This window comes from Lipophrys pholis, assembly GCF_963383615.2.
Source record: "Lipophrys pholis genome assembly, chromosome: 8".
Lineage (NCBI taxonomy): Eukaryota > Metazoa > Chordata > Actinopteri > Blenniiformes > Blenniidae > Lipophrys > Lipophrys pholis.
The window spans coordinates 19,574,978-19,695,836 of record NC_137630.1 but is presented as its reverse complement, the minus strand read 5'-3'; the positions used below and the strand labels follow the sequence as shown (position 1 = coordinate 19,695,836).

The 120,859-nt window shown below is 41.7% G+C and overlaps 4 protein-coding genes across 4 annotated transcripts; 2 read left to right on the top strand and 2 right to left on the bottom strand.

Annotated features, from left to right (window-relative positions):
* Window positions 1-1,394: 1,394 nt before the first annotated feature.
* On the bottom strand, window positions 1,395-4,782 carry parapinopsina (parapinopsin a). Its single transcript, XM_080469824.1, has 5 exons — window positions 4,191-4,782; window positions 3,421-3,511; window positions 3,115-3,352; window positions 2,787-3,029; window positions 1,395-2,668 (listed from the first exon to the last, which is right to left on the bottom strand). The coding sequence occupies exons 1-5, from the start codon at window positions 4,507-4,509 to the stop codon at window positions 2,630-2,632; spliced, it is 930 nt and encodes a 309-aa protein (XP_080325950.1). The 5' UTR covers window positions 4,510-4,782; the 3' UTR covers window positions 1,395-2,629.
* An 886-nt stretch (window positions 4,783-5,668) lies between these two features.
* Window positions 5,669-14,091, top strand: ddx20 (DEAD (Asp-Glu-Ala-Asp) box polypeptide 20). Its single transcript, XM_080469817.1, has 11 exons — window positions 5,669-5,895; window positions 7,492-7,586; window positions 8,630-8,798; window positions 8,891-9,005; window positions 9,791-9,933; window positions 10,290-10,428; window positions 10,557-10,615; window positions 11,709-11,791; window positions 11,887-11,992; window positions 12,560-12,661; window positions 12,783-14,091. The coding sequence occupies exons 1-11, from the start codon at window positions 5,700-5,702 to the stop codon at window positions 13,904-13,906; spliced, it is 2,331 nt and encodes a 776-aa protein (XP_080325943.1). The 5' UTR covers window positions 5,669-5,699; the 3' UTR covers window positions 13,907-14,091.
* Window positions 14,092-15,386: 1,295 nt separating this feature from the next.
* LOC308113656 (uncharacterized protein) lies at window positions 15,387-17,204 on the top strand (the record flags this gene model as incomplete). The annotated part of the gene is made up of 2 exons (XM_080470050.1): window positions 15,387-16,436; window positions 17,064-17,204. 2 exons carry the CDS (start codon window positions 15,387-15,389, stop codon window positions 17,202-17,204), a joined length of 1,191 nt encoding a protein of 396 aa, XP_080326176.1.
* A 3,147-nt stretch (window positions 17,205-20,351) lies between these two features.
* kcnd3 (potassium voltage-gated channel, Shal-related subfamily, member 3) lies at window positions 20,352-116,809 on the bottom strand (the record flags this gene model as incomplete). The annotated part of the gene is made up of 7 exons (XM_080470255.1): window positions 115,644-116,809; window positions 38,577-38,745; window positions 25,588-25,689; window positions 23,215-23,247; window positions 22,997-23,089; window positions 21,249-21,508; window positions 20,352-20,526 (listed from the first exon to the last, which is right to left on the bottom strand). Exons 1-7 carry the CDS (start codon window positions 116,744-116,746, stop codon window positions 20,352-20,354), a joined length of 1,935 nt encoding a protein of 644 aa, XP_080326381.1. The 5' UTR covers window positions 116,747-116,809.
* Window positions 116,810-120,859: the final 4,050 nt, after the last annotated feature.

The following is a 120,859-nucleotide window of genomic DNA, read 5'->3' as shown; positions in this document are numbered from 1 at the left end:
ACCTTCTCATATGCTGTAAAAATCACTACTTCGTAAGATGCTCCTGTTTCAGTAGACGAGAAAGAGGACACTGAAGGACAGAGAGGTGGAGCAAGTGTACAAACCCTCTCCTGTGCTCTTAAGCAACCCTTTCCTCTTCTGCCTCCACTCAAAAGTTGTCTTGATTTGTTGTCTGGTGGTCTGATTTTACCTCTTTAGATTGTGAGTAGATCATCCAACAACCCTGCCTTCTCCTGCCCAGGCCTTTGTGCATTTATTTTACTCTTATTAAAAAAAGAAAAAAAGAAAATAAATCTGTATATATGATCATGTGTTTTGTTAGCAGAAGCAATGATAATTCCAGGATGCTGTTCTCAGTCCTTACAGTAGGAGACTGGCTGAGGACGTGTTGCACATTCCTTGAGCTCAGGACTTATTGCTAGAGTTTTTCTTTTAGATGCTGTGTGGTGTGGGTGGTCACATACAGTACATTCTCCCCACTGGAGAAGAGTAGATAAAATACTGCTTGAAACCCTTTGCAAAGCTGTTTTAACTTGTACGTGAAGGAAGAGAGAGAGAGTTTCTCAGCATCAGTCGCCTCTGTCCTTCATTCTGTCTTGATTTGACCTTAATGTTGCTGTTCAGAAACTACCTTACCCATTGTCCCTTCCCGCCATCTCTGTAAGCATGTCTTTGCATTGAACACACATGTTTTTCAATGGGTATGTCAAATAACTGCTGCTGGATAAAGGATACCTCCTTTTTTTTTTCGTCTTGCATGTGACATAACCTTATCACATGATTCTCACACCACATCCCCATCTGGATGTACCTTAAAGAACATAAAGACGGTTAAAACACACTGTCCAGCAGCAGTGTGAGGTGCTTGCAGCACGGAGACAGACTTGACTCGCAGGTGTGTCGCGCAGCAGAAGCTCATGCAGAGCTTTTCCAGCGGAACTCTGACATCTCGGAGTACTTAAGAGGACTCGACACACACACAGACAACACAGTCCTTAAATGCTGCTGTTAACTTCATTCTGCCAGAAACAACAGGACCAAAGTCAGTCCTCCAAGCACACAACTGTTTCACACACCGATCTGTTAGCCTGTCAACATCAACATGTACTGTATCTATGAGATGGCTGGTGGGCGTAGATGGGAGACACCGACTCTGGGTCATTTCGGCATCTTTTCTTTTGAACATGACTCATCAGAGAGGATGAAATGATCCCTGGTCTGTGTCTGTCAGAGTGTGACAGTATGTAGCATGTACATAGATGTTCCCTCACTCTGTATATACAAAAAATGTACAGGTTTTATACAGCTACTCACATTCTGGCTTCTCCCTTCCCCTTTTTTCTTTGATAAAAGTCATAGCAATATTTCTGTAATCAATAAAAAGCCATGGTAATAGGATGAGTATGATTGCATTTGTTTTTATTTGGAAAAAGTGGAAGAAATGACTGTGAATGATCAAACTGTGAGACTTGACAAAAACAATAACAGGATAACTTATCATGTTTTTTTTTTTCTTCTGCTGATTAACATGTTGGATCCAAAAGGCTGGAATGAAGTATATTATGACACTGATTATGTTGATTTTTATTAATGAAAGCCATACAAATGGAAAAGGTCTGCAGGAGTGTGAGGGGTGTATACCATGTATGAGGACAGACCTTAAGAAGCAACCGGGATGTGTACACCTAATAAAGAATAAAAATCATGTAGTTACTCTTCTCTTGTCATAAATGATTTTCACCAAAACATTCTATGACCCACATCTACAGTCAGCGGTGACCTGAAATCTGACACAGCCCAATAAAATGCCCAAAATGCCCACAGTGCTTACAAATGTTAGTACATTTTATTACATTTAAAATGTAGGCTGCATGGACCACGCGCCCCGTGGTAGGAAGGTTGTGTGTTTGGCAGTTTAGAGTCACTTATTAGCCTCAAATTCATTGTTTTGGACAGTGGGAGGAGAAAACAGGCATGCACAGGGAGAACAAACTCCACACAATAACCCAGACTCAAACCTTGGACATTCTTGCTGTGAGGCCAGAATGCTAACCACTACACCACTGACATCATGTGATCATTCGTAATACTAAGATGAAGCTGCTTAGGATTTATTTGTATGTCTTGCTGCATTAAATGATAAAGTACTGAAATGAACAGTTTGGAACAACAGGATCGGTGCAATGTCCCAACAATGTTGCACTTGTGAAAAAAAAAAAAGAAAAGAAAAAAGAAGTCTGATTAATAAAGAGAGTCGGGTAGACTCTCGGAATCATCTGTGCCCGTCCCTTAAAAATTTGTATTATTTTGAATATCAGCTGCTCCTAGTCTGGATCACACCGCCCTAAATTCTGGGACATGTACATACAGGGGTTTGTATGTTTTCCTGGTGTGTGTGTGTGTGTGTGTTTTCTCCTCATACTCCCGGTTTTGGACGGTGGGTTCCAAAGTCCAAAAACCAGCGTTTCAAGTTGGTAGGTGATATAAATTTGCTTTTAGGTATGAATGTGTGTACATTTGTTTTTCTCTCTTCGATATCCTGGTAATCGATTTATGATCTGTATCTGACCCTGCATGGACCCCTGGGAACCGTAGCTGAACGAAGATGGATGGCTGGATGGATTGTTTGTTATCCCGACAGAACAGTAGGACCAGCATTTCCTCGAAACTAGAAACACACAAGCAGATGATTGTGGTCAGTAGACAAAATGTGTGAACAATTCAATTTTTTTTTCTTCCATTTTTGCTTGTGTGTGAGACTAACAATACACTCGATGATGGATTACCTGTCTGTTCATGAAAATGTAAATGATGGGGTTGTAGACAGTGCCGCTCTTAGCAAAGTATACAGGTATGGTGGCGATGACGGGGTCCACGTAAAGGCTGGAGTCCATGACGACAGCGAGGGCCAGGGCAGCATATGGCAGCCAGGTGATGAGGAAAGCCAACACCATCACCACGATCATCCGAGCAACCTGAACCTCAACCCGGTGCGTGCTTCTGTCCTCAGAAATCTGCAGCTTTGACACCTGTAGGACCACCAAAACACCAGCAGACAGACTCTCGAGTATAGAATATGTTGAGAAATACATGTTCATCCTCTGCGTCGCTCACCATGTGGAGCGTCCATAGAAGTCGTGAGTACGACACCAAGATGATGGAGAATGGAACAGCAAAGCAAAGCAGGAAGTAGATGATGATGTAGGACATGTTCCCAACATCCCGGTTATACCAGTTGGGAGCGCAGGAGGTGCCGATGCCCTCTAACTCATAACTTCCCCAGCCAAACAGAGGCGGGGTGTTCCACACAAAGGACCAGACCCAGGACAGGACCACTCCAGCAACAGCATGCCTGAGGACAGCAGAAACGGTCTCTGAAATGGTTTTGTGAAGGAAGAACCCGTATGGTCATGACTGTACCTGGTCTGGAAGATGGCAGCTCCCATGGGATAACACACCACGATGTAACGCTCCACAGAAATGACTCCTACTGTGCACAAACTCGCTATACCTGGGAGAAAAGACGGAAGTGGATAACATTACCTTTTGAAGTGAAAACCAAGGGAAATGTTGTCCTATAGTATAAAACTTGAATGAACATCAAATTAAAAAGGAATCTCTCTTCTTTATTATATATTAATCAAAAAAATCCGTTCAGGTCTCAGGATCATGGAGATAATATGTCTATAAACCAGCTGTGTTAGAACTACTAACAACAGAAAATACATATACATTGTTCCAATTGTTTTCTGTACTGAAGGAATCCAGAACTCGTCTCCATACAAATCTCTATGTATTTCAAATATCAAGTTTTATGTGTCCCACAAAGATGATGATCTATTTGTAACAAAAACAAACCAGATTGCCATCAAATAGGTAACATGATTCAACCAAACGACCAATTTAAACTATTTTCTTTAAGAGTTAAAGCTTCAGATATGAACACTTGCTTACTGATTTCAGTGAAAGTTTGCATTTTTTGTTAGTATTACTGTTAATAAGGCATAAACTTTAAAGAGTATTAACTATGCATGTTTGCAAACTTTTTTATTGGTCTTTATTTTATTTAATATTAATGGGAGCCAAATTACTGATTATTATCAATTTGACACAATATGTGGTGAATCAATCAGTAATCTTACTAGTATCAAATACATGCGCTACCTCAGTCAGTACGTTAGTAAACTTACCAAAGAAAGCAACAGCAAATCCCTCAAAGACACAGCCCAACTGTCCCAGGCTGAAGTATCCCATGGCACTGGTCACTGTGGTGGGAAGGCCTCCGAACAGTGAACACCCCAAGTCACATATGGCGAGGTTAACCAGCGTATAGCTGAGTGGCTGCCTGAGCTGTCTGTACCTCAGTATCACTACAATCACCAGGACATTGAGGATGATCCCTGCTACGGAGAACAGCCCCATGATGACGGCCAGTATTGTGAAACCAGTCCGGGAAAGACTGTCCGTGGTGGGTACTGAAGAGTTTCCATGGAGGGAAAATCTTGCCATTTGTCTGAGAAAATGTTCCAAATACAGGACGGGCACTTCTTGAAGATGAAACTACTTCTTCTGGAAAAAAAAAAGTGTCAGCAAGCCATCAGTAGTCCAACTCAAATCGGAACAGTGCTAAATGTACAAATAGCAAAAATACAGCAGGTTTAGGAAATATTAATAAAAAAAATAATAATGTAGGATTGGCAGATACTTAATATTATCAATAATCTTTAAAAGTATGATTTGATCATTTATAGCTCTTCCTCTAGAGATGTCGCGTTTGGTTATGATGCAACTTAAGAAAAAGATAGGGAGAGAGAAAGGCTCTTCTTAATAATCTCAGTGAGGTGAGAGATGACTTTTAATTCTTTGGAAACAAATCCATAGATCCGGATTGTGAAGATGATAAATCTCCTCTAAGTCTGCACTTTGCATGATTGTTGGATTTAAAACTGCACATGAGTAATGAAGCAGGCACTCAAATGCAAAAGGGTTTCATATTTTTTGTTTGGAACATTATTCTAAGGGTACGAAAAATATAGATGTAGACCGCAGTGTGACATAGATAGTATGTTATTTCACCCTTTCTTGCTTGAACAAGAGGGTAAATGGGGTCTGCATGGTTTCAGGACCTACCTTCACCCCTCTTTGACAAATTGTGACCCATACAAGAAGAATATTGATCTTTTTCCATTCATTGGGTTAACATATGGTTCAGTTTGAATTTGTGATAGTGAAATATTGTATACTGACACTAAAACAAGTCTACCTATAAATGATGAAACCCCCCTATATATAGTGTATATATATTATTTGTATGTGTTTGCATTTTGTTTCATGGTTTTGACTCGTCTGGAACGAATTAAAATTAGATTAAAAAAAGAAATGTGGGACACATTTTGTTTCAGTTATCATGGATTCATCTCGTCACAACACCTCACTGAGTGGACTATTTTTTGTCCTCAATATAAGAAAATCCATGTCTCACATTCTGCTTGATTAACATAAGAACACAAGCTTACTTACTATCCGCCTCGTGCTAAAACCTATAAAAAGAATCTACGAGGTTTTTATCTGTGGCTCGCGACCAACTGAAAACATTACCCAGTTTTGAGTAGTTCCACTCCTCGCCGCTAGAGGGCGGTGAGCGCGTGGCTCTGCCGCAGCTTATAACGAGCTAACCAGGCGGTAAACAGTTAGCAAACATGGCCGCCCCCGTGAGGAGAGCGGCACACGACATCGAGACGCGGACACGGACCGACGATGTGCTGCTGTCGGAGGGGATCGACTTCGCCTCCCTGCTGCTGTCTCCGGCCGTCCTGGACGGACTTTCCTCCGCAGGGTTCCAGAAACCGTCTCCGATCCAGCTCAAGGCGATCCCGCTGGGCCGCTGCGGGCTGGGTGCGTCACATGTCAGGGGGTCAGAACCAGGGTCCTGTCGCATGTTCATTGCACTTTAAAAAGGAGAAAAACACCTAAAAAGAACTTGTTTCGAATGTGAGAATGAGGAGCTTTTGTTCCACCACAGTGCTGTTCTTAAATTATTGTAGAACCATTCAGGTAGAATTCAATTTAGGGGCACAAGAATAGTCACTCAAAAGTCTGTTTTTCAATGAATTGTATGATATTTGAAGTCAACTTACTTGGCTTGGTCTGGCACGATAAAAACACGTACATAGATGAACTATAAATAATATGAAGTGTATCAAGGAAACTAGTGGATGCCTAAGAGAATGTTAGTTTTCCAGATATTTCCAGTCACTTCCAACTATGTGATGTAAAGATGCAAATATCACCACGATGTTATTGTTCCCGTTCATATGGTATTGTTGCTCCTTTTCATACATATTATTTGTACTATCTATTATTTCTGTCCATTTGCTGCTGCAACAATGCCCATTTTCCCATTGTGAGACAAATACAGGCTCATTAATTGCTTTACCGGATGAAAACAAAAATATTGGGCAAGAGAGATGCCCACCCTATATACCATTGTATAAACACACGCATCAAAAGCTACCAGGAACACAGTAATAATTAATAACGAGGCTAAATATCAGATCTAAAATGCCTGCAGCCCTCATGCTTCAGCAGGCTGTTCCATACACCTGGTGTGTGTACTGCTGGAAAGCAGCCTCACTGTAGGTTGTTGTATTAACGGTGGGGATGATTAACATCATTGGAGCACGAGATGTTTCACAAGATAAAAGTATATCTGGAAGATAAGAAGATGAAAGACTATTTAAAGAACCTTAAAATGAATCAAAAAACAACAGGGAGGATATACGTTGCCTGTGAAATCGGTGTAATGTGATCCTGCTTTGTGGTCCTCGTCAACACGCGAGCAGCTGAGGTCTATTGTTCCGTCTTTACTCCATGTCTTTGGGATGAAATACACGCGCAGAGAGAACATGCAAATTCCACATGGAAAAGCTTCAATGATAAAATGTAAAATTCATTTCAATGAGCATATATATATATATATATATATATATATTTGTGTTTTGTTGCACATTTGTTGAAAAAAAACCTCAAAATTTGGCACTGATTAACTTCTTAGAAAACTAATTAAATTATTCTGCATTCCACCAGTAAAGTTTATTTTATAGATCAGTGATGCTTTCAAACATTATTTTGTTCATCACAACATCTTTCCACTGTAATTCACAATCTGTCTTTGGAAGTAAAACCATTATTTGTCAAACATTTTATTGCCTTGGCACATATAACCCAGAGGAGAAATGTGTGCTGGTTTGGTGAAAAATCTCTTCGCTCCTACCGCATAGGAGTTAATTACAGTGTACTAGAGGTGAATACCAGTGATTGGTCAGAGAGGTAAACTGTGAATAGCAGGTACTTGATTTGATGCAACAGATGGAGCCCTCATTGCCCCTAATCAAGTGGAGTTAATTATGGGAGCTAAATTTGATTGTGATTACTCTGACTCACTGCACAGCCCTCGTTGATTGTCCCAAAAAATTTTTTCTCTCTTTACAGATTTGATTGTACAGGCCAAGTCTGGAACAGGAAAGACATGCGTGTTCTGCACAATCGCCCTGGACTCTTTGATCCTGGAGAATCCTACAACTCAGGTGAGTGGATTTTTTTTATACATCTTCAATATTTGATATAAAAATTTGAACTGCATCTCTGCAATACTTTCCATCGCAGTGCTGATTAGTATGAAGAAGGTAAAACTTTAGGTCTTTTTAAACACTGCGCGCAAGGTAAGGCAGTGAATTAACACTGCTGCTTTTCATTTCCCTTTTAATTTGTACCACTTTCTGTGAGGAACATGCATTTGTGGACTGAGCAGCAGAGCTGAGAAAGCAAATAGCAAATGTTCTCTTCCAATGCCACACTGTGATTGACCTTTTTGTTTTGAGCTTCCGATGGCCCTCCAGCAGTTTTGACCCCACCCCACACAACACTGGTGTAATGAGCTCTGGCAGCCAGGAGAACCTCGATGGCCGACTTGTGACAGACGGCTGGCGGCAGAACGGGATGCCACCTCACAGCAGGGGGTAACCAGCCTGTGCCAGGCTGTGTGTAGTTCATTAACACACTACTGCGACGCCTACTCTTTAAATGAATTAAGCAGCTTTATCGCTGCTATGTCTTGTTTGTTCAGGCTTCAATGATCCAATCCACCGAATAACACCACTAAAGAGCCAATAACAGTACAGTACAAGCTGTTTGCAGTAGATTCAACACATTGTTCGCTGTTCGCAAGCCACATACTCCGCTCTGCTGCTCATCCCACAGATGCATGTCTCTTAAAATGTTGTGCCATTTAAAAGGAAAGTAGAACAGAATATAGTTACAACAAAGAAATGATCTGCAAAGAAATCAGGAATAGTTATAAATGCACCGCTTATCATGTGATAAACTAGATGAAAGTGCAGACATGTCAGGCCAAGCTTCATGGAACCTTTTATAGAATAGTGATTTATTTTTATTTATTTATTTATTTTAATCAATTAAGAAAAGGAACTTCAGATCCCGTTAAGCCGGCTTCTTATACTGTAATCTTATTAGCGTTGGTGTCTTACCGAGCAGGCGACACCCAGCCGGACCTTAATCTGCTCTCAATCAACTAGTGTCAGTGGTTGTAATCGTTCCTCCACACCTGCAGGTTCTCGTTTTGGCCCCAACGCGCGAGATCGCCGTGCAGATCCACGCCGTGGTGATGGCCATAGGCTGTGCCATGGAGGGCCTGGAGTGCCACGTGTTCATCGGAGGCAGGCCGGTGAGCCAGGACAAATCCCATCTGAAGAGGTGTCACATAGCCGTGGGCTCGCCCGGTGAGAGGCCAGCGGGATCCCCGCCAAGAGCGCAGCTTCGTGCAGTGGTTGCGTTCCTTGTTGGAACCGTGTCTCTTCTGTGTGGTTCTCAGGTCGCATCAAGCAGCTCATCGAGTTGGGAATGCTGTCGACCTCCAGCATCAGACTGTTCGTCCTGGACGAGGCAGACAAGCTGCTGGAGGAGGGCAGCTTCCAGGAGCAGATCAAGTATGAATATTTAGTTTCAGGGTTTTCGTGGAAAAGTTTAAAACCAGTTTGAACCACAAATGACTGAAGAGTCATAGGAAGTGTAATGTTTATTTATTGTTTTCAAGTGGTATCTCAAACACTTTTTTTAATTTCAAAATCAAATATAAATCTTATAACCAAAAGACACTGCCAAATGTACTGTGTGTAATATTTTATCCTGTGTATTTATGTAATTTTGGTAACTGTTTTTGTGTTCTGGGTTTTATTGACCCTTCCAGTAGCCTGTTTGTACATTTCCCAGCTCTTTCAGCTTGAACTGATATCTGAGCCCAGCTGTTGGTACACAGCTGTGTGTCTCTCACAGAGGTGGTTGAGGGGCATGGATGCAGAATCTTACACACATTTGATTTTGTTTTACAGGAAGAAAAAACAAATAGAGAGAATATTCATTCATTAATTACGCAGATCAAGGTTCATACTATTAACCTAAAAATACGGGACTTGTACACTTTCATTCTTGCTGTAGACGTTATTTACAACATTTCGTAATATGCAGAGTAAGTACATTTCATGTGTTTTTAAACCGTGGATGAGCATCTTCATGATACCCAGCCTTTTAGATAACGCCCAATTCTCACTTCTGGACAAAATTTGTCAATTTATTGTTGGTTATATAATCTGGTCCATGAAGCTTCACGCAGTCACAGATATGTGGAGTCGTAAGTGAACAATACGATTTAAATTTGTAGAATTTCGCCTCCCACCTATACACTTGACCTGAGCCCCACCCTCCTCTTCCTCAGCTGGATCTTTTCCTCGCTGCCTGTCACCAAACAGATGCTGGCGCTCTCCGCCACCTACCCAGAATACCTGGCACAGCAGCTCACACGCTACATGCGGGAGCCCACCTTTGTTAGACTCAACCCGTCTGACATGGGCCTGAAAGGTACGACAGCTTCCTTTTGCAAAGCAGCACTTTGTACATTTATGTAAATTCATCTTCAGAAGCTGGAGTTTCTTCCGATAACAGAAACTCTTTTGATGCTTTGCAGTAAAAACTCAATATTAAGTTTGTAGCTTCCCTGCAGCTTGTCTCTATTGGTAAGATGTGTGAGGCTTAAAATGATAATAGTACTTATAGTGGTGTACTTCTTCGTGTGAACTGCAATCTTGAAGAATTAGAAAAGAAGCACATAAAGAAAAAAAACTAACATTTACAGGCTCATCACGATGCACTTTCGATGAATACGGAAGTGTTTTTGCTTTACTTTGACCTGATGGCTGTTTGTGTTGCTCCTCCAGGTCTGAAGCAGTATTATAAGCTGGTGCAGTCACACTCGGTACCTCACAGGGTTTTTGAGGAGAAAGTGCATCATCTGTTAGAGCTATTCAGCAAAGTCCCATTCAACCAAGCTTTAGTGTTTTCCAACCTACACACAAGGTAACTGGTTACTCATCGCCCTGTATTTACCCTTCACACGTTGCACTATTGAAGTGAGTGTCATGCTGTGTGTGAATTGCAGAAGTATGTATTCATAGAAAGAGGTTTGTGCTGGATTTCCCCTGCAGGGCTCAGCACCTGGCAGACATCCTGTCCTCCAAAGGTTTACCTGCTGTCTGTATCTCAGGTGAGACCACGGTTCCGTATCTTTGTGGTGTGTAGTGAAGATCAGGTCAGACAAATGGGAAGTGCAGCTAATTGCATTCTCCTGAAAAACAAATCCCAAAGGTTAATTTAGAAACTGTGATAATTTCATTTAATTACATTTAAGGTGAAAGAAATCCAACCTTTAAATAATGAAATAATCTTTTGACTTTCAGACTATTAACTTTAAAATATGTAACAATTTAAATATGGTGAAACCTCTATTGTAAAATGATTTGCCTGACAGGCTCTATACAAGTTGTTTGAATAGTGAAGCATCTGACATAAAAAGGCCTTCTAAATCAGCGTGTCAAACATAAAGTCCGTGGGCCAAAACTGGCCTGGAAGAGGCTCCAATGCGGTCCGCCACACGAAGCAAATAGCAAAAACCTTAAAGTAAACATTGCATATTAAACAAAAACAACCAACCAAATTACTCAAGACCGGCACTCAAGAGTCGTGGACATAACATGATTCTGAGACCCGAGCTGCGTTATCAGTGATGCTGCCATGAAAGACAAAACTAGCATTAATCTCAAAGCCATGCTGTCAGGGTGAGTTTGTAAAAACATGCATAATGCAGCAGCCATAGAAGTTTTATTGGACTTTTCAAGTATTTTGCACAAGAAGGTTCCATTGAAATTGGCTTCATGTTGGGACTATGGTCATTTTTGAGTGTGATTGTTTAGTTTTGTGAAAATAAAGACATTTTTATCACTTATACTTCTGAAGTTTAAATTTAAAGGTTAATAATGACACTATTTTACCGGTCCAGCCAACTCGAGATGAAACTGGGCTATATGCAGCCCCTGAACTAAAATGTGTTTGACACCCCTGATATTAATAGAAATAAAAGAATGCTTTAAGTTTTAGTCTTCTGTGATTAAATCTAAAAAAAAAAACAGCTGAACTGTTAAAACAAATAAAAAAAGTTTGACTTTTTTTAAGGGTTTATTGAATTTTTCAAAGCAATGATTTTGTCCACCGTTTCCTTGTGCGAGTGGTTCTGTAAAGTTTAGTATTAGCGGAGGAGCCTTCAGGATGCTGGCATCAGATTTAATGTTGGTGCTTTGCAGGAGGCCTGACTCAGGACCAAAGGCTGGAGGCGATGTCCAAACTGAAGCAGTACCAGTGCAGGGTGCTCATTTCTACCGACCTGGTGAGACAGAAATCATCCCCTGTGTTTCTTTTCTCTGTTTTCACGATTCTTCAGCTTGCTCTGTACTTTATTCCCTCTTCTTTTGTCTGTGTCAGACTTCGCGGGGTATCGATGCAGAAAAAGTCAACTTGGTGATTAACCTGGACGTGCCGCAGGACTGGGAAACCTACATGCACAGGATTGGACGAGCTGGGCGTTTTGGTTAGTCAGAGGCAGAAAACTTGGAAGATCTGTGTTGTTTTTGCAGTATTTTTGCATCATGTGTTCAGCGGCCCGGGTGGCTGATGACACTGTGCAGCAGGAGAGGTTGTTTACTGAAGAGTTGCATCATTTTTGCAGAATCTCTAATCTGTTTCATTGGTGTGTTTTACCTCCAGCCCTACTTTTAGTTTAGAGGAGATTAAACGATTTGTGGGATTTCTGTAAGATCCATATTCAAAATATCTATTTTTATGTTCATTTTGATGATCCTTCCCAAATTTTGTCATATTTGCTAAAAACTATAAATTGCATTATTTCTCTCTCTTACTTCAAATTGTGCTAAATTTGCTCAACCGCAGAGAACCGAGTTTATCATCACTAGATGAAAAAAAAAATCACCTTGAAGAATCACTCTGTTACTACTGCTTACTATTGGCAAGTTTCAAGTTATCGTTATATCGCTAAATGTGTTTTCTGGGAATTAACGTCACTCTCAGCTTGAGCACACACACTTTATTCCAGCCTGGGATTTAAAGGGTCCTCATCAAGTTTCCATTTTTTTAACAGGCACTCAGGGGCTGGCTGTGACCTACTGTTGCCACGGCGAGGAGGAGAACAAGATGCTGGCCATCGCTCAGAAGTGTTGTCTGACTTTGGCTCTGCTGCCATGTGAGTATGTCACATGTCAGGCTGGGTTTGTTTTCATGCAACAGGTAGAGTTTAAGCCTGTAATATAATGTTAATTAAAAAAGAAAAAGCCCCTCTAGTCTCATGTGTGCTGTGCTTTCAGCCACCATTGAGCCGGGGCTGATGGATGAGCCTTGTGACTGGGATGTCTGCACCGAGGCCTCCAGGCCAGGCTCCGTGTCCCAGCTGTTCCCCAGAACGGAGAAGAAGAAACGCACGAAGGTCGAAGTCTCCGTGTCTGCTCCCATGGAGGATCGGACTGAAGAACATAGTAGTCATAGAAAGCTGGAAAAGACCCAGCCCGCACTGAGGCGTGGAGGACACGATAAGACGTTAACGGAGAGATCTCCCCCAAGAGACGCTTTGCCTCCGAGTCCTCAAGCAACACCCACAAGACAAGAGCTGCAGGACGCTCTGCCCAAGATCCCTCCTCTCAGCTCCTTCAAGCACAGTGACTCGACGTACTTGACGTTTGCGGAGGCTGAGCGGGACTTCCAGGAATTCCTCACCACAGGGTTGGGGAGATCAGTGGAGATCATCAGAGAGTTCAGGGGCCGTGACGACGGTGACGAGAGGGGACAAAGAGAGCGTGTCATGCTTTATGACGACGACAGCACTTCAAATCTTGTACAGAAAGATGTACGGCGTGAGTCCAACGCTTCACCTCCGAGGTTAATATCTGACCATGCCAGCCTTCACTCCGACATGGAGGAGAACCATGAGGTCTACCAGAAGCGGACTACCGGAGCCGACCGCAGAGCGGGCGCCGACACTTCAAAGACATGGCCAAGTCCCACTTCATCCAGAGCACCCAAAATACACGATCAGACACCGTGTACCAGAGCTCCAGCTCGCACTGGAGGTGCCGAATCTGTGTCGAGCATTAAATCAAGCAGGCAAACCAATCACACGGCTCCAGCACAGACTCGCATGGACGAATCAAAGAAGATGAAAAAAGAAATGGAGAAACGGGGCAAAAAGCTCTCAGTGAAGATGGAAAGAGAATCGAGGAGGCAAATGGATGAAGAAGATTGCAGCGAGGAAGAGGAGGAGTGGAGCAGTGCTGAAACCTACTGGAGAGCCTGTTACAGAGCGTGGAACGATTACTACGCCTCCATGTCCTCTTATCAAGAGCCACGTTACCAAAGCTACTACAGCACAGCCTCCAACTGGATGGCGGCTTATCGCATGAACGCCGTCTACATGGAGGAACTCATGAAATACTAATGTTTCTCAGCTGCTGTTTGCATTTCTAATCCTCCTGTCATCCATTCAACTATAACAAAAAAAAACTTTTCACCTGGCTGAGGAGTTTCAGTAATAACAGTTTTTTTTTTTCATGCCTTTTTTGTTTCACTTGATCAAAGTCAGATGGTGTAATAACGACTTTATGAATAAATGTGCAGAATCAGACATCATGTTTTTTCTGTTCAGCCAGGCTACACATCTGTTTTCACAGTGATGAATTAGTATAGTGCTTCATATAGATGTGATGCAACTTTCTTTATCTAATTTGGAGATGGCTTGAGAGTAGAGATGTCCGAAGTAAGGCCCGTGGGCCAAAACCAGCCCACAAGAGGCTCCAATCTGGCCTATTAAACTAAACAAATTATAAAAATTTCAAAAACGTCCGTAATGAAAAGGCCATAGGATAAATTTCAAGGTTATTGTGGCATTATTTTACCTGCCAGCCCGTTCAAGATGAAATCAGCCTGTATGTGTCCCCTGAACTATATGTTTGACACCCGGAGTGTAGAAGATCAAAAGTTGGTAAACTAACTCAACCTATAGAGTAAAAGTAATAAAACACATGTGAAATGAGGACTCAGTGGTTAGCACACTTGCCCCATAGCGAGGAAATTCCCAGTTTGAGTTTGCATGTTCTTTCTTTCTTTCCATGTGCTTTCTCTGCACACTCCTTCCAAATCTAAAATATGTCTATGAGAGTAATCAGCGATGCTAACTTGCTATAATAGGTGTGATGTGAGTAAATGTCTCTCTGTGCTCACCCTGTGATGGACTGGGTACTGGTCCAGGATTTATCCTACCTGAGCCTGGAGGCGTCATGGAAATGGCTCAGATAACAAGGGATAGATCCAGTGAAGATCTGAAATATTCTCAGAGAATAAAAGTAAAAGCCACATTAAATATAACGCTATTTGTAAAATGCTTGACACTAGCTGATTGGATAAAGAAAAACGGCAACTCTTCAATGAACCAAAAGTGTAAACGGCCACAAATTAAACGGTGCAGGTATTTCGTGGTAGATTTAAAGTTTATGTTTAAACTCACAAGCCTGTCAAGCCCATTTCAGTGAGGAAACTGATGAACACCACTTGAGCAGAGTGTACTTCACTGCTTCCTGTGTGTATGAGCATCAGGAGCATGTACTCAGTGGCCTTATGCAATCTCATGTGCACACCAAGGTCAGGCATCTCTACAAGTTCTTGATTATAGGCCAATCAGCCACTGCCCTTCATTCACCCAATCACTGCAGCACAAAGGGCAAACACCCTTAAATACATTAATCTGAGCAAGGGGCCCACTTCAGCTAATTTCCTTTAAAAAAAGAAACAATTTTATCAATTGAACTCATGCTGCACAAAAGTGGGCTTTTCTTTCTGCTCTCCCTCGGCATCTTCTCACTGGTGGGGACTGAGCTGTGTGTGGAAGAGGGGGTCCACACTGAGAGGATGCAGATGAGATTATGGACGCTCACACCTTGTGGAATCACACAGCAGGTCGCCCGGAGCTCCGCATGGATGCCGCCTTCCTTATCTTCAACTGCACGGTCCTGACTTTGACCCTGCTTCTGGGTTTACCCGGGAACTTGTGGGTGTGCTGGGTCGTGTTCAGGACCAAGAGCTTGCAGACGTCCAACAACGCCCTGCTGGTGAGCCTGGCCGCCAGCGACCTTCTGAAGTGCTCGGTGGACACTCCGCTGCTGCTGCTGTCCTTCGTGCGCTCCGGGCGCGCGCGCCGGGCGCCGTTGTGCACGCTGCAGCAGTTCACCTACGCGCTGTGCAGCTGCGTGCAGCTGCTCACGCTGGTCAGCATCAGTGTGGAGCGCTTCCAGGCCATCGCCTTCCCGTTCCACACCGAGAAGAGGAGGGCGCGGGTGCGACTGTGGATCATGTCCATCTGGGCGTGCGGCCTGCTGCTGGCTCTCGTCTCTCTCGCGCTCTCCCAGAATGCCCTGTCCTACCTGCTCTGCCGCCCGCACGTCGGGGGGCGTGGCGGGGAGCCCGCCCGCTCCCCAGACCCGTTCGGGCCCTACGTGCTGGTGCCGGTGTGGGGACTGTCCCTCACCGTGATCGTCGTCCACTACGTGCGCATCTTCAAGGTGGTGAAACAGCACCGGAAGAAGGTGTTCAACCGCGGGGTGCAGCTCAGACCGACGGTGTCCCAGCACGCATGGGGCTGGATGAGGGTGCCCGTCCCCGCACACGGGAGAGCCTTCAACTCCCTGCCCCTGGTGGACTCCAGCAGCCCCATGCCCCCCCGCAGGACCATGCTCCCGGTGGCCGGGGCGCGCGCGCCCTGTGCGGCTGCGCCGGCAGGAGGAGACGCACTGCGGGGGTCTCCGGAGATCGTGGGAGCGGTGTGTCTCCTCACACCCGGAACCCGGGAGCGAGGCAAGAAGCGGGTGGAGGGGAGACTGGCCCAGCGCTTCGGGTACATCATCATCGCCTTCATGCTCTTCTGGGTGCCCATGGTGGTCATTCTGCTAATTAATGTCGTCTCGTGGCAAGACAGGGTGAGTGTGAAGGTTTGTCCATCCTGGACTGATCACCAGTCCATCCCATGGAAACACACACATCCACACGTATTCACTGTAAGGGAAAACTCATGCGAACACAAGAGAACATGCAGTCTCAGAAACACCCCCATGCCCTGGGATATACTTGTAGTGTGACACAATATTGAAAGAAAAATAGGACATCTTGTAACTCAGACCTATTTGACAACTGAATTTTCTCATGTGAGAAGATTTTTGCAAACAAAACGACAAACCTGTTTTCTGATTGTTGAGTTCACCCATCTTCTCTGTCACTGTATCCCGGAGTGGATCACAGCTTACTAAACTTGGACCATCACAGGGCAAACGCTCACATCCACACCCATAAGGCTCATAAATTAAGCTCACATGCAGGTCTTGGACTGTTCACTGAAGAAACCGGAGTACCAGGAGGAAAGGCATGCATGTGAACAGCTCAACAAGGGTAACCAGGTGATTTATGTTGTGAGAAAATACTGTTGCACAATATTTGATTTTTGCATTATTCTCACTCTCTCTCTCTCTCTCTCTCTCTCTCTCTCTCTCTCTCTCTCTCTCTCTCTCTCTCTCTCTCTCTCTCTCTCTCTCTCTATCTTCGGGGTCCAGTTGCTCATTGAGCTGGAGACATCAGCGGTGGTGTTGACCTGCATGCAGGCTGCGGTGGATCCCGTCCTTTACACTTTTGTCACCAAGCAGTTTCGCTCTGAACTCAGCAAGATGATCTCTGCCCTGAAAACGAGAGCCTGAGGGTTTTCTACTGCTCGTGAAGCCGAGCACGAGCCACCGCTTTAGAGGCTGGTGAAGAAGAGAAGACGACAGATTGTGTATTTGTGGCAGATATAGATGTTTTATCAGGCGTTTCACAGTCGGGACACAAGACAAGGTCATAAATAATATCAAACACCTGACAAGATACGCACAGCAGTAGTCTCAACAACGACAGGTGGCATAGGAGGGCAAAGCAAAGAGTGAGGAGAAAACTGACCGGAGCCAGAAAAAAGAGTACGTAACAGAGAAAGAGAGACAAACACAACCACAGACCTGTTTTTGTTGTTCGTAAATAAAATAAAAAATAAAAGCAGTCCTTTTATACTTTGAGGAGAATATATGCTTACATAAGATTTCAAAGTGTGTCATTTCAGAGTGCAGCTGACACAAAGAGGCCTGTCTTAACGCAGGGAAGCAGGGAAATAATCACATTTTAATCACCGTCTTCAGCAACAAAATACAGCGAGGTCTCCCTTCTGCCAGTGCCTATGTCATACTCTTGTAAATTTCAATAAATTATAAATGTTGGACTTTATGCTGTGAATATGGAGTCGATGTCTTCTTTTAAAAATACACTGAAAAAGCTCCGTCTGCCTGTGCTTGTCTTCTTTTCTTTTAAACTCCATGTAAATTGGCGCACAGTTTAACTAAACAGTAATACTGGTTCTAGGCAGTCGTTGTCACCGTGTACAGTACTAAATTACCATGTACGAGGCCACTACTAGGAGGTTATTAGTAGGTGAGACACGCTGTGTCCACTCTGCAGAAGAGTTGTGGCTTTCCTCGTGTTTGTACTCGGAGAAAACTGAAGCACAACAGCAGAGTTTGACGGACCCGTGAGTCTTCTGGAGTGATGCATTGATATGAAACCAATGTACAATATATTCGTTGGCTGATGAGATATGTGTGTTTTCCTAACTCTTAGTACAAATGTAAAACAGATTAAACTCTTCAGATTACTCCATCTTAAGCTAATTATACATATAGTCATATATATTTTAAAGATCGCCATACATCTGCTGCTAGTCTGACAGGTGTTTTAAATCGTGTACTTCTACGGGAAGAAAACAACAGAACAGCTACATGTGGGCAGACGTAACAGTGGGGCCAGTTCCAGTATTGCTTTTGAAGTATGCGGACACCAGTGTATCTTCCCACCCAGCCTGTGTGCTCTTGATCGTCATTACGTGGAGCAGAAGTGTGTGTTTAGTCTGCTGTTGCCATTTGGTTAAAAAAAACAAAAAACAAAACAACCTCATCTCATCCAGTGAGAGACGGAGCTGAGCCCAAAATGACATTCAGAGCTGAATAAAAGGGAGAAAAAGAGCAGCATCAGCTTGGAGATTAGCACGGCTTAAAGGTCATCATCCATGGTTACAAAGGTCAACTTTGATGGGATTTGATGAGAGGTGGGACTAAGGTCAGAAAATTGTCTGGGATTGGAGGGAACGGACTGAACAGCCCGATATAGATATATATTTTTTTTCTTCTGTGTGACAGAGATCTGTGGGTGGTTCATCCAGTGTCCTCCATGTCTCTGCGTTGACCGGTACAATTAACGTCCCTGCTTTAGTTTCTTTAGAAGAAAAAGTAAATAAAACCATTCGAAACACCAAGGAGGACAGAAAGTACAAACATCAAGTTTCCTAACCACATAGAGTACACATACTCAACAACTTTGAAAAATGCCCGCTGAGTCTGGGGAAGAAAAAACGTTGACAGCTATAAAGGCTACTGAAAGCATACTGTTGTTCACACAGGAGGTAGGGATACAACAGGACGACAACGAGAGAAAGAGAGAGAGAGAACGAGAGGACAGCTTCACTGATTCTGCCAAACGATGGTCAAATATTACAAAATATTCTATTAACAATATTCACAAAGATCCCGGGCTCAGGACAGATTTGTGTCGGAAATTCTCAGCAGATGCCTTGTGCTTTTAATTGTGGTGGCTTTCAATTCTAAATGTTTCTTCTTCAGTGGAATTGAGTCACTTGAGGTCCGTCGGGGCAAAACATAGAACAGTGGCTGAAAATTCATAAAACTACAAAGAAACACAAAACAAAACAAAAAATCTGTTTTACTCCAGCAAAACAGGCACGTGTTGTGTGGAGGACCAGGTGCTGAGAATTTTAGACAGAAATGTGTGCAAGGAACCCTTCAGAGTGGCAGCTAAGTCAAATATACCATATACTGAGCCATAGAGACTTCCAGAAGAATTGAAACACACGTTTTCAATCAACTGACACACACACACACACACACACACACACACACACACACACCCACCCACCCACCCACCCACCCACCCACACACACACACACACACACACACACACACACACACACACACACACACACACACACACACACACACACACACACACACACACACACACACACACACACACCTCCTACTTGAACTGTCACAATACCTCTATCATCTAGCAAGACATCACAAGCACCCATTCACAAACACAGAACTCATTGGTCACGCCGTCACGGACACGCCGACTGCATTTCGTCCCTCGAAGAAGTTACTTACTCAAGTGGAATAATATTGGACCTAAAAAAGTGACGTATTAATCTATGACTAGGTAAAGTGGACCAAAGTGACACAAAAAACAAAAGGCTCAGGATGAGTCAATGGGGAAAATAAGTTTGGATTATGTGATTTCTTCTTTAATCCCCCTTTGAGATCATCCTATACCCTTATATTCCCGGCTAAAAAAAGGAGTTGAACAGAAGCATCAATCATACGAAAAAAACAAAAGGTGCTTTGTGCACAGTGACACATGATGTACTCTGGGAACTCACCTCGGACCCTCCGGAGGCACACACTCACTTGCCTCCTCTTCTAAACTAACCCCCTCCATATCTTTTCCACTCACACACACATGTATGCCAACCACTAACATGAAGATACTGTTATCTAAAAGCCATCTTCAGTCTGTACAGGGGAGTCCATGTCATTACAGTACATGGCCAACAGAGGGCAGGCTCCACCAAGGCCAGACTCAGACTCGGCTCGCCCTCCTCATCTCTCGCAGCCAGCCTCAGTCCCTCAGTCGGTCTCCAGGAGTCTTTATCTGTCTTTCTGTGTGACCCGCCTGCACTCTCAAGTCTTCACAGTGCCGACACTTTCACAACGTTTTGGAGGGTGGGGGCGGCGGGCAGATGAGCGTCGCCCTCCGGGGTCGTCACCGGGGGTGTGGGGATGCTGATGATTGCTGTGGTGATCTGGCTGCTCTGGCAGTTCAGAGGTGCTGGCTCGTCTACACGCATGTTCAGACTGGAGCGGCTAAAGGACGGACCAAGAAAGAAAATATCAGGATCAGGGTGGGATAGTTCATCTTGAATAAAGAACACAGCTACAGAGGCCGAAGGAAAGGTAACGAGGTCTTTGGGCCTTTATCCTCCTGCGGATTGGTTTTGGCCCATGGGCCTTATGTTTGACACCCCTAAGTAAACAGGCCTCACAGCTCAGAAGTTATGTAGCGATGAGCACGACTCAAAGGTGTTAATGAGAATCAACATCCAGATCTCCACAGCTTTAATCTGCCCATTAAATGTTTGCAGCCTTCTCAAGCAAACAGCAGAAAGTCAGAGTAAATAAGATGCTGATGAGGAATGTGGAGTACTTCAGAAGCCAAACACGTTTCTGCCTGAGTTTTAGGACCGATTTAAATGTAAAAGGTGTGAGATTATTCTAGACACGTTTGACAGAAAGTTGGAGAAGCAACCTCAATTAGAAAATCATGTTTTCTGTTTATGTTTAGTTGTTTGCAACTCCTCAATTTTAAAATTACAGCTACACGCTGTTTTCTTTTACTTCAAAAGGTCCCTGCAAAAACGCCTCGATTAAGACAAAAGAACCCTCCTCCGAATCAAATGTGATGTCCAAGGGTAATTTAGCATCTCCTTGTCAGTTGTCATTACTTACATAATGGGTAATTAGGCTAACGCTCGCAGATGGCAGAGCCTTGTTCATTGCTGTTCATTAGCTCTAAGAGTGCTTCTTACCTGGTGCTGAGGGGCTGGATATGGATGGTGCTGAGCTCCTGCAAGCCTTGTGGGTGTGTGTGCGTGTGTGTCAAAGGCTGCATGTGTGCTGGGCCACTGGCGTTGGGCAAAGGGCTGTGATGCTTCTTGCTCCGGCGGGTGCAGCACGTCCCCGTCACGCCATCCTGGCTGGAGAGGGACGGGCTCCGGGATGGATAATTCTGCAGCCCCGCCTCCAGGTAGCTCTGCTGGTAATACTGCTCATCCACAAACTCGTGGTTCTGCAAACAAAGAGGGAAGGACAGAGACAGAGTGTTATAAAAAAAGATGTGGCATTTACAAGACTTATATTTATGACTATGTGCTGTATATAGCTTAATATAGACTGTCATTTTCTGCTTCGTAGCCTGGGTCAACAACACCTTGCAGGATGTGCGAATATTTTCATACAGGTCTGCAGAGCTTAGAACCATTTCCCCACCATTTAGTGGGTAAGTAACTTTTTAAAGCACTCCTAATCAATCAATTTATAATAACAATGACCTCTATAGATATGAAAGCAGCAGAATTATCTCCTCATTACACATTTTTTGCCTCTTAAAGTTTTGGTTGTTTTCTGTTTTCAGCTACAACCTGCATTAGTGTATACTGAAAAATCTGAATATTACTCAATTACATTGAGCCTGATGTAACTTCAAGATCTGATATTTGTTTTGACAGTCAGTGAAAGGCAAAGCGAAAAAGCAACAGAGCACACTTGTATACTCTAGTTTTTCAAGCTGTATAGACCTGTGATGTCAGTGTTGTGAAGAGTTTTTACAGCTGCCAGTGAGGATCCAGAGTGGAATAATTGCAGTGTTAAAGACGCAAAGAGTTTGTATAGATTCCAAATTGTGAATTCAGTGTGGCTGTAATCTACCGTCACCAGAAAATCAGCTGGGATCGAGACTCTAAGTTAGATGAAGTGGCGTAGAAGATGGAACCATATCATATTCAGACTCCTGTTCCTTCTGGATGCAGCTCATTGCAGATTAAAGTTAATATGTCATCCGTGATGGCATGTGAAGCTCAGGTGCTGCTCCGTTTGGAAGACAGAGCGAGAGGGAAGGAGCTGAGTGCTCCATTTATTGGCTGTAGCAGTTCACCCAGTCTTTTAGGTGTCACAAAAATCCAACATTCCACATTTGACCTACATCCATACGGGTCTTCATGTGGTCCATTTTCACAAACATGCAGAGTATAAAGAGAGTTTGGGTGCATGTTCACCAGAACGTGCTAAGACTTTTTGATTTGTCATGCTAAGAGTTGTGTGGGGCTGAAACAGACGGCGGGTCAGGTCTACACACACACACACACACACACACACACACACACACACACACACACACACACACACACACACACACACACACACACACACACACACACACACACACACACACACACACACACACACACACACACACACACACACACACACACAGGCAGGCAAGCATGTATCATGGGGAAATGCAGTGTACTGGACATCACGCCACAATGAGCAGTATTTGCACATGGACATAAAAACGCAGTAGATCTGTACACATTATGCCAGACTGTCAGTTATTTTCACCTAATGAGCCACAGCTACAGCACAACGTACGGGTGGATGCACAATTTGGGGTTTTAAAGTCTCCATAAGTGAGCTTTTTGTGTGATCACTAGATTCAGTGCAGTGGGAAGAAAAATAAAACGTTTAAATAGAGATGAAAAGCTGTGTGTGTACTCACAGTGGTTTTTTCCAGACAGTGCAGCAGGTGGTGGTGCTGGCTCTCTAATAGAGAGGTAGACTTACTTAAACGTTGTTCATCCTCAGTGGAATTCTGAAATACAGACACACACACACACACATACAATACACCCACAAAACAAATGTTACACTTTATTCTCTGCAAGGACAAAAACCAATCAGATGTATGAGGTGTGCGGCCAAGTACCGTCTCAGTACCTGATCTGAAAGGTTCATCTTGTATGGGAGTTGCTTCAGTTGTAGAAGGAGACAAAAGGGAAACAGACAGGTAGAGTTTTACTAGTGTTCATAGTTTAGCACTGAGAACAGGCGGCCGGCAGGTTTACCGTCACGCCACTCAAACACCCAGAGCGTTACCCCGATGGGCACGTTTGCTAAGATCAGAGGAGCTCCAGCATTGATCTGTGCAGGAAAGGACACTTTATACAGTGTGTACTATCGCTGCAAGAATACCCTTGTAACATTTTGCCTCCATTTCTGTTATTGAAAAGGCTGGCTACGGGCAACATATTAATGACTTGTTTTTCATACTGACTATTTCTTGTGCCACGGTCTGTTTGTGCCTTTGTTTATTTGTGTGAGCTTGAACAAGAGGGAGCTATTTCGAGTTCCGTGGTGGCTTGGACTTCATTCTGGCCGGTGGGGAGGTGAGTCAGAAAATAAGACTATCGACTGCTCTGAAGGCTTTATATATACTACATATGAATAGAAAAGACAGCATTGTATTGCATTGTTTTGAAAAAAAGACAATAGTGAGTATGTAGTTAAGACATGTTTATTGTCAGTATCTTTTTAGTGTCTCAGTAGATTTAAGAATAGCCAGTAGTCAGGAAGCAATGATTACTCTGCTTGTATGGCCAAACTATTTGGGATAACGGCCTGAGCGTGAGCTAGTGAAGACGTCTCCTCAGAATAACGCCGAAGGCCATCATTGTTCTTGTCGGAATTACGACGGGGTCTCACATGTACACTTTCAATGGGTTGCATCAGACGTTACCAGCAGATCCTGTGGTGGAGCTGTTTGGAGACAAAACGGAGCAAACAAGTTCCGCCCTGCTCCTGCACGCTCCACAGCACCGCCCGGAGGCAAGTAAAATGTCATGTTTGGAAAATTTGTAGGAGTTTGTTAATTTCTTGTTTGTTCAGCGCGTGGCTGGTGTTGTAAGCAGATCCGTCCTTGCTGAGATGGTGCGTACGGGTGCAGAGCAACACCGCTCACCTGTGTTCTCTCTGCTTATCTCTACCTAACACAGCGGTAAAACACAGGTGTTTAGCCCGAGTTATTTTTGGCCTTTTCTATACATGTGACTGCAAGCACATATCGGCAGTCTGTCTGGAGGCGGCTCTGGCTCACCACACAGGTGGCCACCATACTGTAGAGTGGAAACAGCTTGATCTGCTCAGTGACAAAACACACTGTGATGGTCTCCATGGTGCAGTACACGGCATTAGTAAATAGAGAACTCACAATCAGACCTGCATTTTGGCAGCAATTAACATTTCACATAGCTGCTAAGAACACCTTCTAACAAACTGTCCACTTTACAGAAAATAGTACTCCAACTGGAATTTTAGGTTAAAATTTGTTAAATTCGAGTGCTTTTTGATGACGGAAATGTACATAATACCTGATAAGAGGTTGACACAAAGGAAATATACTACTACAGACAATCCTCCATTCAGTTTTGAGCTGGTAATAAGGTTTCTGTAGTGTTTTTGACACTTAAATTAAAGATCTCTCTTCGTTTACTTTTAGAAAGTTATGTGTTTCTCAGATGTACACCAAAACGATTCGCTTTCTCTATTGCAAATACTGCATTTACTTCAATTTGGGTTTCGTAACCATTGTGAGGGGGAGCAAATTAAATCTCAAATAAAATGCTGTCAACTTTAAATCCAACAGTATTTTCTTAACTGCAACATCTCCCTGGATGCAGAGATTCAGTAAACCTTTGAGTTGTCTAACACTATCGACAAATAATCCAAACCTCACAAATCCTCAGCTGCAGAAAATGGGAGACTCAAAATGAGCATAACTTCACATAAGAAACTTGTATTCGAATAGCCACACCGCTGCACATCTTCTCAGTGTTTTGGTTCCTCGGGCATTAGTCTAAAACTGATGCGTTATTCTGCACCAACTTGAGTATTACTGGTGTCCGCTGTCATTTCGCCCTCACTGTTGCTTCTTAAAGAGATAAAGCCATAGAGATGTATAGAGAGCGAGCGCGAGGGTGGAAGAAGCACTTGCTTTTGTGCTGTGTCAGCCCCAGGCCACTATAGTGCCTGTGAACCGCAACATTTTGGTGTGGCAAGGAACATCCTTGAGTTGTGTTTACTTTCCCTGCTGCATCGCCTGGAGCCTGTTCCTCAGCCGCCCAGCTGAGCTCAGAGATGCTCGCCTCTTATCGAATGAGATCCCTACAAGCGTCTCTGATGGGACGCTGGGATAATTAAAGTGCGGACGGGCAAGGTCCGCATCAAAAGAGGTAGTTACCGCAGATTAAAAGACAAATGAAACGAAAGTGTTCTTGACCGGTGCAGCTTTGTGGTAACTGTGGCACGTCTCACCGTGAGCTCTAAAGCTTCGTTGAACAGACCGTTGCGCTTGCTGTGGAGGAAGGCATTGGAGCTTCCTGCCTTGGATATTCGTATCCTGGCCAAGCGGGCTTTCTGAAAAAGAGTAAAAAAGAAAGAAAAACACCTGTTAGCGTTAGCCTACACCGATCCAGTGTCAGGATGATTGGGTATCATCCTGACAGCCCACTGATTTGAGCTACATCACTTTTTAGTCGGGGTGCTATTGATTCAATCCAACACGAGGTACTAAACTATTCACTCTGATCTCCTGTTATAAACTGACTCTGATCTTCAGTGATACTCATGAATGATTCATGGTGACTACAAAAAAAAAAACATACTCCTTGGGTTGAAAATCAGTCTGAAGTGGAGCAGGTAAATACTGTGCAGCTCACAGTTATTCTGTATTTGAAACACCAAATTCGCATCTTCATAGCAGTTTTGGTGCCGTGGTGGAAGCAGTTTGTTTAGCTAAATATATAATGTCATAATTCCCACAATCTTCTGTCTTTAGTTGTGAGTTTAAATCTTTAGTTTGTAAACTACGATTCAGCATCTTACCAGTTTGTTGCTATTTTTTCTGAATTCTTAACTGAATCTACTCATAATTAAAAGATATTTGATGACACTGAGCCAACCTGTTACTGAACCTGGTAGATACCAGGACTGACCCTGCTCTGAACGCAAAGTAATCTGGGGGTCAAATTAGACGGTCAATGTGATCAATGTGGAAACATGTCAAATTAGACCTGTGTGATGCTGCTGTTGATATGTACTTTTCCTTGTTAAATTTGTTAATGGCTGCTCGAATTCTAACCTCACAACTTTAACCTCAGTACCTTCAAAATATAAGTAAAGCTGTTGTCTTGTATTAAGAATTTATCCTTGACCTCACGCCGCCCTGGGACAGCAATAGGCTGTATGTGGTCTGCAGGCCATGTGATGCTCAGGTCTGACATGCTTTCTCAGTTTCTCCCGAACCTGATGGGTTGTCATACACTGTAGTTTCTAAATTCAAGTGTGAATGAAAATACATCTGAGTGCACATTACTGTCATCTACACAAGTTTACATGAAATTGCAATTGGGTACTGTGTAATTGGAATCGTTCTCTTCTAAAAAGTTGGACGTTTTTCCCATCATGGTGACGTGTTGACTACAAAGAAACAGTTTTTTGTTGCTTTCCTGTCTGCATTTTGAAACCAAAGTAATGGATTCGTTGAAGAGAAAATGGTTGAGGGATAATGTGAGCCGAGTAAATGATGACAGAGAGCACATTTAGCAGCAGGTTCACGCACCGCTGAGGGGTTAATTGACTATGTGGATATATGTTTGCTTATCTTCATGTGCATAGGCATGCACGCTCCGCCTTCCAGGGGAAATCTCCATATATATACATGCAAACCATGTATTGTAGAGTACCAGCAGGCATACCTGGCACAGTATGCGTATGGTAATGAATGGAAATTCAGGCTCAACCTCTCACTTGAGCTCCATTTAAAACACGGTAATGTTTGTTGACCCGCAGATAGTTCAAGCTGTGATTCAGTAATTTCAAGCGATGCACGGGAGATAAATAGGAGTGCATGTAAACACACACACACGCACGCACGCACGCACGCACGCACGCACGCACGCACGCACGCACGCACGCACGCACGCACGCACGCACGCACGCACACACACACGTGAACTGACCACTGTGCACATCTGCAACAACTGCACCGACTCCCTTCAAATTGTTTACCTTCTCCTGCAGCATTAATAGTTTTGTTTCCCACATCCTTGCTGCAGCTCTACTTGACAGGTTATCCAGACTCTCTCTTTTTCTCCCCTTGCACTTTATATACATTTGTGCTGGCACAGCACTCTCACAAGCCTGTGGGATAACCCTTCTTTATGTTCTGGTGTTGGGCTCGACCAATGGGATCGTCTCTCTGGGGTCGCCATGCAAACAGGAGCTGGTGACTGTGGCGACAGTTGCCTGGCAGCGTGGAGGTAATGGAGGGATGTTAAGAACATGACCCGCTAGATTGAATCTACTTTTGCAGTTCTCTGATAGATTCCCCGAGCCTCTGGGACGCCGGCACTTGAGTCTAAGGCCCATCTGCGCTTTCAGGCACAGCCACAGCACGACAGCTTGAGCCTGAATTGTTGCTGAAGCATCACTTGAGAAGACAGAGAAGTGTAGGGGAAACATGAAGAGAGGGCATTCATTAACACCTACAGTACGTGCAGAGGCTACAGGCAGCATGTGGACTGTTGGAAGGCAAAACAAAATTGTGCACTGGCTGTACATCCTGTCACACGCATGCATGCGCGTGCACGGACGAAAACCAAAGCGCTCAGTTTCATTGCTGAAGATTAAATCTGGAACAAACAATACATTTCTTGGAATAGTATTTCCTCTCAAAGGATCCTGTGGATGTAGGTTCAGAGAAAGCTGCTCTGGAACAGAATGAGCAGCAAGCAGTCTTTGTTATATAATTAAAAAAACAAAGCAGTTTGTCTTTGTGCACTTTAATGTGCTGCAACCTGGTCATATTTTCAACTCTTGATATCCCCTCAGTAAGTCTGTTAATACTCAGGGTCAAGTCTATCCCATCAAAAAGTCCTACTGTAATCACATTTTACTATTTTCAGTCTGAAATGTTTGGATGGGTTGAAAGCATTTTTTTTATTATTGGATTGGAGAAACGTTATCTTTTGGGAAATATCAGAAGTGGATGACCACATAAATTAACACTGTGTTGTAGTTTATATAACTCAGCTGGGGGTGAATTGCTTTTAATAAGACTGTTATGGTATTACTGCTGATTCTTCACATTTATATCAGAGACCAGACCAGAAGACAATACTACATTTAACATAAAAATCTTTTTTATAGACAAAATCTTATATCACATATTAGAAATGTCATACTTAAAAACAGAATTATAATCAAAACAGAATAAGAGATGGTGTCCTCTTCATACGCATGAGTTTTGCAGCCGAGGAGGAAAATTATAGAGAGCTATAAGGGTAAGGAGAAAAAAAAAAATAATTTGTTGTGGTAGTTCACAGGTTAATATGTGGCCTCTAACAAGGTGAAAGATGCTATTTACCTGCATATTGACTATTTATATAAGGCATTCTGTAGTCCAAGATAAAAGCTTAGTAAAATAAAGTAAGAAGGCAGGTGTTGTTAATTTTCTATTTAATAAGGATCAGTTTTTTATACATGTATTCATATCTATTTATTTGGGATTGCAAAGATTCATTAATCTTTTAATTGAGTTTAAAGCAGCATTGCAACAGCAAGTGAAGGCTTGTATAAGAGCTGTGTGTTAATGTAGCCGTGGTAGATTTTATTTAAACATCATTAATTGTTAAATTCAGCTGCTGGGTCAAACCTGTTATAGGCTCGTCAAAGTTTTGAGTTAACCTGAAACTGTTTGGCTCTTTGTCCATTGAGATGGTAGGTGTTTGTACATGCAGTATAACCATCAATGTATGACAAATCCTGAACATTTTATGCAAATACAATTTCCAAAAGCTGAGATTTAGCTGGATTTTTGAAAATATAATGTGCTCCATCATAAAACCAACCAAATCCACACTGTTAACTCTCACTAATATTGGCCATGTGACTCACTCAGCACATGTGCTGTAGGCAAAACTGCAATTTAAATCCACTTTGAATAAATCTAGCGCGGTAAGAACTGAAGCTTTCAAAAATCCAAAATATTCCCACATCTGCCAGGAAATCAGAATACTGAGGCTCAATCCTGCTGAAACAGTTTCCTCCACCAGACTCAATAAACTGATCCAAACACCTTTCTTCCTCGTTCCTTTTCTTCTTCCCATCAGGAACCCATAATTAAGAATGAATTACTCTTTAGAGATTTTCTCCATAAGATGCAAGCCAGCAAAAAAGAAAAAGCTTAACTTTAACAGAAACTAACACAATCTAACCTGGCATATATCCTCAACTGAATAAAAACACTACATATCCACTCAGCTCCCACGCCATACTCTGCAGACTGTGCCAGGGTGTTTTATTAAAAGTCCATGTTTTAGTTGAAAGTTAAAAAATTCATTGCACCTTGTGAGTTACATCCTTGCCGATATAAGATTTGGCTGAGTGAAAACTGGAGCAATAGAGCTCTGAGACCAGATTAGGTTCTGCCTCAGGCCTGCCTGGGAAGCATACACACACGCACACACGCACGCACGCGCACACACACACCTGCATAAATAGCCAGGGAAGTTTCTCATTTCATTTTGCATCCACCACTCATCTGAAGAGCTGCTTTTATACATGATGACATTTCTGCCATGAGGCAATAAGGCAGTAATTTCTTTGGAGGTATATACCATAAAACACACACACACACACACACACACACACACACACACACACACACACACACACACACACACACACACACACACACACACACACACACACACACACACACACACACACACACACACACACACACACACACACACACACACACACACACACACTTTGTAATTTCCCACCGTGAGTGAACATAGTATTGACTTCATTTCGTGGGGCGTTACGCAGACATCAACCATGATTATTTGCACGACTTCAACCGTTACCTTAACCTTACCTCCGCACTCCCCCGCTCTCCGTCGAACCTTAAAACATAATATGAACTAAAAGATATATTCACTTCACTGAAGCCTCTTGCCACCGGTATGCTATTTAAGCAATCTTATGACTTTATGAAAGTTTTAAAGCTGAAGTTGGACCTCCACCAAACCTGAAGTAGCACCTGCTAAAGCATATGCTATCAAGCAAAAATAACTTCATCCTCAGCAATAGAACATGTGCCATATTGAAAAAACATTAAGCTCACAAAGAGCCAGCGGTTCCTAAAATGGTTGACGCGTACCAGGAGAAGAGGCTCTGAGAAGCATTTATCAAGAAATTTCATCAAAAAACCAACCTGTTTAGATTTAGATTAAGTTGTTTTTTCTTGTCTTTTAACAGCTATAAAACGACACATCTGGAAAACACAGTCTTTAAATTTTTTTATTATATCACCTTAAATACTTTGCAAATGTTGTAAATTAGTTTTCTGGATTTTATTACATTATTGGCTTTTTTACGTTGACAATGACAACATGTACTACGTTATTGGTCATTATTACATTACTGTTTGTTACAAACCTCTCCTTCCTTAGCTCTGCATCTCGCCTTTTGGCGATTTCCCCCGTCTATAAACCACAAGGACAACATATTCAAAATGTGAATTAAATATATAGACACAATTTTGGGTCCTCTGACAGTAATAATAGGCACAAAGGCATACACAGGCAGGAAAATAGGAGAAATATTAAAAAAATATGATAAAATACCTGTGAGTTGGTGAAAGCAAGATACTCTGGACAAGGCAGGAACTGACTCAGAATAAATCTAGTCCTCTTTGGTTTATGTTCTGCAGCCGGGACAGCTTAACCTCAGACTAACACCACTCAGTGAGAAAATACCTTTGCCAAACTGGGATTATCTCCTCTCTGGAAGAGACAGGTATAGCTTTGCTCTGCCACTGCTTTTTTACTCTGATTAGTTCTATTTGACACAAAAAGCTAAATTCACCAAAGACCTCTTGACCGCCACCATGGAGACGCTGCCAATCAACATCCCTCCGCGTCTATCTCTCTTCTCTTTTGGTCCGTCTTCTTGCAATCTACAGACGACTTTATTGATTGTCTAGAAGGGCAAAGCACTCTCAGCCAGAAGTCATCTCCACCTTTTGACTTTAACCTTCTGCGAAAGAGCCAAAAACAACAGTGAGATGATTTAGAGGGCGAGAAGGAAGGAGGGCTAGTTTTTGCTTTCTTTCTACTACGTCAGCCTGGAGCTCTCACTGATTTTACTATTCGGGAAGTTTGAACACCGCAGCTGCTTCGTCCAGAGAAAAGGGGAAAGAATGAGAATACGAGGCAGTAAGAAAAAAAAAAAAAAAAAGATGGCAGGTGAAATTTGACAGAAACTGAACCAAAAAGCGGGAGAAAAATGAGAGATGCGTTTTGTTTCTTCTGCTCTACACCCAAGGCCACATTCACCACTTACTCAGACATTATGTCAACTGCTTTACTCAACTTTCTGCAGCAACATCTGTGGTTGGTTGACAAAATAAAAAAACAATACTTTTCCACTCAGCTTGGATGAGAATAACATGGGAAATGGCTGCTTGCAACATAAGTGACCTTGAAGAAGTGAGACTGAACCGGATGAAAGAGCAGTTCTGTATTCGACTAATGAAACTTGCAGAAGTGCACACAGTGCATTTGTGATGTTTAATTAAAACCATTTTCCATTAGTCCTAAATTGCCCTCTAAGGTTGCTTTTATCTTCCATTGGTGGCTTTTGTTCACAAAAAAATATGACAAGGGGAAAAAGAAGAACTTTATTAAAGCAAAAAATATTCCTGTTGTGAAGAATCAAGCTGACGAAACTGTGCGGAATTTCGCAGCGTCAACAGTCGCATCAAAGGACTCGAAATGAATTATCAATCTGCCAACGGTGCGTCAGTGTTGGCTGCAGTGTTTCACTGGGAGATGGAAGATGAATATTTAAAAAGAAAAGTTGGTCATTTGTTTTTTCACCCAGTGAACAACAAAACTGCAAGATTTTACAAACGTGACCAACCTTATAAACAAAACTTGCACATTTCATCCATGTATCAGAGATTTTAGATGAAAACAACTCTGAAGGCCACAAATCCTCATGTATCCTGTGTCGAATCCCTATGAGGCTCAGTGATTTTTACAAATGAGGTTTAATTCAGTTTTTTTTAGGTCTTTACAGCAGTTTGTGAACAGAATGCGACTCTGCACAGAGGAGGCTGGTTCTCTGCATTTATCAAGGTAAACTGGCTTTGAGTGCAACAGGGGACATATTATTCTTCCATCCACAGATCCAGGAGAGTACCATGAGTGCGATAATAAGCTGAACTGCTTTTAATTCCTGCCAACCGATTTTTTAATCAGGCTGTGTCGCTTGCCCTTTTAAATCATTTAAATCATTCACTCATTCTAAGCTATCAGAATTAGTCCTTCGTCTTACCTGAGGATCTTATTACCTTTATGCTAATAATCCTTGAGGAACAAGCCAGTAAAGCACTGCACATCGCCCTCTTTGTTTCAGATCACTCTATAGCCTCGTATGTGAAGAAAGGGAAGGACTGAAAGTTAGTGTTCAATTCACTGTGTAACAATAACAGTGGCACAAAAGACCACAGGAAGGGAGAATAGTGCCTCTGTCATTCGTTTCCTCTCGCAACATTCAGCAACCAGTGGTCTCCTCATGTGTCTCTCCTTTGTGCAGGGAGACAGATCAGTGGCTGTCTGTCTACCACCACCCAGATGGATGGCTAATTGTAATGGGAGCCCAGAACAGCAAACAATTAGACCTGAATGAAGATGGATGCTGATGGTGTGGGGTGGGAAAGGAGGACAAAAGCAGGGGGGAAAAAGGAACGAGGGCAGGAGGACAGAGGAGGCTGCGGGACTAATGCTGCACTCCTCAATAATCCCCCCGCCAGCTCTCCCCTCGTCGTTTAAGTACTGTGAAAGGCAATCTCAAACGACCATCCTATTTTACTCTCAGTTACACATCGCCTTACTCCAAGAAATGATCTGAGGAAGATTGGCTTTTCTGTGAAACATACCCGCTCGCTAGTAATAAATGCTGGGCAAATGACGTTTTGCCACGGTAAATGACCAATGACACTAAATGCTTGGTTTAATGACAGGAAAGGTCATATGTCATTAAAGTTATTGAGCATTAAAGAACACTATATGTTACATAAAGGCGTGTAATAAGGTATTGGAGGATATGGAATGCTTGACAAATTTAAGGTTCAGGTGGGGCAATAAAAATCACACTGGTCACAGTGAAAGAAACACTAGCGAACGAGTGGCTTGTTTGACTGGTGTCAAATAACAGTGACATTATGAGAAATATCAGCTGCAGTTGTAGAAAAAGTCCCCAAAATCCATTTCTACACACGAAGCCCTGAGCTAAATGCTAACATCTGGTCTGATTCAACTGGTTATTGTACCATTCAATATTCGCTTTTGTAATATAAAATGCAGTCATAAAGCAAAATAGAAAATGCACTATTTCAGCTGGATGGCCAGATGGAGGATCAGTAAATTCCGTCTGGTTGATCCTGTGTGGGGCTTTAATGTTTGCAGCAATCTGTCCATTAATATGTAACTCTGCACTCCAGATACCATCCTGAAGGATATTCAATGAAGCCAGGGGAAACAAAAGCCATTTGGTTTTAGAATTTGTCTGGCATGAATCTTCTCTATGGAATTACACCATTGTAAAGTGAAAGGGAAAGGCTGGATTACTGTATTTAAGATCAAATAACTTCATATCCAGACGTAGAACAAGATGTAACTCATGACATACTCATAACAGTCTTATGAACCAAAGCTGAAATGATAAGAAACATTTAATCCATTTCACTAATTAAAAACAGAAATTGAAGAGATTACATCTAAAAAGCTCCAAAATATGTATTTTACAAATCTCTTATAATCCTTTGTACTCATACTTGATTTGTCATGGTCCAACCTCTCTTCAGGATCAAAGCATCCAGGTAGAATATTTCAATGTAGTTAATGATGAGATTTTTAATCAAGACATTATGAAATGGAGAAAAGCCATTCTCTGAATATAGGGGTGCTTGAGCAAATCGCTGACCTCACTGCTGGCAAGCCTAAGAGACGTTTCATGTGCTCGAGGGAGCCGTTCAGAGCGGTTTAATGACAGCGGCCATGTCACGCTACAGCGGTGGGTTGCCGGGTACTTGTGGAGGTGTGGCGCTGCCTGATGTTTGGGCCGCTGCGCCGCTCTGTGGCTCAGACGAACTGCCAGGAACGGGAAACGGCTCAAGGTCAAGCCCGAAACGACAGGAAGCACGGCGGATGCACACAGATTCCCCCTCAAACACAAGTGAAGACAGACAGACATACGACTTCCTACCAGCTCACACCTCATCTGGGTGATAGCTATTTCAGGAGCATCAGGACACACATCGCCTCCAGCTCTACCCCCGTCTACCCCCCTGCACACACCTCCCCCACCAACCCTTACCTCATACCTCAGTCCTTCCCTCTAGCCTTCCATCATCACCTCTTCTGCTCTTCTTTTTTCCCCGTGTATCTACACATTTGGTCTTATCATTTAAATGTGCATTTCTTTCCAGATAATATCTTCCACTCTCCCGCCCCCCCCTCGCTCCCACTTTTGTCGCACTTGCTCCTACACACTTGGCCTTTCTCAGCAGACAAGCTGATGGTTAGTTAGGTCTGGGCAGTGGCGTGGCCAAGGGAGGAAGACTTTAAACAGATTTAAACTACGACCGCAGAACATGTGGCGAGATGGATGGCATTAATCACACTGAGGGTGAGCGAGAGGCAGGGGAAGGGGGAGTGAGAGGGTGGGGGGTGTGCTGTAGTAATGAACGGAGGCAGAGAGGCAGAGATGAAGGAAGGAATCAGAAAGGTATGAGAAATTTAAGCCAAAGGAGCAAAAAAAAAAAAAAAGAAGCCTTGGTAAATGACAGTGATGAGGGTCTGAAGGCCGGGCCCTTCAACCGAAGGAGAGGCAGATCTTTAAACATGCCATAGATTAAGCACAAGTCTCCATAATCCTGTTGTAAATTGATGCCTGTGTGTGTTTTTTCTGCTCCACCTCCAAGGATAAAATCTCACGAGGACAGACTGACAAAAAAAGCATGTTACAAAGCAGGTAAATTGCTGATATTCGCTGTTTTGACAGGCTATTTTAGGATTTGAGCTTGAATTGTTGAATAAGATTACAGCAATGATAACAATCTGCTCATGCGTCTAAAAAAGGTGGTTTGGGGGGGATTGTGATATTTCACACAATAATACAAGTTCTACCAAAGCACAGACCAAGATTAGCTCAGTGTAAGCCAAAGATATCTGCAGGGTTTAGACACTAGTTCTCGTTATTTAAGTTTAAGAACTCTTTAAAACAAATCTTCCTAATTTTCTATGGACCATGAATACTTGATCAGCGTTTATTAACAGCAGACACACAAGCCACCAGCTTTTCATCAAGCTTTTCCTTCAAGCCCTTTTCTGATAATTCATAAAAGTTTTATAACTTGTCGCCCTTAACTTTATTAATGTTATTAATTCCAACATTAATTGACAGGTTTTGAGTTTTCAGGTGGTGAAAAGTCCCCGAGGCTGTTCTCCAGCCTTTCTCTTCAGTAATAATGCAATTACAAATGTAGGTGATCCAATACGAAATCCTTCTTCTTGAGAAATTAAAGAGGTAAAATTTGCAGCAGCCGGGCTCAGAAAATACAATGATATGTATATTGAGTTTTGGTTTATTAAAAACAGTCATGAAAATAAATGAGACTTTGTGGTAGTTTTATTTTTTTTTGCTTTCTTTTTTTTAAGAGAACAAAGTCAAGAGTTCTGAAAGTTACAGAGCGATTCAGCAAGGAAACATTGTTTTGGGTGGTGACAGTGGCAAACTTTAAAAGTTCAGAGACCTTCCATTTATATCCATATATAAAGTGTCAGAATTACATGATTTCAGGTATGTAAGTAATTGAGTAAATCTAAATATACGTAGCATTGAGAAAAAGAAATGTCATTCACTCATCCCATCAACAGCAGTGTGGAGAAGTGGTCAGCACTTCCCTCACAATGAGCTGAACCCTGGCTTTCTGTCTGGACTTTGCAATGACCTCCCTGTGGGAGTGTTGGTTTATTCCAGCCACTACAAGTCCTTCCCACACCTCCCGGTGACAGTACATTCCTACCTCATAGTGGTCTCTAGAGAAGTGGGTATACTCTCAGTTTTTGCCCTTTTTATTTTAAAAAGCAGGCTAGAAACACCATATTTTAAAAACTGTGACATGTAAGAATACTCTATATAGTGGAAATCTGTCCATAGTATTTGATCATTGTCACATAATTTTGATTATGGAGACTTTGCCTCGTCATGACGCACCCTACTCTGCCTATGACTGGCTAGGTAAACATAGCTATTAAGCAATCAAATTAGTGAATGCGACGAGATCTAGTCAATTAGAGGCAGAGTAGGATGGGTCATGGCTTCATTATTCATCTAGTGAAAAAAGATATGCAAATCGGCTTGTAGATACTGCTGAGTGATGCCTATCAGGGTGGATTTGGAAGGGGGTGCATGCAATGCTGAAAATAAACGGGTATATGCCACATACCTGGGTACACCCTGACATACACCACTGCCTCATAGCACATTTAGATACTATTCATTACAAAATTAGCTTTAAAATTTAGAACTTGCACTGAAAAGTATTGAGCCAACAGCTGACTACTTTGGGGCACATTGTAAACTTTGCAAAGCGAAGCTGACAGTCACGCTTCGCCGTATTTCACTCGCAGGCACTGTGGCTGTCCTGAGGGAAAGTTTTGCAGAGGGTGTTCATGCCACACACGGAGACCTTTGAGTTTATGACGGATATTAATACCAGATGTTCCCAGAACTGTGCTTCCTGATGCAAAGTGGCAGCTTGAATCAGCCAGACATATTGAATGTGCTGAGCAACCACAGGCTGTTTATCTGGGTTACAGATCCAGTTCGAACTCAGGAGGAGGTTAGAAAGAAAAAAGAAGGGAGAGAATTGAGTTGTAGAGGAGGTGAAACAAAGACAGAATAACAGATTGTTTCTCCGGCTGACAACATGTTGGTGGATGTAGTGAAAGAAGTCAGATCACTGCCTGAGCCGACACTTGTACAACTGCGATGCTTCAGATTGTGGGGCTGGGTGAGGGGAGTAATAATTTTGTCCCAGCTGCAACATCTCCAAGTGTTCTCACTGGAACAACGGTAAAGTATGCATCCTTTAGTACGAGACAAACTGAATTTCCAGCAGACGTCCCATAACAACTCTTTAACAAGACCACCGTTTCTGATGCCAAAAGAGTGACAATGTTCCATATAACTTCCCTCTCTGAGCCATAACTCATCATATATCACCAGAAAGGTGAAGCACAAGGTAGGGAAAAGTCAGGACAGAGTGACCTGCAACACAGGCACCAAAATACTACTAATTAAAGAAATAAATCTGTCATTAGAATACATTAAATTGAGGAGTTAAGAATAGAAAGTACTTGACGGTTATTTTAACCTGTCGTATATACATGTATTCATAATACATTCATAACGTGCCTGGTGTAGAAATAGCCGGGATACACCCATACCACTTTTAATCCGATCACAAACGAGTACCAGTTTTTACGTGTAGGTGCATGCCAGTGCTGATAACAAATATGAGTAATTAATAATAGGAATCATAGTTCTTAAAAAAGACTTTACAAATGTTTTATTTCCTGTTCATTTCTAGTCTATAACAATGACCTCACCACACATATTTCACTGAATTATGTCAAATTACCTCTGTGCCTCTAGCTTATTTCCAGTGACCATGATTGGATATCTAATAACTATAAATTTGCAGCCCAAACTGACAGAGCTTCCAAAGTGTGGCCGCTTTTAAAAAGCACATAGAGGCATTATAAAAGTTGTGTAATAAATCCTTTACAAAAAAACCCTTTTCTGAAGTACAAGGATTGCGACTGTGTCTCAGTTGGCATGACAAGCTGTGTTCCACTTTCAAGGTTGGTAGTTCAATTCCTCTGTGGCAGCCTTTGTCATTGTTGTGTAAGTGACTGTGTGAGAATATGTGAATGTGACTGATCATGCTGAGGTTAAATTAAGGGTTTACATACACAATAACCTAAATGACAGGCGTTGTGTCCATACTGTTAATATGATTAAAAACCTGCACTTCATGCCCGCACCCTGCGGAGTCCCCTCCTCCAGGCCAGAGTAAATATCTGAAATCCCCTCCAGGCTGGAGTTCTACAGGTCCGACACTCTGACGTTCAGCTGAAGGGAAATAAAACTGTGTTCACCTGCATCTTCTGCGCCCGCCGCTTGTCTGCTCTCTGGTTCTGGTGATAGATGCGGCTAAAGTTGGACACGATGACAGGAACAGGCAGGGCAATTACAAGCACCCCGCTCAGAGAGCAGATTGAACCGAAGATCTTCCCTGCGATCGTCTTGGGGACCATGTCTCCGTACCTGTGACAGACGACAGGGAGAAAGTGAGTATGACTTTAGTAAAGCATTTTATAATGCCCATAATAAAACCTTTCTGTAGCTCAAAACCTATGGCCATACACGATAAACCGAAGGTCATTCAAATCACACAGAGACACACAGACGTCTCACGGCACTCCGTGAGAATTCCTATTCCCTGCACATTCATTCGTCTTCTGGTCAGCTTTTATCTTTTTAAGCTTGCCCGTGCTGTCTGTGTCCACCCCCCCGCAAAAAAAAAAAGAAATGACCTGCTGACTCTATTCCATTCTAAGAGAGGAACGAGAGAGCGAGAGAGAGCGAGAGAGAGAGACTCCAAACGGACCTCCTCTGTCACTGGATGGCACAGTAAAGTCCACCAAACTCATTCACTGAGAGCAGATGCTATTAACCTTTAGAGAGGACACAGAGGGAGAGAAGGACACTGCGAATGTCAGGAACATTTCCCAAAAGTCATTTGGCTCAATTCAGTCTGAAATATTTGCAAGTCAAAAGCAATTTTAACTGCAACTCAAAGACAGACAACACAATTACAATAACCATATTAATTTTTTATTTTTTTTGTGGTTTGAGGATGAAGACATGCAACAAGAATTCAGAAAGCACATAAGTTAAGTCGGAAAAGCAACCTTTATATCTAATGGTGTTGTTCCTTATTCATGAGTGAAAAGAGCAGGTAATTTGTTCTCGTTTTCTCGCTAAACAAGAAGTTTGGCTGAATTTATTGGACCTGACTGAAGTTAGATTACAAATAAACCTGAAACAAATGGCCCTAAAGCAAAACCGATTATATACAATTATATAAAGACTGACTGAAGAATGGCAATCTTTTGTCCTTCATCATGAGCTGCACGAGTCTCCATCGCTAAGCCTACAGAAAGTCTCCTCACATAGTAATTTGACAATCATCCGTTTTATCATAAAACTCACTTTCTCCCGCCAGTGCAAGGTATCAGCACTATGTACATGTCGACATGTTCCAATTACAGATTTATACAGACAAATACGATAATGATTCGTAATGGAAACACTTTGGTTTTATGCTGACAGACTGAAAGTCTGCTCTCTGTCTCATCACATTAACCCCGGTAAAGAGCAACACAAAGTGTCAGAAAAAGCAGAGAAAGCAGCGATACTGCTGTGAGCGGCACGGAGAGCACATCAGCCAGGAGGAATTACACAAAGTTGCAAAACTTTGCTCTCCTGCACTAATCACATGACAAAAGTCTTGATTGGTCCACGATCACTTTTTCATCACTTTTTACAGATATTAAATGCAGACCAGAAACTCCCCACAGAGCTTGCAGGTTAACAGATATTCAGGCCCAAACTTTGCGCCTATCAGACTCACTATAATCCTTATAGTTGCCCCTAACACACACACTTGCTTCCTGAAATAACTCACGCACGTGTGAGTACCACAATAAATAGATAATCAGTGTCATTCACCTCACCTCAAAGTGGTTGGAATGTTTTGGCTGATCACCTTAAACTCATAAGCAGTTTAAAAAAAATACAAAATATATAAAAGACAAATAATCTATATAAGTGGGTTCACGTACGCTCCAGATATTTCTGTGCTAAGTTTGCATGTTCTCCCTGCTTAGCAGCTTTCACTTTTAAAGGCATATTTCTATTTGCTGCTGTGGCAGGGTCAAACTTGTATTTTTTTTTTCCTTTTTTTGTTAACATGTTGTCCCTATGCATGGGTTCTCTGAATAGCTGCAACCACATTTTCATGGCATTTAGTGGTTTAATGGGAGCATTTTCAGGGATTTTTTTTATTATTGATCTCTTAACAGCACCGTCATTCCCATTTGTTGAGAGAGCCGTATGAATACTAACAGCGTGAGGAAAGTATATCATTTGGCATTGGTCCCTCGATGCATTTGCTGCATTATGGGCCCCTATACACTTGGCAGAGTGCAGATTCAGTCAATCAACTTGTTATTGCTGCGAGGCATAAATTTGTTTGTATGTGCATACAAGCAGACAGCAGTCTGCACATGTAGTGCACTAAATCTACTGTCAGATATATCACACAGCTTGAATTATATCATAATAAAAATGTAAAATATTTAGAATGATTGATTTGTGAGCTGTTTATGCAGGGTGGTTCACAGCAACCCTGCAGACGCTTAGGCGGGTCAATACTTCTAAGGCAAATATTCCAAAACATGGAGCTAAATGGAACTTATCAAATACATCAATTTTGCCAGATCACACAGACACACAACAGTTATTACAGCAGATATTTGAAGACTTGGAAAAACAACACCCGAGAGGCTCTCTGTGAATGAACGGTAGTTTTTCTAAGAAGCTGTGTTCATGATACCCGTTTTAAAATCTAATGAAGCACTTCTGTCACAGTCTGTTGAAGATAGTAAAAAGAAACACACACGGTAACATAGATACGCACAAAAACAACACATAAACACATACTAAGAAAAATCCATTTCGTACATTTTTAAGGAGAAGATGTAACAGGAGACGAAGCCTCATTAGTCACAGCGAAAAAAAACAAAACAAGCCTGACATGAATCCATTTAAGTGGAGGGTGGTTTTCACATAAACAAAATGAAGCACTGCCCACACACAGTGAACCACTGGGTCAAAGTCATAACTGAGAGTATACTTACAGAGAGCATTCATTGTCCCCTCCAAGAACTTTAATGGCCTTTCTACCCAAATTAGGCAATAACAATCCCATCAGTGGTACAAAGGCACTATCACCGCAAAACATTTCATCTCCTCCCCTCTTCAGAAGATGTTTCCATTAGTAGGAATGAAAAACTAATCATATTCATCTGCAAGCTTTCTTTAATGGGACCCTATCAGATTGCCTGATAGAAGCCCTTCTCTCCAAATACTACAGTCAATTTGCCGCTTCCATTAAGTCAAGCTGGCCTGTCTCTGATGATACCATCTCTGAGCTTTTTTATGTGGCACAGGGAGAGGGAAAAAAATCTGGGCTTTCACACATTAAAGAATTGAAAAAAAACAAAAAAAACTGCAATAAGTGGTGTGAGATGTCCATATGCGTGTGTGTGTGCATGTGATTAGCAAGGTGAGATATAATTTATTTCCGCTCTGAATCCTGAATCTGTGCGAGAGGAGGGAGAAGGTGGGAAATGAGGTTAAAGTAAATGTGTCTGAGAAGGGAACAAGATGGATAAATAGTTAAAGGAGGTGTACTGGGAGGAGAGATATTTTCTCAACAGATGCAAAGTACCAGGGGGCTTTAATGTCTCGATCAGGCCCTGCTTTCCCTACATTTACACATCAGCACAAACACAGAGAGCCACAGGTTTCCTGTACACATACACACACAATAACAGTGTGCACGGGCAGTTTCCACAAGTCTGGGCCCGCATGCAAACACCCAGGTCAGGTGGACAGGTCAGATCTCGGTCAGGGTTGTCACATCCCATCATGGGAGGGCCAGGTCTCTGCGGGTTATATTAATAAAGTGTAGGAAGGATAGATGGGGGGTTATTGAGTGGGACTGAGTGCTCTTGTGAAGGTTTAGGTGATGGATGGGCTCATCAGAGAAGGTCTGAGAGCTGACAGATGGGCAGATTTGTGATGATGACAGGACATGTTGGGTCGGGAAAGCACAGCTCATCCCCCAAAATATCTGCTGATAAACCCTGTTGAACAGAATAATACACAACAGCTGTTTTGAAATTAGCAATGGTCAAGAAAAGAAAAGAAAAAAAGGCTTTCTAAAGGTTACTTAAGAGTGATTAACAAAACATGAGAATATCCCTCAGAAAATGTTAGTGATAACAATGTTATTGAATGGGTATACTAAAACTCATATGCACAATACATTTTTCATGAACTGATCTGAAGTCAGTATAGATAAAATAAGTATTTACTGCAGGATTTCCTCTGTGAACCATAAACTGCTTTATGTGGCTCAACTTTATAGCATCATTCTTTTTGATAGGTTTGCAATAGGACGGATGAATTAAAGAGAAAAATGGAAAAAAATGGAGAGAGAGAGAGAGAGAGAGAGAGAGAGAGAGAGAGAGAGAGAGAGAGAGCGAAGTGGGGTTAACGTTTGGGTTTCCATTTACAGACCAACTCCCTTGTGAATCCGCTTCAATTTTCCTCAGGTCCCTTCAGATATAGCCTAAGTGATTCTGTTTGGACCACAATCCCTTGCGGTGGATTGACCCCCTCGAGGAATGAAATCACCTACTTGAGGGGGTAGTGAATTCAGTGGTGGGTTTAGCGAGTGGGCCGGTGCGCCAAGTGCATGCATGACATGTTTAGTTTGCGTGTTTGTCATACAGTGGGGTCTGCACACGTTTCGACAGCGAGAAATGAAGGCCACCAATGAAAGACCTGAAAAGTGAAACAACAAACAAATGAGAATAACAGAGTAGGTGGTTGACTATACCGACTGTGAGGGCTACACTTTAAAGGTATTTATATTATAAACACTAAAATGAAAGTCTGAACTGCCCACTGCTCCTAGTCCGTGGTTAACCATCAATACAAAGGCTAAAAAGCAGAAAAAAATCATAAGCACCAAACAAAATTAGGAACGCAAATTGAATTTCTTTTAAAGGGATCACAAAATTAAATTAGAAGACTATCGATGAAAAACAAAATAGAATATGTCACACAGAAAAGACATCTATTAAAGATTTACATCTAGATAACAACATTTCATTGGCCAAAAACATTCAACACAGTTTTGCATGTCCTCACCTTCATACGGGTTTCATGTTTCATTCACTCATCGACTTGAGGATTTAACCTCTCGACAGGTACAATCACTCAAATGTCTCACCCCAGATTTATACATTATTGCTGAGCCACATAAAAAACATAACAGCAATTTACAAGAGAATTCACTTTTTTTCTGTTTTACTTTTTATGTGCCAGAACTTTTCAGCACCATGGAGAGCTCCCATATCTTTGAGTTTGTTGCATCTTGACCTATGATTCAATTTACTTCATTGTTAGCATCCATCCATCCATCCATCCATCCATCCATCCATCCATCCATCCATCCATCCATCCATCCGTGTTCTGCAACTCTTGATGAGACCCAGCTGAGTATGGGTGAAGATTTACGGTCACATTCACAGTTTGAATCAATTTACAGTCACATTCAAGCCTTAAAGGCTTTTTTGGGATTATGGGAGGAAACAATATGCAGGGAGAAAAAAAGCATGCACAGAAAGAACATGCACACAAAAACTTTACTGAGCCGAACCTGGACTTGAACCGGGGACTTTCTTACAATGCCTGTGCTAATCACACTGCAGCTCAGAAACCTCTTAATATTAGGAAACAACTACAATCCATGTTTAATCAATAAATCCATGCAGAGATACTATGAAAAAGGTGACTATAATAAAGTACCAAGGTATTTTGTTTCAGGACATAAACATAACATACAAATTTTACATTACATTATAACTAGCTATATACTAACATTATAAGTTTTGAAAATGGTTATTTAATTGACATGTGAAAAAGAGTTGGATGATGTATAACAAGCCAAAGAAGCAGTCGTACTTGCATTGGTTTTGTGTTACACTATATAATAGTATTTCATCAAGTGTCCAATCCACATTTACAGAAAACATCCTCTTTAAAAAATTCATGTACTACGACAGCAGCTATAAAAGATGATGCCTCATAAAATTATCCACATGAGGTAGTAGAGCTCCAATCTTTCTGGGAAACCTGTCATAGGCCGATGAAGCTTAGCTCTTTTGGGTTCAACAGAGTGAAGGATTGTCTCTCCAGGCCTCTAACCCTCAACCATCCATCCATCTGTACTCTCATCTGACATTTCATGGCCGGTCACTCAGATGGAAGTAACTCTGATGACACATGGCTCTTCAGGGATGGGACAACCATCTATAATCACCCCCACAAATGTCACCGCAGGAAAACAAGAAATAAGGAGGGGGAGGAACAACAGGTAGCGAGACGGATAGGTAGACGGACAGAAAAGAAAAGGAAGTGAGCATGAGAGAACAAAACAGCCGAGAGAGAAATTACTCCATGGAAAGATGAAGATCCAGATAGTGTCAATGCTAATAAGCACACGGTCTGATATGTTTGGTTAAATATGCCTCAAATGACGTCTTAATGTGGATTAATCAGATAAACTGCAGCTATAATAATCCCACCTCATCCCATAAGACAGCTCAGCACAGACATGAACTCTGATTGTGGGCCTGATTTGTGGAGTTCAACTAATGCTTTACTCCTATAATTGATTGCTTAACAAGTGTGCTTATTAAGAAAGTCAAGAAGGCCTAAAATAGTTATTCTATCTGAGGACGAGGATGATTCATTCGAAAACTGCAGCTTCATGATCCTCCGCAGAACAAATTCATCTCAGAAAATGCCACGTCGCAGAAAAAGCTTCATTCCAGATTAATTAACGGTGCGTTTCTCAAGTTTTGACACGTACTGTAAATGCACAAAGCCGTTGTTTGACTTTGAATTCGATGTGAACTGCAGCACCGACCTTCATTTGAAACTGTGTAGAATAGGATCAACATGTTGAAAGGTAAAGTCAATTTGTGGAAATGTTCATGAGAACAGCTTTTCCAGTTATCCTCATATTCTCTTGCTTATATGTCTCCATCTAACAACTGTTAAGAATTGACTCACAGCATTCATTGTGCTCCAAACTCAACACAATGCACATTGATTGAAGCCAAAACCAGGAGATTTTACGCTCCACAGCCAGAAACCCTTTGGGAAAACATGAACTGCATTCAAATGCAAGAAGAGTGAAAGGAGTGAGTAGGAGTAATGCACTCTACTCAAGGTCTCCCAATAGTATAAACCTATGGCAGCACGACTTAAAAAAACCTAGCAGGTGAGTGACTACAGCCACCCTTATCTGTAAGCTTTGTCAAAAATCCAAGAGTTTGGTCGAATCTTAAAAGTCAAAACAGTGTTAGCCCCCAAACTTAAACAGGCGAAGGTCCATATAGCTAAAAGCTCTTCTTCCTATTGAAGTCCACACACAAGGGACCTCCAGTGCTCCAGCACTTTAATGGCAAAATGTTTTGTGTGGATAATATCTTTCAGATATGGAGCTAGGAGCTTCCTCATAGAAAGTTTTGTACATTAAGAAGAATGTTTGAAATGGAGTTTGAATTTGAAAAGGACTCAATGAAAAGCACCCATCCATCAATCCATCTTCTACACCTCTTCGTCTAACTGAAGGCTCATTAATGCGTCACATTTGATACACACATACCCTTCTGCCTTTGCTCTGCTTTGATTCCGTTTGAGTTTCTGTCCGTCTCCTGAAGGCTGACTGATATCAACTAATGGAGGACGACTGGTGCAATGTTAAGATCACAAACAAATTACAAATGGCAGGAGTGTTCAGAGTGGCCGTGTGACACCTTGAGGTGGTTGAAGGCCTCACAGATCACTGCTGCCTGCAATCAGAGCTCCTTCTCAGTACCAACATAAGTGCTATCTCTTCTGCTGTTGCCATTGTCGACTACTTTCTTCTCTACCCTTTTTCGTGGTATTTGGTCAGGACGTTAATTCAGAGCAATTACACACACTTGAGGCTCAGAGTCTTGCTCAAGCACACTTTGACATATGGTCAGGGTGAGACAGGAGATTGAACCCACAACCTTGAGAGTGAAATCTAATCTGCTCGACCTACTGATCCACAACTCTATTCCAACACAGTGTACACATGCCTGAAGGTAGTGCCCTTTACACTATTTGAGGTGGATGCATTTGTTTTTGTATGTGTGTCGAGCATAAAAAAGTCTGTGGTAATGGCGTGCTGCAGAAGATCCCAGCTGACGACGAGTGAAAGCCAGATACATCTTGAACAGGTCACCAGTCATATTGACCGATTAACTTGAAATGCATGTTTGTGGACTGTGAAAGGAAACCACCATAACTCGAGAAAACCCAAATGCACACACAGGAATAACATGCAAACCTTAAACAGAGAGGCCGACATGCCCAACCTGGACTCAGGCCTTCTCGCCATGAGGAGAGCGTTGTACCAGTGAAGAAAAACACACACAAACTTTTTGGACTTTCATGGACTAGTTAGTACCTGCAGTGCTGCAGTGAGCCACCACAACTTTTAGTGATACTACCCAGGCGGAAAAAGGCAGTGCTGACTTGCTTACTAGGCAGGTGGTTACAGATTAGATTGAGGATACTCTCAGTGGTGCTGGAGGTCATAATAATACTCTCCAGAGCAATTATGTGTTCAGATAGTTTTTTTCTCTCTGAGGTGTTCAAAGCCATTAGGATAATGTGAGTTTTAGAAGCAGAAAATTACAACTCTTCTTAACATTTATATTCTCAGCCTTGGTTTGACTGACTGATTGGTGGCATCTGGTTTCATAGATAAATAGACCGGCGTGTCAGCTGCATATCAATGAAAAATAATGTTGTGCTTCCTATACATGGGTCGTCATGACTTGGAACCAGCCACTGCTCGCACTGCAGCAATATAACGTACTTGCGTCAGGATTTGTTTTATGTAAGTATATGTTAACAAAATTAACTTACATATATTTTCACATGTTGGACATTTTAAAGAATAATCCAATTGAAATATTTCAGTTGCTATTCAGCCTTGCAAAAATTTTGATTTTGTAGCTAAACAATTTGGATAATCCCAGTAAAAAATAAAAACACACATTTCTTTTTATGTATGCCATTAAGAGTTTGTTGCTGGAGTATTTTTTATTGTGAAGAAAACAAATAACCATCTGTGCTTGACAGTAATACATTCATTACAACAAAGAGTTCCTTCGTAGCTGCAGAGTAAATAAACACACAAAGCCATCACCTGCTATTTAGCTGCCTCACAACTGAGAAATTCATCTACAGGATCTCTCTGCAACCACACAAACAACAATTGCTTTCATTAACAAACAAATTGTACCAACACTGGGAACTTATGACAAAATCTAATATCTCAGCTTTCCTGAGTTCACTGTGAGGAAGGTGTACGGGGCATTTCCTCATTTGCATTTGTGGAATGAAGAGAAGGGGCTGGGGGAAAGAAACACACATAAATTGATAAAGTGAAGGGGATTACTCTCACACTGCACTGCACACAGTGGAAAGGTCATTATCATCATTCACTTCACAACCAATCTTTTAGTGAATCACACTGAGGGATCACCATCATTTCTCTCAAACACACAGCCAGTGTGCTACACCAGGATTTAGATTAAAATTACTTTGATGCTTTGCCGGGATTCATCCCACCCATAACTTTCATTCATTTTATTACTCCACAAACAAAGAGAATACTTGGTTTTGATTTGGTGCATTGATTTAAGTAACTAAGCTTTGATTGTTACCAATCAAATATTTATGAAAACTAATAAAACAGTGGGGTTTATGTGCACCCTAAAACTTAAAGTAAGAGACATACGTATCATCTGCAAGTGGAAATGGTAAAATTAGGAAAATTCACTGAAGCCTGTTATTATTAAAATATATTGAATTTATTAAAAAACACAAGAAGAGTAACTTCATTAATTTTACAGGAATTATTGTAGTAAATTTCCGCATCTGTGAACTTTGTTTTATATAAGTCATGTAATAAAAGACACTTCTTCTATTGTCAGAATTAAATTCTGTCATTTCAATTCTGTAGAGCATGAATGCACATAATATAGTACAGCTCATTCAGTTGTTTATGAAATATCCAATGTATAATGTACATGCTGATATTGCAACAATGATAAATCAGCGACATGTTGAGAAGCATCAGCTAGTTTCAGCAAACTAATCTTTGCTACCTGGTCAGCAACAATCCACGACTGACAGGTGTGACGATCCAAGGTTGATCAGTAGGTGAAAATAATCCTTTTAATGGCTGCAGCACTGTTTTCCACACAAAAGTTAGCAGACGAAATACATGTATCAGAAAAAAAAAAGGGAGGGGTTGTGCTTACAGCTTATCTCTGCAGCGCAAATCTAACGTTTAAATTTGAAAACGTGTTGACTTTGATCAACAGGTTGTTATAATTGTGTTTGGGGGCTCCATTTCATTGCTCAACCTGATTTATTTTAGCGGCGAGTTAATTTCCCAAGCGCTGAAAACGCCTCACAAAAATACAAATAATGTTACAGATGCTGTTTTTTTTCTGGAGGAGTCCCATTAAGCAATGTGAGCGCAGTTACTTTCCCGCATGTTGGTGAATAATAGCCAGGGTCCCTGTTAGTAGCTGTGCTCATTTGTGTGTGAGCAAGTATGCATAAATGAGAGTGTGTGTTTGTGTGTGTGTGTGCGTGCGTGCGTGCGTGCGCACGTCTGTCTTTGTAATTAGTGATTACCCGAGTGCTATCAACACAACGCTTCACTGAATCCACTTCCAAGAGTAACCAGGAAGTGCAAACACAATTACCAGAAGAAAAGGAGCATAACAACATTTAACTATGAATCACATAAGAGATAGGAAAAAAAAATCCCTAAAGCTCACAGTACAAGCTGCGTGCGCACCCACTAATTCACAAAATATACGACCGCCAAGTTTATGTCTTGCATGCATAACATGATAATAGGCATATCTCTGTGTGAACTAAAATACTTGAGAGCTTTGGAGTGCTGCTATTAGTCAACGTGAGGTTAAAAGCAGTAATGTGTGTTGATAATTGAAAGAGGAACACATCTGTCTCTGTCCTGAGGACACAGCAGCAGAGGTGAGGGGGGGCTCGGTCCAGGAGCTGGTGCACAATTAACGTGATATGTGGCTCAAATAAGGTTCAAATGAGAAATAAGCACACTCGGTCGAAATGTGAATCTCTAGAGAAATGTTTGAAATCAGAGATTGATCTCTCTCATTGGACGCGAGACAACAACCGAATGGATTTTTGGCCTTTACGCGAAGCATCTTTCACTCTGCGAGCAAACTCACAGCACGAGCAAGGCAGCATGAACACCTCCGGTGACCAACAGTACTGTATGTGACAAAGTCAGCAATTTCAGGAGGTGGGGGGGGGGGGGTTGAACAAACAGGCTATCACATGCAAACATACTGCTTATGTAATAAGAAATATCCTGAAAGTCTGAATTCATCCTCAGCTGGACCCTCACTGTTATCCACAACTATTACTGCAGTATCTTTATGACACTGCTCAGTTTATTAGCTGATTTTGTGATGAATCGACTACAAATTTCCTCTTTGTGTCTTTATGAGTTTGTAAAAAAAAAAAAAAAAAATCCCTAGGAGAAAATGTTTTTATGGTTTGAAAAAGCTTGAGCAAAAACAAAAGAAGTCCAAATTTGAAAGAGAAGAGCCACAAAAAAAAAGAAAGACAAAAAAAAAAGACCTAAAACCTTAAAACAACAGAAGAGAGAGTATTCAGATTTGGATTATGCCGGGGGGAAAAAAAAAACATATGAAAATGTATTTTGTTGAAAATAAACTTGAAGTGAGGCACTGAGGTAGAAAAGCTATTAAACAAATCCCCATAATTTTAAAATGAAGAATCCTGCAGTGCAGAAATGTGAAACTATTGTCAGGTTGTAGGACTGAATAATTTTGTTACTAAATTCAATATGTAACTGTAAACGCTGAATTTAATGGGACTTAACCTATTTATTCAATGAAATATTGGTAAATGAACCATTAATAAACTATTATTATAATTATTATTATGTCAAATAGTCTATCTTCTAATAAAACTGATCCAAAATAAGTTACAGCTGAGAAAAACATAAAGAAATTACTGGATTTCCTGAAAAAGGTTTCACATTATGATGGTATTGTCCTGCACCAGACCCTAACATCCTGCAGAAAAAGAATATTTTGAGAATATTGATACATTTTTTTTTATTTTTATTTTTTTTACTTTTAACAGTTTTAAAGAAACTAACATAGAAAAGAAATGATGGTAAATGGTCACTGGTGTCTGATATGCTGTGTGACTTTACATGTTCTTCCTGGGCATGTTTGGGTTTTGTTTCCTCATTTGAGGCTAATTGGTGAGCCTAAATGTGGGCATGTGACTGCTTTTGCCCCGTCGTGGGGGCATCCTGCCTTGACCCACATTCAGCTGGGATCAGGTCCTGACCCCGTGATCCCGTGCTGGATGAAGCAGTATAGATGGATGGATGAAAGAAAACAAACAGAGTGCCATTTCCATGCTGTCACATCACCTGAACGCAGTGAATCTAAAACTGAGTACAGAAGATGTTACAACTTTGAGGCTGTCTTTGTCTATTCGACAGTAATCAATGCAATCTCCCCTTTTACATTTTTAACAGGTGTTCATGGGTCACTTGCAGTCGTCTGTTCTCTCCCGGTGCTTCGGCACTACATCTCATTGATGTTCAGAGATGAAAAGAAGCGACACTGTGTGGAGAGATAAGAGTGGAGCTGAGAGCGAAGAAAAACAAAGGTCAGAACCTGCGAGTTCAGGGGTCACCCTCCACTCTGCAGTAAACTCGGGGTCACAACAGCGAGGTGACCGACCGGCTGGGCGCCCAGCAGATTCCACACAGGGATCAAAGGGAAGAGGGAATAGAAACAGAAGATAAAAAATACATTAAAGGAAGCCAAGGGAGGAAAATGCAAATGTGGGAGAAAAAAAAGAGAGACAGCGGTGAGGAAGAAAGAGAGGGGAGGGATGGTTTCGAGGGTGACCCACTGCGAGACAAACACCAAATGAGACAGTGGGAGGAGAGATAAATTGATAGAAAATGAGAATGAGAATAGCAAAGCACATTTCAGGATGTCAGATGGAGTCTGCTTCTCATTCAGGTCACAGTGATTGCATTTGTTTAACTTGTTCAGACCGTTTCCTTCTGGTATTTGTGCTGGTGGAGTTTGTGCGTTTGGCAAGAAGACGCATGCATGCGCTTTTCTGTGGTGCGTCGTGTTTGCAGTTCAGTGCACACGCAATAGTAAATGTTAGCAGATTGAGTCTTTCTATTGTTGTTCTGCTTGTGACAGTAATGCAACAGTAATGCAATAACATACCATGTTGATACAGTTATTTTCTTCCTATGTTTCCTGCCTCAGCTCTCTCCCAGAAAGCTCCTGTCAGATTTTAACAGTCTAATTCCATGTCAGCATGTCAATGAGTTGCCAAATGGGTGAACAAAGTCAATAAAAGAAACATTCTCAAACGCCCCTGTGTTGTAGCAGGTCTATCAGGAATTGAACTTTTTTACCAAAAGGAGATTAAATTAATTAAACTCAGGTCTGCTGTTTGTGTCTGTGCTCCCATGTGCCTCGGTAGTAGAAACCATTTTCCATGCTACAATCTTCTGGTTTGCAGACTTTCCTGATTAAACTGTTGCCCATCCAATCATCAAAAAGAGCCTCAGTGACTCCGTGATCAGAAAGGCAGGGAAATAAGTCGATAGTGTGCACAGAGTCTCCTTCCTCTGTATAAAATGTTCTTTTGGAGATTTTCAGGTATTCCTCAATTATTTGGAGTGCCTCACGCAAAAAACAGATTACTTTCTCAATTTGTCCTTCATTTCAGGAGCAATTCCAGAACGTATGCTCCATTTTTTGATGTGGCCTGTTGTCATGTGAGTGCTACAGAGCTGAGCGGCATACAGAGTGCCAGGCCACGGCAGTTAAAAGGCTTATATGCACGTCATTATCACATCATATTCACAACAGTGGCAGGTTGGATTAGAGTCGGGCTGCTTCTCTCATTAGCGGTAGCATTTATGGTAGCAGAGCAGGCGGCGTTAGCATTTAGCACTTATCCATCGTACTCTGGTGGGTGTATAATCAACTTTACTGTATTTTGAGAGTCACTTTCCTTTTTGGTGTTCCATGCAGCTAAAAAATATAGAAAGATCTTACTTCACAAAGCTGAAGAACATGCCACAAAGGTCGATGTGACTCTACAACTGGAAGCACGTTCACAGGGGAGCAGGAGTTGATACACACAATTTGCTGCTCATCCTTCCTTGGATCAAAGATGTCTCTGTCAGATTGTTTATCTGTGGCCAAGAATATTGGCTTGCAGCAGGCCGAGCTTATCACACACTGTTTTACGCTGCCTGAATTATTGACTGTGAACATGGCCAACATGGCTCTTCTCATCAGTGTCCGGCGCAACAGCAGCATTGACTAAACTGATCTATGACCAAGTCTGATGGAGAGGCGGTCAATGCAGCTAACTGGAGCCTCCAAATCTGCTTGAGGCTGGTCAATGTGCTGTCTGGTCAGAGTGTCAAAGATAGCAAAGGGTCATCTCCACTTGACATGTTCATCCATGAGTGGGAATCATATCGTCATAATGAAACTCTGAACAGTTAAACGAGTTGAATTAGGGACTTTCCTCAAACAGGGTAAAAATTAATGGATTACACGATGTTTTATTCACTATCTTTGTGGAAAACAACACACTTTATACTTTATTTGCTTTCCTTTACAGTTCTATGCAATTATGGTTCAATTCAATTCAATTAAAATGTAACTTTTTATATAGCACCAAAACCCCACGGGCAAGAGTGAGCGATGGTGGAAAGAAAAAGCATCCTCCAACAGGAAGAAACCTTGGCAGAAGCAGACTCAGAGGTTTCTGCTATTGCGGCTGGGGTGGAGAGGACAGTGGAGAGAAAAGGATAGGACAGACACACAGACAGATCGGGGTTGGGATAGTTTTCCTAATACTTTAAACAGTGTATGTCTGGGAGAAAGAACCCAAGTTTTATTGAAAAAGTAGATCTGCCTATAAAAGGCTGATGCATGCTTTAAATCGATCAGGCTTGAGGAATCCAGGGGGAGTTTAAAGACTCTAGGTTAAGTTTACAATCTGAAATTTTAAAAAGTCCAAGTCAGTTGTTAGGTTTTCAACTTGAGCTTGAAGACTTTGGGCCTGGTTTAAAGAAGATGCTAATGGGTTAAGCTTGCTAGGGTTTCTATAAAGCAGGTATAGATAATCAATGCATGTATAGTTGAATACCAACCTGATGAAAAGTACAAAGCAGAAAAAGTTTCAGCGTGACATGGTTCAGCTTCTAGTTCGCACTTAACAGTCACAACGTTGTGCTTTTGCTCAACAGATTACGTTCCAACAATTGCACTGTGAAAATTAAGAAGCCATTCACCTGAATGTGCAAAATGATTGCTCCACAACAACGCTCAATGAGCAGGCAAGACAAGAAAGTTTGATCTGACAATTATGCTGATAATCAATGACTGTATGCTTTACAGGCGATGACATCTGTTTCTCTTAGTAATTGAATTGTGATTACTAAACCGAATGAACATTTTCTGCATTACAAGTATGGGATTTTGGTGATGTGCTACATGGAGGTGGAGATATTATCTGAAATATACAGCTGCAACGGTTAAGATCAGTCAGCCTGTCAGTGCTGATCACTGTTTGGGGATGAAGGTAGCTGTCTGGTTAAGACTGTTAGTGGAGAAAAGTAGGCTGCATGAGAAACTAGGGCATCGCTGAGACTCTCGAGAGGTGTCTCCAGCCCAGCCTCCTGTCCTATTTCAGTGCCTGGCGAGACTGGCATGTATGTGTGTGTGTGTGTGTGTGTGTGTGTGTGTGTGTGTATGATTCAACACAGGGAGCACCCTGGGCAGTCAGGGGAAAGCTTAAGGCACAGGAGGCAGAGATAACAGGTGAGCTCCAGGGAGGCTACCTGTGGGAAAAAGGAGGTCCAGTGACAGGCCTCTTTGCTGGGGTGGAATGGATGCGCTGAAACCCCCAGGGCGTAGACCAAATGTCAGACAGTCTGTGTGCACATCCCAGAAAACTGCTCTGAGCTTTATTGGACTTTATTGTCACCTGTGCACATGCGTGCTTGTGCATCTTCCTATTGGTGTGTTTACATGGTCCGACCGGGCAGATGACTCACAGCAGCAAAATGAGCCAAACATGGCGGCACAGACAGGTGGAGAAAGTGGGAATGTAGGTGTTTTTGTATGACTGTGTGGGTGCAAAAAAAAAAAAAGCTGTCAAGTGTCACAGTAAATACACGCTGTATAGTTTCACAAGTATGCACTATACAGAACAGCGCATACTGTTCTTCCATATATCCACCCATACACACGTACCCATTAACATCTAATCTTTACTGTACTACTGTAGGAATTATTTATCTTCCAGTAGCCATTCTCCACGACTATAAAGCTTTCCAACACATCAGTAATTCACCCTGGACATTTCACCACTCGCTAAATTTGAACTGAAACGTCGGCTCTTAAGTGTAAGGCCAAGTTCCGTCCCAGCTTCTCTTGTAAGACTATATCCCAGCAGGATTCATCCCACACTGCAACTCTACCCTGCCATGGTCGGTCCCTGTTATCGAATCAGAATGGAGATGTAGGTTAATGTGCAAATAATGCACAGCTATTTGATCTTTGACCATGCTGGTCATCGCAGCATGTAGATCAGCAGCACACTGTCAGGTGGGTGTTAGTGCAGTGTCGGCTTTCCAGGTTAGGTTTTGATGGGGGGAATTAGCTGGTCATGTATCCTGACATGTAATGAGGGCTGGTTTTGTGTTACAGCATCTGTGTAGCTGCAACTGTGGCTACAGCGCAGTGTAGAATTAACTGACAGAACGCCACAATGAAAACAACTGTTAGCATTCGTTCTGGATTGATTTGGCTTTAAAATATATGAAGCAGACTCTTCAGGTAAAGCCAAAACTTGAGGATGGAGTCGCATATTTATTTTGCAAAACTCATCTAAAGACTATTTGAGAGTTGTCCAAAACAGTGGCCATCAAGTTCAGACTTCTAGTGGAGAACAGATAGGGGGTCTGAGCTGAGCTGCTCCTACATTTCATGTATTGATTCAGTCTGATTGTGACTGATGTGAGAATTTGTGTGTGTGTGTGCACGCATGTGTGTGTATTCTAGTCTGCGAGTGTGGAAGTGTGTGTGAGTGTTTCCAATGGGTGGGTTGAAGTGCAGAAAAAGAGGGCAGGCTACATGCCGGCACTATAAAATTTTAATTTCAGAAAGGTCAGTTTTTCCTCAAGGTCAAACGTAAAAATAACCATCAAAGGAAGAGAGGCTGAAAAAAGGCTGACTCTCTGTAGGACTGCTGGGGATTAACCCATAGCATAGGAAGAAAAAAAAAAAAAGCTCTGTTTTCCACACTGAGAGCACGGGCCAATATGAAAAGGGCAGCTTGTTAACATGCACCATAAGCCAATTAGTAACCATGGAGATGAATGAAGGAGGGAGGAGCCACGTTGTCTTTGACAGAAAAAAGCTTTTAGATCTGAGATTGTGGCACAATTATGTGGTACAGTTATGGAAATATGTAAAAAAAAAAAAAACATGTGCATGGAGCTACACACACGCACCCACACATGCACGCACGCACGCTCGCACACACACAAACGGTAACCCGAATATGAGGATGGTCTAAAGCTTGGATGTTGTAATGGGATCAGCTGAGAAGCCTGAGAAGGGTGGAAGATGGATGAATCCAGGCTTTACAAATCATTTCCATCACACATCAGTGCTAATGCCACTGATGCTAATCCATCAGACAGCCATCTCTCATGCTGTACGTTGGCCAATCTATCAGGTTGTGCAGCACGCAGCCTCCCTTCCCCCGATTCCTTTCCACGCATGTGCAAGCCACAACCACAAACGTGCCTTAGAGCTTTTTCATGGTTTTTCTTATTCTTGACAGCACCCACCACCAGCATTAATCAACAAAACTGTGGATGTTTGGACTTTGAATCACTGCATGCATAGCAAATTAATCTAAGATTAAAAAGAGGGAAAAAGAACAACATGCTCATAGGCACAGACTGACTGCTAAAACATCAAACATTTCATATCACGGTATTTAATAAATGATCAGGAAAAGACTTTTGATTCTGAAAACCTTTGAGCAGAATGGTAATTATGGAACAAACAAACACATTAAAAAGGTCAAAGCCACTGCTGGCGTCAATGGATGACTTATTTAGTCTCCTGCTCTCCTGATTGCTTCTTAACTGGCTCTATGTCCACTTAAAGGGATTGCATTAACCTCTGCCACTCTCTGCGGGCAGATGAGCTCCTCGCTCACCCTCCCTTTAAGACTCGCTGTGTATTAAACTCTTCCTTCTTTGGCTGGGATCCCTGATTGGCTTCAGTTCAAACAGACTCTTCGAAAGCCAGACACAGTCCAATGTGTTTCTCGCCAATATATCACCATAAAGGATCTGACACTTCTCTGTGAACAGGTTACAATTTAATGCTTTTTCAAAAGCATTTTTTCCATCCACTACTTTTTTTATGTTGGTTTGATCGTTGGAGCAGAGGCAAGAGAGCAAAGACGTAAAAGGGAAGTTGATAAATTACAGAAAGCCGATATTATTAAAAGAAGATAAACATATGTCCTCACATGTGCAATAACTCGACATAACAGATCCTGACAGACACACGTGTACACAGACTGGGCTTCTTTTCATTTCCTGAGCCGTGTCTGTCTTGTATTCTCACATGGCAGCTCGAGTCCTCCCAGAAGACTTTACATCTCATAACACACCTGTATCTGAGAAGCTTGTGCAGATTGCCTGACAGACGGTGTGCCTGGTCCTCTCTATCGCTCGCTCTGCCCTGTACTCTGCCCTCTCCAGCTGGCCGTTCTAGCCTCTGCTCCCATCAACGCTGTCTGTGGGCCCGAGCAGCTGGTGTGCCAGCCAATATCGGCCCTCCCACCAGCCCACTCTCCTCTTGACCAACTAAGGATGGACCCACCTTTATTCTCGTCTCAATCTGCGTCTCACATGTTTCTTCATCTATTTACCTTGTACTCATATCCCGTCTAGCCATGTTTTGCTTAACTTTAGTAAAAGCAGGTAAAGATGCTATTAAAAATTAAAGCACTGTGTTCATGAACGCGAGCCAAGGAAGTTTGCAATATTAGGGCTCACTTCCAGATACCTGAAGGAGGGAGAAAAGAGCTCTATTATGAAAATCCAGTCCAGTTACTGACATGTGAGTTTATGCCAACCATCTAAATGTAGATTAATGGTAAATTACTTAAGACATGTTATTAAATGAATGAGGTATGAGCTTTACTGATATATTCCGTTCACAGACGTGGGACACATAAAAAGCCACAGTAACCTTGAATTTTGTCCTTCATCCACTGTGACAGTGCCTTAGCTTTGGCAGTGCTTGTTTTTGTTTTTCCCTTTCACTCCATTGTGTTATTTGTCGCTGCAGGTACCTGTTGGACTGAGCAGCACCTTTGTGTGCACCTGGCCTGTCTCCCAGAAGTATAACATGACCCTGATTAGTCCATCTGTGGCAGGCTGGTGAAGTCTGGTCAGATCTGGCTGGGTGTTGCTCGTTCTGGATGCCCAGCACCATGGTTTTTGTTTCATCACTCACTCAACCACCTGCAGGCACAACAATACCTATCACACCTTACAATTTTAGCTTCCTGATGATATTGGCAATATTTTCTGATAATACGTGTTGTAATTGTTGCATTACCAATGTTGGTCATTTTAATGTAAATTCTTCTATGTAGTCTGCCATTTTGGGTTCACTGTTAAGAGACAATAGGATTGCAGTCTCCCATGTGTTTTTCCCTCCATTTCCCTCCATGTTGGTTTCACTGATACTCAGAAAATAGCCTGTTGACATGTAAACAAGTAGCTACCTATTGCATTCTGGACAGGAGTCCACTATGATAAGCCGAAGTGGTCAAGGGTCACAGGGAGGACCTGGGAATGGAAGTCCGCCTCTCTGATTCAAAAGTCAACGTTTGTGTTAAATCTATCTCTTTTCCATCCTTAAGTTGGTGAGAGCACGGCCGTCCTGTGCAAGCTGACCATGTGGTGAGAATGTCTTTGTTTAATAAAGAATTGTGTTAATTCGTAACTATCTCAGATCTGTTGTTCTTGAGCCAGCCATAGTTTAGGAACAGAATCATGAGAATATAGATAAAATAATATCTAACACCACTGTGTGCCAACTGTTCTTGTCATGGTATTAAATAGAAAATGCATGTGAAATCTGAAGACATTTTTCACAGGTTGCTCAGGAAATATCCTGTTAACAAGGACATGATGGATGGATGGACGGGCAGACAACCAGAAAATATAATGCCTCTATCTTACAGCTGTCACAGGGGAGAGACATAAAAAATATACCCCTGAAAATCAATATAGGCAATACATCATCACCCTTCTTCACACCCATATTTGCACCCTTCAGAAACTCTCATCAACACTAATGTGGAGGGCAAGGAGAGAAGGAAAACAGCACATTATTTTTAGTGTTGCTAATGCTTGCAGAAGGCCTGGCTGCTCTGCATTAGCATATGCACAGGAGCAGAGCATAGCGCACAAACAGAATAACCCACACAAGGAGACACACACACACACGCTCTTCATTTACATACACACATCTGCAGATTGAAGCCGTCACACAGACGCACTGCACTACGGCACAGTTCGACTTCCACGGCCTGACATTCCTTCCACTGAGCTGTGTATGGTGAGGCCAATCGCTCTGTCAAAACATTTCAGTAGTGCTGGGAAAAGAATATACAACACACACACACACACACACACACACACACACACACACACACACACACACACACACACACACACACACACACACACACACACACACACACACACACACACACACACACACACACACACACACACACACACACACACACACACACACATTTTTGCTGTCTGAAGACAAAAACCTACACGGGAGTGGAAAACACGTTAAATGTGCTGCTGTGTGGTTCAGAGAAGCAGCAGGGAACCTTTGCGCATAAACTCGGTACTGTATGCGAGTGTGTGTTGCCTTAAAGCGACCGCTCTGGGCCATCCTTGTTAACCTTAAGAGAGACATTCGAAATAGATTTTTGGCTAACCTAAGGGGGCCGTGATCAAATGAATTATTTCTCTCATTCCACTTACTGAATGTTCTGCTAACTAATTGGTGTCAACAGAGAGCAAAAATATTCATTTAAAATCCTGGTTTTGGAGCATTCTCCTGAGCAAGCAAAATAGTTTGACAGATTGGGAAAGAAATAGTTGGCACAGCAGTCCCTTCATAGATGAATGCCTTATTTCTACAAATTAACTGTCTCTCAGGAGAGGTTTTAGTTGAACATTTAGATGAAAATTACTACTGTTATTGTCTCCATGAAGAAGAATCTCAAAGATGGGGGAATACTGTAGCAGCCCACGTGAAAAAAAATCCCCACCAGTGTTTGCAGTGCCACCTGTTACTTTTGGTCACCAAAACAGCAAAGCTTTGGAAGAAATACAGATGGACATTCATTTCAGGACATTTTATGTGCAGAACTGAACATGACTATTAGCTATTATTTCCATATTAGCGAGTTTGCTAATTTCACTTGCTCGGGTGTATGTTTACAGCGTGTGTGCATATAGCTGTGTGAATGACTGAATATTTTTTAAGAAGCATACAAGTCAACTGAATGTGTGTCAGCCCCAAGCACAGAAACAGAAACACAGAAATGAGCAAGCTATGTTCATCTAATTGTACAAAGGTTCACTCATACCACCAACAGGCTTTCTTATATAGTGCACACAGGTTTAACAGATGCGTTTGCTCTCAGGTCATCCCTAAAATAAGACTTATGTTAAAAAAAAAAAAAAAATGTCAGGACTGATATTTCAGCAAGTATCACGGTGGTTTTCACTTTGATGGCCAAAAAAAAAAAAAAAAAAAAGACCAAAGGCTCGCAGGAGATGGCCAAACCTACGTTATCCCTCTGAAGTCAAACTGTGTGCACTGACCTTTACAAGAGACAAATTAGATGTTACACTTCATTCTATTCAAAACATTAACCTTAGCCAACACATGGCAGCTCCCTCTTCTGTCATTCAGCCAACAGACATCAACAGAGCACAGAATCTACCTACACGCTTCCAACCCCACGACTCGGTCTGTGTGAGAATGAATTTTGTGAAAGGCCAGCTCCATATACTTATGAACACAACCTGCCAAACTGGCATGTAGACACACACACACACACACACACACACACACACACACACACACACACACACACACACACACACACACACACACACACACACACACACACACACACACACACACACACACACACACACACACACACACACACACACACACACACACACACACACCTGTGAACCCTGCATCAGGCTAACCGCGGGCTGTCTGTGAGGATGATGCCTCATTGTTTAGTTCCACACAATTACATTCACAATAACCCAGAGCCCCTCAGGTCCTTCGCAGCCAAAAGCTGTGTTCCATTACACAGCACTCCAGCCCTGTTCCAAAACACCCATAATTGGCTGAAATGTAATCAACTTATTGAGACCATTAAAGTTTGTTTTAAATAATTCCTTCTATCAGCAAACTTATAGTAGAGTGGACTCACCAGTCCCACAGTTTGTGTACCTGGACCTTCAGGCCAGCTGTTGAGGCCCCTCAGGCAGGGAAAGAGAGAAGAATTGGAAGGCACTGGTACTAGTGAGCCATACCAGACCTTTCTGCACTCTCATCTTACTGCCAGAGAGGGGACCTTGGACTTTCACGCGCCGACAAACACAATTAATTGGGGCAAAATGTGGTGCCCTTGGGGCCTAAATGACTCCTGGCTCATTTAATCTGTTCTGCCTTCAACCTGTATCTCCCTCCAGCATGGTTTTAGGCAACAACTGGCTTAGGGCTATTGGTGGCCATCTCTATCTCTGCAGAGCCTTTTGTAGACTAAGAAGATACATAAAGAATTATTCATCACTCTCACAGTGCTCTCTAAGAATGCAGTGTTTTAATGCTATAGTGGAGAAAGAGTAAAAAAAAAAACACGATGGAGGAAAGTATATTTGGGACACAAGTGGTATGAACATTAGAATAAATTCCTATGATCATCTAATCAGGATGAAAAGAGAAGAGCAGAGGGAGGGGAAATAAGGATAGGGCACTACAGTACAAACAACATCTCAGTACAAAAGTTATGCATTACACGCAAGAATATAGGAATATGAAGCAAAGTGACATAGCAAGACTAAATGTAAGCAACACTGGAAAATTGCAATGCTGCAGGAAAGGGAGCAGTTGCGCGGCATGAAGGCAGTAAAAGACAGAGCTGGAGAGCTAAATTCAGCATGCAGGGCGAGTTCCAGCGAGCCAGAGCGAGTGAGTGTTTAAACAAGTGTTGTGACTCCTACACGGCCCACGCTGCATATCGAACCACATCAGTATACCACAGAACAGGTCTAGTGGGTCATCAGCAGTAACAGCAGCAGCAGCTGAGAATAGCCTTGTAAGGCTTTGCTGACTGTCAAGCCTGCTGCTTGGACTCCAAAGCAGCAGGCGCTGGCCGGCTGCAGAGCAACACTGAGGTGTTTCATGTGGCGCTCAAGGGGCTGATGGGAGGTGTGTGTGTGTGGAGGGAGTACGTAGGCTTGCCGCACAGTGAACACAAACACACAAAGCAGGAAATTAAGGAGGAGGAAACACAATCACAACAAACGACGGCGATGCACAACGGCTCACATGCGGCAGAGAGAGACGCAAACACACCGAAGGCACATTGCGATCCCGATAACATTGGTTTTTCTGCGAGCATAGAAACTGCTCCAGTGACATCTTCATAACTAGCTTTCACTGTGACATGTTTTATTTAAAGGTTTATGAAAAGAGGCTGGGCAATAAAAAGGAAGCCATTGTACCTTGATGAGCAAAGCCTCTAATAATACAAGTGATTGTATTCCTCCATTATTGCATCTGAGTACAGTGTTGAGTAGCGAGTGTGTGGGAACAGGAGAGGATGACTTCACCTGTGAGTACTACATTTAGACTGAGGAGTCACATGGGTATAAATTTGCTCATCACACATGAGCAAACACCAACATAATTTGCCATGTGATCCCTTTTTTGCTTGAGATAGCTGTGATTGCACCTCAGTCCGACAATCATTTCACTGAGGACTGATTGTAGTTTAGGGAGTCACAAATAAAGTGATTACAGGCAATCACATTCCACAAATCTGTGTGAATATTTAATTTGTCATTTAATATGGAAATCCAAATAATTTCAGACTAACTATAATACATTAAAGGCTGTTTGTCTGCCTGCATCTCATCTCACATTTTGCTTTTAGTGCCCAGTCTTTAACTGGAGCTGATGCTTCAATTCAGTTTATTTTTCATCAGAAAAATTTCAAGTATAATGTCCTAGTTGGTGCCAGAATGAACGGGGCTTTAGTGAGTCTCCTTAGAGTCATTTATCTACTTTGTATGTTCACAATTATGCACTTATATAGGTGCAACACCATTTGTGGGAGCTGATGTGCCACAGAGAAGATGAAATACAGTGAATGATTCGTCTTGGTTTCTCGCCCCTCCTGGTGAGACTGTGGTTCACGTCAAAGCCCGATGAGGACTTCTCTCCCTATTGTCACAGCTACTGCTGCTGAATACCACAGAAATGCATGGAAAGAAACTTTTGTACAAAGACAAAACTGCCAACACGTAAAGACATACATATAAATTGTACAGAAAATCTATATTCGGAAACATAAAAGCAAGAAGGACAATTCTTAAAGGGTAAAACAGAAATGAAAAGTAAGAAAAAAGAACTTGCAGCAAAAAAGCTGGGATTCTTCTGATCCCGTTGAGAACAAGGGCTCAAGATTGTGGCTCACTATCAAAGGGGAGTGATCTGGTGCTTGTGTCCCACAGCTCCAAATGGCTCAGGCTGACAAAGCCTCTCATTTCTATGGCCTCTACTTTAACTTGGACCTGGATCCTGCATTGTATCAGAGGCCTTATCCGTCATGACTATACCAGAAGATGAAATCAAAGAAAAGTTTGAAAAACTGTCTGTCTGACCCACTTTAACATGCTCAAGTGTGTTTGAGTTGAATCTCTTTCTGACCAGCTGAGCGATACAAAAGAGCTCAAAAAAGTGCAAAAGTGTAAAAAATAAATTCTCTGTAACTTTCTATTTCAATCCACAGTAATACAACCAATGTTTCATGAAGCTTTTCAAGCTAGAAGTTTCAAGATTTCTAGGAAACAATTGTGAAGGATTTTGATGATTAAAGAACGTGTGCTTAAATGTGCTTGTAAACACAGTGGACACAGTGGTACGTGGTTGTCAATTTCTCTGTGTGTTGAATTACTGTCCATCCACAACACTGGAGTACCTCAATGGACTTTAACCTCAAACTTTCTCTGTAACCCAGTTTATTCCAGTGAAGCGAAAAGCACAGAGAAACAAATGCTGCACTAAAAATTGCATGTTGGCAAACACAGACTGACTCTACTGCCCATCTTAGAGGCAGATATATGAGAAATATTTCAGACCATGGGAAAGCATTCAGAACATCATGAATACGAGTGTGTGTCATTTAGAGTTATTTTTGCACTGTGGCTTTGTAGACTGGAGGGGCTAAAGTTATTTATTTTTATTGTTTCACTTGTGTATAGTGACACCTCATCCATATTAGCATTGATAAGAGAGATATATTACTTTGAACTTTACTGTAATGTGTTGGTAACACAGGCATATGTCAATAGTACAAAAAAATCGATGACACCAAACACATTAAAGGCGTATCTAAGAGACAAGCCCAGCTGTTTCACATTTTACATCTGTAATGAAACACAGAGAGGTGAATATTTGGCTACACAACATGTTAAAAAGTAAAGCGAAAGCTCTATGTCTCAGCAGTAGGAAGATAAACTTCATGGATTTTGCTTGTGGGGACCTTTTCTTGTATGACGGGCGAATGCATTGAAACTGTCAGTTCACAGTCGGTCTGCTGCCTGACACCACAGCATGCTTCACTGTGACCTGAGGCCATCGCTTAAACACACACCTGCATGCATGCACATACAGTGACTCTTGCTAGTGCATCTGGCCTTCTACAAACAGCTCAGAAATCAGATTCAACCTCAATGCCGCACATTCGTCATCCTCATCTCCAGTTCTCACTTGGCTATAGCTCATTATCACCTGAACAACTGTGTTGCTTCCTTCACATCCTCTGTCACCAGCCAGCTTCTATACAGAACCTATACTCACAGAGCAAAGACATGCCTTCATATTCATGCATGATATCCCAAATGAGCCATGACTGAAAGGCTCCAAGTGGCCTTTGAAGTATGAACAAAGAATTCCGGATTTTCTCAGCACTGAACCCTTCCTCCACTTCTCTCTCACTTTTTTTCTTTATTTCTTATTCTCGCTCTCCCCTTACTTTCTCCAAAATAGAACACCTGTAATCACCCATTCCTTTTTATCCCACCTTCTCTGTGAAAAAACATCTGTTGTGATTTATGGTAGTTCTCACAGTTCCCGACTGAGAGGGTTAAAAACGGTTAAACTTTGTACTTTGTTCCCCCTTCCAGCCTTTCCTCTGATGAGAGCTACTCTCTTATTAGAGGGGCTGAGAGCGAGGGGACGATTCAGGTGGACAGCAAGGGCAAACTTGCTCTCTGCATTACAAATGGGACCGTACAGATGCAGACCTGAAAACGGACACATGGCAGGAGGCTGAACACGCACAGGAATACAAACAGGAGCAGAGAAAAGGCCATCACAGAGGCTTGCAGACACATGATGCTCGCACCAGGAGAAGTGCAAACACAGTGACCTCTTTTCAGGCCTGTGGAGTTACACCTCTGTGCTCAGAGCTATTTTTAGCCTTTTAGTCCTTCGTCAGTTAACCCACAATGCCCTTACATCTCACAAAGCATATGCCCCTCGTGGGACATCCTCAGCCAGATGACAGTATTCATCTCAGGCGGCACACACGGTCAAATAAAAGCACACGCTCGGCTGACAAAAAAAAACAAAAAACAGACAGAAAGCACAGAGTACACGCAGACTATGTGTAACCTTAAACATTGCACAAATGTATGGTGACATTATTCAGGATAGGGTTTTCAGAGCATGTTACATATTGACTGCAGGGCTTAGACTGACATTTTACCACAGTTTGTGGATCCAGGTAAGTGGGGCTGCAATTAGCATGAATAATCGCTTAACTGATGCAGGTAAAAAAAACATAAAAAACTTTCACTTTTAGATCACTGTCAGGCTGATAGTGATCTAAATGTCCAAGTTTTTTTTATGTTTTTTTATCAGCAGACATTGACAAAAGAGCTGAACCCTGTTATTAAATGTTATTGTAAATAAGATAAAAATCTGAATCAGGGTCCATTGCACGATGCTGCAGCAGTCCTTGGCTAGGGGCGGAGTTTGCATGATCTCCATGTGCATGTGTGAGATTTCTCTATGTACTCCGGTTTCCTCCCAGAACATTTGAAGTTAATTCCAAATTGCTTGTAATAAAGTGTTATGAAAGAGTATCTGAGTCCCAATTAAATTTCTCATGCCAAATACAGAAATCTGGCATTAAGGTTGGGTCATAAAACCTATAATTCAAACAGGAATAGCTTCTTTCTTTGTCATGTCAGAACAGGAAAGGTTTGCACAGCGGGCAGCAACAGACTGCAAACTAATGCAATTTGCAGTAGTGTTCAAGTTTCACCTAATTTGAAGCTTTTGTAAATGAAGACTTGCAGGGCAGTCCTTCAGTAAAATATATCAAAACACAGAGCTAGCAATTACAGGAATTATTCAACAAAAAAGACATCTGACACATTGGCCTTCACTTTATTATTCATATTTGTTTTATTTTTTTTTAATGAAATGTTACTCTTTGCTTCATTTCTCTATGTGGAAAGAGGGTGTTACACTCATCTCTGGTCAGATACAACACAACCGATACAAAACAACAGTCAAACAAGTCCAAGTCAACTCCAAAGCAGTTCCAAACCACCAAACTAAACCATTGCATCAACAAAAGACTCAAATATCTTTGTATTTTGCACATGACTATTTTAGTCTCTCTGCTCTGAAAAATTGAGAATAATGTCTAAATCTACACTCTCGACAGCTGCAGCCCCCGGTGCCATCGCTGTCCTGTCCCTTTGATGGAAGAGGTCAAGTAATTGAAATGCAAGTGGACACTGAGCATGAATGAAAAACAGTCTAATTTGTAGATTATGTAAATCAAAAAATGTATGCATTAACATAATAATTTCATTATTAAGGGAAGTATGATTGCTGGTGTCACAGATAGATCATGTTACAGACAATTGTAATGCCATTATATAAATGAGATAGTTTGCAAAACTGTTATTTAATCACTGGATATACTGTTTTAGAGTTTACATTATTACACGAGCTGACGTCCTTCAGGAAACATTCCAGCTATGGTCATAAAATGTGTGAATTGAATAAAACTGGAAATCTTCCAAGCTGTTTGTCATGTCTCTTAGTCAGAAGTTCCAAGCCCAAGCCAATACTGCTGTCAAAATCATGTTTAATAATGCATTCACCGCTCCTCCTCAGACCCGAGCTGCAACTGTGCCTTCATCCTGTGCTCATCCTGGTCAGTGTGGGGCGGGAGCCTGCAGCCACACACTGCTCTCACTGCTCTGTCCCACATGGATTTCCATCTCTCTTTGTCCGTGTGTCTCTGAGCCACTCTCCGCCCGCATTATTCTTCATATAATTCCAAACAGCATTAACTGTAGCGGCACCGGAGCAGTGTGACCTTCGTCTATGTGAGGACAATATGGAGGTGTGTATGACTGCACTGCAAATGTGAGGGGAAACCTGACACAGTATCCTCTGGGAACTGGACAATAATTCAAATCTTGTGACAAAAGAGACTTCAGCCACGGATTCTCAATGAGAAGTTTTCAACTTCCCAACAATATGTCATAAAAGTAGGTACAACTATTTAAAATAATTATTTCTTTTGACCTATAGAAAGTAAAATCTTTACATCTAAACTACTAATTTGAGCCAAACATCTCTACGAATCTCCAACTTTCATGGGTGATTTAAAGGTGACCAATTTCGTAAGAATTTAACATGCATGCAACTAACTGGCACAAAGCTCAATTCAATAAGTCTAATACAAATGTGATTAAAGTAATTTATTAGGCTTTAAACGTGTTATTTTACTCTAATAAGAAATGATTGCAATCCATCCATCCATTATATGCGTAGATGGTTCAATTAAAATAATTACATTGACCTTATTGACAATATTTGAGAAAATAATGGAAAGGTCATCTGATCCCCAGAGTCATTACGATTCAATCTTAGGGGATTGTAAATGCTTGCAGAACTTTTAATGGTAGTTTATAATTCAGGCTGAAGTGGTAGATAAACCACTGAAAACAACAAACTAGCGAAGAACACAGAGCTGAAAATAAAGCACAGAGAAGATTAATTGCTGTTTATTTAGCTTTGGAGCCTAAATTCTTTCCTATGCATGACAAGTGACTGATATTCAGAGGAAAGTACTGCACTACTGTGCTTAATGATAAGAAAATGGTTAATTTAGCAACAACTAAATAATGATAAAAGAAAAAAAAGCAACAGCAGCCAAAATTAAAGTCTGGTATTTGCTGAGGATTGAGCAGCACAGGCAATTTAAAGTGTTTGGAAGAAGATTATCAGCAACTGTACTGACTTAGAGACAGCACAAACAAAGTAGGAAAACTAGAAAAAGAAGAAGTAAAAATACATACAGATGAAACAGAAGCAAAGAGAAAGAAAATGAATAATTAAAAAAAAGAGAAAATGTACAATATTTAAGAGTAAACAAAGAGAAAGTAAGAAGATGAAGGACTAAGTTACAGGTCGACACTGAGGAGTAGTGGTTAGTACTCTCGTCTCGTAGATTAAATCCAATGGTTTGACGCTTGAAAGTATTTCGGTGTGGAGTTTGCATGTTCTCCCAATCTGTACTTTCTTCTCCGGTTTCCTCCCACAGTCCAAAATTCATACATTCCATGTTGATTGTGACGACGTGTGTTAGTCCAGGCCACATCAAGAATATTTTGGAGTGGACGACAATGAGTAATTTATAAAACTTAGGTCAGTGTATTCAGTAAAATGAATGGTATCTTCTGAGATCCTTTGAGAAAAAGCTTCCCGAGTCACATATGCGCCACAATAGAGCAAAAGAGAAAATCAGCTCCTGTATTGTGCAGCGAAAAGCACAGATATGAATAATGCAACATGTGCAGGGTATAAAAGGTAAATAAACAGCAGTATTTATACTGTTGGTTGGCACAACTGCATCTAAACATCGTGATGTCAATGATGCTATTTAGAAAAACTGCGTATGAGAAGTCAAAGCCAGACAGAGAGATGGAGGAGGAAGCAGCCGCACAAATGCATAACACACACAGTCACACACATATTCTCATACACGCTCACACAAAGTTCTTTTCCAAACCCAATTAGGCTCAACGTGTCTGCTTGATCCATGGCACTGCACACATGCTAAACTAACACACTAACACAAACAAAAGCACTCCTCTGGAGATTATATAACCCGGGATAATGTGAATAGCTCTGCACAGTCTCTCTTCTCTCACCTCTAGTTTTCTCTTCCTCTCGCTAACTTCCTGTTATCAGTCGGGCCCTATGCAAAGCACAAAATTTGATTTTAATGCAACACAGAGGAGCTGATCAGACACAAAAAAAACAAAACAGCTCAACTGAATCACAGAGGCTAAGCAATAAAACTAAAACTGTACGAGAGCCCTAGACAGAACAAATACAATGAAATAAAACACAAACTTCGAAGGTAAAAGTAATTTGACTTAACAAAGCTGATATTAATTTCCCAGAGGTAATTATATATGAAATGCAGTTAAAAAAAAATCCATATAGTGTTGAGTGGGGAAAATAGTTGTAGTTGTGAGGAAAGAACACCTCATCTCAAAAGACAAATCCTGAGTTTAAAGGTCGGGAAGCAAAAAGTTAAAGTGTCATTATGATGAGATGAGAAACATGCATTCATCTATTGATGTACTACAAACATGTTGCATTACATGTTTAAACACAAAATATTAATGCAATAAAACACGTGAAAATTACTACTACATACCACCGAAATGACTTCCTCTGTATGCTTCTGAATGCATCTTTACATATTGCGATTACACTAGCTCATAACTCCTACAACAACTGTTCTTTGGCACTCGGGGAACAGCTCAGAATCTATGGCCAGAGCCTCAGGCAGCTGGCAGCACCGTCTCACGGCGCTCCCGTTCTGTTTTTCCTCCATGAATACCTACACGATGATTTACAGTTTGGAAGCACCTCATATGAGAAATAAATGACTTCACCGTGCACCAGAATAGTGACAAAACGAGAGAATAAGTGCCCATTTGGAGCCAAGGTGAGGCAGTTATTACCCACAGGACACCCATATGGAAATAGAAAACTCCTTGCAGGGAGACCTCAGACGGCCCCGGCCGAGTTTGCGTCCAAATATTTCATGTTTAACATTTTGGAAGGTTTTTTTTCCTCTTCCATGCAACATTTACTGCAATAACGTTCTTTATATTTGGAAACATAAAGTAGTGATTCATCACCATAAAGAAGATATAAGTGACATTAAAGTGTCACCTGGTGTCCTGCCATACTGTATTTAACGGCATGTGAGGATTATTAGTGTCTCACATGAGTCACCATCCCATCTTCTTTGGCAACCTTTCCCATTTTAAAAACTAATAGAGCCGTTGAATTTCCATGAATCTCATTGTCTTTATCAGGACAGATTGATGCCCATTCGCACTGTCTCGGTTTGTCACTGTGGAGCCCCCACTCCATCCCGCCTTTCTCCTTCCAGTATGGCAGCTGATGAACTCCAAGTGCTGACACCCTCCATATCAGTCTTCTGCCTTCCTATCATGTGCCCTCTGTGGATTCTCATATGAGCCGGCCATAAGTCATTACTTTCCATCAAGCGCAAGGATCTGTTCTGTAGAGGCAACACAGACTGGCAATAAATAGTGTGGTGACGTCAGCGATGTTGATGATGGTGACAGACTTTATACTGAGAGATGAAAATGGATGCACAGGAAGACAGAGAAATGTAGCCAGAAACAAGAAAAAGCAAAGAAAGATACCTCTCTGCATGTCTTGTCTCTCTTCTTTTGTGCACTTGCTAACATCACTCTGGAAATTTGCTCCATTAAAGTTTTAATGCTTGAAACATTTTTTTTAAATCCTATTGCGGTCTATTACATTTAATGGGACTTCCAGTCATGATTCAGAGGTTACAAATGTGAGCTTGAAGAGAGCAAACGGGATTCCATGTGCTAACGTATATAAACATAATCCCACGTTCCATTGGGAGACCATTTAGGATTAGGTTAAAACATGTTGCCCCTCAGCAAAAAAGTAATCTCTTTTCACTCCATCTCCCATTTCTCTCCCAGAATTTTCTAAAAAGCCACAGCTGGCACCGGCTGACACACTGTGGCACTGCCAAATAGTGTCCATTAATGTGGCAGACGTGCTCAGCTGACTGATGGCTAATACCTGCTGGTGGGTGTAAAAAGCATCCAGACTTATTTATAATAACTAACTTACCGATCCTTTGATTGAATCTGAATATGAAACAGCCGCAGGACCTCTGAGCATGGACTTAGATGGCTTGTGCCCAAGATTGTGAAGGCATCACACACACATACATTTCTCTATTTGCCGAGTGCGAGTCTCGCTGGCTCCAAGCCACAATAATGAAAACGGTGTACAAGGAAAGGCTGGTTTAGGACAGGAAGCGGTTGTAGAAAGTAATAACCGAGAGCCTTGGATGCAAAGCTAAGTGACAATAAAAATGGAGTCACACAATTTCCTCTTTCTTTGTTACCCGGGATGCATGGAGAGCAACTCCTCCCCCTGGATTGGGGTAATTGCCTTATTTGTCAGCGGCGCCATTTGTGAACGTTTTCATTCTCGCACACGTTACTATAATGTGGTAAAGAGGCACAAAGAAAGCACGAGTGGGAATCTTCTCCACAGATTTCACTGTAAACAAGGCAGCTGAGCGAGTCAGAGATGAGACGACAAGTGGAACATGTGCGTCTGATTTACAACTCCCCTGCCTGATGTGCAAGTGTCACTGCAACAGAGTTTTAATTGGTCTGAGGAGGTAAGCTCTCACACACTGGACACAGGAGATGCATAGACTGGCATATGGACGCTCAGACTGGATGCCTCACCACCGCACACACAACTCGCCGAAAAAACCCACATGCTTGGATTCAAGCAGCAGGAGACGTTACAGTCAGCTCTTCTATTTATACGCCTCGGTTCGTAATTACAGCTTTTCCCGTCCGTCCATGTGGAGAAAATGAGCCATATATGGACGAGGAAGTTTATAAATAGCAACATTCACATGCACATACAAAGATGCTCACCGGCTGCAGCACAGAGCAGTCTGAATACTTTGCATTGCAAAACTGTTTCCAGTCTGCTATTGGCCTGAAATGTTTTTAATGATCACTCAGACGACAGCAGTGTTGTTGCAGACACAAACACGGGGGAAAGCATTGCCAGTTTTTTCATAAATTTAACCAATGACTCACTCAAATGGGTGGCTGGCACAAACACATGCGCATATAGTAATTTTAAATTCTTGTAGGTTGATGTGATTGCACAGACCAACGTGAAGTGTATTAAATTAGCTTAGTTCGGCGACAGCTTTTTAAATATTTGGAGCTTTGGTATGACAGTAGAAGGTAGAGAAGCTGCAACAGTCAACATCATCAAACTGGCGGTCAATTATATCGGTTCCAATTCACATGGAGTGTCTCGCAGAAAGGTTGCAGCCATTTAACCTGACAAGCAAGTGAGCTTTTCGTGTGCTTGTTTTGTGTGCAGAACTAAACAGGTCAAAAGTGCCTGACTCTTTGCTCGGACGAATACAACCCTATTATAATCAGACAGATGCTGTTGAGACCTTGTGGTTTGTCCTTCAGGGTATTTATTGGCAGGAATCTGGTGATATATCCTGAATGATGAGTCAAAATATTGCAAAATACCGCAATACTGTGAGCAGAGATATTGCAATATTTTGGTTTGGAAAACGGAGCATAAAGAGTTATACCTTCACAAAGTGAATGAAATTTCAGTTGCTGAAACGCAGCAAGAAACAAAATAAACCACCGCCTGCCAAAGATTTGTGCTTTATTTCATTTCATGTATATAAAATGAAAGGCGGTTGTGTTCTTGAGAATCAGTGCAGCATCACAAAGCACAATATTGTGATGCACAAGAGCATCAATGATTTCTGACACCACCATCTGTCAGGCACACCAACATACGCTGCAATACACACCGCCTATCCACGTATAACCAATTGGATGGACCTATAGACACTTTAGAGAGCACAGATTGGAAATGGTGATCAATGTAAGGTCTATCAAAATTTCATCCTCACTTCCAGAGAGCCAAACATCTCCCAGAAGGACATATGGAAATGATGAATTCTAATGTAATGAAAAGGTACCAGTAAAAAGAGTCAACGCTGTGGTCCAACATGTATGCATGCTTAACAGACATTTAGTCAAACAGAAATGGCAAAGTAATGAGTTGGCAGGTGGCAACGAGTTCAAACGTGGCTAGAAAAATGTAACAACGTGGGCAGCAAAGTATAGGGCTCAAACCAAAAGTGCCTAATGAACCAGCAGTTTCCAATGTGTAGACCGTACAATATTCAAGCACGCATACAGGAAACCAGAGTACTGATCGAAAACCTCCTCACATACACAGAGAGAGCAGGCAACTCCACACAGGTTCAAACCAAGGATATTATCACTGTGAGACACAAGTTCTAACCACGGGGGGTGCACAATATCAACATGTGGAAAATACATCTTGATAAACACTGACTAAACTGTGTTTCAATGCACTTTGTATTTATACCTGGTTACACTGGATCTCTGCCCCTGTGGTAGGTGTGAGTGGCAAGCCAAGTGTGTGGAGAGAGCTTGATGGCAGAAGGGACAGAGACAATAGAGGAAAATGTGGGCGAAGGAGAACTCATGGCTAACCCCTGAGTCACATCAGGTGCAGCTTTGACGAGTATCGAGCGTGCTGCTGTGTATTTCTATGAGTATTTCGCAATCGCACTAGACAACGCTTGTGTCTCCACCTGGAGCGGCACGGCATTCAGCTCCACGGACGATATTTCTATTATTCACAGAAGTTACGTGAAATATTAGGAAAAATGCCCCCAAACAACAAAACCTACTAAAACACTTCTGGTGAGAACTGTAGATGCACATGTGAAGGAAAAAACAACTGTTGAAAAACAAAACATGGCTCAGTCAAAGCTGATGTAAATTTTGGTGAAAGCGAAATAACACTGTTATTTTAAATAAGAAATATCTCTCAAATCATGTTGTTATCACAATACTTGAAGTGCACCTGATATAATGCTTGCCTGCTAACCAGCCAGTGCCATTCTACAACATCAACAGCCCAGTCTACTATAAAACCCAAATCACAAACAGGTTCTTGGCTGGCTCATGCAGTAACTGTCTAACAATTTTGATGGTAGTTTTCCCCAAATCTTACTGACAAACAAATAAATAACAAGCATAGATAATAATTCAGTTTAGAAACGTACTCATGAACGAGCCTTCAGCTTCGACTGATGCTCCGTTCATTCTGTCGGAAAAGACAGAAATTTGGCTTGAAAGATGGTGAGAAGTCCAACATCCCTGCATGAAGGATTTTTTATTTTTTTTTCAAGGGAAGATATAAAGTAATGGAGGCATAATTATGCGATGAAGCACAATCTGGGTTAAGGCCCCTCTCTGCAACTGTGCTATGTTGGATAGCGGGAGTATCACAAGGGAGAAAAAGCATGGAGCTGGAAATACACAGCAACAGGATCCTCAGATGCTACATCTGGAGTTGCCATGGTAACCATTCCCCAAGAGTAGGCCAGATGACAATCAAGTCTCAAAATGATACGTGCGTGAGTGTGTTTTTGTGTGCTTTTCTGTCAACGGGCTGACAGGGCGAGACAGAGTTTAATCTCAGCAGATTAAGTGTGTCTGTGTTTATGATAAGTCTCCTATAAAAGACAGCGCGGGCTCACAATCAAACGGGATTTATAGGATTTTCACACTAATGACCGGCCCAGGGAGGATAGCGTGGTAGAAATTCAAGATGAGGAAATAAGAGGGGTGGGAGAGAGACTGTGAGAGAAAATTAGTCTAGAGAGAGAGAGAGAGAAATGGAATGACTAAAGGGTGAGAAAGAGGACCATTGGAGAATTAGACGGAGAAACAGAAAGAGAGACAGCAGGAGAGGCATAGTGCATGGTTTAATTAGAGTGGCTATAAATAACCTGGGGCCTGACATTTGAACATGGAGACCTACTGGATGTCTCTCTGTGTTTTCTGCTAGATGTGCCTGATGTTTGAACACATGCCACCAATTTGTGTGCTCTCCTCCTTCTCCCTCTGGTCTCTTGTTTAGTCTCTCTTCTCTATACCACTCGTCAATGGTTCCTGTCCCTCTCCCTCTCCCACACACACACACACACACACACACACACACACACACACACACACACACACACACACACACACACACACACACACACACACACACACACACACACACACACACACACACACACACTTGTCACTCATGCCTCCATATCATCCCTGCTACGTAGGTACCAAAGGGAGAGTGAAAGTGACATATCTAAAACATGTTTTTCATTAGCTGACAGGAAGAGGAATGGACACACTCTCACAGACCCGGCACCCACTATGATGTCAATATCCATCCACTTAGAGAACACAGTGACACCAAAAACTATATCTGTCACTTTGTCTTGACGCTGGAAGACAAACTCTGGGCAGGAGTTCTTGATGACGTGTCTGTTAGGTACCGAGGGACCGTTCAGAGTTCCACAATAGCAGGACAGAAACATCTGCTCCAGCCAGCATCTTTGTTCATTTTGTCAACTGAAACTAAAACAAAACGTTTTTGTTGACGACTCTTTTTCCGTGACTAATTTGTGACGAGAACGTAATTTCGAAAATTACTGACAGCAAAAGTGAAAGCTAAACTTCTGTTCATTATCAAATGACGAGTAAAGACGTGACAAAAAAAGATCATGCTGGCCGACCCGACAATCTGGATTACAACCATCCTCTATGCCTTGTTTTTTTTTTCCATTTCAACCAATTGTTTATCTTAACTCAAACTTAAACTCTACCGCCCAACCCCCACCCCCCGTGATGTGCACCGCTACCCTCTGCACGGTGACGGACCGCGTCCAGTTCTGCCTCCACACCGAGTTCAGTAAAGTTGCCATGAGCCATCTGTCCCATCGTTGTGAGGTAGAAAATGTGCTCCAAGCTCATTCTGATCAAAACTATCTTTCGTTTGAGCAGCAGAAATAACATTGATCTCTATGTGCAGCCGGCTGTGAGAGCAGCGCACAGGGACCGTCTGCAAATTACAAACCGCCGCAACAGCGAAGACAGATATGACATAAATCTTGAATAACGTCACTGGTATTATCTGCAGTGTCACCAAAATCCCTGCAGCCTTTACAGCCTGCGCTCCTGCTGATCATACTACAACACTTGGTTTTTTCATAAATGAATGCATTTTTATTAGAAATCAAATTTGATAACGTCAATAGGTTCACTGTAATGTACTGCAGACCAAGGAAACTCAGTCCAACCACCAAAGGAGTCCTGCTGATCATACAACAGCAATTAGTTTGGATAGAAACATTCTTTCATAATTTTAATGGGTTTTTATGGGGAATAACATTCAATAACTTGAAACTTGAAACTGTAATGCCCTGTAGATGTATTGCACTTTTTCTATTCTTTTTTAACAGGCCTTAGACATTTTCTACGATACAACAGTAATATGGTACATTCTTAGTTTAGATATTAAACACATAGTTATAGGTATGCTTAAAATCATGTTTTACTACCATGACAAATTTGGTGAGTGACCTAGACTAAAATGAAAAAAATCAATTCTTGTCAAAATAAACACTGGCCAGCACCCTATTTAGCATTTGCTGATTGTAACTATTTTATGTAATTTGTTCTGTCCTTGAGGTTCTTTAAAAGCCTTCATTTATCTCGGAGAAAGTTGCTATGGGAACTCCTGCAGATGAGCAAGAAGTCTTTGTCAGTGACTTGTGAAACAACATTATGAAAATGACGGGAGGGGAGCACTAAGAGAAGAGAAAAAAGAAGGTGGACTAAGTCATTTGCGTCTCTGTGTCAAAACAAAGAAGAGAAAAACATGAAGAGCAGTGAAAACTGAACAGACGGCGGATTTTTGCCAAAGTTACAAAGAGGACGGACTTACCACGGTCTGCCTAATTATATAACATTTCTTCATTTCCTTTCATTCTCCATCCATTCATAACTGTGCCAACCATCCATCCTCCCCTCTAAATGAGTGAGACACAGACACAAATTTACTAGAGACGAGAGGACAGTTGTTTAAGGGAGGAGCAGCAGTGACCAGATGACTTCACATTCATGAAAGAAGTTAGAAATAATTGGAGGCTTTTCTCCCAGGATAAGTCTTTGAGAACAACTAGATGCTATTACTTTTAAACTCATTTCACATAATGTTATTACCCATCCAAATCAGTGAGAAAAAAAAGGGGGAATATGCTTGCCTCCATCCATAATCAGCAGCGTATTTAACAGAATCTGTTTATTTTCCCTACAGTGGGGGGCAAGTAATTATTACAACACTTCTCGGAGCGAATGAGGCAGAACCTGCCTGAAAGTTTCAGCCTCGCTGCAGCCAAGGCTTTTCTTCTGGCTGAGGCATATTGCAGCTTCATAATGTGTGCTTTTGTTGTATGTTGAACAAATGTTTGTGTGTCTTTGTGGAGCTGGCTTGTGAGAGCGTGACTATGTGTGCTTGTCGAAAACCTTTTTTCTCATTCAATAGGCTGGTAATAAGGTTTTAGTCTAGCAATATGGTGCAGCTGATAAGCACAAAGGCCAATAATCCATACAAATATTAGCCCAGGTTTCAGAAATGGCTCAGTTGAATGAGAGAATTTGTTCATGCGTGTGTGTGTGTGTGTGTGTGTGTGTGTGTGTGTGTGTGTGTGTGTGTGTGTGTGTGTGTGTGTGTGTGTGTGTGTGTGTGCGTGCGTGTGTGTGTGCGTGCGTGTGTGTGCGTAAGTTTGCTTACATGCTTATTGTAGCATTTGGAAAACAAGATTTGTAATCAAAACAGACAAACACGAGTAGCATCATTGAGTCTCTGGCAAATTTCTTGATTTTCTGCACGTGCTCATCGAACAGAGACTCAATAAGCCTCGCTGTAATTCGTGTATATCTGTGTGTAATTTTCAAAATTAGACACACTCTGTCAGAATGTTTATGCAATGCGCAACAAGTATGTTTGCATGCATGTTTTTACAAAGATTGTCAACTCAACTCTTGAGGGGTGCACTCTGACCATGTGTTTGTTTTTGCTCTTCTACGTTCTACAGCGGGCTGGATCCAATCCCAGCTGGCGATAGGCAGACTACATACTACGTATGTGACTGTGTTTTTCTTTATTTGCTGAGATGGTGTTGGGTGTACCCTGCGTTGCCCATTGCAAGTTGGATTCAGACCTTGAACTGGATAAAATGGGAGAAGAGATGAGAGAATGAATGAGTGCTTCTATCTATATTTACTACGTCTGTCTGATGAAACTTGGAAAAAAATCGAACTTAACCAAAGCCCAGAACAGACCAAGAGTCTTCGCACTGAGAGGCAATAGTTTGTTTTAATGAAAATTACCCCCCCCCCCCCGCAAGTCCTAACTTTGACCTATCTGACCTCATTGTTCCATTCACATGTCTACTATATGATACTGTACTGCTAACAGCAAGTCATAACTGCATTCACTCTGCCCTCCAGTTTCACCAACACAGCATGCACTCCTGACGAACTCAGAACAAATATTCAGGTGCACACGTAAAGAAAGACAAATGTGTATTACTACATTTCATTACCTCTTTACTAGGGGCTAAATGGAGGTACTCTCATGAAGATGAGCAGCCAGCGAACGCTTGATGGATACATTATCCCTTCAGAGGTGGAACATGGGGCCTCTGTGGTCAACAACGTCTTTAAAGAAGATACTTTATACCGTGCGGTGTGGACACTTCCAATACACTAATTTCATTGTGGATCCCTCGAAGGAGATCAATACGTCACCAAGTTAAGGTCAATACATTTGCATCTAGTCCTGAGCAACAGGTTCAGGTACTCACAATGTCAGAAGATCATCATAGAGGAATCTGAGAATCCCAAAGTCATTCTGCTGAATCTTAACAGATTCATCCAGAGGATCAAGTCCCGTGACAGGTTTGATTACACAAAGTTAACACTGAGTCAATCTGAGATTACATGACAGGACACATGCTGCTCTGTCTGAACGATTAGCGCCACGTGGCATTGTAAATATAAAAGTGTTACAGAAGCACAGAAATATCACAAATATTATTCATATACTGTATAAGGCTAAATCATTTTACCCATTGTACCTTCTGGTGTTTGTAATCTGTGGCGCAAAGATAACCATGAATAAAAAGTGTGTTTTCTTTTAAATTGAAAGATTTTTGAAATGAAGCGAGCTGAGATTTTATCGGATGTTCCAGCAGGTTAATCTCAGCACACACTTAAAAATAAATACAAACACATTTCGGACTCATTCCTTAAAAAGAGAAGATGTAAAATGCTGGAGCTGTGTGCTCAAATTTGATGCAGCACTGCATGTACAGTGCCATTTCAAAAGCAGTCGTGACGATCAAAATTTAAAACTGGTAATCTTTTCACAGCGTATTTTATGTGTGAAGTTACATTATTTCTGAATGCCTTCAGAGTTTATTTTCGGTGTCTTTCATGTCTATGGAGTACCACATGTTCTTATCTCTGTTCAGAAACTCAGCTGCAAGAACAACTCGAGTAACCCGGTTGTTTTTCATGCAGGGACTTGATGAGATTTGAAGCAAACATTGAAAAAAATAAAAATAAAAACAGTAAATGTTCAATCCAGAGTGCTTTAAAGTGTGCTTCAAAAACGAGCTTTGAGCCTGAGGCAGGCATAATGTTTCATCACAAAACAACAAGATTCGTGAACTGTGGGTGGACTACCGCATTACAATACATTTTTAATAAACTTTTAAGATATTATTCTATTAATACACTGCAGACATGGATCTGCTAACGTGTGCTGATGCATCTGTGTTTCCTAAAATACATCACTGTTCCAGACAGACAACTCAATATTGTGCCGTTTTCTCGCTTTTTCCATGTTCCACACACATTTCAGGCCAAGCAAACTAATGCAAGTCCCTCTCTAAAAAGCCGTACCAGGCACTACAAGCAGTGCTGTTGTGCGATTCGTGGCCTCCAGGTAGCCGCTGTGCCACTATCTGAGCCCGGCCACATCGCTCCGTGCCCCTGCTAATGTAGGTACTCAGAAAGACTGGACTCTAATGTAAGTCAGTGGAGCATGGAGGACACACACACACACACACACACACACACACACACACACACACACACACACACACACACACACACACACACACACACGTTTCTTGGCAATTGTGGCATCTTTGGGCTGAGAGATTTTCTGGGTCAGAGTAATGCAGTTAATTTACCCAGACAAAAAAAAGGCTGCAAATGAGAACACCGTTACAAGTGACCAATACTTCTCACTCCTGCACGCCACGTACACACACACACACAGACACACACAGACACACACACACACACACACACACACACACACACACACACACACACACACACACACACACACACACACACACACACACACACACACACACACACACACACACACACAAATAGAAATAAAGCCACATCCAAAATGCATCCTAAGATTATGAAACGATAGCCTGGTATGATACGCTGCTTTCTGCCCCACAGAGCTTCGAAATCTCCATCAGCTCTCCCAAACATTAGTGCACTCATATCCTGAAGCATAATGCTGTGCACATTAGTGCTCAGGTTGAACGCTGTGGTCTCGCTTGGTGCTGCCGTTGCTATGAGCCGTTGGAGCTAATGATTTGTTTCTATATGGAACTCTGTTCAGAGCTGTTATTGATCTGTCTGTCTGTGACCACAGCAGAGTGTGCTGGCACTGCGCTCCCGCCTAAAGACACAGGGCTGCATGACATGTGTTGTTGTGCCAACTTGCATAATAAACATGGCAGAAAAAAAAGAAGAAGAAAAAAAAAAAAAAACAGCCCATTGACTTACAGCGGCATGCCTAAAAATACATTCTGAGAACATTTGTGCACATTTAAGCCCAAAATCCTCTTTCAAAGAAAATCCACAGAAGGATAGACACAGGGGGAAAAAGGTACACCAAAAGAGCAATCGGAGTTGGATTTACAAATTCTTTAAACATGTTTTAGTAAAGTGAGTGTCACATAGTGTTAATAACTGGGATGAAGGCCTCAACTGTAATCTCTTGTGTTCCCAGTAGGCCAAATGGTGGAACCAAAATCTCTTGTAATCCTTAAAAAGACAAAGTATTATGTAATGTCTGCATAAGTGGAGACCTGACAGTATGTTTGTGGGTATTGTCTGATCTCAGTGTGCAGGCATGTTGTGGCTGTAGTCACACGGTCTCAGCTGCCTGTAATTAGCATGTATGAAAAGAGCGTAGGAATGGAGATCCCCCGAGGAGTGGTATGCAGTCTGGACACATACAAAACACCCTGAACACATGCTCATAAACTATACATGCAAATGCTGCATGCATACAGCGGCCTACACACGACACACAGGTCTCTTGGGATGGCTTAAGCAATGCGGTGTCACAGGTTTAGCGTGTGGCTACAGCAGAAGATAATAACTCTCTGGAGACGGATCTACAACAGCTGAACGTTGCAAACCACAGTCAAACGGACGTTCCCATGTGTTCCAGCTTTTCTTGTAGACAACAGAAATAATGAATTCCAGAAACATGTTACAGCAGCGAGCTCGTGATAAATCCTGTTTTCATCAGTGACAGGAAGACCGATGTGGCGTATATTACATCAGGTAGCAACAGGGCGGCCGGCGCGCTGCCTGCTGTTCCATTGTAGGGAGTATCACAGATTACCAAGGTGTTACGCAGCTTTTCGCCCTCCTGCCGGTGCAACATACCATCTCTGTCATTGTCATTTCCCTGAAAATTGAGGTGAGGGTTCAATGGTTCCTTTTTACCGAACACAGACAGCCGCAACACAGGGATACAGCCTGGAAAAGATCTGGTGTCAACCTCATCACGCTGACAATACAGATCATCGAGAACGCCCAGTGGCTGGGTTAATGCAGGTTAAATTATCAGCATCACAAAGAACGGAGCCTGACTAATCACTTGGCTGATGTGATTTCCTTTTCTCTTATGAATGAATAACGGTCAAGCTGCAGTGTAGTTGGTTCAATCTCTCAGAAAAAATGTGTGTGTGTGTGTGTGTGTGTGTGTGTGTGTGTGTGTGTGTGTGTGTGTGTGTGTGTGTGTGTGTGTGTGTGTGTGTGTGTGTGTAATAGCTAGAAAGCAGCTGGGGTTCTGTCTCTTGCAGGAACTTCACAGGAAAACTATTCATTTTTCATTACTGACCATAAGAATGGACATGATTCAATAATATGGTAATAAATTGCTTATTCCTCTAAATATTTCCCTCAAGGGAGCTGAAGCAGGGCACAGTGCCAGAAAGCTCGTGTACCTGGTTTACACAGCGTGGATGTCTTGACATCTTGAAATGCAACCAACAGTCATTGGGTGATTTAGATTTTTTTTTTTTAATCATTTAAAATATTAAATATTTTTAAAAATGATTTTCTGTGTTTGGGTTATTGAGTCAAAACACAATTCAAAATGCTACAGTTCAATGCGGAAAAAAGCAAGAGCATAAATATGTCTCAGTTACATCAGCGTCGTGGTAAATGTCATAAATGTCATAAATGTCATAAATGTCATGAGAGGATTTATTTGTGCAGGTCAAACTAGAGACCTACAGCCTGTCTGTATTTTCAAAGACAGATTCTGTTTAATGCATGAAAAATGAACGAGGGGGTAACTTTCAAAAGTGAAAAAAAAAAGAAAGACATAAATTAATTTGTCCATCTATCAATCAACTTTATCCGCAGTTAAAATGCATGGGACTGGAGAATATCCTTGTTATAGCATTGAGAAAAGTCCAGAAAACAGTCTTCAAATCAGTGAAGAGTTTAAAGGAAGACTGCGAATTAAAGCAAACTGACGTAAAAACCAAACCTGTGTTCTGAGAACCAAGTCTTGTTTGTCTTGATAAGGAAACACAATCGTTTTGAAGTTTCAAATGGAAATCTTTCTTACTTGAAAACTGATCAAATATTCTAAATAGCAGGAAATGCATTTTCAGCTCTCACCATGCAGTTGAACGCGTTTTCAGCTCGTTTGCTTCACTAAGTGGATCAGTCAGCTATTCAAATCATTTTCACCATACAAATGAAAAAGTTAAAATTAACATCTGAATTATTTACTTTAACTTTGGTAACAGCATCTCATTGGAACAAGTTATGATCGATGTGTGATTACTACTCCTGCCCCCTTGCAACTAATGTCTTTGCTTTTCCCATGGTGACACTTTTTAAAAAAAATCATACTCGATAAATGCAGGAATAAATCTTTTATAATGATACATGAATTAAAAAAAGAAAAAGTGTCATGTACACACACGCACGCACGCACGCACGCACGCACGCACGCACGCACGCACGCACGCACGCACGCACGCACACACACACACGGAGTTACTATAACACTATCAAGTTATACACTGTAGTCTCATGCTAATGAATCCCATTGAAACCACAGCACTTGTAGTTAAGCCTCATTGCCTCACACTGACAGTGTTGTGAGTGCTGAAGGGCTCCCTTGTGTCGTTCCTCCCATCCTCGCTCTTTCCTTTCTCCTCTTCCCTCCCCTCTCCCTCCTCACTTCCTTCTGTCCGTCTCCACCTCTCTGAGTTACTGTCGGCACAGACATGGAGCCACGCCGCATCATTAACCGCCTCTCGCAGTGTAGACTACAACCCAAATGTGGCGAACAAGGCTTTTATGTGCCATGGCGGCTGATGGACGGCCTAATTCTCTATTAATGGAGGCAACGCAGCCTCATTGCTCATTAAAAATGAATGAAGACAAGCTCTCTGCACTGATAATTACACATACACACACCTGGGGTATGGTCGACCCCTGTGTAATACTGACAACAGTGGGTGAGATACAAGCAGACAGGAACAGACACATAACAAGAAGTCATCAAAACACAACTGGAGTACAAGAACCTTTTTCAAAGAATAAAACCACAATTTAGCATGGGACCGGAGGAACTGGAGACATTCATTAGTTTTTAACAAAAGTTTTACCTTGAAAAATGGTCAAAAGTCGATTCCAGCTTGGTAAGTAAACAAGTGGCCACAGAAGCACAAAGGAAGAGTCAACAAAAAAACTGACATTTCTACAGATTTCAAAAGGGAGAGACGCGAGAGGGACAAGTACGAAAAAGCTGCAGAAGACGTTCAGGTTTTGTACAACATGTGACAAGAGGGATGCTGATTATCGATGCACAAGAAAAGAGAAAATATTAAATATTTTAAAAGTAAAACAAAAGCAGGCAGTGAGAGAGAGTAGAGCAGTGCCTGGTATTTTGAAAGACTTGGAAAGAGATGGAGCGAACACAAACAATAGGCTGGAGTTCAATTAGTTTTAATAAACCCTGTACAAAGGTCCTGCTAACTTTCTAAAGCAGGCAGATAGTTAAAAAAAAGTTAATTAAGAGAAAGATGCAAATCAGAGATGCGGACGAATGCTCAGTAAAAGAGGGAGTGGCAGAGGTCAGCAAAGAAAGTGTTTTGATTGTGAAGTCTGGCAGATATACAGGACAAAGTAACATTCAGCCCTGCAAATGCGACTGTTTGTTCAATTACAGCTAATTTATGTTTACACAGGAAAGAGGAAAATAACCTGAACAGGGCCAAGCAGCCTCCAGGGCCAAGGCTATTAAGTAAAGCAGCCTTTTTTATTGATCGACTGGAATATTAAAAATGCAGCCGCCATCAAGGCCTCCTGTTTAACTATGCTCACGTTGGAAGCCGAGACACAGTGACAAATTGCCCTGGGATGACGGGAGATGTCTATTCCCGTTTCTCCATGAAAACGCTCCTCACATGACATACTTCCACCCAAGCAGGACCGTCCCCCCGGTAAAAGTGCTGAGTTGTGACTTCGACTTGAATCACAATTAAACAGGCAATCTGCTCAGAGCTGCAAAATAAATCAGCCAAAAAAACACACTTCAACCAACTCATACTCCCCACGAGTCATTTATCACTGTCCAGGCATGGGCAATAAACAATATTGATGCTTTTTGTTTTATTTCTAATTATGTTTTGTTGTTTGACCTGTGGGTCACTATACATGAGAAAGTGTGTTGTTTAATTCATACACTCCAGGCAGTTGTAGAGAAGAGATGGTAAAACTGAGCATTTAGGTTCACTTCAGTCATACAAGAACGTGATAACAATGATTAACAGGCAAATAAAAAGAAAACGAAGCATACATAATTGATGCAAATCAAAAGAGTAACATGTAACAGACAAATTGTATCAGACGACAATGTGAAATCAAGGTGTCGTGCAGGGAGTGATAGTGTGGGACGGTGTGTGTGTGTGTGTGCGTGTGTGTGTGTGGGACTGACCTCTTATAGGTTTACAGCATTGAGTGCATGTATAAGTATGGCAGTGTAAGTGTGACAGTGAACCAACTGACTGACCAAATAATGCATTTAAAAGGTAAACTAAGAGTGATTACTCAAACTGAGAGAAAAAGAAGTGGATAAAAACATTCAACATGGAAAAATATTAAAATGACAAAGCAAAGGTGAGACCTACATGAAGCCCTTAGGAAAATAACCACATTTGGTCATTTCTGCATTTTTGTCTGTTTTCGCAAGAACATTGGTAAAAGTATAACGATGAAAGGAAACATGATTACATAGTTACAGTGAACATTGAGATTGCTGGTACATATGTGTTGGCTCTTTGGTGAAGCACGACTTCCTCCCACTCAGAGCGTGTGATTGACAAAAGACAGAAAAAAGTGGTTGAAGCGCTTGTATTTCTTCAGGGAATTCATGACTAAGCAGTCAAAAATGGAGTAGGACAGTGACTCAAGAGCCTGTAGAGAATCTTTTACAGAATATCAGTAGGGAAAATTTGCAATAAAAGGAATTTCTATGGTGAACGGTGTGTTGTATTGTTCAGGTTAATGCATTTCAACACATTCAATTTTAGATATAAATGAGGCATGGGGCTGTTTATTCACATTTTAAACCCTTGAAAAAGTCTTGAAAGATCCCTAAAACTAAATAAAAAGTTATTACACATATAAACACAATAAAATAATTTGAAAAAAGATAAAGAGGAAAAATCAAACTGATGGAGCTGATAAATGATGTGGTTGTTTTCCTTTTAAATGTTTCACTCGTTATAATTTCCTCTGTCAGACAGATACACTTCAACAAAGATCTTTGTTTTGGTACGACTATTTATATTTCAGCGCATTAGAAGAGTAAAAATAAAAAGACTACTTTAGGGTTGTCACCAATAAAATGTCAACAAAATCCTTTAATCTTAAAGAAAACACAATAAACCCTCCAATTAGATGTAAACAAACAATACAATCCAAACAAATTCAGAGGCCCATAATCTATCATTTAAGTTTGTTTTTGTTAAAAAAAACAAAAGACCATAGTATATATGGGAGAACGCTGTTTGACTTCATCTATTTCAGAAGTATTTGTTGTTTATAACATCTAATTCCACCTACAGAATGAGACATTATACCCTTTCTCTCATGGCGTCTTTATTTACCCGTTGAGTCAAGGTCAATCTGCAGTTGAATACACAAACAAGATGAAATAAGAGTCATTTCCGCAACCAAGTTAACCCCAAATGAGGCACCCCGACCTGGAAATCCCTCGTCTTGTACAAGGTGTTTTGTTTTGAGTTCCTTTCAACAAAACTCTGAGGCGAGGCAAATCTCCCGTGGCAGATCTCCCAGGGTGGCTAAATGAAGCCTTTCACTTTCAAGAATCTGCTTAACTGAACCGCTCAACTGATGACTTCTGTGTGTAATCTGCGCCATGTTTTCACACGGTGGATAGAAGACAGATGAAGATGAACCTCAGATGCAGCATTAAAAGTACCAAGAAAGCTTTCCTGGATTTTATAATGCACAACAAATGTTGATTTGGTTGGGACAAAAAAAACAACAAGTTAATGTTGATACGAGACAGGAAAATGAAGGAAAGTTATGTCCTCATAACACCTCCACTATTTTAAGACATTAAAATGGTCTTTTCAGCTGATGAAAACATACATTTGGAGATCACATAATGTACCTCTCACCCAACAAAACAGTGAGTTAAGAAAACAGTAATGTATGCAATATCGCCGTATATCTGAAACCACATTTCCTGTCTGCCTTTGAAGAACAGTAATGACTTCTCTCTGCAGGACCGGAACACTTTGAGAACAACATAATGAAAGAAAGGATGAGATACACTTCCTTACAAAAATGACCCAATACAAATTACAGACTAGTACAAAGGAAACTGAAAGCCAAAATATGACATCTTGCTTGAAATGGGAAGTATTCTGGTCTACATAGCAGTTGTTCTTCACACATCTTGTTCCTTTGTGGGCACTTTTTGAAGCGGGGAGTGGGGACATGCAGAGCCACATAAATGAGCTTAATGTTCATTCATGTTCCTCAATCTAACAAAACATCTTCAACTGATGAAACACAAAACAAGAGGCAGAGAGCTGTATGGGGTGAATCTCAAACTGGGGGCCATTAAGTGAGTGAAATAGTGCATGGGCACGCACATAAACAGGCATGGACGCGCATACCCAAAAGCCCTTGAATACCAATTGGACAAATGAAACGGATAGAAATCCCAAATGTGTCAAAAGCACTCTCCCAGAGCCCTCTGGCTGTAGGGTTAATTTGTCAGTCTGCGTATGTGTGTGCGTGATCGTGTGAGTATGTGATAGAGAGATAACATGAGTGTGCACAAGACAAAGCCAGTGAGAGAGAGGGAGAGAGATAGCTCTGTCCAGCTGCTACACTGCGACCCACAACCACGGGCGACAGATTCTGGATAATTCATCATATTCATCACTGCACAGGCCATGCATATGGAAGAGAGAAAGAAAGATGCCGACAACCAGCCAGCCACCACAACAAGCCCTATTTACCCTATCACACAATCTGTTAGCGCTGACAGATTACCCCACATCACCGGCCCAGCATTAGTCTGACAGTGTGCGCATCGCAAGGCTTCCCCCTCATCCCTTCATCCCTACTCCCTCATCCCTACTTCCTCATCCCTACTCCCTCATCCTCACTACCTCATCCTCGCTCCTTCATCCCTACTCCTTCATCCTCACTCGATCGTCATCGCTCCTTCATCCCCACTCCCTCATCCTCACCAAGCTCATTTTCACGAGCTCATCGCGTCCTCCCTCACCCTCACTCCCTCCCTCATCCTCCCTCGCTACTCAGTGCTCTCATTCTCTTTTAAAAAAAAATGTTTGGGCTCCCAGAGCTTTTAAAGGGTTTCATATTTCCATGAGACAAAGAACTTTTAGATTTAACTTCAGGAGCATAGGTAAACAGTTATTGAAGATGAAAGGAAACATTGTGTGATGAAGGAAGAGGTCTTGACGTACACTACCTCTCCGTCTCTGCTCCAGGCAGAAGACAAGTAAACAGTAAACAACGAGAATCCGATGCGGTGTCAACATAACTTATTTACTCAAAATCCCCAAATAAAAGAAGCAACGGTGATGAAGCGTCTCCTCAGAGAAACTTATAAACCGCTCAGTCAAGTTGTTTGTCGAATCCTAACATGCTAAGCACAATGCAATTTGGGAATCAATGTTTCTGATGAGTATATGTTATTTCTGTGCTGAATTCATCCCACAGTGTCAAAATGAAGCATTGGCTCAGTCAGTAGAGCAGGTTGTCTTCAAATCCTAAGGTTTATGGTTTGATCCCCCATCTCTCCATAGCCATGTGTCAAAGTCTTCTGCACTGAACATTCCCAGTGGTTTGGCGGCGCTTTGCATGTCAGCTGTCAGCACTGGCGTGTGAGTCATGTCAAGCATGTTGACTCAGTAAAATCCATCATACCATTTCTTACCGTTTCATTATTGTTGATGTATCAACATGTATCAGGTTGTTTCAGACACATCATTTGATAAAAAAAAAATAAAAATACCTTGCGTGGATTTCACGCTAAGAAAACTCTGTAAAACTTTGATAATGTGCTCATGAGCTATTCTGGGTTTACATGTTTTCTATTGGTTTGAAATTATGTGTTTGAGGTGACTGTGGGACTGTGGAATGACCACTAAGTGTGATTATGAGTGTGTCTGACTTTGTTTCTTTGTCTTTGCCCTATGATGGACTGATGACCTGCCTCGGACAATGCATTTGTGCCTGGATCTTTTCCCTGAAACCACAATCAACTATAGACTTTTGTTTTCTTTTTTCTAAGTCAGTGCTTTTAAAATATGTTACTGTTTCTTATTATCTGTTGGTTTAAGTAGAGTAAATCACCCTTGCGTAGGAATGTAACCTTCTCATAAATCTCCTGAATTATTAAAAAGGTTAAACTGAAGTCAGAAAATGTAAAAACACACAGAAGCTGCAGCCATATTTTTCTCATATGCCCTGTGTGTTGTTAACATCATGGTGAAGTCATGTTAAATGACTCTTACTTTCCATTACTCCTCTCTTTATCTGTCCCCACCATGGTGGACCACAGAGACAGGCACCTCCACCTGCTTCATTACGTGTCTTAGCGTGAGACTAGCCTCTTCTGTTTTGCTCTGACTCCCTCCTGGGGCGATCCAATCCTCCTCCCTCATGGACCCCACTGCTAAAAGTCAGCGGTTCAGGCCTCCATGGACAATATCGGGGCTGTTGTCCATCTGTCACAGCAAAGCTTGCCAGAACCACACATACTGATCACTGGGCACAGCGAAATGATCATTCAAACGGTCACTGAAGCTGGTGCTTAAAGCCTATGCTGCAGCAAGTCCACTGTGATTAAAGCACAGCACAGATGAAAGACGACTCACACTAAGTTAGCTGCTGTAGGATATTCCGACACTAAAAATAACCTTGTGTAAAGCTATGAGTGCTGCACCGTATTAAATGATCCTCTGAAATAATTGAATGGTTAAACCCTGCTATGTTATAACTGTTCCAAAGACGATATGAAAAAATTGGCCAATGTGTGCCCAAAAAAGTAAAAAAAAATAAGCTTTAATTACAGTTTTTTTAATAGTTTGGCAATATCTTTAAAAGTGTTGTGTGCAAATGTATGTTTTTGTGTGTCGTGTGGGTTTTCAAGCGTGAGCTCCGAGCTATGCCAAAGAGCCTACTGAGAGAGCACAGTCATCTAATCTGAGATCAAGCAGCCTTGGACATATCCTCACTGTTTTCCACTGAGAGGAGAAAGGAAAGCCAAATCCATCCATCCAAATCACTTCTTCTTCCTCTTTCTACTTGCACGTCACTTTCTCGCCTGCATCCACTCGATCATTTTAACATTTGCTTCACTTGTCACTCTAAACTTTTCTATATAGGATTTTACATCGCTGTAAGCACACGGAGGATTACAAGGCGCATGAGCGCATATATGTGTATATATGTGTATACAGCCAAAATAATAGCATTATAACCATGAAGATAAAGTACAAGTAAATGTTAGTTTGTTTCCCTGGAGATAGACTGAACTGCAGGCTGACAGGTAGCCTTCAAACAAGGCCAACTATATTGTGTGCTCTTCCACACAAAGGCCTGACGGCATCTTGACGAACGAGTTTAGATGAAATTCTGAGTCGTGTTGACGGCACGCGAATCCGATGAGTTGCCATTAATGATTCACAGCGGGCCTGGATTTGCTGGAGGTTGCTGCCAGATGAATGAGGCTATTTTCCAGTAGCTCCAAGGTTAGTAAGTCCTTACCGAGCGCGCTCCTGGGGCTAACTCAGTTCTATCATTACAGGCTCCTGCTGCTAGCCAAGTTGCTGCACTCAACCTAAGGCATGCCATTCATCCATCCAAAGAGACATGAGGGCAGGCGATTGGACACAGACTGATTCATAGTTACTCATTCAAAGACTCACGCCTGCTTGTTTTATTTCATTGATGATTTTTTTTATTGAACGTTATCGCTTTCTGTTCTGATAGTGAACATTGGAAATGGTTATTTCACCAGATGATGTTTAGGTAACCAGCGGCTATATTATCAACCTGAGATTGTTTACCAAAGTCTTGATTTTTTTCCCCTCCCACTCATCCATAACCTTTTCTTTTGTTCAACAATTTTTGGGTCATGCTTGTGTCTAAAACCCTCCACTCCTCTTCGTCCATTCCCAAAATTTGCAACCACTTAAACAGTCACCGCATCAACAGTCAGTCACCTGAACTGTTCCATATATCTTATTCCTACTCTGTATGTCTTCTTTCCATGTTTCTTCATCTCCATCAAGGGTTTAGATCTGTCACATATACTCAATTATATTGTGCTGCTTTTAAGAACATTAATATGGTGGGTGAGCTGCAGACATTCAAGAGGACAGATAACATATTATTGCTTTACAACTTCTTATTAACATACATTCACTCACTACACCCGCACACAGAGACACACATACAATCACGCAGTTATTTATTGTAAATCTCGATCCAGTTTATGTTCTATGGGCTAATTCCTCACTCAGATCAGATGTCTGGCGTTCACTGATGTGGGAGGAAAATAAAAGCACAGATTTTAGAATGTGGTAATTCCATTTCCCTTACACTCCATATCTGCTCTCAGCAGGGCAAAGCACCACAGGGGAGCCATGAATAAAGGGATGAGGAAATAGCCGTGAGAAGTGGCAGTTACTTATGAACCGGTCTTTCACTCTTTTACCAAGGACATACAGTCCAGCAGGTGCTGTCACATATCAACGACAAAAAAAGAAAAGAAAAGAAGAAAAAGACGTGGTTGACCTCTTTTTGAAAGCACTTGTCAATAAATTCACACCAATGCATGTAACCCCTGTAAAATGACCTCAGACGAAGAGGAATAAAGAGACGACTAAAGAAAGAAACATCTTTGCCATCTCCTTATAAATTGGGTTGGTTTAAATTATAACAGGTTGCAAACATGATTGGGCCTGTTCATCAAAGATTTAATACAAATACATAACATGTTTGACTGAATCCGTCCAAACTTCGTTTTCCAAGGAGAGTGATAGCCTCAATTTCCAGACGCAGTGATTGGTATGTGCTTTAAAAAAAAAAAAGAAAGAAAGAAAGAAAAAAGTGCAAAGATAAATGAGTGAACCTGTGTAATGAATCTTGGTGTCAGATGTGAAATGAAAAGATAGAGGGTGTCGAAAAGCTCTGCAGATCTGTATGTGGGTCAGACAGATTGTCTCTGTGTCCGTCCTGACGTCCCTAAGGGGTGAACTGCTGTCGCTGCCCATGTTTACACAGCCTCCACCTCCGGGCTCAGCCAGCCCACCTTATTCACATCAAGTCATGTAAAAGAGTGGACGAAGGACATGAAAATGACAAAAATATCCACATTTGACATTAAAACAAACTGCGACTCGGAGCTTAAAACAGGGTTTTGAGCAGTCCATATTTCACATTTAGATGGAAACACAAATGACAGATCTCAGCTCCTAAACATTAGAGCGAGTCCCACTCCCTGTCATCTTCACATAATCTAATCTCTCCAAAGGTACAGTAGCATGTGTTTCCATCCCTCTATGACTCTTTTTACATAATCAGAGCCACTTGACCCAGCATCTCGTTCTGCGCCTCCTCACTTACACAACCCTCCCACCTACGACACTCTGCATCTTTCATGTCCAAGAATCATGAAGCCAAGAGAGAGAAAAGTGAGAAACAAGAGCGATGATACTCTGAAGTCAAATATATACATAGCTGTCTGGTACTTATGAGTAATAAGCAGCAACAGTGCTTATGAGTAACTCGCTGAGTCAAACGTGCTTGTTCAGGCCCAGCAACAGTTTGTTAAACCACAACGCTTCACCTGCTGACTCCCTTCTAATGTAGTGAGGTGGGAAAAAATCTTCTAATATGTGATGTGACAAATCTGAAAACCAGAGCTCCTCGCTACAGTTTTTTTTTTTTTAACCACCCACACCTTTTGCTCGCCTCTTTTCAAATTATCGTCTTATTTATTGCATCTTTTCGACACCAAAAGACGACTCACATGCCAGAAATAGCTGGTCAGGACCGGGGCTGGTGGAACTGGGTCAAAGGGGTGAAAGTCAGCCCTCATCAATCTGGAGGATTCTGTCAGCAGGTTGCCAGCAGCCACTTCTCTACCAACACCGGCCGTCCAAATGACGGTGCCTTGACAACCTTGCACCAATCAGACACTGTTCCCGTGACCCCACGAGCTACCTGGAGCACCAGCGGAGGTAGAGACAGACAGACTGATTACACAGCCTGTCTCCAGGTCATTATACAGCCTTGTCTAATCCTGCGTGCCCCTTCATCTCTCTCCCACTTGTTTTTCCTTACACCCCTTTGCAGACGGAAAGGCCTCCGACCCTCAGTGCAGTTTTGGTAAATAACACAGGTGCCCTTTGAAAATAGGAGTGATGGCAGAATGGGAGGAGAGCGAGGTGAAGGAAGAAAGACGTGAATAGAGGAGGAGGACAGGTTAACAGAGCCCATCTCTGTGTGCGGTGAAACCGGGGGGGGGGGGGGGGGGTGAAAGAGGTGCAATGAGTACAGATAATTGGAAAGGACATGAGGTAGAGTCAAAGGGAAAAGGAGAGAGAAAGAGAGAGATGAAGGATGAAGTGTCTGTGCTCTGCTGCATGCTCTACAAAGTGTGTAATGTGGTCACAGCAGAGTTGGTGGCAGATCTGGGTGAGCTCTTATCAGTCTTTCTCCATATGAATCTACCAACTGCTGTTACAATATAGACATCCCTGACCTGGACCAACACAGTTAATGTGAATAATAAAACACTACTCCTCTAACTTACTTTTCCAAATATTTCAGGCGCTATCGAAGGAGGGAGGATAATTACTCTGCACAGCAGCATACTGCTGGGATCAGTGTGGCTTAAAGTCACCACACCCGCTGGAAAAATAGTAAATATTAGCTGTAATCACTCTTTGGTTCTTTGTTGTGAAGTTGATCCTCACACTAAGCATCCAGCTTTATGTCCTCACTATTGTTGGTGTGAAATTTATTTTGTCGCCTGCGAGATTTGGGAGACAAAGCAAATGTTATTTTCATTGTTAAAACCCACATGTACACGTGCAACAACACACGTGAAATAAAACTGCACACTTTCCCCCCTGTGAAAAGTCATGAAGATGGCTAATTCAATTCAACTTAGATTTTTAATGAGGCATATTGATCTTGAATGTGTCCCTCTCACTTGTGCTTGCTTCTATTAATCACCACAATAAAAACAAACCCACTGCACTGATGAGAGACATATATTTGATCATAAATGCAACTGTGTCCATCTTTTAAGGTGCCGTTTGTGCATTATTGCACGCAAATGCCTCCCCACTGTCACCAACACTACACCCATCATGACTGTCGCTGGCTGTCCTCTGCAGGGATGAATAATAGATGGTGGCAGTACAGTAAGAATCAAAGGCAGAGCAATGATAGATGAGTGTTTCATGCTGCCATTCGTTCTTTATTTGAATGTCGGAGGTATTTCCATGCCTGTCTGCAGCTTTCAGAAACAATGACACTCTGTCAATGTCCTGTGCATCTTTTATGTGCATATACAGTTCCCCACTACGTAATTATTTCCTGCCCATTCTCCATTTTCCTCTTCCTCCATTTCTCCACATCTGCAAAATAATAAAAGCTATACAACTGGGGCATCCATTTAGATGCGCTAATGGTCTGATATTACATGAAGGCACTGCTAACTGTTTGAGGCATTAGTCATCCAAATGAAAGTATTTGTAAAACTCTAAATGCTTCCATGGTTTATTTAGTGTGACAGGCTGACAGTTCTTGGTCCATTACATAGCTAAACTGATCATGTTGATTTCTTTTGAATACAATATTTCTTTATGGCTATAATTCAACACACAGAAAATAGCACGGGCTCGTGTGTACATGAAGGTGCAAAGTTGTATAATTGAGTCAAACTTCATTGAGGATTTTCTGCACAAAAACATTTACTGACAACATTCTAGTCTGAGGGGTCTTCATGAGGTGAACAGTGCTTGAATCAGATTAACAACACGTTTTTGAATGGATTGTCCACCAATCTTCGTCTTAGCACATAGTGGAAATAGTGACTTTTGCCCGAAAGAATACCCACAGAAATAAAATGTATTTATGATTGGCTCACAAGCAAACCTCCAAAGAAAAACCAAAGATTCTCAGTTCTGCTGACTTTGTCCAACTTTGTCAATAAATATTTTGTGGCTTGAGTATATGTGTTCAGGCATTCCTCTCTGCAGTTCGGTACATTTTAACAATCACTATTACTGTGACTTGTGGCCACTGTGTCTGCTGTTCAAGAAATGCTGTACAGCCTCCCATTACGGTTTCCATGTCTGCGTCCTTAACAATGTGTGCACGCACTGAAAAGACGCTGCCGCACCACCCTCACATATATGCAGAGAAAAGTGAAGAGGGACTATTGATTTTGGTGGAAAAGAAGAGGCTGATAACGGATGTGTGGATTTGTCATCCAGGGAGAGCCTCAGAGGGAAATGGCCAGTGCAATCAATGGCAACGAGGGGCCTGTAGGGAGGCACACACACACACATAAACACACGCATACACTTCTTTATAAAGACAGAGAGGAGAGGACACATGAGACAAAGATGGAAGGAAAACAAACTGGATACTCAAGACCACTGGGCCAAGGACGAGATGTCCAATTTGTTTTGTACATACACCGACCACAACCTCGACCAAACACCAGCCAAAAGCTATTCGAGGTAACAGCTGGTTCCTGCCTGTGTTTCGGAAAAGGCGCCATCACGCAGCACCATGCGGATGACAATCTGATCCTGATAAACAGTCACACTGTACAATTAGAAGCACAACAGGTGTCTGATGTAGACATGGGGCATGCAAAGTGAGTCACTGCGTATTAAGCTCATGCTGTGCCGAAAGAGGAATAGTCTGATTGTCTTCTCTTTGGTTTCACAGTGGAATAAAAAAAAAAGAAAAAGAAAAATGGGGGATTAAAACGGTGACAGAAACATACTTTTGAAACGCTGTTTTATTAGGTCAACTCAGTAATCAAACACGTACAGCTGTGCTTATAAACAAGGACGTGTGAGAGAGAGAGAGTCCAGAGTAACAGACAGTGACATTGACAAGACAGATGGAGACACACTTTCAGAGCAAATTTGGGATTATATTTCAGTGAAAATGGAGGAGAGGAATCTTAACACTCTGACGCTGATCCTCTTAGGTTGCTGCAGCGCTGATTGTGTGCATGCGTTATAATTATGTACTCAACGCGTAATTCTCATTTACAGCCGAGGGTTACCACGGAAACACAAACAGCTGAGCAGTAGATGACATGTTTAAAGATATATAAAGAGACACCTAAGAAATCCATCACACCTCATCTCTGGCTGTGTGTGTGTGTGTGTGTGTGTGTTTTAACTAGTGCGTGCTACAGCGACACAATGTATATATGCTGCACAGTGGCATGTCAGAGCTGTGTTGTATGAACGTGAAGAGTGCTAGGAGGAGACAGGAGGAGAGAGATGTGTTGAGAAAAAGGGAATAATAGGAGGGAGGGAAGGGGGGTGGAGAAGGAGGGGCTGACAGTAGGAGTGTGGATGGTTTCTATTTTTAGCCCGCATGTGTGATATATGCCAATAGGTGTTCAAACCACAAAGCAGGAGAGGCTTTTGCAGGCTACGATACATCAGTTCTGTGTGTTTTCACATAGCATCAAGCATGAAATCCTAACTTTGTGCGGTATCACTAAATTGCATTTCTGTGCAGATAAAAATCAGTATAACTAATATAATTACAGTCCATTTTTCAGATGAGCGACTGAAGATAACTGTTGCCCCCAATATTTTCTTTGACTGCCGGGAGGCAAGGGTGCTGAAAGCCTCCGTAAAACCATCTCAATTGAATGTGGTAAAATTAAATTGAGCGCACTATGGAAACAGCAGAAAGAAAAAAAAGACGTCATATCATGATGAAATCAAATAAGGATTATTTCCATAAAGCCATTCAATCACATTTTAATCCCAAATTGATTGGGCTTTGGAATAAAAGACACCCAGCTACACATACACACATATAACAGGCGGATTAGGTGACATCAATCAATAAATCCCAGTTGTGGAGCAAAATCAAAACATTCCAACAGTAAGCGATCCAGACAATTTCTCCAACACAATGCTAAACTCAATAAATAGGCTATGAGGTAAGACACTAATATGAGCGATGGGACACAGTCAAGTCTACTGAGGCTGAATTACCAGGCAATTTTAAATGTGACTTTCCAGTGTGTGATACATCTTTGTTTGTGATGCTGCAGAGCAGGGACCACAAACACTTATTGGATTATATGGCTATCACATCAATCACCCCATGCTGTGACTGGCCCCCACTTACTAAAGCATTTATCTGTTGATCCTCTCATAAATGGCCTGATGAATTGTGCCGTCCTTTGACTTTGGTCTAATCATAATTGCATCTATCTCCAATGGAGACCGTTTGTTGTTCCTCTCAGTCTTATTCTTTCTGAATCATTCTCTAGAGGGACTCTTGGACAAACAACAAACCTGGGCCTGACCAACAGGGACAGTCTCATCCAGACAACAATATTGGACCAGCCTGCATTGTAACGCACCATTACAATGTTAATATTCAAAGCAGCAACACAGCATACCAAGACCGGCAGCAGAGTGAGAAAATAACCCAACAACATGCCCCAACAATTCCCACAATGTTAATGTTTACAACGCCTGGAACCTAGAGGCATAGATGAAAATATTCCTGCATCACATTTGGTGACAATATGTGGATTCACCCCCAAAAAGAGGAATGATTTACAAATGACAGGTGGCTTTATGTCTTTCAGGGTTTAATTTCTACTTCATTATATCGATAAAAGTGTCTTTGGGCAAGGCACTGAAATCCAAGTTACCCCAAGTGTGTCCAAAACCCTTGCATGGCACCCATCAGTGTCAGAAGTTAGAGATGTTCTGTTTCAGTAAAGTCCATTTAACATCACTGATTTATTCTCTGACAGAAATGACTGAGGACAGCGATACTGTTGAGAAAGCTGGGAAGCTGTAATTACCTGCAAAAATGTGGTCAGACATTTTTCTTATGCATCCATGGTATGTAATTATCAGATTACATTGTGTTGAGTGACTTAATAATTTCAAAAACTCACAATTAAAATTGTTCCAAAGTTTGCTGACCTAACAATCATCAAAAATATTGAACTTCGGTCGTCTTTGCACCAACTGATAAAAATATTCACACGCCATTAAAATGGCACGCCACAGTTACAGTGACCAAAAGTTTCACTGTATTACTTCAGTTATGGGAAATGTGCTGGAGATGTTGAATACTGTTGAGAGACATTTTTATATCATATTAAAAAGTAATTTGCAGTTTAATGTACTGTACTGCTTTTCCTTGTAATACAGTATATTTGTATTACAAACAGACTACAATATAACTAATTGCTTTTTTTTTTTTTTTTTTTAGCACTCATGCAAAGAGACAGACAATTTAAAAAAAATGAAATACAAGATACAACTTGTACAAAACCTTTTTTAACACTGGCCACGATATTTATGGCCTTGACGCTTTGACGTTTAAATGAGGATTTATACCTCTATATATATATAAATGCTGTTACTTTATTACAAAAGCACACCATATATGAACCCTACAATTTGTGTGGTTGAAATATGCAATTGATACATGGACGCACGAGCGTTGTGCATATGAATAGTAGCCTCAGTTCGCACTGATTATGTCCACACCCTCAGGTCTTGTTGTGCTCTGGCTGAGTAGCAGACTTGTAATATAATCACAGCAGTCTTGTTTTGTTCATCTATTCAGTCTCCACACCCGCAGGGGACACATGAAGATTAGGGGGCCAATAGTGACCAGCTAAACTAAAAATAGCAGGAGCCAAACCTTGTAGTACACCAATAATAGCAGCGGCCAAACAACAACACACCCAGATGGAGGGAACAGAGCATTTAGCAGCTGTTTCCCTTTATTTAGTTATGACTGAAGAATCAGATTTAAACAAATACAATTAAAACGGGAGGCAACACAAACATCATCTGATATTTTAGGACAAACACAGACTATTTGATAGCCTGTGATGGCATGCAAACAATTTCACGAGTAAGGACAACACGCCTCTGCATCCTGTGGAGTCTGAAGCGAATAGCATGCTTCTTTCAGCATCTCGAAACTACCAGATATTCTGCAGTCCAGTGAAGTTCTGCATGTGCACTGCGCACACACATGCACAGGTGCACAGCCACGCACATACAGGACACAGATTTGGAATGAAAAACTCAACAGCAGCCATCTGTGAGTTTCCAAAAACATTTGGCCAGGTTCTTGGAATCACTCTGCTGGTCCACGGGGCCTGGCTCAAATCTGTTACCGTTTCCCAGCATGCCCTCTGTAAGGAGCATACATCAATGACCTCGGGGCTGGAGACTGGAGCACAGGCCAAGTTTATGCCTAAGAGCCGCTCTGCAGGGAGAGGAAAGCCACACACAAACACACAGTCACACTTTTCTGTCACCGCTCTGTCAGCGCTAAAAACCTTAGTTTGCTCCCAGATCATCTTTTGCCACTCGGCCTCAAGTCTCTCTCAGTTCTGATTTGACGACCGATAAAATGCACTCGTCAACCTCAGCTGGCTGTGGTTTTCTATCTCGCTGAGAACACAAGGGCACATTGGTCACACACGCTAATGATGAACAGCAATGCAAAGAAACAAGATGCCTGACATTCTCAAATCCTTCACCAATCTCATGAAGAACTAACCCTGCAGCTATTTGGAAATACCATGGAGGAAAAAAAAATGAAAACAGGTATTAAAGAAATGAAAGTTGAAATGTGATTTTCCAATGTAACCTCTGCTAATAATAGCAACCCAGGCCTCATCTGCATGTCTTTAAAAGTCACAGCTCCCCTACGGTACAGTGAGAGCACAGTCAACACTGAAGCATTTTCTCCACACTTAAGGAGCTGTGAGATGCGTGTTGCTTCTTCTCTCTCATCCAACAACCAAAACTCTGCTTATTGGTTCACATTTCGTTTGTGAATGTCTTACATGGAGCTCAGGGAGAAACGGAGGTGACAACGTCCAGAAAGCCACCTGCTGCCATCCTGGTCTACTTGGCCTGGGAACATTTATTACGGTCCAGAGCGCTTGACCACGACATCCATCATCAAAGCCTGATCTACAACCACCAATTAGTCTGGTGCTATCATCATCATCCAACACTGATTAGGCAAATTGGTAATGTGTGGGGATACGAACCCGGATTGCAGAGATAAGTCCCCAAGGACAGTGATGGCGATTTAGTCATGCAGACAACTCACTGAATGCAAAGTGTTAGTTTATTGAAGAGGGAGACGGAGTGTTGTCTAAACTGTAAATGAAGAAAGGGGCGATTTCTTGATGCTGTGCTGTGAAATGACACAGAGTTTTGTATTTTCCTTACACTTGTGTTAGTCATCACAACGAGTCCCCACTGGGAAGAATTAGCAAAAAGCATGAGTGACAGCGCTGTATCCAGCTGTGTGGCAGGAGGGAGCATTTCCACTGCATCAGTGTGGGTGTTACAAAGACTGCGAGCGCAGTGATTGACAGTGATTGGTGGTTTGCTTGTAAGGTTGATTTTATCTGTTATCGAGGCACGATAGGTCACGTAAATAGCTTTAAGTAGACAGTGAAAGACTTCATTTATTAGACCTATCGACATGACTAATGTTTGGTCGGTCATGAAGTTAATTAATTAACTTATTTCATTAATAGCAGTCCTGCCATCAAGTGCATTACTTTGGCTTGTTGCATATTAATGGTGTTAATGACTCGCTGGCAGCAGCAGCAGCAGTTTGACTCTTTCCAGTGGATATCCAACACATGTTTATCCCTGCAAACCATCGATAACCTCCGTCCTCAAACTCATGTTATCATCTTTTCGCAGCCCAGCAGTGATAGACCTAATTTTGGTTTTTAGATGCACCATTTTTTTCCACATTGATCCACAGAGTAATGAACTTGCTTGGCCTGACACAAAGTCTAAAGAAAGTTCAAAGTTAGCGTACACTGGACATTTCTTTTTCCTACGGTTTTATTAGCCGTGAGACCTTTCATTGAGACGTACAGTTAATTTTTATTCTACCAGAGCAGCAGAGGGAAAATTTCTATATTAACTTCACTGAAGTGCAGGCTCCACTGAGTGTTTTTCCACTCATTACCAAGAATTCTCTCTGAAATGTGACAACCCTCTGTGAAATGCGATTAGGTTGCGCACCAGTTGTTCCTGTGTATTTATGTGTTATGCATTTTAGAAGTGAAAATCAAACCAACTGCCTTTTTTTTGTCCTTATGCTTCATCCCTCTCGTCCTCGTTCCTTGCTTTGTAATATTAATAATGAACACTGGATGATTTTTATTTTTTTTTTTTTTTCATTCACCTCACAAACACAGACTGGGGAGATGAGATTTCCCCTGTTGTGTGTCTGCACATGCCGAAGGCTATTGAGCACCGAGCACAAACTCTGACAAATTAATTGTAATGTAGCCAGACTTTGAGAGGACGCGTGCACACTGCAGCAGTGCAGGTTCAAAGCCGGAGTGCATGTGTGCAGCAAAGACGAGGAGGAGAGGGGGGAGAAACAGGATGCAACTGTGGAGTACTGCAACGCACAAGTATTCCACCGCTAAAAAAACAAACTGAAAATATTGCGAATCAGTATTATGATATTGCTGAAGAAAAACAAGAAATGAAAGAGGGCGAGCATGTGTTGCATTTCAATGAGAGAAGAGAGCTCACTGATAAAGTAAGACAGGATTTAGGATTACACGATCAAGATTTTTTTTTTTCGTCCCGCTGCAATTTTCTTTTTTATTTGATTTTGTGAAACATACTCGATAAAAAAATTATTTTTTTGGAAAATGTACAAAGATCAAAAGAAAGAAATTTAGGTTTTGAGTTTTCATTTATTTAATTGTAATCAAAAACCATTTGATTTATTTTTTTTATTTCATGTTTTACATACATTTCAGTCGAAATGCAATGAGCCATTTTACCACACTAAAACGAACAACCGCTATATGTGTATAACAGTATTTCTCCTTTATTTGTTGTACTCCATATGGACATTAAGGTTATGTCCCTTCCACCGAGGCCCTGGTGCAAAACAAAATCAATTTGCTCACTCTCCGTGCATTCAATTGTCCCTCAGGTTTCAGATTGACGTGTATTGTTCTTGAAATCAATACCAAGGTTACATATGATCTATAGTTAATGCTTAAAGGGGGTTCCTACACATCATTGATATTTTCCTTGGTGTCGAATCTGTTTTACATATCAGCTGAAAACTGGCTGGATTTAAGGGCTCTCTGTTTTGAACAGGTCAATTATGTGGTGCTAATTCAGTGTTGATAAGATTAAAACATAATGCAGATTGTCTCCTGTGAAATAAAGCTGGTGGAAATCCTTGGAGGACACTTCTTATTGAGTGTCAGAGGACCATGGCGTCGCTCCTCACACAGCGCAGAGGTGGAAGATGGAATACTCACAAGAGGGGCTTGGAAATTGAATTAATATTGCCACTAGTCAACCTTTGAAGGGAAAAAGGCTTACTGAAATCTATTAATGGTGTTAGTCCATGACTTGACTTTTATGCTCTTCCCGGTGCTTGGTCCTGTCAGATGGCACATGGCAGGATTAATCCCTCAGCATGGGTAATCCCCCAAAGACATCTGGATAGAAAAAAGTTGATTCCTAGCTTTGTGAAGGGCACGTCCTTCGTTCCGTGTACCAACACCAGCAAGACCATACAAAGTAGAGGAATCAAACACAATTTTCAACCATTAACAAAGGAGGGCACTTTTTTTAATAAACAGCACCGAATCAACCTTCATGACCACAAATCCAGGAAGATCATCCTCGGCAAGGCCTGACAGGAGGGGCAGAGGCAACGCACACGCACTCACACACACATGTAGACACACTAAAGCAGCTCCAGAGACAAGCATTAATCCCTACAGATTTAGTGTAGCAGAACAATTGCTTTTGTCACCCTGGATAATCAGCACAGAGCACAGTTTATGAATAACAGCACGCCCAGAATAACGTAGACGCGGGGAGACGGAGGCCGTATGACTGAGCGCAAACACACATATGTCAGCACAAGATTGAGAGCCCCAAAAAAATGAAACAATGAGGTCTACCTGTTCGATAGCCTGGCCGCAAATACGGGAAGCTTTTTCAGACTCATTCACACAGTTTATCACGTCCTCTACAGGGAAATAAGACAACATTTATTTCTATAACGTGGCCTATATATGAAGAACTATCACTCTCTTCCCTTCAGCCCCTGTTATCCACTCACTAATGATTTTGTTGGATACAATACTGTCTAATCCATAACTAGTTTACATTCAGGTGTTTTGCGTGCAGCCAAGTAAATCAAAGGCCACTCCAGAAGGACAACTAAAGTGATGCGTGACTAAGTGAAAATGCAATCGTCCTCCTAAATCAGCTTTGATTTATGCAATGCAGTAAGCTGGAGCGTTAGTAAAACTACAAATTGCACATCTTAAGCAGGTGGCTCGATATGCATCGACACAAAGAAATCTAAAGACATCATCTTTAATTGTCGTAATTAGCAATTTAAACATTTGAGGGGATGCAAACTCTGGAACCAACAAAGTATGGCAACTCATTTAGGGCCCCACAGTAGCTTAGTAGGTTTCACCCTCATTTTGATTCCCGGGTTTTCTCGGGATACTCCAGCTCCCTCCCACAACGCAAAGACGTGTCAGGCTAAATGGGGAAATTTCATTGTCTGTAGGTGAGTATATGATTGACTCTCTGTGACAAGCCACCTGCCTTTTACCAGCTGTCAGCAGATCTTTGTGACACTAACTTGAGTGTGACTGGATGGGAATCCATCAGTGGTTATCCTTCCGACTGAACCAGATTCGTGACGATCGTCAGAGCAGCGATACTAGCATGGCAAAAAAAAAAAAAAAAAGAAGCTCAAATGTGAGTTTGCACAAGCAAACGGGTCTCTCCTCCACAAAACGGAGTCTGAATGTTGCAGGAAATGATGACAAGGGTGTCAGATCATGGTGTGGGCAGCAGTCATCAGCTGTCCAGGATGCTGCTAAACGCCCTGGAAAATGATAATCACCGACTCATTTTCAGGCTCCTCACTGAGAGCCTGCTGGTAATTGAATTGGAGTGGGCACAAGTGTAGTAGGCTTAGAAGGACCATAGCTTAGGGCAATCGGCTGTGACAGACAGTGAAAGGGAGACAGAGAAGGAGGGCGATGCCATGAGAAGCAGCAGGAGAGAGAGAGAGAGACAGTTTCCATAATGAAATGTTCACACGTACGACATACAGTTTTCCTGCTTCGACACCTTGGGCTTCACTCCAATCACTTTTGCCCGGCTAGTCCAGATTGAGTTAGTCAGGACACTCTGTCCTGTGATAGGACGGCATTCACATGGACGGCACGTCAATGATGAAAATGGCTTGACAAAAACTAAGTACATGCTTACTGAAAGACCCTCCCTGTAAATTACCCTTCACAGTCACATTAGCCTCAAACAACTCCTCTTCCCCACCCGTGGCAGACAGGTGGCCAGGTAAATGCCTTTTTGTGAAACCTTGGATGGCCTGGTGTTCAATATCACTTTTCAAAAATGGGCAGCCATCCAGACCTCTGCATTAAGAGGTGAAATATTGTATGTACCAACAACAAAACCCTGAGAGACTCGGGGAGACTGCTGAAAGGACTCATCACAGATTGTGGAAGGCAGATTGGGATAAAGTGTCTTCTCGACATCTTAACTCTTGTCTCAGCAGGGTCACAGCACTTTCTTTAGTCACTGTTGTAATTCAAAACAGATGACAGGCAACGGAGACCCACTTGCACCACAGTGTTATAAGCTGCTTTGAATGTATCTTTCTAAAATTGCCACTGCACTCTGCAATATGCCCGATGTCACCCTAGTGAGCAGTATGACAATGACAATGTAATATCAACAGGAAGTGTTTTAGCTCAGCATTTTACACATAACTCAAATATCCTAACACCTGCTTAATAGATTGATGTTAATGTTGCCCGTATTTAAAGCCTTGGTGGAATGAATATAAATGATGATCTTGTTATACACGCTTTCATTGAGCATCACTGTCAGGTCAAATTTAATAAAAAATTCATTTAATTTGTTTCATGACCAAATACCTGCAAAAAAAAAAAAAAGAGCTGTGACATTCCCATCAGCCTCGGCTGAGCTTCACGTTCAAGTGTTTATTAAATGTCAACATGCTGCATTTGGCCAATGTGTGGCTTCGATGAGCCGTTAACATGGCTCTATAGTCTTTTTCCTGTTGTATAGTTTTTCTTGAAAACAGGAACAGTGTAGTGTGCATATCAAGACCATCATGACAAAATCCATCCTTTCTATTTGTATTTCAGTATAAATTTCATGAGTAAAGGCACACAGTCTTTATTCATAAATTTGGAAATATGTCAAAATATGGGATAGGGCTGCGAATAACAGTTTTTCTTTCTAATTACAGTGTTGGCAACTTTTATGATTAATTGATTAGTTGTGAAATTGTAAAGTCAGAACGTGGTGACAAATGTTAGCAAGAGTTTCCTACTGCCTGAGATGTTGGACAAAATGACTTTACTTTTGAAAAGCAACAGATCACTTCATAAGAATAGTTGTCAATTAATGGCAAATTCATTTATTGATTTCACAATTCCATATAGCACACATTTTTTGCCAAAAAGACATACATCTGCTATTTAAATCTACTCAGTATCCCTGCACTAACGCTAACTAATCGCAATATGCTGATAGTTTCTTCAGTTCAGCCGTTACCTTTTTCACTCTCATCCAGTCTCTAATCCAGTCAATGGCAAAAATCGTGTCTGTCATTAATCAAAATCCAGGTGCGACACACTACTCTTTCCTAACACTGTTTGTATTTGATAGTAATCTGCCGATGTTTTCATACGATCCATTTCAGTACGAATACTGGAGTGATGTTGCATGACATTAATGATGCCTGAAAAGGACCCCACATGGTTTCGATCTTGTGGCGCTTTTCAGAGACCGATCAGTAATTGAGGCAGTTGCAAGTCACAATCAGCAGCATGGGCAGAAACATAAAAATGCTCAGAGTTAGTGCTGTGTACTTACAAACCAGACATGTGGAAAATTACTTTTGATTTTTCCAGATTTGCAACAAGTAGTCACAATTCTGCAGGCATGGAGGCAAAACTAAATATGGAAGCATATGTGTCCTTCAGCAGTATGCACTGAGATGTGAAAGAGATCATGCTAAGTGCGTACAGCAGAGAGAAGCAACAATAAAGGTGTTTCAAAATATATTTTTGAAAAAAAGGAGTTGAGTAGTGTGCTTACTAAAAGCTATGTGTCAGACTGAGAGTGACTGTATATTTCCCTGGTGATACAAGATGTGAATTTGGCCATTGTATTATGGAGAAAAAGCTTAACTGTTGTCCTTGTCCATATTGTAGGGCGAGTTGGACTTATGTGAAACATTTTCTGAACTTATCTAATAATCCATCTGAACGGATTGACCTTCCAATTCCAGCCAAATGTCCAGATTTCTATCTAAATAAAAACACATGGACTGACTGATGAGAAGGGGAGCGACTCCGGAGGGGAATCTGAGGTGAGACGGGTGAAAATGGACGGATGGTTCCATTGTGTCACGTCTTTTCTGTTGCTTTATTGTGGCAGCAGTGGAGACTCACAGTCAGAGTGCAGGGTGATTGTCTCTTCACAACCTTTTCTAGACGGCAGGCTGAGGTAGAAAAGAAAGCAAATCAGTAAAAGACAAAGTCGGGGGAAAATAACAGCTGCAGGGTCAAAGTTTAGATCCACTTTTCTGATACATGCTTTTGTGTGTGAGCGCGTGTCCATAATAATGAATTATTTCAATGTCACCGAGTTCACATGGCGGTCAATGATGTATATAAACCATGTTAAGGACAAAGGTGACTGTTGATGTATCTGAAGCTTTTTAACATGCTCACACTCCTCACTGTCGGACCAGCGATGAATTAAACAAAGACCATTTCTGAATTGCAGCTTTTCTTCTTCTCAGGAATAAGAAAACTTGAAGCAGCTTTCACTGTCAGCGTGTGTGAGGAGAGTTAATTCATCCATAATTCATGACAATCACTGTATATTAAAATTAAGTTACAAACCCTCTCCAGTCTCTTGATTGTTGTTAAAAATTTGCAGACTTGACTGGATTCCTGCCAAACACCTATTCTGTCACAGCTTTATTATTCATTGCAGGGAAAAAGAGCATTCTTCAGCCCTGTATGAGTCGCATTTATCCACAGACTCCAACAAGGGGTAGGCAAATCATTTTCCCGAGAGGCCAAATAAGAAATTAGAACTGCTGCAGAACGGATTCACCTCTGCACGCTATGAATTCATTTCTGAAAAGTAAGCAGTTTGTTTGGTGGGTTTGCTTATATCCTGTATTGTGTCTGGTCATGGTGATTAAAATGTTAGTTCTTCAACACATCGAGATCAATAAATATTTATAGAGTTGTATCATATCTTGAATCTAAAAAAGCTCTCCACTTTTACTGATTTATCATGACTCTATAACCTTCTGTGGACCAATCGGTGACAACCTTTGGGCCACATGTGGTCCTTACATGCATACAATACCCAGGGCTGCTCTAAAATACACACCAGACAGCCCAGGGTAGTTAACTCAGCTCGTCTGTACTGTGAAAGCCCCGGGGCCCAAAGGCTCAGGGGGCCTTTAAGCCAGCCTCTGGGAGAAGTCAATGTTATTAACATTTCTTGTTGTATTGTCAAAGGGCTTAGTCACTCAAGTCAATAACAGTCCCAAAAGTCTAACTGAAGAGCGGCCTAAATGCTCACTTCAGAGATGCAGCCACAAAGAAGCCATCATGGTGCTGTTTAATTGAATATTTATCCCCTCTCTTCATAGATTTGATGGAGCGCCTGAACGCACCGTGCAGTCAAACAGAGCCGCTCGGGTTAACTCCAGCGTATGGCCTATAATCTGTGTTTCTAAATGTCTATGTTGTGATCCTGAGCGTACGGAAAGGGTTCATCTCTCTACCGTCCAGGATTAAAAATGAACTGAGCATGAAGAGGAGTCAAAATCATCTTCAGGAACCTTCTCACGTTGCAGTTAAAGGCAAAGTGACCATTGCATTGAACTGAAGGAAGACAACATATAGTCCATCAGATAAAACAACGTTATACCTTATTTGAGCTTTTAAAATGTTTCTGTTTTTGTGTTATTGTTATTTGTCCCAAAATAACTTGCAGTTTCTTGTTTAGTGTCTGATAAATGTTAGCTTTAGGGCAGATTCAAACTCGTCTCCTAAATACGACTGACAGTGTTTTCTTGACCTGCCAGTGACCAGAATGAGTCTACCTGTGCTGCAAAAGCCATGAATATATTTACTGTTGTTACATTATTGCTTTGAGTGCTCTGGTGCTGTAATTCCTGTTGAAATGCTGGTTATCATATGTTAATGTATGTATACGCCGGTGTTTACTGTGTGTATGTAAACTGTAAATCCTGGCAGAATAAGTACAATTTAGTGATTGTTCTGGTGAGAAGCCGAGGTTGGGGGTTTAATTACTCATCAGTCACGTAGCTCATTGTCTTATAATTTGCCTTTTCAGCCAGCCGACCGCACACACTGGGATGAAGAATTATCTGGGAAATAAAAAATGAGCAAAGCCAGGTGGCCTTTTATCCTTTAACATATGGGGGGGTGACATGTTGCTTGAACTTGATGTTCTTATGATTCCATGTGATCAGGATATTTACATCTAATCCATATTTACATCTGAAAATCCCACCGCAATTACACGTTGCAGTCACACATCGCATGTTAATGCGGAGTGTAAATTGAGCACTCGTCGTAATTACCTGCTCAATGCCTTTGTTTTACCTACTGTGATAAGTAGTAGGTTTTTCTTTTCTTTTTCTTTTTTTTCCAACTGCTGCAGTGTAAGTTGCTAATGTACACAAGCGCCTCAAATTTTATTATCACGCATTTCCACCGGAATCATTTAAACGTAAGAAAAGCATGACTGGCTCTGATGTGCTATTTAATCTTGAATAGATGCTAAACAACAAAGCTGAGATCATTAATGCAGCAGACTTTTTTTTTTGACTCTCGAAAACACTTGAATGAGTGCTTCCTGAAAACTGCTTCAACTCTCAAACTCAAACTGATAGTCTTATCTGGAATATGGACGACTATTGTGAGTTATCCCATTAATGTCTGACAAACAATGAGATTGTAACTGTTACTGTTGCCTAGAATATCTCCAAGTCCCTTGAAAACCCCTGATAATCACTCCTAACACTGTTATGAATAATTAATCTCGACTTAATTAAGAACAAAAGAAAAAAAAAGTCTTGATTCAAAACTGAAAATGTGCAACATTTTTATTGAAGTAGATTATATCTGTTCAAGTATTTTAAAAAACCATGAAGCTATTCATTTTCTTCTCACATTTCTTTCATGAATCATTCACACTCCAAACCCCTGCAGTGTGTACGTGTCTCGCACTAATAATCTTGTGTCATTATACCAACTCCAAATAAGTCATGAGTGCAGGTCAGCTCTCTACCAATCATGACCGTGAATGGAAAAGGTTACAATCAGATCTGGAGCTAAATCACCTTCCCTAAATTACTTCCTTAACTGCTCTCATAAATTCCAAGTTAAAGGCTCAGTGATACAACATACAGGTGCTGTCTTTCAGTCATGCTCTCATCACCCATTCTAATTAGTGGCCCCAACAATGGCTGACACATTTCTCTCTGCTGTCCCAATCGATACTCACTCATCTGCATTGATCATCGTTTTGCACAAGCTTGCTCGACAAGGACTCGTGGTAAAAGGCGACACAGTTTAGGCATGTTGCGCAATGTGCATTAAATCTCCAGAGATTACATTCAACATGCAGCATATTCTCATGTGTCCAGGGAGAAGGGCGTCTACAAGCTACTGAGTCGGAAAGTGGAAAAAAGTGGAAAAACAACCAAGTCCAGCTGACCTGATTCAATTGCTCTGAGATCACACCGAACAAGAAAGTATTTCTGAGGTCTTTTTGTGGTTGTCCGGGAGACAGGGAGCACTGCATTGATTCCCGAGGCTCAAAAGCAGTCTTTGATAAGGTTATTAATCATAAAATGCTAATGATGACAATACCACCAAACATTACAGCTCCTCTCCACTGTCAACCTCAACAGCTGAAAAAGTCCAGAAAAATAGACCCATAAAGAACAGCTGATGTTTCATTAAGGCTACTATTTAAGTTTCAGCGTAGATTCCCAAACACAATGTTGACTGGACAAACTGTTGTCTTGAAAACTGACAACATGATAACAACCTGAAAGTATGACATAAACCTGAATGTGATTATTTAGAAAAAAAATAAAAAAATAGTAGTATAATGGCCATAGTATAATTTTGAATGAAAAGCTAAAACATACAATTAGTTTCTAAAAAATAAATGTTTGCAGTCTTGGCTGAGGTGCCAGTTGGAAAAGAAAAAAAACACATACATTTTTGCTTGCTAACAAAACATAAAGGTGGCCTCTTCACATTCTGACATTATTCAAAAACATCACAACAGAAAAAAAAAACACTTATCAAAGGGTCTGTACAATGTTTTGATTTGCTCAAAATAAAACCGTCACGTCACTCATGTCTGTCCTACCTATATGCACCATTGCCACCAATGCATTCATTATGGGTTTCTAGTGTCACAGGCTGGTGGCTCCAGCTCTACTTAGAACAATTGCACCGCTAAACAAAGCCCGAAAATAAAGGCAGGAACAGCTACAATCAAAAAGAGATAAAGATAGAGGTCAAACTGAGACAGCATCAGCATCGCGGTTTAACATCTCAGCCAGATGAAACGCGTGCTTATTGTATTTATTTTGTATTTTTTTTCCCCAGTGCTACTTCCCTTAGTTCTATAATGCCACAAAGATTTAGCTTTATTATTTTCAGTCAGTGTGAAATTGTGTTCATGCTGGATGGTTCTATTCTGTTTTCTAACCTCTGTAATCATTACCAAATAGCAGGTGAAGCTTATCGTATCAGACACAGTGGCTCTGTGCTGTGTAACCAATTAAAACTCAATAGTTTTCAGAAAACTGTTTAAAAGTCCAACTGAACTAAAAACATGTTTAGATCAGCAGGGTTTTTTTGGACATTGATCTGTGTAGTTGGATCTAAAGTTTGAGGAGTGGGTCTACAAGCATGTCACATGACATCTAAAAGTCATTATTAGTCCCACATTCAACACCTCCAGACACTTCAATTCCTTCAGTGCATCCTAACTCGGGACATGTGAGTCAACAGGCATATTTTCCTTTTTAGTTCGACTGTAAACACTGAACATACTTGTTTCACATATCACATTCTGCTATGAAGAAGTGGGTATGATTTTAAGAGAAATGACAGTGTACGAGACAGTGTGCGGAACATCTTTATGTATTAAAGCAGTGTGGTGGGGAATCTATAGGACGCCTTTGAATAATGTCTGCAGGGCAAATAGCGTCTACCCGCAAGCTATCTATGTGAAGTCATGAGCTTTTAAATGAAATCATGGAGATTTTTTTTCTATGGAAGTAGCTAGGAACACAACACTGGCATGTAAAAATCAATATACTTGACGACTGTATGCCCAGAACTCAGTGAAACAGCCATTAATGGGTGCAACATCGGGGGAATATGAATGAACCTGACTATCTATTCAAAAATCCAGGACCATGTAGCCTTCCCTCCCCGAGCCACTGCAGGATACAGTATGCATTATATATACTGTATGAATATATCAGCTTGCCATAGTCGTATTCAGAGCTTTCATTAACCGAATATTTTCCATCATTGACTGATTTGTTTTAACAGCGACAGTGAAATTTGAAGGCTGTCTGTCAATTTGACAGATTAGATTACAGAGGGCAGATCATTGCAGGGATTCTGCCAGTCAAATCGACAGACAACAAGGACGTTCGCTGTAAAGTCTGATAACAGACTGTCCATCTCTGTTGGTCACAGCAAATCTTAGCCCTCCACCAGCTGGTTGATGGCGGGGAGACATTGCTGATGAGATGTGATTTCTACACCTGAAGCTCCATTTGTACTCAATCAGGCTCGCAGTAAAGATCCAAAGCAACACAGTAGATATGCATGTCAAACAAATGTCACACTACTACATGTGACAAGTAAAGGCATCTCTTTTTTTTGGAGATGAGGCGGAACAATGACACACCCTGATCTTTGCCCGTTAACCATAACAGTCTGCATTCATGTCAACATTTGGGCCTAATGATTATGTTACCTTCAAGATTTCTGGAAATACTGCAGCCACTGACGTAAGATAAACATGAGGTCACAGTGACCTTGACCTCTGACCAACAAAATATAATCAGCTAATGTCGCAGTCAGCATGAACTTGTGTGCCAACGCGGAAAAGGAACAGGTGCTCAAAAGATAGTATAAACAGGAGGGCCCTTTCATTTGTATGAATGTAAAAATTTAAGAGGGAAAAGTGATATAACTTTATATGTAAATAGTCAACCAACTATAGTTATTATAGACAAACCAGAATATTTTGAGGAAACTCCAGCACCAACACAACCCCTGAACATCATGTCTTGATTTGTCCAAAAGCATCACCAACACAGGTTTTGTGCCCTGATAATAAACAATATGCCAAGTTTCCTCCCAATATTTGACCTGTTCCTCCTTCTCACTGTGTGAGCAAGCACATGAATCACACAAAGTCTGGACGGACCAGTAATGACCGACAGTATTTCCTGCACAAACACTCTGTCTGCCTCTCACAGTAAGTAGTACAGGTTTAGCCAAATATAACAAATACTCAAAGTTATTATCACCCAAAAGGTCAAAATCAATTTGTTTAACAACCTGGAGAATAAAATCCCTTGCAGGTCCCATTGCCTAAATGTCTCTGATTTAGCGAAAGCCTCACAACTGTGTGCCTGCCTCCCTCATTTGCGGGATTTGAGCTAAGCTTTTCAGCCCTGCTGCTACAGAGTGAGGCAGGCCTCTACAGACAGCAGTTGGTGACTTGCTGACTCACTTTGGTGGTTAAACCTCATTTTTTTTCCCCTGTAGGTCATAAGTAGTAGTCCAGCTTTTCGAATCCACTTTTGAGGATTGTCTCCTAATTGTCGCAAAGCCAGTTTAAAATGAAAATGTGCCTCAATGCAGTGTTTGAAATAAAAACTGAGATGCAATAAAGTAGACGTCAGATTTTGTCATACTCTCCTGCTGCATTTACCTTCTCCTCTGACAGAGGGTTGGTGTAAACAAAACTTCCATTTCCAGAAAGGCAGAGGAGAGGTGCACTTCAAAGCCTGTTCACCTGGTATTTCATTGCCCATTGTTGAAAGGGATTTATGGATTCTGATTGAGGTTGGATTATTGGTAGATAAACAAAGCACTCAAAAGCCACAGCGGGCCAGACGTGCACGTACTGAGTGGCACAGGTAGGTCACCCTTGTTTCAGTGTGTCATAGCACTAATGTACACACAATCTGACGCAGATGTGCGCACACACACCAAACCGTCCAAACACAGACAAACATAGTAATTCTCAGTGGGGGAACATGAGTGCTGAGTTCACAAGTTAGTAGTAGATTAAACATGACAGTGCAGATGATACACATGACTCTGCAAGGAGAACAAAGAAGAAAAAAAACTCAAGAGCAAAATTAAAAGCCCCGAGGCATCGCGACAGGAAGACAAGAAGTTATGGAAAATGTCGTCTGTGAGAACTGGCTTTCATCTTATTTATTAAGAGACTATAAATTGTGGCGGAGGAGACTGTTTGGATATGTTTCCAGAGCAAGTAAGGTGAGTAGACTGGAAAAACCTTTAACAAAAAAATATTGTGAATTTGTAATTCTCAGAACAATGTCATAAAACAAACATTGATTTTTGTCCGTCTGTATCTGTGTGTGTGTGTCTGTGTGTGTGTGCACACGTTTTTATGACGTAAACTGTGAGCAGAGACCAGGATGTCGGGCAGGTTTACATTAGTCAGCAAATGTAGTGGGCCACATCATTAGTCACTCTGACACCCACTTCTGGCCCCTGCCTTATTGATGAGGCAAAGCTCAACAACTACCCCTCTCTTAACACACACACACACACACACACACACACACACACACACACACACACACACACACACACACACACACACACACACACACACACACACACACACACACACACACACACACACACACACACAGATCCCAGTGTAAAAGCAACAGGCGCCCTAACAAAGAATAAAGCAGAAGCAGATGAATCGTTCCACAATTCAATGGGAATTTGTATTTCTCATAGGCCAAACAACCAATTCAGTTTGATAGAACTGATCTTCTCAGCAGGTTGTGAATGGCAGGGCACAATGACAAGGTACCAAGTGTGTCACAGCACTGAGCTCTTGGCCATTTATGGCCTTCGTGATTCTGACATTTAGCGGGATGCTGCAATTTGTCAGTCTCTCCATCTGAGTCACGCATCCACAACAGGGGACACTCATAAAGCACATTACCATTAGGCCTAGCAGTGTGGCATCACATAACCATGCATGTGGGTGCACCCACGGTCAAATTAATGATATATGTGTAACTCGTGACTGCCATTAAAATAAGCAGAGGAAATGCACAATGACATAAAAACTAAGACATAATGGTTCGGCAAATTAAAAAATAACATGTACCTAAATGCATCAGCATGCTCATGTTGTAAAAGTCAACATAACGCTGTGTAAGGATCAATAGCCCAAAGCTACAGGTTAATCAGCCATATAGTGAATTATGTATGACTTTGAAAACTGTGTATCAGCAATAATTCTTCTTGATAATATGTAAAATAATACAAAACTTGTTACCCAACTGACATTCTGCATCAAAGCCTTTGTAGAACAAGACACTTTAACGCCAAAATCAAATCTCCCACAAAGACCAAGTTAAGAAGGAGGAGGGTTTTCAACATGCAAAGCCAGTGTTTTACTTGATTGTGAAAGTGTAATGCTGCTTACCACGGCGCAACGGAAAGTAATGTCATAATCTTTTTCTCCATTTCCTCACTAGTGCTTTGTTTCACGGAGATGCTTTCAACTTTTCTCTTGTCTCTACATCTCCCTCTCTCTCCCTCTTATCTGTGATGTATGAAGGGTGAGCAATGGCACAGTCATTACTGAGAAAGAGAACATCTTGATGACTGCTCTTCCCCCAAAAGAATATCATCAGTAAGAACACAGTGGGCACGGACTACTGAGGAGTGCCATCTCTCTGTAGCTCCCTATCATTATGCATAAAGTTGGTAAAAGATATCTTGGAAAGGGTGCCACAGAGTTCTGAAGTAGTTGTAGGTTTTGAGCCACAAAGTTAGACACACATTTCAAATCAAGTCACAAGCATTTACCCACACATGCCAGCCCCTGACTGCACTTTTGAATTCACAAACACTTCCATACACAAGCAGCCACTTACACACACAGCGCTCACAAGCAGATAAAAGAGGTGTCTGCTCTGCTCTCACCCGAGTGTTGTCATAGTAACGATGGTGTACCAGAAGGAGGCTGGGATGCTGGTGAATTTGCTGGAGCTTGAACCCTTCTCTGCGTAGAACATGACGGTAGCAAAGATAATTATGGCCATAGTGAGGGAGAAGAGCAGGAAGCCCAGCTCCGAGGCACAGCTCTTCAGCGTGTAGCCCAGGATGCGCAGGCCCTGCGAGTGACGGGAGAACTTAAAGATACGGAACACTCGGAAAACCCGGAGTGTCACAAAGGCGCCACTCACATCCTCGTTGTCAGTCATCACCAGGCCGATGTAGTACGGTAAAATGGCCACTACATCAATTATGCTCATGACGGATCTCATGAAACGGTAGCGGCTGGGCGCAGCGAACAAACGCATCAGGTACTCCACGGTGAAGATCATGACGCAGGCTGTGTCCATGCAGAAAAAGGCCACAGTGTAGCGCTCACCACATGGCACTTCTTTCTGGTTAGGCACCGAGCCGCAGGGCACTGTCTCAACCACATTGGTGATGACCGAAACAGCAATGAAGAAGCCAGTGACGTAGTAGAAGACTAGGGCCATTGTTGAAGTGTGTGGGTTCTCAAAAGCCCGCCACATGGTCTCCCTAAACGTCATATTGGGCAGCTTAGCATCTTTGTTATCCTCCTGGTCATCCATCAGGCGCTCTGCGTTCTCCCTCTTCCTGTCCTTGTACTCTTCATAGCAGCAGTCACCAATGATCTCTGGAATGATGCCAAAGAAGGCCAACTCCTCCTCGTAAGAGGAGATGCACTCATAGCGTGGATAGTGGAGCTTGCCCGTGCGATAGAAGTTGAGCACGCTACGAAACACATCAGGGTCCCGGTCGAAGAAGTACTCTTTGGTCTCCTCATTGTAGAAGAACTCCTTCTCTGAGCTGCCCAGCAGGGTATCTGGGTAGCGGTCCAACGTGTTCTTCCAGGTCTGGAAACGCCGTCCGCTGACATTGAGAATGATGAGTTCATCCTGCCTCTTGTTCTTTTCGGTGGGTGCAATTGGCATGGGTAAATTGGCTACGGGCATCCACCCGATCGCCGCTGCCCGAGCAAAGGGTAGCCATGCCGCTACTCCCGCCGCCATGCTGAATCCGGCTTGGGGCGTAGGGGGGAACAAATCCAGCACCTTCAGAACCAGCTTGACTTCAGCTCCTTCACCATCTAATAGGAAGACAGGGAAGGAGTTTGTAAAAGATGAGAAGCACAGGTGTGCAGTTTTGTTTGTGACAGGATTAGTCGATGGGAAAATGATGGTTTAACATTAAGGGATAAAGTTAGAGGGCAAAATGAGAGCCAATAAGGCAACATAATGAAAGTAACAACTCTCATTCTCACTAGATCATTGAACAAAAACTTTTTTTCGCTCAAAGACCTGTAAGTGCACCATATAACTACATTTCTATTTGATATGTAAGCTTCAATGTGATTACAATGACACATTGCACTGCCATTAAGCATCATCTTCCTCATAATGACTTCAAGGCTATATTCTTTAGTTACCCTCTATTGAGTTACTGTTAAGGAGCAGCCTCCTCACAGCCATACATCACTGCATCTGACAGGTTATAAAGTGAAGGCAAGCCCAGTAAATGCATTAAAAAAAAAAACGATTAATTACTTTTTTGCTTTAAAAACTTTGGGTTTTTCTTAGTTTCTGGCAAGGAGAGACAGATAAGCTTTAATAACCTGTTGAATTTTAAGTAAAAATACAAGCAAACATTTGAGTCAAAATTAAAGGACATAGTTTAGGATTATTTAATTTCAGGACAGAATGAGGTTGTTTTGTTTGGGTTTTTGTTTTTAACGCTGAGACATTATAAACAGGTTGATAAGTAAACAGCATGCAGCTTCGTGATCACCACAGAGAGGATCCGACCACAACTCACCGAGCCTGAAATCTCCATCCAAACAAACCGCACCGCAGTTTGGTTTAAGTCCAAGCTTTTGGGTACAATTCTGACAGCGGATATGGAAACAATTAAAATAAATTTTAAAAAAAGGAAACAAAAAAACTACCGGGAAAAAGAAGTTATTTGGCGAAAAGCAGTGTGGCGTCAAAGCGACGCTGCGGGAGAGGCGAAGCGGAAAAGTCCGTGGCGGACGGAGCGAAGCTCTCATTCAGTTTCCATGATGCGAGCGGAGAGAAGAGAAGTCCGCGAGCAGAGCGACTCACCTCCGCGCGCGCGTGTGGATGAGAGGAGGGAAGTGAGGAGGAGGAGGAGGAGGAGGAGCAGCAACGCTCTCTCTCTCTCTCTCGCTCTCTCGCTCTCTCGCTCTCTCTGCAGGATGAAGGACTGTGAACCAAAACTGAATTTATAGATTCATAAGAAACTTGGACTCAGGACTCATGGCCATGCCTGAACAATAAAACCTTGAAATTTGTAAATAAATAAACAAAAAGATAAAAAAAAATAAAAAAATAAATAAAGAACGCATCTGTTTTTATTATTTTCAAATATATCAAAACCCAGAGCTACTGTCATCATCCCAGCAGGGGGCCCAGGATCACTTGGGGCCGAGATTCCATTCATTGGCCCTTTATTTATTTATTTATTTATTTATTTATTTATTTATTTATTTATTTATTTATTTATTTATTTATTATTTATGACATGGATACAAAAAAACCTACAGATTTAAATACAGGAAATTATGTTAATGTTCTCAAAAAGGAGTAGGATGAGATTTAAACATATTGAGTTCTACGCCTTAAACTAATCATAAACATTGTTCATCCCCTTGGATAAATTCCTTTTTTCTGTAGTCTCCCATCCTAAAGATGTTGTGAGCAGCCATATTGGAGAGCTCTGAGGAGCTGATGGGGGTCAACTGTCTTGCTCAGGGAGCCACAAGGGGGATTTATCTGGGTTCTGGGTTCAAATGGTCTGAGCCTCTCTGTTGAAGAGTTTGGATGCTCTGTCTCTGCATGCATGGGTTTCCTCCTGGTACTCTGGTTTCCTCCCGCAGTCCAAAAACATGCATGTGAGGATAACTGGTGACCCTAAATTTCTCCTGTTGTTGTGAATGTGAGTGTGTGTGGTTGTTTCTCTCTGTGTTTGTCCCTGTGATGGACCGGTGACCTGTCCCTGTGTATCCTGCCCTCTCTCATAGTGTGCTGGGAGCAGCTCCAGTAGTTAGAGCAGTGTGTGTGTGTGTGTGTGTGTGTGTGTGTGTGTGTGTGTGTGTGTGTGTGTGTGTGTGTGTGTGTGTGTGTGTGTGTGTGTGTGTGTGTGTGTGTGTGTGTGTGTGTGTGTGTGTGTGAGAGAGAGAGAGAGAGAGAGAGAGAGAGAGAGAGAGAGAGAGAGAGAGAGAGAGAGAGAGTGATGCTCTTTTATTATTTTGTCTCCTCCCTATTTCCTCACAATAGAATATATATAAATGAGAGTCACTTCTCTCGAGATTGAATATAGTTCAGATTCACCATCCACAGTTATCTTATACAATAGGGGCACTATATAAAGGAGGAACATTAATAGAGATCATAAACTCCAGTAAATCTGACTAAATGTCTTTAACCAGGCAGCGACCTACAATATAAAAGATGTAAAATGATCTTTTGCTGGGCTTCTTCCGCCCGCACAGTCAAAGCCACACTATATCTTGCCCCTTGATATTTTCTGTTTGCATTCTTTTCTTGAGGCCCTGGTGTCTGCAGTGTCTGGTGATCATCTCTACATGCAAGTTTACGCATGAAAGCTAAGACAAACAAAAGGGCTCCAGTGGAAAAGCTCTTAGAGCAATCAATGTCTGTCCTGACAACAAGCAGGTGCAGCACATACTCGTAAAGTACACTTTTGCAGGCTACAACACTCAGGTTTTCTCCGCCTATCCTCTACTATTCTCATAAACGAATCCTGTGCAGTTGGCATGTCATCATGTGAGTCCTTTTAAGTCTATTACGGTGCGAACTTACCTATTTCGACTGACAAATGGAAATTGATCCATTTTGACTTTGTCAGTTCTTTACTGAAACATTTTAATCAGGCGCGAAATTTGTTACTGCTCATAAAGGGTACAAGAATAATTTGTGCCCATACACGTTCAATTAGAAATAGACTCATACAGTGTCCATAGTTCTGTCAATGTTTCACGGAGCAACATGCAGTCCTAATTGAGTCAACAGGGATCCCATCCCTCTAATATGTAAAGTCCTCAGGAATATCAACAAGGTCAGGACTGCAGCTGCAGGGATTTCTTACCTCATAAGGATCACGTGGTACCATTTATGTTTGGAGACTCAGCACAGGGTACCATTTATGTTGGGTTTTGGCAGTTTGGCTATCGATAATGACAAATAATTATCAAAGATAGTTATTAATTATGTTATTGAAAATTTAATCTGATCTGTATCAGATACCTCGGGAGCACCTCCTCTGTAACAGGAAATGATAGCCAATTCAGTTATATCAGTCTCATAAGATATATTAAATTAAGAACTTGAATTAATAGTTAATTTAATTACAATTACCGGAATTAACAGTAAAGCTTGAAGGATTTTAGAGTTCTTGACACAGAAGAGGTCAACATTTCATTCACCTTTGTGCATATTAAGACAGCTGGTATGATTCCAAAAATTATATTCATTAACAATGAAAACAAATAAAACACAGATTCTTAACGACCTACATACCGCTTGGCGCGTGTAGGTGTGTGTGTGTGTGCGTGCGTAGAGAGAGAAAGAGAGAGAGAAGTGGAGGGGGTGTGTGTGGGCGTGTGACCTGGGATGGAACTACAAAACAAGATGGCGGATCACAAGAATCTCCATTCAGAATGGAGGTTATCAGAGAGGCAGGAAGGCTGTCCTCGGTCTCCACCATGTGCTGGGAGAACAATAGAACATAGAAGCTCGTCTTTAGCATTTGCTTCCTGTGTGTGTCTCTGTTAAAAGTCCATTTCTAGAATGAGTTGATGTGAATGTGATTTGTTTTGTAAAACATCTGGAGTTGTCAGATGGCGTTCAGTTACGTGTGTGATGTTGTCTTTGAAGAGACGTGTAGGATTGCAAGTTAACAAGTTAGTAAAGCAAAGACAAGTATGCAGACCCTGTGTCTGTGTGGCAGAGCTAAACGTTGGTTTCCAGGTTGATAACTACTCCTAATTTCATTATCAATTGAACTCAATCACAAGTAATATAATCAACACATCTTCATAAAAGGTAAACAGTTCTATGCATATCATCATGTTTAACTAATCATCT

Bases quoted from the DNA above. Each gene is read 5' to 3' on its own strand.
- parapinopsina (XM_080469824.1), bottom strand. From the start codon at position 4,509: ATGGCAAGATTTTCCCTCCATGGAAACTCTTCAGTACCCACCACGGAC. The intron at 3,353-3,420 runs GTACAGTCATGA...TGCTGTCCTCAG, and splicing joins GCTGCCATCTTCCAGACCAG to GCATGCTGTTGCTGGAGTGG. The intron at 2,669-2,786 runs GTAATCCATCAT...GTGTGTTTCTAG, and splicing joins ACATTTTCATGAACAGACAG to TTTCGAGGAAATGCTGGTCC.
- ddx20 (XM_080469817.1), top strand. From the start codon at position 5,700: ATGGCCGCCCCCGTGAGGAGAGCGGCACACGACATCGAGACGCGGACA. The intron at 9,006-9,790 runs GTATGAATATTT...CCTCTTCCTCAG, and splicing joins AGCTTCCAGGAGCAGATCAA to CTGGATCTTTTCCTCGCTGC. The intron at 10,429-10,556 runs GTAACTGGTTAC...TTTCCCCTGCAG, and splicing joins TTTTCCAACCTACACACAAG to GGCTCAGCACCTGGCAGACA.